The sequence below is a fragment of the Cuculus canorus genome, chromosome 3, assembly GCF_017976375.1.
Source record: "Cuculus canorus isolate bCucCan1 chromosome 3, bCucCan1.pri, whole genome shotgun sequence".
NCBI classification, from domain to species: domain Eukaryota; kingdom Metazoa; phylum Chordata; class Aves; order Cuculiformes; family Cuculidae; genus Cuculus; species Cuculus canorus.
The window spans coordinates 111,114,391-111,258,569 of record NC_071403.1 but is presented as its reverse complement, the minus strand read 5'-3'; the positions used below and the strand labels follow the sequence as shown (position 1 = coordinate 111,258,569).

The window sequence follows — 144,179 nt, the reverse complement described above, 5'->3', positions numbered from 1 at the left end:
GCCCAGTCTAGCTCAGTCCTCATATAACAAGGCTACTTCTCACTTGTTCATCTTCTGACTTTATGAGACTTGCAGTCCATGCTACACGCAGTCCATATTTAATATGTAAATATAAATAAATATATACTTCTTTTCTCCCATCTGAATCCTAGGGATATGGTATAGCCTGGTGGCCAGGACAATCTCCTCTGTGTGCAAGAAGAGACTTCACACCTATCGGGGCTGGTGATGTCCAAAGCCAGGTCGTACACTTGCAGGAGGTCTGCTCGAGCCACAGGGATACCATCCACAAGGGAGTAAAGCAGACCAAGATGTGCTTGGGACTGGTTTTAATGCTCTTGCTATGGGTTAGCTTCCCTTTATCACACTTACCTAATCAAATCCATTGAAAGTTTCTATTGCCTAAACTTGAGTCCATATCCAACCCTTTCTGCATCTCTCTCCAGAAATCTTAGGAACTTCCAAGTTATGAGATACATTCTAGTGAAGGGTCTCCAAGACTAAGTGCTGCTGCAAAGCAGCTTTAGGTGCTCAGCATTTTAACCTGAACAGCTTGTTATGACAGTTAAGGGGACACTTCAGGGAGGCTGATGGTGCTTTCCCTGTTTGGAAGCAGCTGGAATTCATTTTGTTTTCATGCATGTAGTCACCTAGGGATATGTCTTCCAATTAACTTTCATATTGAGTGGATGCTAAATGAGAAAGCCAGCGTTGTTTCTTCCTGCATCACGTTTCACTATTTGCTTTTCCATGACTGTGATGCCTAACAGACGAGATCCCACCTTGGAAAAAAGGCTTGTGAACTAGATATCCTGCACAGCTGTATGTGAGAGTATTTCCTATTTATTGTCTGACCAAAATCTCTGGAGTAAATTGTGGAAGAAAAACACTTGAATAAATGTGGGTCAGGTTACTCCCTTGTAAAAGACACAACACTTCAAAGAGTGTGAAGCAGAGTGCTCACGTTTCTGCTTTTCTTCCTTTGACCAAATCCTTTTATTGGATTACATATATCCTCATGCATCTCACAGAAGATTTTATCTCTGCTCGCACAGGTACAATTCTGGAGTAGCTCCACTAGCTCCAACAAATTTGCTCCAGATCTAGGTTCTGTGACTGCATTTGGGTATTGCAGACCTAAATCTGAATTACAACCCTGTAGTGTCCAACACTGCTCCCTCCTGTGATGGAAGGAGCATCCTGGCCACATAAGTTAGATTTACAACTTCATTTATTCTGTGGTTTTAATTGCCTGTCTCATGTTATTCTTTGTTATGTTTCTTTCTTGATTTCCCTCCTGTTATTTTCCATCTCTTATTCTTTCTGTTTATTTATGCAGATATAAGCAATACTATCCATGGGCAAGGTGGGCTCTATACAAAGGCTGTGGCTTAGCCTTATGAGGAAAACCAAGGCTTAACACGGGGAAGCAACCATTTCACTTGCTTCACTGAAAGCCTTCCAGAAGAGAGACAAACTGTGATTGTGTCCTGGAGAGAGACCTTACTTTTGTTCTTTCTTGTTGTGTTCCTTCATATAAACATATCCAAGACTTAAAGTATTTGGCTGTTCTTCCTGTCTGGAAACATAACAGGAGGAATCATGATGATTAGGTAAGTTAGCTGTGGGGGTGATGCACCTCACTCTGTCTTAACAACCTGGTAATTAGGTGTCTTGGCTCCGTAAGTTTTCTTGGCTCCAAGAGCCAGTAGAGGAAAAAAAGGCACCTTTACAGGGCAGTTCAGCCCCTGCCTTAAGCACTTGTCCTAGGACGGGATTACTTACTCTCTGGAGGTGTTTGCCTTACCTGTAGAAGGAACATAGACAACTAGTTCAGATTGAATGCATGACTTTTAGAAGTATGAAGTTAGGTGTCCCTGTGTATCTGGTCTCCTGGTCTGTGCTCCTGCTGCCCTGTTGCTGTGAATGATGCTGTTTTGTGACTGAATTAGGCAGCCACGGTCATCATTTCTGTCTTCAAGAGACTGCTGAAATGAAATGTCCCTTCGAACAGGGACACACTCTGCAGACAAATTTTCCACTCCCCTTAGCTTGCACAGACTAGTACATCTCTCTCTTCGTTTTTAGCATGAATACTTTATGTAAGGAGTCTAAAAACCTATCAGACAAGGGAGACGATTCACTCTGAGCCGCTTTCTAGCAGTTCTGTGTCAAAACACCTTGGTATGTAGTTTTATCAGCTGTTTCAGGGCTGTTGTTTTATATCTAATATTGTTATGCTTTGGGACAAAGATACAGTGGCGCCTCCTGGACAGCTATTTTTAAGTTATTAAAAACAGAACTCCTTTTTCCTTCCCTATAATACAGCTCCGGTAGAAGTCTCTTTAAAAAATAGATAATTTGCTGTCTACTTCTGGCTGATGTTTGATTTACGCTGTTGTTACTGAGCCTTGTAAAATAGGACTGCTCTTATCACAACATTTCTAGATACATAAACAGTCAAGACCAGTCATTTGAAAGTTCCCTGCTCTGTAAACCAGTATTATTTTGTTTTTGCTTTGATCTTCTGCCAGGAAAAAATCTTTTCCTTGAAACCCTGAAAGTTTTCACAATTCTAATAATGCATCAAAGCCAACACAGTATGTACTTCAACAAGTCTCCAGCGTTAGCTCACTTAGTGAACCCAAATAAGCATCCTTGCCCCCTTATTTCAGCTTTAATGTCATACTTTCTTTGCAGTGGTTCAGGGGAGTAATGTGTTGCTGGTGCTTGGGGAAGTGAGAGGGTAGAAGTGCTGGCTAACACCAGGCACAGCGCAATCAGATGCTTCCTCCCAGAGGACTGCCAATGCCCTGAGCACCTCTAGACGTCTCGTGAGCACAGACTGCTGCTCCTGCCAAATTGCATGGTGGTTTTGGGGATGGAGACGAATATCCATTGAATATTTACTTGATGCTATCAAACTCATTTGTCTCGTAACCAAAGTCAGAGTCCCTAGAGGTGAAATTCAGTGTATCAATCCACTGCTCCATCTACCCATCTTTAAAAGGAACATCATTAACATGCCTTACACATGAACAAATGTGGCTTTGTTCCACGTTACTTCATTAATGCGATATTTAGGCTCCTAGATTTGAAGGCCAGAAGGCACCTTTATGCTCACCTAGTCTGATCTCATGAGTACCACGAATAGTAATCTAGGCAGTAACCTGTGGCTGATCTGTATCATATATTTTAGAAAAATAGCCAGTTTCCCATGGCAGTTTGGATGGATCTCTCTAGATGTGCTGATTTCCAGCGAGTCCTTTGCCAAAGGGAGAAAAGAGAACACAACAGCAAAGCTGGTATTTGCTGTGCAGATCTGGAAGAGGAGTTTCACCCTAGGAAGCCAGACAAGCCCAAATACAAACAAAGAAGGAAACAGCACCATTCTGTAGATCTGAATTTAGATCTAATCTTTGGCTGAGGGCCTATTTCCCCTTATAAGTCAAAGTGGAAAGCGGTCTAATAAAGGAAGAGAATTTGCTGCTTGGGTATCATGGGTGAGTGCTGAAAAAATACAACCTTTTGGACTTGGTATGGGGAGAAAGATTTGTGTTCTGAGGAAAAGGAATACCCTGAGGAATATTTGTAATTGCATGTTCTCCTTTTCAATTGAGAAGTCTGTTCTTGGTGGTGAGTACATGGTCGGAAACGACTGACCTATGGAAATGTATTTGTTTCAGTGATGAAACATGCTGAAGCCCATGAACCTGCCTAAGCTTCTTTGCCACGTCGCTTTGTGGGCTGCAGGGAGTACAGGATTTTTTGAAGAAGACTAGGAAAGACTGAAGAAGTCAGTGTCCATCCCCAGAAACAGCCTCCAGGAGATGGCACACTCCTGCAGGGCCCTGCAAGCTCTCCCCACATAATGTAATAAAAGAGCTGATAACTGACATGTCACCCTTGGACCTGGGCAAAGCAGAACACTGTCTACCTGGTCCCAGCCCTGACCTCGCAAACCTGCCTGGAGGAAGAAAGAGATGACCTTACTGAAAGGAAATTGTGCTTTGTTAAGTTAAATGCTGGGCTGGCGACTGAGCAGGAGCACCCTGTGAATGGGTGCTCTGTTTAATCTATACTTGAGAGCAACCTAGTAATAATTCATTCCATGGAAATTTCAACCAAGTTGTTGCTGAAGTCCTGCAGACGAGTAAGCGTTGGGACAAAGGCAGAGGCTGTTTCAGGGGGAGGGGTTTGTGATGATTAAGTTCTGGGAAGATTATTGATTTATTGAACGAAGGTCAAAACTACTCAGCAAAAAGGCAGGAAATCTTAGCACAAAGAGGCTCAATGTGGAAATGAGGAACTTTAACACAGAGCAGGAAAAAACAGTGCACATAAGTGTAAATGAAGCATTTAGTCAGGCTAAATAAGGAAGGTCAAGGCTTTCCATGACACACATTAGTTGGTACATCACAGCAATAAGAAAACATATCCCAACAGGTGTGACTGGCAGCGTTGGCCCTTGTGTCATGGATGACAAGCAGAAATGGAACGATGTGTGATGAATTAGCTGAAGTGTCAAAAGAGGCTAAAGCTCCTGGGCTAAATCTATCCAAAGAATAATTTCTTTGGGCTGAGGTCTGGCCTCTACACTGGAGCTGGCTGACACGGCCACACCACAGCCTCCTTGCTAAGCTCTCTTAACTTCCAAAGCACAGCGGCCACATACTAATCACCTGTTAGGAATGTTCTCTGCCTCATGCAATCTCCCAGCCCGTGTCCAAGTAGCACTTCGGAAAGCACTAACTGACCTAGGTCAAAATCATGCCGGGGATAATGTTAATGGTTCTGACCAGTTAGTATGGACACAGGGGATGAAATAATCCAGTATAAACCCTCTGTCTGCAGCATGCTCATTTGACCTATCACCAAAGCTACTTCTCTTCAGTGCAATCCATGAAGTTTCCCTCATTGCCTGGTGTGACTGTGTGGTTTGTAAATCAGGACGAACCCATGCATACACTCAAAAGCCATCGGGGAGAACACCAGTGGATTCCTTTAGTGCTTAAAAATAGCAGAAGTTGCAGGTGCCTAAACCCCTCTTGCAGCCTCCTTTCTGCCATCCGCTGTCTCTCAGTTTCCCAGACTGTGGCTTTCCCAAAGTAAAGGTGTGGGACAGCTGTAGGAAGGCAGCTTGAGAGGTTGACGTGGAAGTGCAACACCAGAGGGCGGAGGCTACAGGGGAGCTCACAGACTGTTGCAGTGTTTTGACACACGGCTCTTCACTCACATCTTCTGTTCTCCAAGAGAAAGACAGACTCTGGTAAAACCTCTGTGGCTGCTCCCCTGAACAGTTCTTTAGACGGGAGCTCAAGGCTTCTGCCATCTCCCTGTGGAATGTGGGCTTCTGTTCCACCCAATCCTGCCTTCCTCTCGGCTGTCTGGTTATGATTGTGGCTTACGTGTCCACAAAAGTGTCTGTCTATATGCAACCATTCATTTATTTTGGTGCATTCATTAAAAGGTAACACAGAAACCAGCGTTGGCACATGCAGCTCATGCTGGCTTTAGGGAAAACCTGTGCACATTCAGTTGTTTGTGTTTTTCTTTATGCAAACAAAACTGTAGCAGTGAGGCTGAGCTGAATATAGACCAGTTTGCCTAAAGATCCCTGGTGCAAAACAAGAAGGAGCACAGCTCCAGAGGAAATTTTCTTTGCTTTCGACAAAGCAGCATTTTAACAAATGCTTTACTAGCTTTATTAAAAAGCAACACAAAGTGCCTCATAGGCATATAAGAACTGCCTTTGCCTGTCAGAGCTGAGAGCCACCTAGCCACAAGTGAATGCTGAGGTGAAGAGTTTAGGGTCCAGAATACATACGTGGGACATCTCAGTTACAAGCAGTCAATGCTTTAGGGACTTATCGTTTTGGAGCTTGAGACAACTGACCCAATAGGTGGATCTGTCCCTCATGAATTTATCTCTCAGCCACTTAGGAGCAGCAAATTTTAATGCCTGTGTTGAATCCCAGCTTGGCTCTGCAGAAGCCTGTGGTGATGAATTCCACAATGCAATTAGTCAATGGGTAATAACATGCTTTTGTTTGGTCTGAACCTGCTGCAGAACGATTTCTCCAGGTGGCCCTTAGTTCTCACCTTATGAGAACACCTGCTTTTAATCCATCTACTCCGTAGGGTCATCCTTTTAGAACTTTCACTCTATTTTCCAGTACCATTTACCCTTTTTTCATTGAAAAGCTGTTCCATATTTGCGTTCATGTTTGTCATCTTCCTGAAGAAGCTTCCTGGTCCTACACAATCTTCACCGCAATGGCTATAGCTGCTTGCACATCAAAAACCAAGTTAAAGTTTTCAGAAATCTATCAGCAATGACTCCAAGTTATGTTCTCGTTGTAGAAATGCAGACCCTCTTGCTGCATGTGTGCAGTTGAAGTTGAAATTTCTATGTGTATCACTTTCTATCAGTTGGCACTGAATTTTGCTGGCCAAGCTATTGTCCAGTCTTTTGACATTGGAGTTCTTTGGTTTTTTCTTCATCAGCAGATTTAGGTTGACCAGCCTTGGTTCTTCCCTCTGAAAGCTTTATCACCACACTATCCGAAACTCCTCATTTAAATTATCTTGGGTTTGGAGATTTTTCATTAAATATCAGGCCAGTGCCTAAGAGGAAATGGCCCGGGAGCTCCTGGGGTTGGTCCAGGGCTGAGGCACCTGTGAACAAGTCCCTTCTGCCGATGGGAGCCTGTTCAGCACCCAGAGCTGCTGCAGCTTCCCCAGAGCTGTCCTTGTTTGTGTCAGTCCTGACAAAGTGAGCTCCACAGCGTGGAGGTGTTCCTTCTCATGAAGTTGTCTGGAGAATGACGTAGGGCGCTTGGTTGTGTCTGTGGCACTGAGCCTCAACCTCTTGTCTTCCCACAGTGACAGCATACCTGATGTGGTTGCCTAGCAGGTCATGGACCAAGCTGATGACGTGCATCTCATGGGTGAAGACACAGGGTGAAAGAAGCCATGGCAATGCTCGACCGAAGAGTGAAATATGACCCTGGGTAAGGAGGGGAAAGGATCAGGAGTCAAGAGAGTGATTTTCATCAGCGTGAGGAGCATGGCTGATCTGTTTGCTCTCTAGCTCTGTGTGGTTGTTCGTAGCTGGACTTTCTGTTTCATCTGTAAGGTTTTCCTAACGTTCCTGTGTTGATAGCAGTACTGGAAAAGTACAGAAAGGACCACAGGGCTGATCAAAGGTAGAGGATGGCTCCTGTCCAGGGGGCAGAATAGACAGGGAAGAGAGATAACTGAAGGAGGATATGGTACTAGTCCGCAAAATTGTGAGAAGCAAGAGGAAAGCACCTAGGGGATAACTGTTTCTTCCAATAATAGAACAAGGAGATGCCAAACCAAGATCCTGGACTGCGAGGTCAGTGCAAAGGAAAGGAGGCAGTTGTGCTCCCAGGGTGGAGGTAAAGGTGTGGGACCAAATGCTGCCAGGGGTGGTAGGTGTTCAGTGTTTACACAAACTCAAATTAATGGAAGAAATATCCATTGATAGTTATTAAATACAAAACCGCAACCTCTGCTCCAGGATATCCATGAAGGCTGGAAGAACATCCTGGAGTAGCAGTATTATAAGCCTGTCCTTTCATACTCTTCCCTGGCATCTCTTTTTTGCCGGGAAGGGAAAAGATCCCGAGATAGACGGATCCTTGATCTGGCACACATGGGCATTCTTAGGAATGCAGGTGTGTTCTTTCCATGAAGGCAAAAGATGTCTTTTCTGACATTCTGGACAATTTGATTCCACTAATCTTACAGATTTATTGAAACAAGTTTATGGTTAAGACAACTCCTTAGGACATGCCATAGGTACAAATGGCATGTCCCCCTAGCTGACCTTGGCACAAAATGGTTGCTGACTTGCCTACATATAACTCAGATCCAGCCAAGAAGACTGACGTTTCTTTCTGAAGGAAAGGCTATGCAACCAGAAAAGCTGGTAAGAGTTTTTCTAAGACAGCCGGCTGTGTTGGATGGTCTTGGATGTTAGTGTCCCCTGTTCAGTGCTCAGGCTGACTCAGCTGTATGAGATCACTCAACTTAGCAAATCACTGCGTGTCGTTTGGTGTCAGTAGTCAAATCATAGCCTTATACTCCAAAATTTATTTCCAAATATGTGTATATGAGAGCAATAGAGCTGTGCACTCAGCGATGTTGGGTGTAACAGCACTTTTTTCCATAATAGGGTTTTCTTTGAAAAGAAATACTGTATGAGATGACATAGTCTTTAGGACTGCTGAGATACTTCATATGTTTGAAACTAAGCGGGTGCAACATGTGCAAAACTCAAGGTCACCCAGAGATGTAGGCCACCCAGCCAGAAAGCTTGGCTCAGCCGCGCAAGAGTCATTTCCTCAGCCTGCCAAAGCATGAAGCAGGGGTTAGCATATGCTTGTGTATGTCATGGTGTTCATCTGATAACACTGCCTGATGGTTAATCTCTGTAATTAATTGCACATTAATATAGTTCACTGTAGCACACTGAAGCAGCAATGGAGATTCCCTCCTCAGCAAAACAAAGGAGTATTATGGCTCATACAAGAACAGGTAGAAAAAAAGAACCTTTTTTTAAACTTGTGTGATGCAGCATGGTGAATCCATGTGTCCATTGTGTTGTGATATCCATGCATCCATCCATCCATCCATCCATCCATCCATCCATGCACCCTTCTCTCCTCTCCCTTCTGCTGACTCACATGAAGGAGTTGCTTGTTACCACCCTGACAACCTTGGAAGTGGACAGATTGTGATTATCTCAGGCAGGCTTCTGCTGAAAGTTGAAGACTGAGTAGCTGACCAAGCTGCCTCTACAACCCTGGGCAGGAACACTACATTTCTGTTAGGAGAGCTGTATCATGGAGCTGCCATGGGGTGGGACACTGTCCTGGCTGGGTACAGATAAGGCTGAACTTTCCAAAGGAGCTGCGAAGCTTCTCTGAGAATGTGTGTATCCTCCCTCTCATAGCTCTCTATGAGGTTCTCCAGGAGACTAAAGAAATTATTTGGTCATTTCATCCTCTTGAGCTCTTAAGTTGGAAAGCATTTCTTCACTCTGGGATGTGATAGGACTCCCTCTGGTCTGGGGAAGGTCAAACACTTCCTGGGGTGCATCTATGTCATCTATAAATGAAACAGTGAATGTTAGGTTGGGAAAATGCAGAGTTGCTTTCTGCAGGTGACCAGCTTCTGCCATGGCTGCATAGTCACAGCACTCTTGAACTAATACATTCTTGATAAAAAAGGATGATCCCAGCATGGACCAGGTGTGAAAAAAAGCAGCCATGGTACAATGGCTGGATGATAACCATTCCAATATAACCATGAAAAAAATTCTGGCAAAGCAAAGTTAAAGTCCGTGAGGAGAGCCCAGTGGAACCAAGAGCAGGTTCTGCTCTGTTTCTTAGCCTGGCTTTGGCCCTGAATATTGTAAATTCTGCACACTCCTTGGCTCTGAGTTATTTCTGGAAGGAAGGAAGGAAACCAGATGGAAAAATAGGAAATCTAAAGCACATCGCTAAAAGCAGAGAAAAGTTAACCCACCCTTGTCTGCCCGTAGTCAAGTGATGGGTGTCAAAGGAAAGCAGGCAAAACCCAAACACATTTCTGGCACTAACTGCTTCTCTAGCACTGCATTGTGGTTTCTGTTATATCAGGTGGAGGACACTATCAGCGATTCTCTCCTGACAGAGGACTAATGTGAGAAATGCTTAATTGCACATGAAAATAGAACTCCTGAGCAATAGGGTATTAAATAGAGCAAGAGGACACCTGAGGACTTGCAGTTGACCTGAGGTTGTGGCTTCTTATTTGGCTGGCTGAGTAACCACTACACTGTCCTTGTCCCCAGTGATGTGTCCAATGTCCAAAGCCAGGGCTGCCCTAACACCTTGCTCCTGGCTGGTGGTCGGATGGGCCTTGGCTCCCAAGTCTTGCCATGATGGAATCCCATGCGGAGTGTCTGTGGTCCCAGCCCTTGGGAGCCAACAGCCCATGTGGTGCCCTGACACTGGAATGGGCCAGAGGAACTGAATCCTCCTAAAATTAATGTGACAGGAGTGGGATGGACAAAGTCTCCTTCTGGGATCCCCCACGTTAGCCTCTAATGAAGCAAATTTTACCAAGCAGAAGACACCACCAGAGCCACAGCCACAGGAGAGTGTGGACAGTCTTCTGACCTGTGGGACCCCAGGTACTGTGAGGAAATACAATTCATGCAGGTAAATCTGCAGCCCTATTATGAATTTCAGGAGAGGGTCTCAAGGCTAGGTGACACTTTATTGAAAGGCACTAAAATGGAGATTTCTTAAGTTGTTCTGAAAGACTTATGAAAAACACTCATGAACAACACGCGAGGACAGGAAAGGCCTCAGATGTTTTATCTTAACTCTAAAAGAACAGCAAATGGAATTGTTGAGGAAATTTGCCATTGTCAAAACCACAATTGAGTCATATGGCGTAAGTTAGAGATGCAAGAAGATGGAATCCCTGAAATAAGATAGTGTTAGAAACTTTTGCCCTTTGATTAAAGAAGTTATGCACTTAACCAGGTGATCCTGCATATCAAATCTATTTTCGGTAAGTTGTATCTGCTGTTTAAGCACGTTGCTGTGAAATACAGGCTTTGACATGAAACCACCCAGTACAAGTATCCCCAGTCTGACAAGCTGATGGAAAACCTATCAAACTCACAGGAAACAGCTGTAGCAAGACAAGGAGGAGTGATCAGAAAGCAGACAAATGGAAAATAAATGTGGAAATGCTCGAGAGCTAGGAAATGGAAGTTGTCATTTTGGAAGGAAACACATGCATGCCATATATTAGCTAAACTGTCTGAAAGGTTTGAGTCCTATGTAGGTCTGGGAATTCAAGTCAGGAATAGCTTTATCTCAGAGGGACAAGAGTAGGAAGCCACTCTCAAAACACTTATGTCTCACTTGTGAGCAGTTGATGTGAGTAGCAATAAGCGTTTTACCTTCATGGTAAAACAACTCTGTTTCTCCCAGTGAAGGAACTTCTTTTAGTTCTCATCTACTGATGTTTTGTGCAACTGTAACCGGGAATAATGGTGCCTGGCTTGCCAGAAGCCAAAAGCAGGGTCACTGCACAGAAAACCGAGACAAAAGAAGCTCCAGGAGAGCTGAGGTCCATGAAACTGCTGCTTCTCTGTGGGGAAGATGCTGCCTTTTTGGGTGGTACAAAACAATTGCCACAAGAAGCTGTGGGGTCCTTGGTTGGGTGAGGTTATCCCAGAGGAGACATGGGAAATAGGCAGCATCTCCTGCAAAGCCAGAACAGAGAGCCCTGAGCTGGCTGTTTTGCCCAAGAAAGCCTCAGATCAGCACCAACCACAGTGGGCTGGGACAGCTGAGCCCCAGGGCATGGCACAGCCAGAAGGAGGGGCATTCTGGTGCTTTGTAACAGTGGTGCTGATGTCTGGCAGGAGACACCCTACATAAGAGCTTGGTATACGTACAAGCTACACATACACACACTCTCTGCTCCCTCCCATCTGGAGGAGGTTTGTGTGTGGTACATCAGCCTATAACAGAGGTCACCCCTTATACAAACCGCTGAGAAGAGAGCTCCAGCAAAAGGCTTCACAAGATCACATTTTTCAAAGAAGAGCCTGGAGTGGGCCAGGGTTTCTTTCAGAATTCAGTTGCCAGAAGAAAGGAAAGGGCTCTGAGCATTTCTGTTTTAGATGTTGAGTCTCTCTAGGTTATGGCATAATTCATTTAATTATCCTGCCCTTGCTTCCCCACTGTGGAAAACAGACAGTGAACTCTCAATGTCAGGTGACTTTGTTGAGAGTGTTGTAGATTATTTATCCTAATCATAAATGCAATATCAGTGCTAATCATGAGTATGGAATGACCTTTCTCCCAGTCTGAGCACTATTCAAGTAACTAATATTTCTGAGACTTCTCTAAGCCCCCAAATTCATATGGGACCGGGAAAACAGGAACACTAATTGTAGAACCATCGGCAGCTTCACTGGACCAAGCACTGAGCTCCTCTTCTTCAGTTTCTCAGTCTGGTCTGTAGAACTGGGATGTCTGTCTGTTTTACAGTCACTTAGTGAGGATTGATTTATTGTTTAATGTGTGTAAAGAATTAAATAAGTGCTAAGTATTATTATTATCAAGCCAGAAGGGTGAGTCAATGACCCATTTCCTATCTGAGCTTGCCTTCAAGGTGTTGATGTTTCTGGCAGATTACAGGAATTGAATATCTGCCATAGGTTGTATTCATATAGCAATGCAAATAAAGTACTTTTTGTGGGTATTGTGTTGCTTCAGGCCTTGTGATTACAGAAGAAAGATGCATAGATTAAAACTGCTTTTAGATGCACAGCATCTCCACAGGCTATGCTGTATAGCCTCTCTGGGAATCACACCAGTAGTGTAGACAAGTAGAGTGGAGAGGTTGTTTAGTCTAACTCCTACTCTACTGCAGATTTCCTGTAAGTCTTTTACAGGTCAGCTGGGAAAAATCTCATAGATACACTTTAGGAAAGTTCAGATGTCATCTATCTGCTACAGCTGTTAAAGTAAGATCAGGCCACTGGAGCTTACCCATGTGTCATTCAGGCAATTCAGAACTGCTGACTTCTCATTCCTTGACCCTGACATCAAACGGGGACCTCACCTACCTTTACGATTTAGTAACAGAGTACAGTAGTAGCCCTAAGGTAATTTATGGAAAATATTGACTATTCACTGAGAAGCATCATTGTTCTGATGTCTATTATTAAATTTTCTGAAGCTGATGGGATGTTGTTTCGAAGTATACTAACCCACATGTCCTCCTAAATTCACCCCAAAGAGCTCACCGGTCCAAGTTTGCAATAGTTACTCAGATATTCACTGTCCTTCCCTCTGTTTTCCCCTGTCCTCTGCAGCCATGTCCGTTCTGGTGGAAGTGCTACTGCTGGTCCAATCTTGTCCTCTCTAAAAACAATGGGAACTTTGCCACTGACTTAGAAGCGAACCTCTTATTGCAGAGGGATTTTTTTCTGGATTAAGGTAGATTGGGACATTCAAAGCAAAATAATCTCTTTCCAGAAGAAACGTAACCTGTATGAGTTATTTTATCCAGCTGCAGCTGGGCAAGAATATTTAATTTTGTTTTACTGATTGGGTGTAGGACCTCATAGAAGCTTCCTAGCAGACACTGTTGGGATGTTATTCCAAAGCTAGCACACAATCCCAGCTGATCCTGTTTCCTTACACTCACTTGTTGTCCATGTTTCTTTTAATGACTCCCTTGGCTTTGTGTCTCACTGCCGACCTGGCATCATCATTCACACTCACCTCTTTGCCTAGAAGAGCCTCCCTTTCATGCCTGCCAACTGTCTCCCATCTCCCATCAAAAATATCTTTATCCCAACTGAAGCTCCTTCTTTGCAATCTTTCCTAAACGTCTTGAGGTGTGATCATTGCTTTAGTGAGATGGTATCTGTTTTAATAAACTGATGTATCATCTGTGCGTTGAAGTCAGTAGGAGGTCAGCAGGACTGATGCTTACCAACTTTTGTTGTAAGTGGATCTGTAACAGTCTTGCACTCCCATAGGCCTGGTGCTAAAGGCAAATATTTGCCATAATGGTCTGGATTCCCATTCATGTCTTTGCTCTATTATTGCTGTTGAATAAGAAAAACTGCTGAATTCTGGTGTTGTGCCTTTCCTGCTAGGAACCATTCTATACCAGAATGCTTCTAGCATTACTCAGAAGGCACATTTATGCCCCACAAATGTTTTTTGTATAGTATAAAGGAGATTTATACCCTTTCCTTATTGAATATGTCAACATAATAACCCCAGAAAGACTGAAAACAATGAAGTTGGCTAGATACAGAACGTGCTGTCTACATATTATGGTTAAACAGGCAAAATATGTTCAGATACTAACGCTGTTTGAAAAAAGGTCAGTGGAAGAGAAGACCTAAGGATCTTTTGGATCTATGAAGATTTGGAGACAAGGATGGAACTCGGACAAGAATCTGAAGAAGTAATTTTTGTCTTCATTGTCTTGTTTTCTTGGTCCATTTCCAAATCTACTTCAGTAGTTGTCATTCATTCTAACCAGATCTTACACACAAGGTAGATTTTTCCATGTGTTGGTGTTGCACCTATCCTTTTTGTCCAGGCCCATCTGTTTGGAATGTACCTGTGAAAAATAAAGGCAAGGAAGAGAAAGACAGTAAAACAAAGCAGAGACAGTAAAACACCAAGCAGTAAAAGAAGAAAAGAGTTGAAGAAAAGTATTTAACACCAGCAAAACAGTGTTAAAATCACAAAAAAAGAAATTGTGGAGACAGCAAGTGGCATGCAGATAGAAGGAAGAACAAAAAGATACCAAAAACCTGGAACTCATTTTTGACAGCCAGTTTTAACAGGTGGCCAGAGTAAATCACACACCTGTCACACAATGCCAGACTTGACAAGATACGTGGTGTTAGGAGTTAGCAATAAGCCTAAAATCATGGAAGAAAGCACGGATCAGCAAGCAAAATGATGTCTGGACAACTGCCAAAATCCAAGTGATTTTACGCCCTGTAAAATTGATTGAAATAAATGTAAGACTTCTTTGCTCTGTAAATAAAAAGAACAGGGAAGAGGAAGTGGTTCTGCTTTGCAGTGAAAAGCAGTAGAGATGAAAGATAGTATAGATTTGGCTCCAAGACTAGATGAGTCTGTTACTTGAGTTTCTAACTAAGATACCAGCATAAAACCTATGCGCAGAGACAACTTGTCTAATGACGGTCTCTATGTAAATGGAGATTGTAGCAGTCATAGTGGAAGCAAAATCCAAAGGGTTTGATGTATACAAACCAAAGAGAGCTAATAGTATTTTTCAGGTCATTTTAAAGAACTCCTAGGTGAAACCGTGCTTCAGTGAGGAGTTAGGCTACTCAATCCAGCTTGGTGCATTCTGGCTGGGGAGTTATAATTGTAGTGCTTCTTTTGAAGGGTGGGCAAAAAGCCATCTGGGAAACTTAGTCTGACCACAGAAATAAATAGGCTTTTGAAAAAAAGTGTGAATGAGAAACTAACTGAAGTCATGTGGGTAAATGGAAATGAAAAATGCTATAGAGATTTATCTAAAGATAAAGAGTGTGGAAATAACGCACTGTCTTTCTAGACAAAAGATACCTTAGGGAACTCCGTAAGATCTAGTCTATCCGGACTCCAATAGGGTCTTTGTTATTGTACCAAACTGGATAACATTAAATATAATAGAGTGAAAAACATATGGTGCAAAAGAGGATGGCAGCCAGGGACGTCAAATGGAGAGCTAATGGGCTGGATTAAGGAGTCCCTTCATGGAGGATGAGAATTTAGATAGGAAATACTTAATATCCTTATAAATGACTGTCGCAAGAATGGCAAAAATCCAGAGTGAAACACGAGGATGGCCATCATCAGTGCAGAAAAGGACACTCCTAGCACCAAGCTGATTTTGCAGATTTGCAAGTACTGTAAAAAAAAGTGGGTTTTCTTTCAGCTGTTTCTACACACCGCTGAGAACAACCTCCCATTTGTACAGGCTCTCTCTTTGTCTCCAGCAATGAAGAAAAAAGGTTCTGCAGGAGGTATATATCAGAGGGTAATTCAGCTTACTCCGACTTTGCCATGTTGGCTTTGCCATGTTACCTAGAGGAAATGCAAGGTAAACATTTATTTTGGCCTGTGTATGGCACTTGTAGAGCAGATCTGATGAACAGGATGATGTCAAATTTCATTTTCTTATCTCAGCCTGGGTGTACAGGTAAGAGTTAGATAAACAGCTCTTGGGTAGGTCTGTCACTCTCTGCAGTGAGATAATGAAAACCAAGAAGGAAGAAGTGGAAGAGTGAATTGCGATCTGAGCACCGAGGAGATTTGCTTGACCATGGGAACGGTCACTATGGGGGAGATGGAAGTGGAATTTAAGACCAGGCTGCCCCAGGGCTGGCAAGGGAGCAGTAGACTTCAGGGAAGCCATGGTCCTCCTTGGCTTGTATCAAGGTCCTCAGAAACTGAGCCAGCAGGGAAGGATATGTGGGCCCCGTGGCCTGGACCATCACTGTGCTTTCCCTTGCCATGGCCAGAGCAGTCAAACCTTAAGAATTTATTCGTGGAAACATAGAGTTCAGTTTTTGCCTTGACTGATGGAAAGCCTCAGACCGCTCCAGTCCAGTGAAATCTGTACTGAATGTGCCGTTATGGCAATTATGTTACAATAAGGGCTGTTTTCAGCCTCAGACCTGCTTAACACTGCTGCCAATATTAAGTAGACCTATTTAAGAATGGTTCAAAGGAGCCAGGGACAGCACAGCACAGAACAGACTGAAACAATAAAAGGCACTGCCTGAAGCGCCAGCCTGCAAGGTAGCGCCTGGGCAGAGCCCAGCCAGAAACTAGAGAAGGTGGCATGACTCACAGCTGGAAGGAGCCACCAGCTGCAGGCACTCCAAGATGCCCAGAGGCCAGAGATGAACAGCTAGGGTTTGCGGAGCAGGAGGCACAGGGCTTAGGGGAGGCAGCACTCATCATCTTTCTCCCTTCTGTGTTAAAGAATTGCACCAAGCACTTCTCAAGTCCATGGGTCCCTCTCTCTAGAGCCTTGGAGCCATTGTGTTCCCTACTTAAGTTATGACCACAGCGATTTGTTCTGTTTCTTGAAGTCATCCTGCAGCAGTCAGTCATTTCTTAACCTCTGCTGGCACCGTGAAACAGATAAACTGAACCAAGGAGGTTGGCAGGCAATGCACAAAGCAGGTCTATAAAGGCATGTCAAAGAATGAGTCATTGTCGAGCCTGCAAGAGACAAAAAGATTGATTATGGAAGAGCTGAGAAATAGGTTGTGATGGTGACTCACCATATCCCACCCTTTCTGCATTCACAGACCTGTCAACTGATTCATAACTCACATTCTGCCTTGCTTTTTTCCCCCTGCCAAAGTGATCAATCAAATAATGGTCCATCGGTTAAAATTTCCACTGGAAAGAGGAGGGTTGTGTGTGGGAGCACCCATCCCTTTCTGCATTCATACCTGGTAAACCCGCTTTTCTGCCCTTTAGCCTGCTGTAGAGTTCATCATTTTGGGGAAAGGAGGTGGTGTAGAGCCAGCACATAGGACATCATGAAATCTGAGGGATAATGCTTCCACGTTGAATGTCTTTTTTTTTAATAAGTGAGATTTACAACATTTCCTATCTTCACCATTCTCTGAGTTCTGGAGATTTTTGGAGGGGTTTGTCTGTGGCCAAACAGTTGTCACCGAATCACAGAATCATAGAATCACTAGGCTGGAAAAGACCTCTTAGATCATTGAGTCCAACCATTCCTATCTGCCACTAAACCATGTCCCTGAGCACCTCGTCTACCTGTCTTTTTTAAATACCTCCAGAGATGGTGACTCCACCCCCTCCCTGGGCAGCCTCTGACAGTGCCTGATGACCCTTTCTGTGAAATTTTTTTTCTGATGTCCAGTCTGAACCTCCCCTGGCGGAGCTTGAGGCCGTTCCCCCTTGTCCTGTCCCCTGTCACTTGGGAGAAGAGACCAGCACCCACCTCTACAACCTCCTTTCAGGTAGTTGTAGAGAGCAATAAGGTCTCCTCTCAGCCTCCTCTTCTCAAGGCTAAGCAGTTGTCATTGGCCCACCTGGGCACTCCCTTCCAGTCTCCTCAAAGGACTTTCCTCTGCCAGGGACATCCTACTCTCCCCATTGGGACCATCCCCAAAAGTGCTTCTGTGAGCTATTCTTTTGCTGCTAACAGGGTGTCACTGAGAAGCCAGGAGGTGATGGGGTGGGAAAGGTCATTAACTGAAGGACAGGGGAAGCCGCGAGGGTAACCTTTGCCCCTGGCTGCTGTCTGGCCCAGAGCGCTGAGCACGCTGATGCCTGTAGGCAAGGGTTTGTTTGCAGAGAGCTGCTTGTTGACCAGGTGAGTGTCAGCAAAGCAGGTCCAGACTAGAACTTGGTGCAGCGCTGCCAGTAACATGTGGGCAGAAGTCTGGCGATGATTCTGAGATGCCCAGCGAGCATGCCAAGCCCATAGGTAAGGGCCTCCTTCTTGGCAGGCAGTTTTTATCAGTTGGCCATGGGAAATCACCGGCCTCTCAAGAGCAATGCCTGGGTAACCCAGACATAGGGTCATTTCACCAATGTCTGCTGAAGAAATGCTGCAGAAGGGAAAGACATACAAGAATCTCATTGAGAATGACCTAGGTCACTGTTTGCTTCCAAAATGAGAGGACACATAAGGAATGATGAGCAGAAAGCAGGAAAACACAAAATAGTTGTCATTGGTTGCAACTCAACAGGCAATATGGAGCACTTCTGAAAACCCCACCTTACTTTTTTAATATGTTCCAGAGCACCTAGAAACCAGGACAGACATTAAATTTATTTTATTTTGCAAGGCGTAGCCTTTTTGATCTTTTGCCTACTTGCCTGAAGACTGTCAGAAAAAAAAAGGTGAAATAGGATTGTCTTAGGGAAGGGTAAATACATGTCTATAATGAGAACCAGTCAAACACACAGAGCTCTTATCTAGGATACAGCTCTAAAAATAGCGCTGTAGGGTTTCAGGAGTGTTCACTCTCAAGAGGTCTCAGTGACTTCACCAGTCTGTTTGCTTGGGTTTCCATTTACAAGTGGTGTCATCTGCTCACACCTTTCCAACACACTTGGCTTAACTTCCCAAGACTCAGCTGGGTTCTCCCTGCCAAATACATCATCATCAGTAACACAAAATCCACGGGGAAGATTCTGCCACTTGGTACTGGTATGTTGGAGGGCTCCTGCAGGCACCAATGAGAAAAGGAGCCATTCCTGTAGCTGGGATGAAGTTGGCAGTTAAATTTTCAGTGGCTGAGATATAGTGATGGAGTTCTGAATGTCTGAGTTTTCTTTGCACAGTTTAGTAGAGCAAGACAAGAAAGGGAAAGCCAAGGGAGAAATCGAGTTAAGCCATAAACAGGAACAGGTGGTCCAATTTGCTTTTCTGCAATGACAAACTTGCTAGGAGATTGGAAAATGCATCAAAGACATTAGACAAATGCAGCTGATAAAGTCACTTGTGTGAAACAGTGGTGCTTGCACAGGACAGGGGTGTCTGTCTAGGAGACGGCTACTTTTTTTCCATCAATACAACTGTATCACCACCTTTCCTGCATCATTATCCCCTGAAGACACTTCAGCTGTGTGACTACCACACAGCCTCTTCATTTCTTCAGAGCTGTAAGTTACATCCATTTATAAATGTAAAGACCTCCAAGTGGTATTAGCCGGTATATTTACACAAACCATGTGTCCATTAACATATATTTACATGAGAACACCCTTCTAACAGCCACAGGTTTCTGTATTCATAAATTGTACACTGGGCTGTTTCTGTGGGTCTCCTTTCTTTCTCTTATCTCGAGATGCAGCTTCTGCAAATTGTTTGTGTGGTAAAAGCAGCAGCCCTTGGGCTCTCGCCTCCTTCCTTGGCCAAAAAAAGAGGTGGTCTTTCACCAGCTTGGTCTCATCCCCATGAAGCAATTGTATAGGTGCAGTAGAAGGGCCAGGGCCAGAGGAAACCCCAAAACCTGCTCTCCCTGTGCTGGGTTTAACTTCTTTTCTTGGTCAGTGCACAAGGGCTTTGTTACTTACGGGCAAGAGCTGTGAGATGCAACAGGGCTCAGGAGAGGTGACAGCAGTGTGAGACAGCTCGGGTGATGCTGTTGCAGAGCAAAGGTTAGGGAACTCATTTGTTTAGGACTGTCTCAGTTACAGGTGAACAGGCACCACAGATAGGACCCTGGCAGAAAGTCCAGATCCATTTGTCTGGCCATTTGCCCTCACCACAGATCACCACATGTTGCTGCAAATATCATTATTTGCAGAGCTGGTGCTGCACCACAGCTCAGTGACAAGAGGGTGGTCACTGCTGTCCAGAGGGACTCCTGTGGGGTGAAGTCCTCACTCCCAAGGATCAGGGCAACACCTCTTCCCAGCCTCTTTATCCAACCCGATGTGAGGCGATGGGACACTCGCTAGCCCTGCACACAGGAAACTTCATCCTGTATTTCGATCCTTATTACTTAATACTTCAATTGTACTTAACGATGTGTTTTATTTTATATGTCGTTTTACTTTATGACTGTTCTCTTGGGTGGATTAATCTGTCATTAGTGCATCATGTTTTATAGGCTTTTCTTTTCCCCTGTTAAGTAGTGTAATAGACTCAGCGAGACACTCCTGGGTGTGTGCTCTGCGGTCTGCCTGTGCACAGCTGGGGTGTAGCTGGGTGCCCCCCACACACCCAGAAGACGTCTCAAGGGCCAAAGGGGGCTTATGATCTGCGTTTCTGCGGCCATGGATCAGCCCTGGTAGCAAATAGACCCAACACACACAGTGTAGAGGACCCAGCAATAAGGTTGCAGGCGTGTGCTTGCTCCTGCTGCTTCGTGCCACTGCCAGAGTGTCCTTTCCCTATGAATCCTGCCTGTCCACAAACAGGAAATATCAATTCAGTGTAAGACAGTGTGTCCTGTGTGTGCAGGATGAGCATTGGTTCCCCCACAGCCCTGGGCAGAGCAGGGCACAACGGGGGCACAGGGATCCTGCGTATGCTCAGGTAGCATGAAGGAGGCTGCAGCCAAAGTGAGAGGTAAATTCAGTCTCCAGAACTGGTCTCAGCCTATGTATACTAATAAATACATAAATAACTAAACATTAAAAATATGTTTATAGTCTGTGGCAAGAAAAACAAGTGAATTATCCTTGCTTAAGTCATATTCACCAACAGAGTTAAGAATAAGGGCTAGGATTTCAACTTGCTGACTGTGTTTGCCTTTACCTACAGCCACCCATGTATGAGAATAGATCAGATTCGTGCTTCCTTTGTGAGGAAGATGAAAAAATAGTATCAATAGATGTCTGATTTATACAATAAGAGGTTTACATAATAGAAGCACTGTGATTATTTAATGTGCTATGAGATCAGCTTTGCCCCTGGTCTTTTTAGAGAATCATAATGCTAGAGGAACCGCAGAAGATCATCTAGTCCCCTTCATTGCTTCTGCCCAGAAGAACAGCTTATTGTTACTGACAATGTGCATACATAGAAACCTCTTTTCTTATCCACCTACATGAATAAGAACATGAATGAAAAGCTTACAACAATGAATATGCCTTTACATTTACCTTAAACACATGCATGAATAGAGGAGGCTGAAAGCAACCATCTGCCAAGGGATAATTCATACATCTGCAAACATGATAGTCTACAAAACTGCTGACTCGCGCAGAACAGCAGCGCGGAGCATGAGCTCATTCCAAGACAAGCATTTCCCTTTGGTGAGTGCATAGCTCCCAACGGTAGGTGCGCTTGGAGTTGGGCATAAGCCTCCAAGCGATACCACACAGAACCAGATCCTAATCTCCACTTTACTTGAAGGGCCTTGATCCTGCAGAAGTTTGAGTAGGAAACAGGATTCCACAATGACAAGGTCCCTACACCGCAGGGATTGCTATATACAGCTCAAATTTTGCACCTGACTGCATACATGCGCACAGTCATGCTCCAGGGAGATCCCCTGGACATGTGAAGGGGCTTGCACAGACAAAGGACCTCTCCCGCACTTCTGGCTGCAAGACCAAGGGGAATTTTAGATCTCCTGTAAAGCGAAGGTCTCAGACAGCACCTGAGAAGAGGTGGAAAGAAGGGAGTGCTCATGTTCATCCAGAGATCTACCTCAGGTAGCCCCACTAATGTGTGCTTACTCTGGCTCCTCTGAATGACCAGCTCTGATTGTTCTGACTCTTACTTTGAGGGGACCAGGCAGGCAGGAAGATTTCAAAGCTTGATGCAGTCATCATGAAAGTGACTGTCTCCAGGTCCTCTCAGTCTCAGATCCAGATGCGCCAGTTCAAACCAGCATTCTGAAGTGTGCTAAAGCAATGCAGCTCATTGGGCTTTACATAATGTTTGAACTGCATGCTGGGCTGAAGAATATCTCCTGTTTGAATGAAATCTCAACCTGGATCTTCATCACAAAGGTCCTAAGGATTGTGGTAAAAGGGACAATATGTGTAGCAATAAATACATAGATCAGCATCAGGGAATGGGATTATCCCATCACCCTCACACAAGAAGGTCTGCAATCACTTTAATATAAGCATTGCTGAGTTTCTGACCATGTGTATCGCCTCTGTCAGCAATTTTCTACCCTTTCATGTTTCAAAGAAGCCTTCTTCAGAGCAAACAATGAAAATGATTTTGAAGTGCTGTGTGGTTTATTTTCATCCCTTTCTTGAAGGAAGCAAGCTTTGCTTCTCCTTATTATCCTGCACATCTCTGAGTTCGCATGAGTTAGACCAGTAAGTGGTATAACTGTCAACGGTAACTGTAAACGGTGCTCCACAGTCTCATCAGCACTGAGCAGGGGCTGCTTAAACTCTTGGAGGGAAACTTTCAGTTGTTGTGAAGACCTGACATCTGGGACTCAGGGGACATTAAAGATTCCCTCTGCCTGCTGACATGTAACCACACATTGCAGACAAGCTCCAGTTCAGTCACTTGCTGTCACCTGTCTCCCTTGCCCACCAGGCTGGATGTGTAACTCTTCATTTCTCCCCTACCACTGACATTCCTGTTAGCACTGGGCAGTTACCACACTGAGTCCAGGGTCCTGGAGGTATAGTTGTGAATCATGACCTCATTTGATGATACTGAACAGAAATAGTGGAGAAAGTCCCTTTCTTTCTTCAAAACACACTTGGCCAGGCAAGAGATGAGAGAGGAATAGGAGGAGATAATGAAGAAGAACTGGTCAGAATGACGGATGTGAGTGACTTTAACACAACAAGAACATAATTTTTTTTTTTTTGTGGACACACTGGCAAAGGATGATTTAATTTAAAGGAAAATCACAGAATGAGTGCAGTTCAGCATTATTCTGCAAGGTCTTATGTCTTTATTTTACTGCTTACTCAGGGAATACTTAGCCTGAATCATCCCTGGGTTATGCCTTCCTCTTTCACAGCCATCCAGCTCACAGTTCTGCCTCTGGCACATTGGCAGCTATCAGCGCGGGGCAGGGCAGAGGCACTGTCCTATGGCACAAATCAGGATGATTGTCCCTAAGGAACAAGGCTGACATGAACATCCATCTTTCGTAGATGCAAGAGGAAGAAGAATGAAAAAGCACAAGGAGTCGCAGGAACAATCCTTGAGGACTGTTGCTAATAACCTCTTCCAGCTTCATACTTCTCCTTACCATTTTCCATGCAGTGAGCTTCCTACCCACTTTGCAGTTTATGTACTAATCTACAGCAAATCTTTGGTTTCTCTCAGAGGAGCAGCTCCAAATGTTAATGAAAATCACGGGAGGTTCAGGAGACTACTCTGATTTCAGTAGTGCTCACATAAACTGCCCTAAGAGGAGTTAGCGGCCACTGATATCATACCAAAATGAATGATGAAATGATTTCTTAGGTCATTTCTAGGAATGGAGGATTAATTTGTTTATAGCAGGTTTTGCACAATGATCTTCAAACAGGCAGAAAAAAATGAAAGGTCGCTTCAAACAGCTACCCCTTCCCCTCCAAAGAAAGGTTAGTTTCATTCCTTTAATCCCCATAGACATTTATGGCAGTTCAGCTGAAAAGGCAGAAAGCAGCAGTGCAATGGAGCCACCACATCCTTGAGCAGAAGGACAACGCTTCCCAGAGCAGATTTGCAGCCAGAAACACTGCAACATGGAGCAGCACCCACAGACCCAAACCTCCCTCCAGCAGTCACTGCCTTATGGTGATTCGCACTCGTGCCTGGGATCCCACAGCTTTGGAGATGAGGGACTGCAAGCACATTTTTATTAGCTGAGTTGCCAGCCCAACAGGAAGAAGACTATAAGAAGAAACAAAAGTGCCATCCTTTTGTTTCCCCTTTTCCCACAAGTAGCCAGACACTGAGAGGTGAGCTATCGTCAAATGTTTTTCCTGAGTCACAGCTGTGAACTGCAGTTGCCCTCTTGTTCTGCCCCATTTTACTGTACCCATGTAATGAAAGCCATCCCTTGTGGCAGAAGAGAAATGTTTCCAAAAGGTGGAAAAGATGCCACATTTATCCCAGGAAAGTGAACAGGAGCAGGGGCAAGACCTTGGCTTTGGCACATGACTGACCTTGCAGCTGGCATAGTCCCTGGAGCAGTTTTGGTAGTGACTCAAGTAGTCTTCCAGACAGTGGCCGTGGGAGGCAGCTCAGGGGATGGTATGGGTCAGGGACAGCTAACAGTAAATTTTTAATGCAGATTCCCTGTTGCAAAGATTAGAGTTTTTTGTCCTCAGTTGGCCACAGGACCAAAGAACAACCCACAGCCCAATTTATTGTCGGTGCAGATGTTGCTGACGCTTCTGTAGAGGAAATATTCATCCTTCTGTGCTCTTCCCACTCTCATTTTTACTTCTCTCCAGTTACATGAGTGGAGAGGGTGAAAGCAGCCATTTTAGTGAGGTTTTCAGAAAGTCTGGTGGTGAAGTACTTGTTTAGCAAATGTTCTGAAAATTTTGTTCTATGGAGCGGTGAGCTGCCTCTTTCAAAGTCTTGCTATAGCTGGAGATGGGCCATGTACATAGATCCAAACCTAGATTAGGTTTAGGCTAGGACTCAGTGATTAGGCCAGGGGATAAATCAAAGTTTTGGTCTTAGATTTGAAGGCACCAATTTTCATGAGAGCATTTCTTTCCAAATGTAACCTCAAGATTCTTTCTGATACCTTCTGGCAGTGATATGCTGAAGACCACTGAGTATTATTGAGCCTGCTACATGCATATTAAACCTCAGATATAGTTCCCTCTGTCTTCTATTTCCTAAGAAGTTTCTGCCAAATAGTCTTGGAGAAGGGAAGAGATTTTTATTCGCTTTCGTAACATCCACAGTTCATAGTGCCTTCTTCTCTCCAACCACAAAACCGGTGGCCATGTACAACATTCAGCCTCATTAGTGGAGTCAGTTTCAATGTAAGTGTCTCAAGATTTGATTATAACACGGTTCACTTTAGAACGCAATTCAACCGAGCTAAACTGGCTCTGCAAAACGAGGGAATGAAGACTGATTTTAAAAGACACTTCTAAAAAGGAACAAAAAATGGAACCATGTTATTAGTAGCCATGGGCCCATAATAAGCATGGACTTACTTCTCATGCTCCATAGGGAAGTGGAGAGCCAGATAGTGCCCACCAGGTCAAAAAGGGTTTTGATGAACTCACAGTGACAAATCCACAGATAGATACTGATATGACCAGTCAGAGTTATAGACCTGAATGTGGCAGTGGACCACAGCAGGTGACCATGCTCATATGTCCTCCCTAAATAGCATCTCCTGTTGCTGTCCTCAGGCACTGACTACTGCCTGAATGGATCACTGGTCTGATACTTCAGGTCTTTTCTGATGTCTTTATACCCCTTATGCCAGTATGTCCTTGGCGTTAAGATCTGTGTGTGCATGGGAAGGAAAAACAGCCTAGTCATTTCTGGGAGATCTTTGCAATTCCCTGTCTGCTAAAAGGCAGATGGCAAAATATCACAGCTGGAGCTGAGTTTGAACATCACGTACTGCCGAGCAGAGTTCTCATGCACAGCTGCTGCAGTAGGGTCAGCTTTCTTACCAGTGTGATAACAGTGCCATTCCTAGGGATCAACACTCTCATATTTAAACATCTGTTTCTAAAATAGTTTAACCTGTGTATTTTCTCTACAACCTGCAAAAGTTCAGTATATGTTGAATTCAGTAGAGTTCTGATTTCAGTGGGATTGGCAACGGGTGTCTGCAAATCTTCTTTCTTGTTTTTTTTCTGTAAGAAAATACAGAGAAAAAGAAATGAGCCAAATAATCACTGCCAAATACCACAAATAAGCATACTTTGTCCATCATACATGTCATTATCTTTATTACAGCAGCATTTCATGTGGATTATAAAATGTCATAGAAATGTCATTGTTCCCTCTGTCCAAAGATACATAACAATAATAATAGTCTTTTACAATTTATTTTTTTCATCTGTGGATGTCAGAAGCTCTTTAAAAAGGTCAATATCATTATCCTCCCTTTATGGCAGGGGAAAAAAGACAAAGGCCAAATTGTTCTTTCTAGCTTTAGGCATCTAGGATCCTTCCATTAGTGAAGGCAGAGAGCAAGGAAGGTATGTGCAAGGAGATCTGAGTTGCTTTTGGGAAGGGACACATCCTCTCTGTGAACCCCACAGAGGGTTTCTACTGAGGAGATCCCTGGTGCCTTGCTGGCTCTTCATTCAGATACCAAAAGTTAGGAGGAACAGGCTGCCCAAGAAGGTGGTTGAGTCCCTATTCCTGGAGGTGTTTAAGAGAGGAGTAGACGAGGTGCTCAGGGACATGGTTTAGTGGCACTCAATGATCCAAGAGGTCTTTTCCAACCTGGTGATTCTATGATTCTATGAGTTAGAGCCTGGGCATTTGTGTCAGATTTTTACCTGTTCAACAACAGAGCATGAAAGAGCCCACCTCCTGATTCCTATCCTCATGCATCGTCCCCTCTTTTTCTTTCTGAAATAATGGTGACAAAGTGCTTCCATCATCACCCATGCCGTCAAGCTAGCATGGCTCTGTGTGAAGACAGGATTTAGTGTGGTTTGTGGCAGAGCAATTTTTGCCTGCCCATGCATGATGGTGTAGTAGATAAATCACCAAAACAAATGTTCACTGAAAGTACTTCGCAGCCCTGCTTTCCTAAACAACCAGACCCTACACGGTATTTCAGCTGAGGAACTTGATCTTCCCCCTGCTGTGTTGTGTCTGGCCACAGCTGTGCTCTGGGATATGCCAGGGAGACGTAAGGTAGAAGCGGAGCAGTGCTAACGTGCTTCTGTCACAGGTCTGCAGCAGCCAGAGCCACAATAAGAAATTCAGTCAATCAGCCAAATCACTCTGCATCCACCAAGGACACTTGCAAACCAGCTGCTGATCATCAATCACCATGAAGCCGTGATTGTCTTTGACCATGAAGAAGTCCTTGACTTCATCTCCTCCCTTGTGAAAATAATCCTAACATCAACAGTGTTTCCCTAATTGCCTTTTTTCTTTCACAGTGGAGGGTGTCAGCATTATTGTCAGTGATTTTTCTCACAGCACAGGCTGACCCAGTGCGGTTGCCTTCCCTGAGTGCTGATGGTATTATTTTCCCTCCTGCACCTTTATTACACTTTAGTTCTGGGAAACGCTATCACAAGTGTCTTTTAAATATCATGACTTCTGTGCGGGAAATGCTTAAGAAACATGATACTTATAATATAGAAAAAAAATGAATTATTAATTTAATTCTGCATTTAACTAACAGTAATGTTAATATAAATATTAATGTAGATATGTGTAAAACACATAGAAGAGTCTCACTAGCCACCTGCAGAGATGTGTTTGAATCTGCTGTGCATTTACATCCACTAAACAGCATGCAACCTATAATGAGATGCCCCCAAAGTTGGGACTTGGGTTATGAAACCCACTTGTCTTGTAGCTATCCACCCTGTCCGCTTGCCTTCTGGACTGGATTCACTCTACATACCACTAAATTGACTGATCACCTCTGTGCTTGGTCTGACGAGCCCTCTGGATGCCTGTGTCCAGTCTGGATGTCTGTCTTCTCAATTATTGTAAAAGTCCTGATCAGTGCAAAGCACCCGAACTCAAGCTGGGTTAGTTTTGGAGACTCCTCAGAAGTCAGGTGGGTAGTGATGATGTAGTATCCTCCTCCTGAACACCATCCGAGTGGAGGAGGATGTATGAAAGAGGGCTTTCATGCTCTGCTCAGACCACAAGAGATTGATGTTATGGATATCTGACTAACACCAAGCTGCTGACTAAGCCTAAGTCATTGTGCAATCAGGTGTAAAAGCAGGGAAAACAGGAAGGAGAAAGCCTCATTATAGCCTTGTGGTTAGGGCATTCATCTAATTGTTTGGGGACAGGGAAACCCAAGCATCTAGCAAGTTGCTCTGATTGCACAGCTCACCCTATTTTGAGAAGGAGGTTAGATTAGATGACCTCCTGAAATCCCTTCCAACCTGAATTATCCTATGAGATTAGGATGCCTGCTCCTGAAATTGCTTTTACTCAAATGATACACGCATTTAGAAGGGGCAGATTATGCAGGTTACTTTGTTCTCCTTCCAACTGGCTGCTCCAGCCATGGGCAGCAGGCGAGTTCCTGGGCTCCTTCGCTGGTCTCACAACCCTTGGCTTCAGCAGGAAAGGCCAAATGAGGACAGGCATCAACTGGTGATGAGAACAGTCTCAGGAGATGTGGGCTCCTTTCCCTCAGACTGAGAAGTGCCTGTGATCTCGTGCCTCATTTTGCAGGTGCGCCCTCCAGCCACCGTGCGCAAGAGCGGACATCGCTAGCATGCTAACAGTGCACTGCGGAGGGGAGAAGATCTTAAGGTTTTGGTTCCTTGAACTCCTGAGAAAGCCACTCAGCTTATGCAGAAGAGCTCTAGAGGCATTTGTGTGGTCAGCAGAAAGAGGAGAGCACCTCAGCAGGCAGACTGCGGCTCTCTCTGTTGTCTCTCCAGTGAGCATATAGGGAATGAAGCAGGAACATCTGCCCTGGGACCAGGCACTTAAAGTGTCTCACTGTTTATGGTGTCTCACTGTTTATGCTGTCTCACTGAAGCCCTGAAAACAGGCAAAGTGGATCCAACCCACAGCAGGGACTAGGAGGCTCAGGAAAGGCAGGTGGGTTAGAAGCAGAGACTGAGTGTGGGAGCTGTTTTGGGGTGAAACTCATAGCAGAAGAGAGAGCTTAAGGGAACAGGGCAAACCTATCAACCAAAAATCAATCAGCATTGTCTAAGAAGTTTTCATCTAACAGATCAGAAAAAAAGAATAAACTAGAACAGAATGCTCTGAAGTTGAAGAAGTAATTGAAGATAAATCCAAGGCTTTCTCACACCACAGTAATCAGTTTGAAGGGTTTCACTGGCACCCACAGGAGGCCTCAAGGGAGCAACTAGATAACTTTTGGTATGGTTCAACAGTACAAACTGCTACTTACTTATACTGATTAATCCTCCCATGCTTCTTGCTTCAATAGGTTACTGCTTGTAAATCAAAACTCAAAGTATCTCTCCTGCTATGGCACTCTACGCTTGAGGCTGTATTCAAAGCATTTGTTTAAAACGGCATGCAGTGAAAGCCACCGCCCAGGGTGGCAGGTGCAGGTCCCTTGCAGATGCGTGCAGCTCTGCAGAGCATTGCAATACTGACTAGAAGAGAATAATCCCATATTTAGAGTTTTTGTCTACTCCACGTCCTTTTGTATGTATATGCATGTGAAAAGTTAGGTAGCTGTTGAAGGACACGTTATAAATTCATTAAGGCCCAACAGCAGCACTCTCACTCAGATTCTGTCTTTTCATCCCATTGAAAGCAAGGAGATTGTTTGAAAAGGAAGGCACAATTTGACATGAGTAAGAGCAGAGGAATCAAAATCTTCATTCTTCAGAAGCCTGAAAAATACTTTGGTCTTGCAGACAGCTTCTGCTCTCCCTTGATAACAGCACTGTAACAATGCTGATAACAACAGGCCACCTGCTATACCTGTTGCACAGCTATGAATGCAATGAAATCAAAGGCCAAATGTTACCTACCCATGTAAGGACAAGGTCACCCAGTCATAATTAGTAGAAGAAAACACAGCAGGGGCTTGGCTAACCACACAGCACGATTACAACTAAGTCTTGGCATCGGAATGTGTATTGCAGGAAAACCAACACCACCGATCTATTTAACTTAGTCATAAATAGTTCCTTTCTGGGCACCTCTGAAGCTCTCTTCAATATCAGCTGGTTGATCTGTACAGCCTTGCTGTGGTGAAAGGGAGGCAGTCTTGATTCAGGGTGTCCCAGGCTGACCCTGGCTTGAAGCCCGGGCTCTGCTCTGTGTCATTGGCCCAGCAGTGTCTGCTGCCAGCTTTGCTGCCGGCTGCCTGTGTGGCCACAGGCAATATTTCAGGTCTGCCTGTGCCACCACGAGCTACTTGCCTGCAAAAGGCAGAAGATACCTTCTTCCCACCTCGCCGGTCATTTCTTGGGCAATTAGGCTTGGGTGGCTTTCACAAAGGGCTTTGTTCCTTGTGTCTATATCTGAAGGACTCTGTGCTGGGAGTCTCCCTGGCCTTCCATCTTGGATAAAATTCCTTTTTTTTTTAATAGCAAATTCACTCTGTATCTCCCTGATGACTCTACACCCAATGTTTTCAACACTGCAGATGCTATCTGCTGTGTATACTAACCACATATCCTTGAAAAACACTCGAACAAACAGCTCATAACAAATTCTACAAAACCTTTCTGAGTCATTTTTGGACTTTGCTTCATTTGTTTTAAGCACGGCTTAAGAAGAGTCACTAAAGCACAGCACTCACTGAGCCAGGCAGCAGCACTGTGGGACTGGTGGGACCACACGTCATATCCTGGCCAAGGGGTGCAGCATCACATGGGTACAAGGTGGGTGATATGGAGCATCATGGGCTCCATACCTTGCAACGGGGTCCGCGTCATTGCTGCATGCTTAGAGGTGAAGCAAAAGCATGCAGCCAATAAGTGATGCAAGGCATAACACTGTATCAGTTGCCTCTGTGGAGGCTAGGTGCTAAGTGGAGCCCCAGGGTGAGCATGCAGCACGGACTCCTCCGGCTGAGGAAGCACCCCTGGAGGCTGTACCACCCTAAAACACCTGAGTCATAATCTCCTGTCCTCCTCCTTCCTCCTGGGAGTGGCAGCAATTTGCTATCAGTGTAAGCCTGTCGAAGCAAACTGCTAACCGTGCTGTGCAGCCAAGGGACAAGCCTCCACCCTGCTGTCCACCTACACCTTGCCCTCTTGTTTGGAGAGGAAGGGAACAGGAAAGACTCACGCTTTATCCTCCACAACCAGGCCCCGGGTCTGAGCAGCTCTGAGTAGTCAGAGGTGGTTTTTTCCCTCCCTGGTTTTCTTTTTTTTTTTTTTTTTTGGCATGCAGAGGAAGAATTTGTTCTTGCTCTCCATCCCTTGTGTGGGCACACTGCTGAGCAGTGGCTCTCTGGATGTCTTTGGCAATTTCTCCTTAAAGGTGATATTCCACCCAACTTTTTTTCCCAGAGATTTTAAAAAGTAACTCTCCAAAGAAGGTAATATGTGAGTTTCTTCTTCATCATCAGGGCCAAATGCAGCTTCTGGAGAAGGACCCTTCCATTTAGAAAAGCAGACCACCTCCTGCACTAATCTAGCTCATTGATTTAATAAATAGTAGAGTGGATAATGAATAACCATTTACCATCTTGGAATCTCCATTCTGGCAAGCTAAGGAGAAGCAAATGTCTGTCCCAAATTCTGCATTTCCCTCCCTCTGGACTAATGGAGTATGTGCATTAGTTCATTCAGGGATATATTCCTGGTCTCCCCATTTAACCTACTTATCTTAAACTATCTTATCCTATTTGCCCCACAATTTCTAAAAAGATCCTACCCAAGGACAAGATCATGCTTGTGAAATTTTTGTGTGTATTGGTTTAGTTTTGGCAAAGCGAGGAGGTAGTTAAAATGAGACTTATAATGGAAAGCTAGCTGCTAGCGTCTCTCCACAATACATGTCTACCTTGCAGGAGAGTTGTGAGGATTAATTAATTTGTGTTTGTTAAGCACTTTGAGATCCTAAGATCAAAGGTTCTATAGAAATGCAAATTGTTATTATAATGATAAATTCTTTATATGAGCTCATATGTTTTGCCTTAGAGGCACAGTCTCACCCTGAGTTGCGTAGTTATACACGTAAATCTTCAAACGTTATGATGAAAATATACTCTGCTGGCCTGATCCTTCCTTTTGCTCTAACACTTCATGCACAGAGTTCCCATTGACTTCAGGCAGGTCCCATGCATGGGACAATTGTGGGATTCAATGTGTTTGGGAAATGAAAAGTCCATTGTGTGGCTGCGGGTTTCACGTTGAGACTCATAATTCCATCTCACTCCATAAAACTGCTGCTAGTAGTTATGTCCATCTTGCTAACGAAATGACTGAGTAGATGACAAAATTTGGGTCTGAATTTTGACCCTCGAAAAGCTCAGGTTTTCAGAGTTTTACTAGAGAAAAAGCGAGGTAAAACCCTACCTCAGTTGCAACCTGCCGCTCTCTCTAACGGATATAGCATCCCATCAGCATGGCCAAATGTCATTCCTGATTCACAAGATGTGCCCTTTTGGCCCTTACCCCCTGTACTTTTGCAGGCAAATAAGGAAGACAGGTTTTCAGGCACTCGCCTGACAGTTGCCAAAGGACATCAGAGAGCAAGGCCACAGCTGCACACATCTGGCAGTCCTGCATTCCCCTCCCAAGGAGCATTCTCCACTTTTCCTTCCCACTATCACAGGCTTAGCACTCCAAGCTGTCTGTCTCCTGCCTACAAGAGTGTCCAACTATCCTACTCAAGGTCCTCATCTGAAGCACAGGTCCAACACTGGGACTGCAGGGCTGCGCAAGAGCCAGGGAACAGGCTCTCAGGAGGAATGGTCACCCAGGGTAGGTCACCTACCTGCCATCATGACATCCCTCCATGTCTTCCTTGCCATTTCCCTGGCACGCAGACACCTCTACTCACACCTTTAATGGACTGGGTCAGAAAAAAGTCATGAAGTTTGTTTGCATCACCCAGTGGCTTATTTGAAAGCAGAACACAGATCCATAAATGCTAGATAGAAAGCAGGTCTCCTGTACAACCTCACACTCAAAGCAGGATTATCATCAGGCATCAGATCAGGTCAGTCACGGGTTTTTCTAGATTAAGATTGAAAATCTCCAAGGATGGCCACCCCATCTCTCTAGGTATCTGTCTCAGAGCTGCCCTACTTTCCTGGAGAAAAAGTTTCTCCTGATGTCCAGACTGAACCTCCAACGCCACAATTTGTGACCATTGCTCCTCGCTATAGTGCGTGGCAATATTGGGAAGAATTTTGCACCACTTTTAAGCTACACTTCAGTTAGTCGCCTCTCAAACTGCTTCACTAGATTAAACTAATCCTGAATAAAACAGGATTAATTATATTTATTATGTATATTTAGATTAATCATAATCTAAAATGTGAGGTTTTCAGCTGTAAGGTATTGCTTCATGGCCATTTGTTCTGGCTATTATGTAGGTGAGGCTACAACTCTCAAATTTCACAGAAGATGAATCAAAAGTAAGGAACCAACATACTACTTCTCTTTTTTTACAAAAAAAATATGTGTCTTTTTGTGTAGTCTCAAAAGATTTCTGTTATATGAAGTCCTTCCAGGAGTGGAAGGTATGATCCTCATACTGCATTATTCCCTTCCCCTGAAATGGAAACCTTCATAAATTCTCAATTAATCTGGGAAACTGCTCACTGCGTGATACATACCTAGTATTATCACAGAAGGCAATGAATATTTGTCATGTTTAACATTTCCAGAATTGTTTGGTTTGAGATAAAGTAGAATCAGTTTCTAACTTCAGCTGTTTCATCTAAGTAACTTCATTTTCTGAAAGTTAACTGTATGTTTTTTTCTAGTGCTTCTCTCTAGAAGTAATAACACGGGGCACTGTTACATAGAAAGGCCATTGCTCATGCTTATTCCTAAAGTAACCAGGGCCACCCTTGAGCTAGTGGAGTGCCGTAAATCAAAGAGGAAAATAAGGTTGCACCTGCAGGGAAGAGAGGACAGGACAGGTGACCCCAAACTGACCAACAGAGTATTCCATCCCATACACATCATAATCAGTATACAATTGAGAGATCACAAGGGTTTCACTCTCTTCTTCAACAGCCGATATCCAGTGAGGACTTTGTCTTTTTGTCCCTGATTTCGGACATATGCATTCCTGAATCCAGGTCCTGAGTCCACCTTCCTCCTAACCTTGGACCCTTTCCCTCGTGGCTGCTCTCCAGCATTTGGGGTGATGTATAGTCATCAAGAGGTAGTGTGGGGGAGCGATTTCACATATTTGTATATATTTTGCTATATTATTGTTGTTTCGTTAAAGCTGTAGTTTTAGTTTCCAACCCACAAGTCTTTTCATTTCCCTTTCCCTGGGAGTGGGGGATGAGGGGAAGGGAATTGGGAGTCCAACTCTTCAGTTTTAGCTGAGGAAATTGGCCAGGCCAGAGCTAAACTGTGACAAGAATTTAGAATCTTCTACATTTTATACTTGTCTCTCTTTTCCTCTGAATGCTCTGGGTCCTGATTTTATGCACTACGCAATATATTCCCTTCTACTCTTCACATTATTGATTGCTCCTACCAGAGATGATAACTGAAGACTAATGCTGCCATAAACCCTAAGAAACTTCTGATAAATTTCTTAGATTTTGTGTTACCAGAAGAGGAAGATGTCCTACGTGTTCCTGTCATTTGTCTACCTGAAGATAGTAAAAATCAGAGGAAGAGAGGGCTGCAGTTAAAACCAAGACACTGAGCTTCCCAGTGATCCTTACTTTTATCAGAAAGCTTTAGTGTACACTCAGAGCTCTGCACTGGGACATACATTACTCAGGACATAAACTTTTTTGAGTGATATCAATATGTGCACCATGAACAGGCAAAGTCTCAGGGACTGGGCTGTGCTCACCAACATGTCACTATCTGCTTCAAGCCCTGCCTCCTCATGGTGAACACTGAACTTCCCACCAGCAATTGTGAGTTTGCTGGAACAGCCGTAGCCTCACTGTGCTTGCACAACACCTGGAGATTTGATCCAGGAGAGAGATCTTAGCCACTAAAGAAAGGACCAATATTTCAAAGCATTCATTTCTACAAATCATGGCCTATTTCAGGTCCTGCTGCTGCTCTCCACGTTGAAGAGTGATCTCTCCTCTGAGTGGCCACTGTAGCATGTGCCACACAAGACACATACAGGGGTCATATCCAGCACCAACATCATCAGTGGTCATCGTTTGTTGTGACACTTAATAGCTTCACCAGCACAGAATGCTTCCTCACTCAAAACCTGAAACCCACTCAAACTCTGAGGCTGCTTCTGGAGTAAATCAAGGTCTTGCCCATGGAGGGCTCAGAAACTGGCTCTAAATTATGTGTGACAGCAATGCTGTGCACAGAAGATGCCCCCTTGTCTCAGCAATGCCTTCGTCATGACAGAAGACAGTCCTCTACGAGAGAGACGTGATCTACGGTCTGAACACCGCAGTGCTGTGCCAGAAGGACTGACCATTGCCTCCCCACGTTCTGGTGTAAATAGTGCTCTGCTGGCTGCACACACAAAATCAGTCTGTCACTTCCACGGTCTCTTCTCCACAGTACAGACTGACTGGTTTTCAAGGTAATTCTCAAAAGTTTGCAAGAGCTGTTCTCACTCTTCCTAACTCTCAGGGAATTTGGGCATTGTCTTTGGCACGACCAAGATAGGATGAAGAATTGATTCAAATATTTAAAAAGTCCATTATACGTTGCTTATAGAGTCTATGTATTAAATATAACAAATGCTAGAGCCAAATCTTATGATCTGGCTCACCTCTGCTGGGTGCGGAGCTCATGCAGAGGATGATGCTACTCAAACATCTTGCAGTATCAAATATCTTTAACGACATGCATATGAGAGCACTGGCTTTCTTCAGTTTCTTTTTTTATCTCAAATCTGTAAATGTGAAGGACTGGAAAAGCCTCAGACACAAACCGGTGCTGTAATGTCAGAGTTATGTGCTTCACCACATAGCATGTGTGTGAGTGTGAATGACTCGTTTTGAACATACTGGGCTGACTTTCTCCTAAAAAAGGCAAGTTAGAAAACAGAATCGTAAGCATTTCTGATGTTCAGCTGCAAAGTAAAGCTTTCCATTCACTTCACAAGGTTTTCAGTCACTTCACATGACTTTCAATCACTTCATCTCCTTTAGTTTTGCCACTGCAAGAAACTATTTTAGTTTGTTGCTCTGACAAAAAAAAAAAAACATATAACATCATATTTGCAGCACTGAGTGGCAAGAAACGGCATTCAAATGCCTAGAAAATCTGTAATAAAGGATAGCAAAAATGTAGCCTGGAAATACACTGTTTGCTCTAATGGCCTTTTTGAATCACAGGGGCAATTTATAGCTTTTCCGTTCATGCCATAGACAACAAAAAGGCAGTGAGGAGCTGCTGCCCCAAGGGAACCAGAGGTAGTCGCATGGGAGTCCCCCATGGACATGTCCTGCAACCCACAGGCTGTAGAGGGTTTCCACCTTGCATAGGTCCATGGCTTGGCACCTCTCAATAGGAATTTTACTGTCTGTGGTCCTGCGTAAATCACAGAATCACACTCTGTGCCACGTTTTCATCCATAAAGCAGAGGTACTAATTACAAGCTGTCACAAGGCTTAATTTCTTACAAAGTGCAAAGACCCTCGGAGGGAAAGAAAACAGTTGAGAAATGTCAGGTGTTACCTCGAAGTTTCCTCCAATTGCTGTGATGGTGCTGGCCAGGAAGCCCATTCCTCTCCCAGCGGGCAGTTCTCACCACCTGGCCAGTGGCTGTGGGAAGCTGGGGTTTGGCTCCAGCTACTCCCAAATTCGGAGGTCTGCAATAGCAGGGAGACTCATCACTCAGCAGGACTGGGGACCACCAAGTCACTGCTGCTGCAAAATGCAGAAGACACCCACAGCTAAAGGGCAGTCCTCCCCATCCCCTGTCCCTCCATGGCAACAAAGGCCCTGCTTGGAGAGAAAGTAAGGAGGGGAAACATCAGGAAGATGTGGTCACACTCTCCTGCCAACATATGCTTTTCCAGTGCCCTCTTCTGGAAAACATTTTTGGCCCACGCAGCTGCTTTATGTAAGGTAGTTGGAGACTGGCAGCAACTTGCAAGGAGCTGCAGGAGCATCTCCCAGCTCTTCAGACCCAGGATCTGCTCTACTTCTGTCACCCGTGGACCAGTGCAGCTCCTCACACCCTTCAGAGCAGCTTGGCCAGACTCTCATGGCATTAGCCAGAAAACAGGCAGCAAAGGATGTGCTTCCTTGCTCTCACCTGATGTGCCTGAAGGCTGTCCTTGGCTGTCTCCTAGCACGGAGATCCAGGGCCAGACCCCTTCCCTCCCTGCAAACGTTGTGCCCCTCACAGTCAGCCCTTGCCACCAGCAGCTCTCAAGGAGCCCCCAGAGACAAAATCTGGGAGCGGGATAAAACATTTTGGTAATCCTATTCTTTTGAGAAGCTGGTATAACTTCACTATTAATCACTTGCAGCTAATGCATGCATCAGTTCCTTGGACAATCACACCCTAGAGTGGTTCTTGATGCCTCTTTTTGCTCAGAGACCAGCTGATCTCTGCCTTTGCTTCCCAGGCTCAGATATGGCTCCATGTCATCTCACATTCCTACTTGACCAGTGCTGATGCACTCCCACCAGTGCCTGCGCTCCTGCACCAGCTAAGGCCAGTTGACCCAGTGAGGATGGAGCCATGGGCTCTCCTCCAGACCCAGCTGGAGGGTAAAAGGGGAGAGGGAAGATGACAGCCAGTATAGGGGATGCAGTAGAGGGCTGAAGCCAGGTGCTGGCCACTATCCCTATCCCATGAAGCCAAATCCAGAGGCTCACAAGCCCTGTGATATGTCTTGTTAACTGCCAGGGGAAGTGGTGTGAAACTCCTCTGGGCTTTTGATGAGTTATGTCAGCACAGGCAACACTCATGCAGCGACAGGAATAGCTGTTCAGGGAAGGTAGTGCCCTGGAGACCAGATGATACGGATGCCACACGCTGTGATGGCTTTCCCCACTGCCTGCTTGCTGTGATCCAGAAAATCTTCCCGAATTTGTGCCTATGTGTGGCCACATGCACGCACACTAAATATATTTCTTGAAAATCTTGTGGCAGCTTTTGTTTCTTCTTTCATTTCATAATTTTAACCAAAGCCAGCTCTGTCCCCAGACATTTATTTTGGCTGTGGCCCAGCTTGCCTTTTGTTTCTTATCTGCTTGATCTTGGTGTTTTCCCTTATTTTACTCCTTCAAGGGATTCTGGTGCAGCCTTAGCCTTGCTCCCCGCCCCCCATCCCAGCTCCGGCAGCTGGGGTGGCTGAGGGGTACAAGGATATCCCATTGATCCACTTTTGTCTGAAACATTATGGGTTTTCCAGCTGGACTTAGTGGAAGGGATGGGAGGATAAAACTTCTGAGGGCACTGCAGCCTTGTTGGTACATCCACAAGAGAATCCCACCCCCTGCAGCGGCCAGTGTTCCCCATCACCTTTCCCCGTGGAAGGCTAAGGGTCTTCCCTGTGGCATGATGCCCACCTGCCAGCTCTGCAGAAGGGCAGAGGCTGACCAAACCACTCTGCCTTCAACAAGCCATGGCCCTCCATTAGCTCTTAATTAAAACGGCCACTAGTGATTTGAAGACTGGGAGCAGGAGTGGCTTGAGCTCCATCCTGCAGTGTGGGCTGCAGAAAGGTTTTCTGCTTTTCTTACAAATGCCCCAGAGCTGGCAGGGTGTAAAAATTCTCTTTTTGGCATGGCAAAGGCAGACCCATCCTTTAGAGCTCCCATGAACAGGGACAGGACAGGGACTCGGTCCCTGTGGGGTTGCATCTACCACCGGCTAAGACTTGAGGCTTTTAAAGAGATGGGCAGAAAGCACCCATCGCGACAAGGGTGGGAAGGACAGTCACTCCAGGGCTAAAACGGGAATGGGTTAACAGCAGTGTGTAATTTTTACCTGCTTACAACTTCCCCCAAAGCTCATTTTTTAAACAAGCCACTGCACAGGGAGACAAAATAACCTTCCAGCGGTGTCAGAGCAAAGGTAGAGGAAAAAAAGATGATCAGATTTATGACAAATGGTTTGGATAACACGCTCAGCAGGCAGGGATGGAGGCAGCAGGCAGCACCGACACATGAACCACAGGGGCTGCGATTGCCACCAAACGGGATGGCTTTGGGGGGGACAAACACTCCCCCACCGATGCCACATGGGTGATGCTCTGGGTTCCGTGGCTCAGTGTCTACTTTCTCCGGCAACTGCCCGAAGCATCCCTTTGCAGCTGGAGCCCTGCCCATCCTGCAGCCACGCAGAGGGCCGGGGAAGAGATTTTCGTGCACCTGCTGGCACGAAGAGGGTGGTCCCCGCTGCAGAGACCAGACATGCTCATCACACAGCAAGGACTAGGGTGGGCGGGGCTTTCGGGGATGGGCGGGGCTTCGACGCGCCCGGCAATTGGCTGGTCGTCAGGGTGATGTCATGGAATGGGCGTGGCGTCACAAGTGGGCGGGGCTTTCACTAGCTTCCGGTGATTGGCTGCGTGTCAGGAGTGGGCGTGGCGTCAGTGGCGCCCGGGGATTGGCTGGGCGTAAGGAGTGGGCGTGGCTTACCGGGAAAGGGGGCGTGACTTTCCGCCGCGCATGTTCGCCGCCGACGTCACAATAGCGGCTGCCCCAACGTCCCTGCCCGGCCGCAGCCGATCGGGGCTGGTTTGAGCTGGTGCGTTGCCACAGCGACGCCGGCTGCCCTATAAATAGGAGCGCGGCGGCGGCCGAGCTTTGTGCGCCGCGGCTGTCCCGCTCTCTGCGCTTAACCCGCTGCGCTCACCCCGCTGCTCCGGCCAGCGCCGAGCCCGCTCCCAGCACCGGCACCAGGAGGAGGCGGCGGCAGCGGCGGCTCCGACAGCGGCTCCAGCAGCGGCTCCAGCAGCGGCTCCAGCAGCGCTGCCCGGGCGGGGGCGAGGTGAGAGGAACGGGGCGGAAGGGGCCGGCGCGGAGCCACGTGTGCGCCGGACCGGGGCCGCGGCTGCCCCGGGAACCCGCGGGTCAGGCTGGGAGCGGGGCCGCCGAGGTGGGGAGAGGCAGGAACGTGTCAGGAGCAGCGAGCAGCCTGACCCGCTGGGAGGTGTCCCTGCCCGCGGCACGGCGTTGGAATTGGATGGGTTTTGAGGTCCCTTCCGACCCAAACCGTTCTGTGGCAGGCTGAGAGAGTTGGGGTTGTCCAGCCTGGAGAAGGCTCCAGGGAGACTTTAGAGCAGCCTCCCAGGACTGAGAAGCTGCAAAAGAGGAGAATGAGATGACATCTTAGGTAGAAACGTTTTCCTGTGAGGGTGGGGAGGCCCCCTGGCCCAGGTTTCCCGGAGCAGTGGTGGCTGCCCCATCCCTGGGGCTGGTGAAGGCCAGGTTGGATGGGGCTTTGAGCACCTTGATCCAGGGGGAGGTGTCCCTGCCCATGGCAAGGGGTTGGAACTAGATGGGCTTTGTGTACCCTTCTAGTCCAAGCCATTTTGTGACAGGTTGGGAGAACAGGGGTTGTCCAACCTGGAATAGGCTCTGGGTATGTCTTAGAGCATTGGGAAGAGAGACTTAACAATGAGGGTGGTGAGGAACAGGTTTCCCAGAGAAATGGTGGCTGCCCCATCCCTGGAGGTGTTGAAGGCCAGGTTAGATGGGGATTTGAGCAACCTGATTCTGTGCAAGGTGTTCCTGCTCATTGCAGGGGGTTGGAATTGATTGGGCTTTATGGGCTCTTCCAAACCAAACCATCCTATGATTCTGTGATAGGAACGTGGCTCAGGACGCCATGGATCACCCTTAGGAGCCCTTCCTGTCTGCCCTGAGGGCCTTGGTGTTAGGGCCAGGCTGTGGGAAAGCCAAGCTTTAGTAAAGGTATCCCCCGGGGTACACTGAGATGTGTGCTTGGGAAGCCTTGGTATCACAATGATTTGGGCGGGAAGGAATCTCAAAGCCCACCCAGTTCCAACTCCCCTGCTATGGGCAGGGACACCTCCCACTGGATCAGGTTGCTCAAAGCCCCATTCAACCTGTTCTTGGAACACTTCCAGGAAGGGGGCAGCCACAAGTTCTCTGGGAAACCTGTTCCAGTCCCTCAGCATTCTCGTAGTGAAGAACTTATTCCTCATGTCTAATCTAAATCTTCTCCCCTGTAATTTAAAGCCATTTCCCCTCATCCTATTACCACATGCCCTTGTAAAAAGTCCCTCTGTATCCTTCTGATGTTGGTGATTACAGAACTGGACGCAGGACTCCAGGTGGTGTCTCATGAGAGCAGAGTGAAGGGGGAGAATGACCTCCCTCACTCTGCTGGCATCGCTTCTTTTGGTGCAGCCCAGGACACGGGTGGCCCTCTGGGCTGCAAGCGCACATTGTGGGCTCATGTTGAGCTTCTCGTCAGTAAGCCCCAAGTATCAGAAACTGCAGAGGTCCTTGCCCAGCAGCACAACCCAAGCTGAGTAGCCGGCTCAGCTGAGGGACTGCATGGATTTACAGGGAGAAAGGCTGTCAGCGAGATCAGGGCAGAAAGGTTTCCTTCCCTGCCACTACTAACTCCAGGGCCAGGAGAGCCCCGGGTACCCTTTCTGGAGGCAGCTTTGGTATTTGAGTGCAGAGCCTGCAGGCATGACTCAGCTGTGTCTAAATACAGCTGCTGAATAAGGGAATGTTCTGGAGAGCAGCTTCTAAATCGGCACAAGTTGCCTTTCTTCTGGGAAGCTGAAGACACTTTCCATGCAGTCCACATAGAAAAATATCTGTATACAGGATCAGATTCTGTCTACATTCTGTGTAATTACACTGTAGTTAAAATTGTGCAATAAGGTGGAGATGGAAAGCCTGCAAGAACTTCTTAACAAAGTCTTCTGTGGCCAGCAAAAGTAATTCTGCTTTGAGGTTAATAGAAAAAGGGTTTTTGTGTAGCTCTTTGCAGAAGGGAGGATAAACTAAATTCTTGGTGATGATGTTAACTTCTGTTAACCACAGCTAGAAGTCGCTGAACTGCTTCCTGCAAAGCTGCAACATCTTGTTGAAATTGTCCTGCAATAAGATACAGCTTCTCTTTAGAAACAGCTTCCTGAGAAGTGTTTAATTTGCTGTTTCTTAAGGTCCTTTCAAAGAGGCTTTTAAGACGAGACTTTAATCCAGCTTCTGGGAGAATTAACGCTGCATGTGAATGAGAGCAGGGGGAGAATGAGTCTGGGGGGATTGTTGGGTTTTATTTCATTAGAGTTAAAGCTTAATCTAGTTTGAATCTCAAATCTAGTTCATCTCTAAGTGAGAAATGATAAAAGAAATGGGTAGTACCTCTTGACACTGACAGTTCAGGTGCCGTATGTTTCTGTAGGTGGAAATGGGGTTGCATAAAAACTGACTTTTTAAAGCCATTCAGTAGGTGAAGTGTAGTGGAGTTTGGTGTCCTCAATGTATGGAATTAGTTCTGTTGGTCATAGAATCTTGTTCATCTGTAACAGCTATAAAGCATAAGTTATGTTTCATATCATTTGTAGCCAGCCTTCTAGAAAATAGAGGGAACATTGATGTCACTAAAGATTAGTGAAAAAATTTGAAGTTGCATCATCTTTGATCCAAATCTGTATGACTAGATTGAGTGTAAAAGAAAAAATGCTGAGAGAAGGCTGAAGGCTGGACCCAGTTGTGTGAAACTGTATCTTCCCTTGGAGTCACTTGCAATGCTGAGGCCTTTAAAAGGTAGCACACATTTCTGCTCAAGTTCACAGCTTAATGGGGTAGACTGTCAGTCTCTATTTGGACTACGCAGTGAAAGAATTATCCATATACTTTGCCATGGGCTTCATAGGTCTTGGACAGTAGAGGAATATGAACTCTTTAGTTCTGATTCTCTGAGACTTGTACTTGGCTGTGAGACTTCTGTTAACAATGAAGACTTGTTTTGGACTGTTGTAAAATCTTATTATGAAGTGTTAATTGGAATGACGAAGATTTTGTCTGCAGATCACAGTTACAAACTACTCTTTTAGTATGTATCTACCACTCCTGAAAGCTGAGGTTTTCTTTTTGGGTAGCCTGAAGATCATGGGTAGGACAAGGAAGCTTTAACCACCAACAGAGCAACTTCAGGGAGAGTTCTTATCTCATGACTGGTTTGTGTGTAGTCTGAACTGTAGTGACAATCCAGATATTCAACTGGCTCTGAGCTAGAGACAGTTGTTACTGTTCAGAAGTCAGTAACATCCTCAAATTCTGTCTGTAGTAACACAAGCCCTCTTCCCAGAAACTGGTGAGCTACATTAGTGCTTAAGAAATGTTAAAAAGAAGTGGTAAGTATTTTGATGCTGCCGCTAGCCATAATGTCCACAGTTCCGATGTGGATCTGAAGGAAGAGACAGCGGAAACTTAATAGCTTTAGTACATTGCACAGCAAGTGTACAGAGGACTTGCCTTCAGGCTAACAGGATTTTGTGGAGTGCCTCCTTGGTTCTGATTAAAGTTTATCTGTTATCTATGTAAATTCCTAATCTCTGCCACTAATACAGTGATCACTGTAGGAATAGTATAATTGTAAACTATATGCCCGCAATGTACTGATCATATAATGTCTATATGAATTTAAATGAAGTAGCGAATGTAAACTGTATGAATTTAAATGAATTAACAAGTGTTGTTTGGTTTTTGATTTTTGTTTGTTTTTTTTAATCAACAGTTTGTAATTGAATCCTTTCACATAAACCTGAAATCTCGGAAATCATGAATAGCTTCAGCAATGAAGAATTTGAATTCACCTTCCTTGACGAAGGCTTTACTGCCAAGGATATCCTTGACCAAAAAATAAATGAAGTGTCATCTTCTGTAAGTATGATAGGAAAATCGCTGCATTACGTAATGACACAAATTTATGAACTACTGGAACAAGTTGTCTTTGCATATCTTCTGCAGGGCAGTCTCCTCTCAAATGCTGACCTCTAGGCTTATCCTGTTATCCATTGTTTGTAGCTTTAACGTGTGTATTTGCTCTAGGATGATAAAGATGCCTTCTATGTTGCTGACCTCGGGGACATTGTAAAGAAGCACGTGCGATGGCATAAAGCCCTTCCACGGGTAACTCCCTTCTATGCCGTAAAATGTAACGACAGCAAAGCTGTAGTGAAGACACTTGCTGTTCTCGGTGCTGGATTTGATTGTGCCAGTAAGGTAAGATCTTGACTGTGTTCTGATCTGTGATGTTAGTATATATTCACTTTCACAAGCTGCGTTCATATAAGATTAAGCATAACCAAGCGGTGTTACTTTTGTTGTACTGATTAGTTTGAGTTGTCTGTCTAGAAATACGTTTCACAAGTGTAATCTATTATTTCTTCAGATGGAGATACAGCTGGTACAGAGCATTGGTGTACCTCCTGAGCGAATAATATATGCAAATCCCTGCAAACAAGTATCTCAAATCAAACATGCTGCCAGCAGTGGTGTACAGATGATGACATTTGATAGTGAAGTAGAACTAATGAAAGTTGCAAGAGCCCATCCAAAAGCCAAGTAAGTTATGCTAATTGTTTGATAATTCTTGTCCGAGTTCCAAGTTACGGAAACATCTGCTGCTGTCTGAAACTTGTTCTTCATTAGTTAGGATAGGCTGCAAAATTATGAGAAAGTAAACCTACTTCTAGCCAGTGAAGTCTCATCCTCTGTAGCCTACTGGCACATATGGAAGAGACAGATAGGAAAGCTTGTATATGTATATTCTCATTCTAAGGTCATACCTGCCTGATAATGATTTCTTTCATACTGGAACTTAAACCCTCATTTTTTTTCTATTTCTAGGTTAGTCTTGCGCATTACAACTGATGACTCCAAAGCAGTTTGTCGTCTGAGTGTTAAATTTGGAGCTACGCTTAAGACTAGCAGACTTCTTCTGGAGCGTGCAAAAGAACTTGACCTTGCCATCATTGGAGTTAGGTGAGTTGATAATATCAAATATTAAGTAAGATCTCTTTAAATTATCTGCCTGACCATAGAAATGCCTATGCACATGGTGACTTCAATTTCATATAAAATTCTTGATTAATTTGCCGAATAACTAATATTTTATATCTTTTTAGTTTCCACGTTGGAAGTGGATGTACAGACCCAGAGACCTTTGTTCAAGCCATTTCTGATGCCCGCTGTGTGTTTGATATGGGAGTAAGTACAGTTATACTTTCTCTGCAACTAATGCTCATCTCCTTTGTCAAAACTGAATCGGGTTTAAAACTGTGAGTGGGTTAAAATCCTCTAATTGCATGTTGTTGGAACTTTTGATGTCACTGTGCTTACCTTGACCAGTTCCGCAAAATTGACCTACAGATACACTAAAATCCGGCAGTTCAAACTAAAGTGACTGTTCCTTGAACACAATGAGTTAGCTGTGTTCCAGGTGTTGATAAAATGACTTTATCATTTTAGCTTAAAGTAATGTAAACTAAGAACAGTTGACAGTGTTGCCATTAATCTCATTTTAGGCTGAGCTTGGCTTCAGTATGTATCTGCTTGATATTGGCGGTGGCTTCCCTGGCTCTGAAGATGTCAAGCTTAAATTTGAAGAGGTACAACTTTGTTAAGAACTTCTTGGCTTGCAGAGTTTTTTTGACTTATTCTGGATTAAGCAAAATCTTGTTTCTATTTTTTATGCAGATACATTTGTAAGAAAACTTGCCTGCTTGTTTAGAAACTTAATTTAGAGGAAAAGGGAGTTTAATCTGAAAACTAAAAAGTGAATGAGCCCATTAGATACATAGCCAAATGACTGCATAAACATGCAGAGATATCAAACTTGTAAAGCAGGTTTTAATTGCAAGCTTGATTCTTACTGGCATGGACTTTTTCAACTTGTGCTTCACACTATCTGGATTGGCAGTGCTCTCAAATAGGGTAAAAAAGGTAGGCCTGAACCTGTAATGTCAGAGTTTGCTGCCATCAAGAAGATCAGTGTCTGATCTGGCTTATAAGTAGCTTTTGGATCATTTTTTTAATTGATCAGTATTGTCAGTCCACTTTCACACAGAAATGGTTCTGCTTTCAGAACGGACAAGATGGCTGGGTGTTAATAGGACTTCCATTTAGAGCAGTGTTATCAGAGCACTTTTCAGTCTACCCAAACATGGTGTTAACTGACGTTACTTACACAACGGGTTGGCAAATAAGTTACACAAAGTGTGTTTCCACTGCTGATGTGGACTAATGTTGCCTTGCTTGTGATGCCCCTTAATGAGGGCTGGCTTCTAACGTGATATTGGCTCACATGAAGCACCAAGAGCAAATGTCATCGGGCTTCATGGCTTAATGCAGTCATGTCCTGGCTGGAGGCAGCTGAGTAATCACTGATAACTTCAGAACTTGGAAATAACTGTTGATGTAAACAACTGAATTTCAAAGGTGATGACAAAGCCTGTATTTTTGAGGTCTTGTGAGATGACTTTTTAGGATGTAGTAAGCTGGGGGATATTGTAGCACAACTAAAAGTGGACTAGAAAATAAATTGAAGTATGGAGATGAATGCTGGTTTAATGAGTCTAGGACGGATTATTCCTTTTAGATTTAAACAGGACCTGTTTAGTCGTTTATGTTTTTAAGCTGCAGGTGATGTCTGCTTTGGTTGCTTTGTCCAAACTTAATCCCAAACAAAACTTTGAATAGGAAAATAAAGCAAGAGAGTTACTAGGGATTAGAGTGTGTTAATATGCACTCGACCAGTATATTGTTGTGAGCATGAAAGTCTGACCATCTCAGACTTCCAAAATAGCACCTGAGGAACTGCTGAAGTACTAACATTGGCAACTGATTCTTCCCTAGATCACAAGTGTAATCAACCCAGCACTGGATAAATACTTTCCTTCGGATTCTGGAGTAAATATTATTGCAGAGCCAGGAAGATACTATGTTGCATCAGCATTCACTCTGGCAGTCAACATCATTGCCAAAAAAATTGTGTTAAAGGAGCAAACAGGTTCTGATGGTATGTAGATCTAGACCTAATCTCGCTTCTAGCTAACTGTACGTTTCTTTCCAAGCATTCTCTTACTGTATCTCAATTTCTTCCAGATGAAGATGATGCAAATGACAAAACTCTCATGTACTATGTGAATGATGGAGTCTATGGATCGTTCAACTGCATCTTGTATGATCATGCACATGTCAAACCAGTTCTGCAAAAGGTATGCTTGTTCAGAAGTGTCACGTTACTAGTCATGTATTGTGGATGTAGGAGAATCTTCATCACAGCAGTTACCTCTCAGCTCACTACTTTCTCCATGTCACTAGAATTTTGCGTTTGAATTAAAAAGCATGCAGTGGAATTAATTCAAAGCCAATGGGAAGACCTGCTTTGCAGATCCTTCTCTACTTCTTTACCCTGCAAGGTGGAATTCTATACTAATGATGATACTTTTTTCAGAGCTCTATTTTAATAGTCTAATTATACTCAACTCTCTTCTTTAGCGGCCTAAACCAGATGACAGCTGCTATTCCTGCAGCATATGGGGACCAACGTGTGATGGCCTAGATCGTATTGTTGAGCGTTTTAACATGCCAGAGTTACAAGTTGGTGACTGGATCCTGTTTGAGAATATGGGTGCCTACACTGTTGCAGCTGCTTCTACTTTCAATGGATTCCAGAGGCCAACAATACACTATGTGATGTCAAGACCTGCATGGTTAGTAATTAAGCATTTTGATCCATCAGTGCCTTTGATACAGATGACTATAGTGAATAGTTCATGCCCCTTAAAAGGGGCCAGAGTTTTGGTGCTGTAGCTCTTGGAAAACCTTCTTGTGGTGTGAAAGGAGGCACTGCCTCTAAAGATTTTTTGCTGTGTGCATAGAATTTCTCTGATATATCTAATTCCAGGAGAGGTGCTTTTAAAGAGGTAGAGTCAGGAGTCTTCAGATTCATTACAGATTTTTTACAGTTAGCTTCAGTGACCGCTAATTAGAGATCAGGCAATCAATTCTAATAGTATACTGTCTTCAAAATTGTTAGCTTGCGAAGTCCTGACTGCAGAAGACAGAAACACTGAACAGTGCTGCTTTGTAGTATGATTTGTCTGTTTGAGAGCTGTTCCTTGTTTAGGTTGAGCTCTGGCTCATTGCTTAATGCAGAATGCTAAATCTGCATGGGAAGTTATTAAACAGGTAAGTAAAGAAAGCAGGACTGCTTCTTGGTTATGAGAATACTGTGAAACTGCACCCTTAACTTTAAACTAGTTTAAAGTGACGTGGGTGGTCTTCTGTGCAAGAAAGTGTAACATATTTGGTCTTCTTTAAAAGTGGAGTTTCTGTAAGATGACGCCCTTACTCTCTGTATTGAGGTCTGCTTACTAAAATGGCAGAGAGCATTTAGGTGGCAGTATTGCCCTAAAGCATGATTAACTTTGCCACCAAGTTGCTTTCAAATTTACTGGAAATGCTTAAGTTCAGGGGAATTCCTACCACAGAATAGCTTCCATAAGAAGCTGTAGCTTCCTCTATTGTTTTACTAGCCTTGTCTCTATAAGCAAAGCTTTTATTGTTCAGTTCATTCTTCCCATAGGGCTCCAAACTGGTGTCTAATTGAACTAAAAACAGCTCTGCAGGGGAATAATCAGCTTTTTCACTCTACTACTGGGTTTCTGTTAAAATAGAATAGTTATTTTGAGGCACACTGAGCTTAATGATGCAAACATTACCATCATCTAAGGCTGCAGCCCTCTTTCGGCCTTACATGGCCTCCTGCATTTCCTATTTTGGCAAGAAATTTCTGTGGTGCAAGCTGGCCCTTAACTGAGGGGGATGTATCAATGAAGTTGTGGTGCAGATCTTTCTAGCACAGGTAAAAGCTTTTAGAGTGTAATCTACATATATAAAGGTATAAATTTGTGCCTTGATAACTGTGAAAGCTAAGGGACAAGCATGCTACATATGGCTGAGTAAAAGCTGGTAGCATATAGAGAGCCGTGTAGTAGCACAGCTTCTTGCCTTGCTACAGTTTAAGTCCAAAACCTCAGTCACCTGAAATTCTTCTGAGCTTGTCTTTCAGTACAATGTCTGACTGACTACAGAAGAAGTTACGTGGTTCTTGCTGATAGCTCATTTACATTCCTAGTTTGTCATCCATACTTTTACTTGACTGGAGTTACCCAGGAATGTGAGGGTGTGGGATAAGGGGTAATTAATGATATGTCTGAAATCCTGAACTAATGAGTCATTAGATATGTTTAGCATATTGTATACAGATGTAGCTACAGTATATAGGTGCATGTTTGCAGATCTAAATCTTGCCCAGAAGAAGTGAAAGCACCTTAGTATTGGTTGGGCTTTAGGGCAAGTACCAGCCACAAATGACCTGTAGAGACCCTGCTTTGATTTGGGGTTTTTTGTTTTAATGTAGTGATAATCTCTGCATTGCAGATGGAGAGTAAAAAAAAGTTCATTTCATGCTTCCTGGCAGTAAAGAAGTACTTTGCTTAGCTTCTTTTCAGCACATTGTAGTGAAACACTTTTTTACTATTGCTTTTCTTTCTTTTTTTTTTTCTAGGCAACTAATGCAGCAGATCAAGGAGCGAGGGTTCCTAGCTGAAGTAGAGGAGCAGGATGTTGCTAGTCTGCCTCTCTCTTGTGCCTGGGAAAGTGGAATTGAATATCCAGCAACTTGTGCTTCAGCTAGTATTAATGTATAGATAATATTTAGTGATTAACTGCAAGGTTAGTAATTGAATTTAGGGCATTTGTGGGACCATTAACTTAATTCTTGCTAGAATTTTTAAGTGGGTTTTTTTTCTAAAGTTTAGGTTTGGCATAAATGCAACAAAATGACTAGGAGATGGGTCACAATTATCTGTGTTCCTATGGAAACTATTTGAATATTGTTTTATATGGATTTTTATTCACTTTTCACATATGCTACTAAAGACTGACCCTCAACTGTCAAACAAGTATTTGTAGCTTGTGGATGGCAGAATGGGCTAAGCTTAGTGTTTTGTGACCTACCTGTTTTAAAATAAAGTATATTGAAATAACTGGTCATGTGTTTGCTTAATCTGTAGCAAATTAATTGGTAGTGGATAGATCTTATAGCGTATATGAAGACAGAGCAGGTGCTGCAAGCCCAGAGCTTATTAATAATTGAATAATACAATTACTGTCTCCTCCCTTACCCTTGCCCTCCCAGCTTGCTGAAGTGAAGGAAACCCTTTGTGGGTAGGGAAACTAACCTGTGTATTTAATAGATGATTAGAAAAATCTTGACTATCAACAAGTCAAATACTGTGTGAATTCTTGTGGAATCACACTTTCTTCCACTGTTTGAACGTATGTTATGCAACTGTAAGGCAAAGTTAGATGCAGTGCTGTTTATTGATGTTACTCTGTAGCTGCTGTGGCCAGGGCTGATGGCAATTGATGGAGAGACTATGGCACAGGCTGTGTGAGTGCCACTGACAAGCTGCTTGTTATGTGTGCAAAGATTTAAATGTCATGGGAAAACTTTGGAAGCTGAAACTGTGTGGCTGTCTAGTAGGTGATGACTACTATGAAGCTTGTGGCCCTAGGGTCTTAGCACAAAATAGGTAAGAGAGTGGGGCTCAACATCCTTTGTGCATGCAATGCAATCGGAAGCTCTTATTTTATGTCGTGAAAATACACGCTACCCTGTTAAACTTCTGACTTTGGATTAAATATGGTAGATCACAATACATAGTAGATAGTAGGAGCTAATACAGGGTGTGTTGGTGGTAAAATTAGTCTGCTTACTGCAGTAGAGCAGTCTGACTTATGCTTAACCTGATGCTAGTTTGCTGCCACTTGTTGCACTAAAATTGCAAAATGTTCCTGGTCACAGATCTGGATCTGTTTCATTTGCCAGAAAGTCCTGGACTGCAGGCATCCCTTAGTAAATGCCTGATGCATAAAGAGGAGAACCTTAACATGTTGAGTAAGTAGAGCTTAAGGTACCTTAGTATGTGTGTTAAAATTTAAAGGGTCATTCAAAGGGCAGCATTGCTCATAGAAAATGTGGCTCTAGCAAAAAGAGAAATAAAGCTGTTTTCTTACACACAGCTGTAAAAGATGATGTTTAACGTCTATTTTGTGCTTTTGGCTGAGACTACGCTCTTTGTTAGCTGAACTAGTAAGGTAAACAGAAGCATTAGTACCTTGTTCCTGATTCTCTTGAAGCATCCTGTGTGATTACTTTTATTTCTTTATCTGCTTTATTCCTAGCTTTAAGCTTGTGATTGAAATAACACCTTTATTCTCCTGCAATGCAGCAGCCAGCTGTTTGGACCAGTGTAGTTCAATAGCCAAACTTCAGTACATACACATATAGGAGCAATAGTCTTAATCTCAAAGACCTACATCCAAACCAGGAGTGATTCTTAGCTTTTACAAATTCATGTGGAAACTTGGTGATTCTTGTCATGAAAGCAAAAGTAATGAATGGTAACAAAATGTTAATAGTATAACAATTTCATGTGTGAATCTTGCCCTGTGAGAGCTAAGTGCATTTGAACTGTGGGGAAAAAAAAAAAAAAACCAACTAGTATGCAGAAAAAGTAGTCTTGGAAAACCTGCAATTGTCTAAAGGAGATGTAGCTACTTTTTTAAACCTGTGTGTTTGAAGTCTGAGGATGGTTAAGCCAGCAAGGAGTCCCACAATAGTTAGACCTTACGTGATATCTGCAGTAGCAACTGGTGCTGGAGCCTACTTTCTTGCCCTGGTAGGCCAGTGGCAGTCTGGCTTCCTCTACTTGCAGTTAGTGGAGACCATCTCCCAACAGCTAGTTTGAAGGCAATCACTTGTGGAAGCTAATTAGTAAGCTTCCCTGAGAGAAACGTGGCAAGCTGTCAGTTAGTTTCTTGAAAAACCTAAAACCAAACCTGTTAACAAAAACCAACCCATTTGTTTCTCTCTGCTGGAGGCCAGGACAGTGGTTACATGCAATAAGCATTTTGATTTACTTAGGATGCTCCCCAAAAGAGATGTAGTTAACTTCAGTTCTTTACCACCTTCTTCCATGGCAGATATGCTGTAGACTCATCAGCTCATGTGCTGTGAGCCACATCTAATGAGAGTAACAAGTGCTTAAGAACTGCTGATCTTCTTGAGCATCTTCTGTAAACAGCAGGGTTTGTTAGCAGACTTGTAGTCCCTTGCAGGAGAAATAAATCTTTAGAGTAATAGTGGTGTGTTTTAAGCAAACACAAATTTCTCATTTTAAATTAGATTATGCTGAGTAGGTATTCTGGGCTTTGGGACACTGAGTATATATTCTTCGTGTCACAGCTATCCTGCTCCTGACTTCCATACCTAGTGGTTCACTTCTGCCCTTTAAATTGATTTTAAAATGCCCCAAGTGACGGGAATCGGTAATATGGTTATGGTGAGGATTACCTGTTGTCCAAACTAAGGAATACGTTTCCTGAACCACCAGGCAGGACAGCAAAGATGTAACAAAGCAAGCAGTGAATTGTGCTTTAGTTTGACCTCCCTTCCTTAAGTCTTGCTTTGTTTTGCCAAGCTCATTGATCAAATCCAGTTGTTCTGACTGCATATCTTAATTATTCCTCTCTGGAGCAAGCCTGCCTGATAGGGGAGGAGCTGCATGACAGAGAAATAGAGATGAGCATAATCTGTCTTCTATAATTAGCTCAATTATTAAAGTTAGAGCCAAGAATAGCCTGTGCCTTTGAGCTTGCTTCTTGCTACCAATGCTCTGTACAGTGCTGCATGCCTCACTGTTTGCAGTAAGTGTGGCATTCCTTCCAATGTCCGCAATAGTCACTCCTCTTGCTGGCACTGGTGATGGTGGTAGTTGTTCTCTTGGGATCACTCTTGGAAAAAGAGTAATACCTGGGGCAAATACTAAGACCCCAAGCTGAGGACATGGATTTTAGTCACCCCGTTCCTCTTTCTTGAGTGGTGAAGCCGCTGGAGGTCCTGAAACAAGTCTCATTGTGCATATGTATGTCCTGTGCTGGGGTTCGTCTGACATCCTTTAGTACAAACGTAATTTTGTATACAAAAAAAAAAATTGAGAAAGACCGGTCCTCTGAAATTGCATCAGGTGGAAAATAAAAGGTGGGAACGTGTTAATGGGAGTGGAGATTCCCTACGAGGACAGACTGAGAGAGTTGGGCTTGTTCAGCCTGGAGAAGAGAAGGCTGTGAGGAGATTTTATAGTGACCTTCCAGTACTTGAAGGGGGACTACGGGAAAGCTGGAGAGGGGCTATTCATCAAGGCTTATGGGGACAGGACCAGGGGGAATGGGTACAAACTGGAGAGGGACAGATTTAGACTAGGCAATAGGAAGAATTTCTTCACTATGAGGGTGGTGAGGCACTGGCACGGGTTGCCCAGGGAGGTTGTGGCTGCCCCATCCCTGGAGGTGTTCAAGGCCAGGTTGGATGGGCCTTGAGCAGCCTGATCCAGTGGGAGGTGTCCCTGCCCATGGCAGGGGGGGTGGAACTGGATGATCTTTAAGGTCCCTTTCAACCCATTCTATGATTCTATGAAGTAGAGGGGGCAGACTGAGAGGAGCAAGGGACACGGAGGGGACCGAGATACCAGTGGCAAAGTGTGCTCTGGGACAAACTGACCTTGCATTGCTGATGAGCACTTAACTCACAATTTAATTTTTGAGCAGCTGACTTGCAGGCTACAACACAGGCCTCGCAAATAAACTTTGTCAGTGCACAAATGCCGTTGGAAGAGGCAAGCCTGCCACCTAATTTGTGCCTGCAGACCTACCCGGAGCTGGGAGCAACGCTGAGCAGGGATCCCGCAGCTCCACCTACAGGAGCCAAGGGTCCTGCGAACAAACTCGGAGCTAAAGGCAGAGCTCTTCTTTCCCTGACCTCACCCCCAGCAAGGACTGTCATTTCAACTTATCTTTTACAGCTAAACACAGCACCAATTTGCAGTAAATCTGAAATGGAGAGCTTTCTTCCCAGATCAAAACCAGCTCTCCCACAAAACAAAAAAAATCAACATCCACAAGGATTGCAAGAAGAGCTTAGACAAATATACTGTTTGTCAAAAAGTGAAAGGTCATCAGCCATTGCAATAATAATTACGAATTTTAATTTTCTTTTGATATAAGCACTGGTCAGTACCAAAAGAAATGAAAGTAATTTGATTTAGAGACATGTCACTGGCTTTGATGTACATCCTCTGGTTTTCTTTGCAGTTTGAAGGCAGGTGGTATCTCAGTGACTATGGACTGATTTCAGTACCCATGTCACAAATGCCTGCAATCCAAATTCAACTTCAGCTAGTTAAAATACTTTCGACTATCCTGAAAATACATGGAGAACAGAGAGCATGTATAGACTCATATTTTGCAGGCTTTTGTGTTTCTGCTAGCTTTGTAGTCCCCTGCATACAGGAGGTGTTTAGAGCGGCTAAACCACAGCAGTGCCACTTTGGAAGGTTGATGGTGAGTGGTTGAAGGGATACAGCCACCAAAACATTGTTGCCCTTCAACAGTGTGAGCCTGAACACTGATGCAAACGTGAGCGCTTTGGACATGAACACTGGAGGGCCCTTGAATCCTCTCCTTTTTGGTGAGGAGAGGCCACCCACATTAATGGCAAATGCTTGAGCACTGCCTAAAGAAAGGAGCTCCCTCGAGGGCGCACACTTGCAGCCTCATGTATGCCCACGTTGTCTTGCAAGTATCCCTACACTCCAACTAATATTAGATACTTATTTGCATGGGTTTCTTGATGCTCATACTACAGGAACAGTTTTCCTCAGTCTGTTAGTCTTTGCCTAAAGACAAAAACATTGGCACACTGAAACCAACCCTCCATCTCCCACTCCCTCATTTTAGGGAGCTGATCCCAGTCTCCCTCACAGTATTTCCACACAAAAAAAAAATAAGTGCCTTTCAATTATGCACTGTTTAATTCACGTTCTTAGGGTGCTTTGCAAAGGACTAATTGGCTCACCCTGTGTTTGTGATACTGTGCCAAGAGACACAGTCAAGAGACAGCGAGGCTGCACAGCAATTCAGCAAAGGAGGCAAAGGAAGAGACACTGGAAGACCAGTGATGTAAAGAGACCATCTGCTGGGTTGCTACCACCATCTTGTCACTGGTGGGGAAGTGCAGGGTCACTCTACCTACCTTGGGAATGCAGGAAGCACGCATATGAGCTGAGAAAGGGCAACTGTAGCTGCTCAGCAGGATGGATTCCCGAAGTACTTGGCAATTACAGGTGCTCTTTCATCGATCCTTGCAATCTCCCCTAGCTGGGGAGAAGCACAGGATCTGGACATTCAGTGGGCTTAAGCGTCACCCTTTTTTATTGAGTTTCTAAGCTCACTAGCTGGGGAAAAAAAAGGTATTTATCTCTAGGTCTGCACTTCTGCAAGAAATGGGATTGCAGTGCTCGAATGGGAAAATGTGGATGCAGTTTTAAGTAAGATAACGGAAATGCTGCTCACACTACTGTGAGGACAAGAAGAAAATAGTCTTTTGTGTTGCTAGATAAAAAAATTCCTTCTTGAAAACTCCTGTTACTTGACTTTAACTGTAGTTCATCAGTAGCAACAGCATTTCACTGCAACAGCTCAACAAATATTTCTCAGCAATGATTGTGCCACTTCCCTGCTGTCAAAATTCGCATTAAACCATTAAAGCGTCTGACCAAAGTGAAAAGCAAAAGAAAATCCAACTTGCTGTGGAGATGGCTGATTTGGGGGAGGGAAATTCCTGCTGCACCCTGCCAGGTTGGCTCACCAGACCCCCCAGGAGGTACGTGCTGTAGGACTCAATCCGCTTGTGCCATGGGGGTTTCAGCCCCCAATGGGGTGTTTATACCTGAGTGCAACCTAAGAGAGGATGTTCCTCTGACTGGGGCCAAGGGAGATCCTCTTATCAAGGGAGATAAGGATGTGGTCACTAATTAGCCAAGCAAAAGCCCTCAAGATGGGGCTCAGCTCAAAAAAAAAGAATCAAGCTCCCCTCTGTCTGTCAGAGCCAGGGAAGGCAGGAGAAAGGAGAGAAATGGAAAGCTTTCAAATGAACCCCGTACTCCCAGTGTTGGACCACAGCATGAGCAAGATTTCTCTGGAGAGGACAAGTGCAAATAAGAAAGTACAAGGGAAAAGTATGTAAAAGTAATAAACTACTGCACAGCTCAGAAAATAGCCCAGCCAAACAAAGCTCCTTCCCCATCTCTTAACAGAAATAGGAAACAGAAGATTTGAGAGTTTTAATTTACAGAAACCTTCAAAATGAGTGGCTTTTAAAAATTTATTCATTAAGGCTGTTACCTCAAATATCCTGTCAGCTCACATCTTCCTGTTTGGAGCCCAGTCCAAGGCTTGGCTCTTCCAGTAGCTATTTCGGTGACTTTTTTATTCTCTTCTATCATTCCTGGGTTAATTTATGGGTTTAATTAATTAAGGGGTTCATTTATGTTTGCTGTTGTCAGAGGGGTTTTTTTTTGGAGTGTAAGTAAATCCACGGAATTTATGCCATCTTTCATAGAGTAGCTTTGCAGGATTGCTGATGTTAAGTGACGACGGACGCAAGCTAGAACCGGGGAGGTCAGGCTGGATGCAAGGAGAAACTTGCGCCGTGAGGACAGCCAGGAAGGGACCAGGCTGTTGGTGGGGCTGGCCAGGCTCCATCTCTGGAGGCTTTCGAGAACAAAGAAGCCAAAGTCCTGAGTAACCATGGGCTGATCTTGTAGTTGATCCTGCTTGGAGAGGTGCTTGGGCTAGAAAACTCCTGAAGTCCCTTCCGATCCTAGAGGACTTGTCCCCGCTCTGCTCCTCACAGGTCAGGCAGAGCGGTGGAGCTGAGCCCCACGGCGCGGTCCCCTCAGTCCGGCAGTGGGGTTTGCCAACACCACCAGCTCCTTGGCTGTCCGCCCACTGGTGGGGTAATGCTTAGGGAGTGCTTGTGCTCCAGTGCTAAAATGGATCTAAACCGGGCAGCTGGAGCTGCTGAGGAGAGAGGACCCACTCCTACCTCAAAACACAGGGGAGGAGGAAGCAGAAAGTGTAGTGGATGCTAAACCAAAGCCACACTGTGGCTGTTGGAACGAAGGAAAGAGCATCCTGCTCCATGAGGTGAGAAAGGTTCCTCACAAAGGAGCCCTGTTGCTCATAAAGTGGCATTTCACCTTCATGAAGCTGTTCCCCACTGTCCCCAGCAGAATGGGCTGCCTGTCAGCCTGGGGACCACCGTTCACCTCCTAGGTTAGCCAATAGCTACAGACACTGCAGGAAGCAAACGGCTTCAAAAGCTGTTTCCATAGTCAGGTTTTGGTCCCTGGGCAGGGTGGTGGGAGACCATAGAATCACCAGGTTGGAAAAGACCTCTTAGATCGTCGAGTCCAACCATTCCTCTCTGCCACTAACCCATGTCCCTCAGCACCTCATAGAATCACTAGGTTGGAAAAGACCTCTTAAATCATCTGATGGCTCCGATGTCCACATCTGCTGGGCAGAAGGATGCCACCCGGCTGGTGTGGGCCCACAGCAGTGGCTGGGTGCAAGCCCGTGGCCTTGGGGAGCCGGGAGAGCAGCCAGCACATCCAGCTCTGATTTGACCACCACGCTGCTGCGTGTTCTGGCTCCAAGGTCTGCAGCAGCTATGGCACCAGTCTCAGAAAAGGGCAGGGTAAACGAAGAGACCTTAGAAGCTGCCTTCTCCTTGGTGGCTCAGAAGAGGAAAGATGCAGAAAACCAGCAATTTGCACAGAAAATAGGCTGCAAAAGGCTTGTGGGCAAGGGCTGTGCTGCACTGGGGTGGTGGCAGGGCTAGATGGCAGCAGCAGCCCGTGTTGGACCTTGCTTCTCCTGCTCCCTCCTTAATCCCAAAACTGGGTGTCTGCTGCCACCTGCTCCTCAGCAGAAGTCCTCCAGCTCTGGGACCTTCCCTAGGCTGTGGTTACTGCCTGCACACTTCATTTTTTGGCGGAAGAGGGGGAATTTATTTATTACTGGCAAATAAATTGACCTGCACTGAGACAAGCCTAGGGTGAAACAGTGCTTGCAGGGAAGTAACTCCTTAAATCTTCTGCCTCTGAGTTGCAGGGAGGATGGTGAGAAGAGTCCAGAGCAGACAGCACCAGCATGCCCTGCCCAGGACACATCCCTCCAGGTGGAGTGCCAGCAGCTCCAGGTATTCTTCTACTTGAGGACACCAAGTCCATGGATTTGCAGGAGATTCCCTGAACTATCTGCTGCTGCTGAGAGGTGAGGGTGAACTGGTGAAGTGAGGGCTCCCTAAATATCTGCTTATGAGATGAGCCTGAGTGACCCAGCTCCCTGCACTCCTGCTTGTGTCCCCTTCCTGGGGCCAGACCGTCACCTCATGACCAGAGCGGGGCTGGAACCAGATGTCTTCCAGTGCTTATTGCACATGGAAAGCGGAGGTCATTGCTATGCCCAGGCTGAATGGCTTAGCCTGGGTGTAAGCTGAGGTCTGGATGCACCCTGAGACGTGTCCTGGGAGAAGCGATGAGTTTCTCTCACTGTTGGCCCCTCACGGAGAAGAAAACCACCCTGCTTGGGCAGATGATGCCAGTGGGGCTGCAGTGAAGCAGAGCACATCTCCGCTAGCCTACATGCTGTCCCAGAAATGCCCAGGGACACCATGCAGCCGTCCGCTTCCATCCTGCCAACCCCCCCTGTGCTTCCAGAGAGCTGGAGAGTGTGTGTGCAAGCAGATAGGGGAGAAGGAAAGACAAAGTGGAAGGGAACACAACTCAGCCCCGATCAAGCTATTTATTACTCAGAGTTTTAAGTGCTGAGTTGCTGGTGCCTAGTGAGATTTTTTTTTCTGCCCTGAGCAATACCATGCAATAAAGCACAATTTGTCTTTGGGAGAGATGGACGCAGCTGAGCCAGTACCAGACTTAAGATAAAAGAGTATTGACGTCACTCACAGGAGTCCATTGGCAGATGCTTAGCATAGTCTCCAGCCTTGGGCCAAAGGTACAAGCCTGTTACACAAATTACCAAGGCAGATTCGCTGAACTGTTATCTGCAGGGTCAAGATGGGCTGAACAAAATGTTCCTTGCTGGCATTAAGCAGCTGTGGAGCTATTTACCACTGGTATGCATGAGTACCACCGACACTGTACGTGATTTAGTCAGGTACCTGCTGCCACGTAACTAGTCTTAAAGTTTAAATATCACAGGAGGAGTTGAGGGCACAGAAACATGGACATACAAGCTGTTCAGGGAGGACCAGTCTTGTCTGAGCAGAGGAAGGAGGTTTTGGAGGCCAGCTTAACCCCACATGATGTTTGTGGTGACCAGGGAACTCTTTTCATAGAATCATAGAATGGTTTGAGTTGGAAGGGACCTAAAAGATCATCTAATTCCAACCTCCTGCCATGGGCAGGGACATGTCCCACTGGATCAGGCTGCCCAAGGCCCATCCAACCTGGCCTTGAACACCTCCAGGGATGGGGCAGCCACAGCTTCCCTGGGCAACATGTTCCAGCATCTCACCATCCTCATGGTGAAGAAATTCCTCCTTATGTCTAGTCTAAATCTGCCCCTTTCCAGTTTATACCCATTGCCCCTCATCCTATCACTACAAGCCATTTTTAACAGTCCCCCTCCAGCTTTCTTGTAGCCCCTTCAGGTAGTGGAAGGTCACTATAAGATCTCCTCAGAGCCTTCTCTTCTTCAGGCTGAAGAAACCCCGTCCAGTAATACCTGAAACCCACAGGCTCCCCAAACACTTATTCATGGTGTAAGTTGAGCATTGAGCCGAGATTTTCAGATCTCTACAAAGTGATGCCAATATTGTGCTAATTTGGACCTCAAAGTGCATGAGTAAATAGAGGTATTTTTTCCTAAATCCTTTTTTGTTTTTGTAGTTAATAATAGGTAGTTTCACTAACATTTTCACTGCCCATTCACCAATGTGGAGAAACACTTCTGCAATATTTTGCACCATCTCTGATTATGTTAGGCAATCCTGTATCAGTAGCAAGCATCCTTGTCCTTTTGTATCCATCCATCCATCTCTTGTCAAACTATTTAGGAACGTTACCCTTTTGTTCCTGCAGAAACCACAGACAGATTCATGAGTCAAGACTTCCATTTATAAAAGCACATTTTCTCTCTTCCCTAATATATCACATGGATGTGATAGAGGATGTGCAACACCTGTACTTGCAATAGTTTCTACCAGTATTTTTTCCTGGTTCAGACATCAGGCTTACCGGTCTGGAGGTTCTCAGATTGTGCCCCAGAGTCATTGAAAAAAGTACTGATAATAATCTGGGAACATGTTTGCCAGAGGCTGATAGAAATGTGAGATTACACTCTCATCTTTCTGCTCTTTAGGTGCAGTCAGGTGAGTGCTGCCTTATCCAAGCAATTTCTTGCTGTTCAGTTTAGGAGGCTGTCAAAAAAAGCCTTTCCTGCAGGTTTCAGTGGGAGCTCCTCATTCTGGGGGGCTGTCACCCACGGCCAGGGCAGACTGTGGTTTCAGCTATTGATTGAGGAAATGAACTGTTGAGGTTTGGCTTTTCACTGCCATGCTGGTGGCATAAATGGTAAAACATCATTCTTTTGAGAGGAAAAAAATGCTTGCTAGTTTAAAGTATAGACATAAAGGTAAAACCATGCCTGGGTCAAATCCATTCACTTCAATTCACCTTTTATATGTGAGGTCTAAAGTCAGAGCCAGTGTCTTTTAGCATTGATTTCATCCAACCTCTCCTTGCTCAGGTTGTAACTATGCAACCCCGCCTTCTCTCCCAGGACACAACAGGGAATACCTGTGGGATTATTTTGTCAATCCCTGCTTAGTTATCCAAGACATCCATCCAGTCTGTTAAGGCTGCAGTCAGTTCTCTAAAGTACCAAAAATCCTCTTGATCCCCTGGGCAGAGCTATGGAATGCGTCCTTGAGCTTGGCTCCTAGAGGCAATCCCACCATGCTGCTCTCTGCAGCTGGGTCATAACACTTTCAACATCACTATTTTTTACATTAAAATTTGATTTCCCCTATTTCCCCTGTTTTTAAGGAAAAGGTATCACCTGAAAACAAGCCGGTGGGCAAATCTGACTGCTGTTCAATGAGGTTCGTGGCTACTGGGGCACAGGCTCCTGTCCCCTTCAGGGCTCATTAACAACTAACTTTTAATTAAGCACTGAAACCTCCAGGTTTTAGAGGGCCCTGGGCAATCCCACAAAAACATACCTACTGTGGCTGTCACCTTCTTGTGTTGGCACAAGAATGCAGGGCCACGCAGCACCTCAGTATCGTCCCCATTGCCTCCTACAGCAGCCAGAAAATGATTTTCTGTGTTGGTGCAAAGCACAACACAGAGATGTGCCACCTTTTCCTGTTTGTGGCCTTTTCCTTCATACACCCACAGCAAAGGAACCAACTGATCCAAAATGAACAGTCCCTTCTAACAAAAAAACTGTTAGAAATTAAACCCATTTCCTAGAAGCACCTTTCTCTCATTTAAGGGGCTATTTTTTCCTTATTGCCATAAGGTGTAGAAATGATGGGTAATTGAAGGGTTATTTAAATCACATTACTGAGAAGGGAATCAAATAGCAGTCTTGCTTTGGAAAAAGCCCATAAAACAGAGCTGTGCTGCTGACAGAGGTGAAGACTGAGGTGACTCGTGCTCCAGGACAGAGAGGGGAATTGTTGAGTGCAAGGGAGAACAAAGTAAACCCAGAGGCAGGACATTTATCTTTATCCTTAGGAAAGTGCTTGTAAGTACTTTAAAGCACCACAGCAAGGTACTGTGCTGCCAGTGCCATCAGCTCCATCCTCTGCTGGTGGTGTTAACTGAAAGGTGGATGGTTTCCAGAAAGCCCCTTTGCTTGATGGGTTTAATTCCTACATGGGTGATCTGCTGCCATCACGTCCACTGCATCTCACACTTAGCCTCTCACTGCCAGTCCCATCCTCTTCCTCATGCCCACTCGTCCCACTCTTGCTGCTGAATTTCATACTTGTGCAAAAGGTCCTGATCGAAGAAAGCTTGTGGGAAGGCTCTGGAGAAAGAGAAAGTACTTGGCATTACCAGTTGCTGCATGGTACCCTGTACTTCCATGCCTTGGTAGCTTTGTCCAGGATGGGATATTTTTCTGCCTCATCCACACACACCTCCACATCACCGATGCTTGTGCTGCAGGCATACTGCCGCCTCCTCCTCTGTGCCAGAGCCTGTCCGTGTGCCCTGCATGGGACCTGCATGGTAGCAACTTGAATATCAATGCTCTGTATAAATACAAACACACGCGCACACAGACAAATGTAGACTAGGAGATATGACTCAGTAGGACACTCAGGTGTGGGAGCTACAGCCTCCTGGCTCCACACCAACAAATGCCCAGCTACCAAGCCGTGGACACATGACAGCTCATGTCACTCAAAATGCTGATTGTTGATGATTGGATATGTCCAAAATTGCTACATGATCAAGAGAGAACGTGCGAAAAAGGGATCTTCATCCTGGCAAGATGCATGGCTGTCACCATTGCCTCCTGTCTGCAGGCAGGTTCAGCTGTAAGGAGCCTTGCAGGGATTTGTTGCTCATCCAGATCATGGAGGTGTGGGCCGGGGTGGGAATTAGCAGCAATTGGTGCTGACTTAAGTGTGGAAAGGAAGTTTAAAAACATAAACAAGAGCCCTGAAAGGCGGCTGGCGTAGGAGAAACCAAAACTAGAAAACTGATGGTGGAAATGCAAAGACTAGCACAAGCCTTGCTGGCATCAGCTACCAAAATATGGAAATTCATTATAAATGTCCTTCACAGTCCCCTTTGGCTCTTTCCCTGTACTCTAGATGGTGTCAAAACCCCCTGAAATGCAGGGGAATGCAAAGCACAATTGCCCCACAAATAAGTTTGCCAGACAGTTGCTACAAGGGAGCAGAGAAAGAGGGGGCTTTGGCCCCCTCTGTTGCCTCCTCCACCCTATGCATGGTTGCACACGCACTTCTCAGCAGGGACTTTTTGGCCCGTTCAAGCATCCTGGCCAGGACGGGTGCTGTGAACTGCAGAGAGATGGTGAACTTGGAGGGCAAAGTCCTCAAAACAGAAGGTGAGGTTTCTCTTCAACAAGTTGCTTTGCTTTGAGAGGAAAAAAATTAAACTCCTGTCTCCTTTTTGGGTGTTGCCATAGCAACTGAGTCAGCCCCAGGCCCTGCTGCATGGAGAGCATCACCAGGTTACCATGTGGTAGACAAAGGAGAGGCCACTTGGAAGCATATCCAGAGTGGCCAGCATCTCCCTCCACAAGCATCATGGGAAAGCATCACACTCTAGGGAAAAAAGAAGAAAAAACTCCTTTTTTTTCTGATTTTTTACCCATTTTCCAGCAGCACTGGCAGTTATTAAAGGGCTGAGCAGACGTGCGGTTGGCAAGTTGCATTGATTGAGCATTCTTGCAGGTTTTATGGCTGCATCCCACAATGCCTCAATCCCAAAAGACTCTGGGATCCTCACATGAGAGCTGGAGCCCCATGAGGGCGTGCTCGGGAAGCCTGGCTGTGCAGATGGCACCAGGTCCCAAGTGGACCAGTGGGCCAGTGCCGGTGTGCCCAACGCATAGCCAACAGCACTGATAGCTCAGTGAGGAGTGGCTGTGAAATCTCCTGCCAAGTAACTCAGAAGGGTTCAACAGCTGGCTTTAAGGTGGCCGAAGCCACCCCTGCTTAAAAAATGAAGCATTTTCCATGTTATCTTTAGCCCATAGGACTCCCCCAGTAGGCATGAGGGGAGCTACCAAAGCCAGTACCCCAAAGAGGTCTCCCCAGCATGGCTGGGATGCCTGGCAGCAGCAGCTTGTTGGGGCATCACTGCATGCAATGCCAGTCAGGTGGAGGATGACACGCTGTGGGGAGAACGCCAGCTTTGCAACCCATTTCTAGAGCATTTACACCACCCCCAGCATGTCTGCAGCCCTGCTCCTCGGTGCCACTGTATTCCCGTGTCCTTCAGCAGGCATCAAACCTGCTTGTCGTAAGCCTCACGTGTATTAATAATTCAGAAGGAAAGCAGCAACCGTAGCTGTGCAACGCTAACATCTAAATTAGCCGAGTTTATTTTGTTTTCTCCAAGGAAAGCACGTGCAGTGTTTGTGTTTTGTTCCTGGTAATTAATGGCATATTAAGACACAGTCATTGTGCTCACCTTTCCCCGAGGAACCAGCAGCCAGCGTTGCGCCTGCTGCCCACAGCATCCGCTCGGCAGTGGAATCAATGATTTTCCCTGAAAAAGGTCCAGGAAAGTAATGAAAAAGAATAAAGAGGAAAATCAGTAGCAACCTGGCTCTTGGCTGCGAGGTTCAGCCATCACCGCAGCCCCAGACGCAGGGCATTGTCTTGCACCAGCTGGGTCTGGCAGAAGGAGAGAAAGGTCTCCTCTCCCACCACTGCTTTGTCACTGCACCTTTGCAATAAACTGGGGAGAGCAGTGAATCCGCACGGGATCCCTAGTGGAATGGGAGACACAGCCTGCTACTCCTGCCGGCTGCAGCAGGTGGGAACTCCTGGTGTTCCTGAGAGAACGGTGCTCCTCCGCTCCACGCTGTGGTGCTCAGCACATAGTCTTTCCCCTGCCTGCTGCTAAAACACTCACAAGGCCATCTTTCCCTGGAGAAACAGCCCAAATGGAAGACAAATCCCAGTTTCAGGCACAAGATTATCTGTACCACTTCCGTGTTTCTCCATAAGAGGCGATGGGCCAGTATCCTAATTATGAGAGTTAGCTGGCACTCTCCTCCGAGTGTGGGTACCTCAGCGTTTCTCTAAACAACCCCCTGATACCTCTTACTGGCTTCTTGCCTGGCTTTATTCGTGTTTGTTTTGAGATCTAGGTGAGGAGCACACCAGCCCTGCTCCACAGACACCCCTCACTGGCTCCCATTCCCACAGCACAGCAAGCGTGGGCTGTCCCTGCAGCCGCCACCTTCACCACCGTGAAGATGCAGCAGAAAACTTCTCAGAAGCAACATAGTTCTGAAGAAATAAAAAAGAGCAAACCCTAGGGAGGCTGCCTGCCTAACTCCTCAATCCCTACATGGAAAGAAGAGGGCATTTCTTCTTGCATGTACCCACACTAGAAGCACCAGACAGACAGGGCAGTTCACAATTTCTTCGTATGCAATCAAGCTAAGGAATGAATTAGAGAGGTTTTAGGACACAGAAGAACTACGTGGCTGGTTTTTGCCAGTGAAGATGTTCTGAAGCAGAAGTGCACGCAACCGGGCCTGTAGACTCATAGAATCACACAATTATTTAGGTCGGAAAAGACCTTTAAGATCATCAAGTCCAATCATTAACACTGCCAAGTCCACCAGTAAACCATGTCCCCAAGAGCCACATTTACATGTCTTTTAAATACCTCCAGGGATGGTGACTCAATAACCTCCCTGGGCAGCCTCTGCCAGTGCTTGACAACCCTTTCGGTGAAGAAATTTTTCCTAATGTCTAATCTAAACCTTCCCTGGTGCGGCTTTAGGGCATTTCCTCTTGTTCTATCACTTGCTACTTGGGAAAGGAGACAAGACCCCCACCTCACTGCAACCTCCTTTCAAGTAGTTGTAGAGAGCGATAAGGTCCCCCCTCAGCCTTCGTTTCTCCAGACTTCGCTGGAAAAAGCCTGGATGCAACTCTGGCTGCATCTATACCCACACTGGGCTTTACGGGTATTTTTTCACGTTGAATCTGAAGAGCAAAATGCAAATAGCCACTGGAAAGACACCACTGTTCCAATCTGGGAAAAATTATGAGTTTTTACTGTGACTTCGACCATGCAGGACTCCAAGGCAGGACCTGTCCGTGTTCCTCCTCTATTCAACAGCGTGATTCCATCCTCACTGCTGGGGAAGAGCACGCACAGCCACCATCACCAGGGAGAAACAGGTTCACTTGCTTACACCTCATTACCTGCAGAATGGCCTGGGTGACACAGCAGGAATGTAGAGGCAAACTTCATCTGGGATGCAATTTGTCATATTCACTATAATATATCTGTGACAAACTTGGACTTTAGAATGTGACTCGCCTTCTGCACAGAGTTCTATCATGTTGAATGTCAGACACAGTTAAGGCAAAGAGAGCTGCCAAGGTCCCAGGCAAAGCAGTGCTGGAAAGGTAAAACAGTGCTGGTGTGGGGACTCAGAAGCACAGCTGTGATCTAGCAGTGGCCAGAGGCAGCTCCTGGTACCCACTATCAGATGGACAAGACTCCAAAGATGTGCTCAAAGCTGTAGCCTTATAGGCAGGGAGGGTTTGGGGGAGCTGAGCATGACCCAGGATGTCAGCCCTGACCCACTCGAGCCCCAGGAACACCTAACGCCAAGGTGTGGGCATGTGTGCAGAGGAATAAGAAGGGGACTTTGCTTCTCACCCTCAGGTGAGAGAAGATTCTCTCTAGTGACAGCCCAACCACTATTTTCTTTGGGATAATATGCTTCACCATCAGGAAGAGCCAGCCTGCTGTTAGCCTGTCAAAATAACCTGCCCAGCTGGCAGTTGTGGGCTTACCTGTGTGTCTCTGAAGGCACCAGGCATCCACTGTGACAGCTCCTCACCTTCTTCTTCTGATCAGTGGTTTCTGACTTGGGTGACATGGCCATCAGCCTGGGATTAACCCAATCCTCTGGTGATGCACCGGCCGCCCTTCAATCAGTGACCACGAGAGTGTTCAGAAGTATGTCTGGGTCTAAACCATCATACTTCATACAGGTGAGCAACAGCTGAAGGGCTGCTTCCAGGTGCACTGCTCCCAGCACCGCAGGCACATCTTAGGCACAGACATGCTCTGTTCTCCTTCTCCTCCCCTCTTCCTTCTTTGCAATGAGCCATTTCTCCTCTCACAAGAGTTATGAGCAATTATAGTGTTAATCACCAATATATCTGCTATCACACAGCCTGGGGATCTCAAAATGCCAGTCTGCCCACTGGACTATTAAAGTCAGTGGCTGTTCCTAACCTTTAAAGATGAATATATGTTGCCCTGCACAATGGATCGGGGACTATCCATGGAGACCATCTGCCTGGTGGCTACAGAAATGCTTGTGTTGTTCTTCGCAGGAGTTTATTACTCAGAGGCTAATGCTAAAAATACGTTGCAAAGGACCTTATTTAAAAACAAAGAGCCAACGCAACCTGGCCACACAGAAACACAAGAGCAAATTCAAGTGCCTCTACCACCCAGGCTGGAGTTAAGCTCCAACCACACAGGCAGTAACTTAATTTGAAAGGTAATGACATAATTCTGAATTAGCTTAATAGGACCTGCGATTCAAACAGAAAAGCCTGAATTTTTGTAGTAATTAACCAGAGCTTTCAGAGTGCTGGGTATCTTTGTGGCGAGAAAATAATTACAGAGCTTATTAAAGCGAGACAAGAATGGAATGTCTGATGGGTTGGGGTTTTTTTTTTACTAAAGTCCATTTTTGCTAAGTTGGACTCCATTTTTGACTAAACCTACAATTCACCAGAACACCAAACACCAAAGACACTTAACAAGTTGAAGTTTTCTACTAATCACTCGGACATCACTTGACAAGTGATTAACCCCCCTACATGTCAGCCCCTGCACAAGACACCCCTGGAGACGGATGAGCAGTAAAGTTCTGCAAGCTTTTCATTGATTTATCCATCAGGTTTGAACTCCACCTGGATTAACTCTCAAACAACACATCCTGGAAGATGAGCCTGGAAATTGCTCTCCCCTCCTAGTCCTCATTACCAGCCAAGGAAGCAGACATGTCCTCAGAGGAGCTCTTCAAAGCACAGCCAATATGTTCAAAGTTACCCAGTGATTGTGGATGCACAACTTCAGCCTCTGAAGCAGGTCTGATTTTCTTAAAAGAGCTTCTTGGCAGCAGCAGATAAAACCCTTTCCAGTACTCAGCTGGCCCGTAATCAAATAGTTCCCTGCACCAGAAGCCACCTTTGAAAAGCTCAGCCTTGTCAGGCTTCAGAGCAACTCCGCAGTACCCTGGGGATGCCGCACATGATCACCTTTCCTGGGCATCTTCTTTGCTCACTTTCCAAAAGGCAACCTGGGAGCTTCTCGCTTGCATACCCTGTGCCAGCCCCAGTCCAAACCAGAGCCAACCCACCCTGCCTGGAAAAGAAGAAACTCTTGAAAAGCTGGGAAAGCAGTGAGGGACAGCCTAAAAAAGTCAAATCTGCCACTGGAAAATTTTAAGAGGCAAAGAGAAAGGTTGAAGACTTGGGCTGAGGGAAGCAAGATACAATCCCAGTGTCTGCACGGGGCTGCTCAGGGGCTTGTCAGCCTGCAGCAGCAGCAAACTCCATCACGGATACATCAGCACATTTCAGAGCAAAATTTATAAAATCAAAGAAATGGGAATTTTTTGACCACTAAAATTCAGTCTCTCATTCTGTTTCTGCAAAAACAAGGTCCAAAAGAGCTTTTGTACATAGGTTTTGGGGTTTTTTTAATCTTCAACTATGAAGAGTTTGGACTTTGTTAAACAGCTATTTAAACTCAGAAAGAAGAACTCTCCACAGCCATCTCTCTGCAGGGAGGGTTAGGGTGAAGGGTACGGTTAGGGGCTCTCCACATAGAGTTGTTCCTCCAGAGAGTTGTGTCATGGGCAGTTGGCCATAGAGAGTTGGCCGAGACCCAATTAAACTTGCTATTCACTCCAGACAGAAGTGGAAACCAGAAGAGGAGAGATATCAGGAAAAAGTGGAAAAGGTGACAAAAGTCCCACTTACAGGAACAGATGAACGATGACAGAAGAACTGCTGCATTTATGAATGCTACAGCAAAACACTTTTTACATCTTTGGTACCTAAGAATAGGATATTGTGCAATGCTTGACTGGAAATATGCCTGGCTCTTAAGATCACACAAACAAGATTCAAATGCTGCGGTCCCTCTCAGAGGCACCATCCTGCAATAAGGTCAGAGAGATTTTTCCACATTCTCATAAGTGTAGAGAAATGCTGAAGCCCACAGTGGCCCATTTGCATCTAAACCTTATGCATCTAAACAACCACTACCCAACCCGTGCAAAAAGAGCCATTAGCGTAAGAACATCTGCAGCATCTTTAACACCACACCTTCTGGCAGACAGACAGCAAGAACACAAATAGCCTGGAGACACACTATGAGCAACCATGGAATTATTATTTTTTTCAATATTTCACTTTTTTTTGCTGGCCTTGCCCAGGGAAAGCAGGCAAGCTTCTGACTGACCTCCCTTTCAGGGTCGCGCTCATCAGCAGGGTGTTGCGGTTGAAAGGCCTGTTGGTTTAACATCCCAAGTTTGAATTTCCAGGAAAAAAAAAAAAGAACATGCTGTTCTGCTTGGCAGCACTGACATGAACCTGCATTACAGACCAAGTCTGACCTAACAATGCATTTCTATTTATGTATTGCAACAGTCTCTCTCTTTTTAATATTGAAGTATGAACATCTAACCACTACTAGAACACTCTACACAGCAAAAATCCCTTAATTTTTTAATATTAAAGTATTAACACCTAACCACTACCAGGACAGTCTACACAGCAAAATTCTTAATATTTTAATATTAAAGTATTAACAACCACTACTAGGACATTCTGCACAGCAAAAATCCCTTAATTACATGCTTAATATTAACCTCAGGCCAAATAATTTGTTGATATTTTATTTTGGAGAGGACAGGCTTAAGCAGCTACCTGCAGACCCAAAGAACGTGAGGAAAACTGCTTTCTACGCTACCAATGTCAAACATCATTCCAACAGCACGTACTTGATACCTGACAAAGGCAAGATACTTTCATTTTGGAAATTTGTGGTCAAAACAGCTCAGCCAGCGGGATGGCTGACTCTCCCTTCATCACCTTCAGCTGCTCTGCGTTTAGCAGAAACTGAGCTGTCACCTTCCGGTTGTCTTTGCCAAGGAAATGCTTTCGCCTAGGACCCAGCTGAGGCGGAGCGGAACTCACAGGCACCCATAGGCACTCACCCAGCTGCAACAGGAGGCTCCCAGAAACCCTACGTACCGGGGCTGCACCAAAAGCAGCGTGGCCAGCAGGGTGAGGGAGGGCATTCTGCCCCTCTATTCCTCTGCTGTGAGACCTCATCTGGCGTGTTATGTCCAGTTCTGGAATCTTCAACATAAAAAGGATATGGAGCTGTTGTAATGGGTCCAGAGGAGGACTACAAAGATGATCCGAGGGCTGAAGCATCTCCCATACGAGGACAGGCTGAGAGAACTGGGGTTGTTCAGCCCAGAGAAGACTTCGAGGAGACCTTATAGTGACCTTCCAGTACCTGAAGGGGCTACAGGAAAGCTGGAGAGGACTGTTTACAAAGGCTTATAGTGATGGGACGAGGGGCAATGGGTATAAACTGGGGAGGGGCAGATTTAGACTAGACATAAGGAGGAATTTCTTCACTGAGAATGGTGAGGCACTGGCACAGGTTGCCCAGGGAAGTTGTGGCTGCCCCATCCCTGGAGGTGTTCAAGGCCAGACTGGATGGGCTTTGAGCAGCCTGATCCAGTGGGATGTGTCCCTGCCCATGGCAGAGGGTTGGAACAAGATGGTCTTTAAGGTCCCTTCCAACCCAAACTATTCTATGATCCTACGTCTTGGACAAGGTGGGGACATAGCAGGCAAGGACCCAGCCCTGTCCTTCCCCCAAATATGCAATATTAGGAACTTGTTCCACGGGTTAGACCAACACAGGCAGTGACAAGAAAAGTAGTCTTTTATTTCAATTAATATTTCTTGGCATTAGGCAGATATTAAATAACACTGGAATGCACAAGACTATTAACATATCGACAGCAAAAGGGAGGAGGTGTAGCCAAGTCAAGAACAGCAGTGCGAGTCACGTCACCTTGGGGCACTCAAAAGCCATTTAACGCAGCAACCACCAGAAAGTAGGACTCCACTGAGAAATACAAAATGAGGATGAACTCCTTTTGGGTCTTTTGTTAATACAGTAACGCTGGAATGATCGACAGTAAAAATGAACAAATATTTGCATTCAGGAATTAAACGGAGTGAAATATCCACAAACTGCTAGTCATGCATTTCTTTTGGAACAGCAATTTGCTAATGCATAAATATCACAAAAAAACAATCTCCAAGATATGAATAAATCACAGACAACTAGAAGAAACAAAAGCTCGAATTCTACTTTATGCCTTAAATAGATGACCTAAATATTTAAAATTTTACTTCACCATATATATATAATTTATATATATATTAAAAGAAAGTAAAGACCATTAGATAAGTGCAAGCAATTTTCCTCAAAAAGAAAATTGGAACCATGCCCAGGAAAGCTGCTTTTTTTTTTTTTTTCCTTTTTCTTTTTGAACTTTCTACTCCATTCAGTCCACAAATTAATTTATGTTTTTTTTACATAGTCATTTCTGAAGCAAAATAAATTATCCACCGTCTGCTGTGCTGGGTAAAAGTCATACCTAGCATCTCCTTGGGAACTACTAGAACATCACCTTTCTTACAGACTAAGTGACGTGGTATCTCACCAGCCATTTGAACTCCTTTGTAGCTGCATGTAAACATACCTTTCAATTAATGTTTAAAATGTGTAGAGTGAATTGTAACATTATGGGGAAGCAGAAACGGAGCTGCCGAAGGAGAGCTGCACTGGTGTTAGTGAGGGGAGCGAGGGCTGGTTCGCTCGGACACACACACGCACACACACACACAATCTGGCAATGGGATCTTATCCACAAAGTGTGGAGGGATGGTTGAGAAGGCATCCGTTTGCGAGCAAAGCTTGAAGGACACAAGCCAAGATTCTCTGTGCACACTGTCCGCTTTAATCAGAATTGGCTCGCACTACTAGGGTCGCACTGTAACAACCGCACGATGGAGGGATCGCTCTTGGCACCTTTGATGAACTCTTCCAGCGACAGTTTACCTGAAAGGGAGGAAAAACAAAATGGAAATAATAAAAAAAGAGTCAGTTGCTGCTTTCACCGTTGCTGTAGCTTAAAAAAAAAAGTCCTCACTGAAGCAACATATGTATATTTAATCTATCACAAAGGCATTGAGGGGAATTTAGTGCAATGCACAGCAGCCAAATCCTACTCAAGCCTTTAAGCCCAGATGCATTTTTCTTCTGAAAAACAATCTAGCATAATAATTATTATTTTTTATTTAAAAAGACAGTACCAAATATAAAACCAACCGTTCTTATACCCATTTGGCAGCTTTTTGCCCAGAATCAGACTATACAAGCCACATAACACATGAACACAAGGTATGCCACACAGATGTACTCTTTGAAAATGACATCCATATTACTACAACATTTTAATCCTAAATATCCCAAATGCCATCACTTTGCACTCTCATGGTTTGTTACGACATGTAGGGCTAAGCAGTGATGGCTTCTCCCACCCCTACAAGACACTTGCCATGTGCTACAGAGTGTACAGGAATGGGATAAGTTTCATGCGGCAGCAAGAAAAGCCAGTCTCGGGGAGAGACCTATTGCCACGTATCGACTCTGAGCGTTGCTGGTTTATATATTTTCAGTTTAGGTCAGATGCACTGACTTATATCAACCCCTTACAGTTTGTGGGTCTGAAAAGGTGAGCTCTGGAGGAACAACCATGAAGAGCAAACACTCCAGCATCCCCTGGCTCCAACAGTCCCATGGCATGTCAAGGAGGAAAGGTCCCATCTGATCTCCCAAACCTCATCCAAAGGTGACCCAGCCTCCTGGCAGGTTTTTCCTGATCTCAGGATCAGTCCCCTCCACAACTGTCATTTGGAGCCTGTAAGTGAACCATGCCTTGCCTTCAATCCCCATACCCTTCTCCTCCAGCAACTCTGAACCATGGCAGAGATAAGCCATAGCAATATTAATGAGAAATAAAACTGTTTTCCCTACAAACCAGAGGAGACAAGCATTTGCTGCACCCCTGACACCTCATCCAATGATCTTCCATCTACTTCATGCTCCCAGCAGATCCTACTCTCAGCCTCACGCAACACCTCAGGGCAACCCTCACCCAACACAAACTGCTCTGCTCGAGACAGGCAGGACCCACGCATGAACATCTTGCACTTGGCAGCTGCCTGTTGCCACTTTTGGCCATGCACCTCCAAAGTGAGGGAGGTACAAGCTCATGCCAGGTTTCATCAGCCTCAAGATGCTCCCAGCCTGCTGCAGGAACGGGGATAGGACTGTGCTCAGTGGCCAGCACTTGAATCAGGTTGAGTGGGAAAGAATGAGCAAACCTTCCTCTTGAAGAAATTACAGAAAAAACCCACATGGCAACTTCTGCCCTAGTTTCTGGCTTTTAAGATAATGTTCCCAAACCAAATATCTTCTTAGAAGTTTTTATCAGCCTGAAAAAGAGCACTTATAACTAACAGGATACTTAATAGTTTTCCTCTTTCCTTGCAACGCTTAAAAGCAAAGCACAAATCAAAATCTATTTGCAATGTCCAACAGCCAGATGGGGAAGGAAAAGCACTTCCAGCCATCAAGAGCACACACGCTTCCCTGTGTCCAGTTTATTGCTGGGCACTGCAGGGCTTGCAGGCCTGGCATTTTACTGGGAACAGGATGACTTTATTTCAGCTACAAAGCGCAGCAGATGGGTGATGTACGTAGTAGGCTCTGTGACCACTACTCTGTCGCACATCTGCATGATTACAGAATAAATAAATCTGCATTATTACAGAATATACAAATCTGCGTTATTACAGAATAAACACTTCAATTATGTTATTTTAGGGCCCTCTACAAGTGAAGTCCAGGCATCAAATGCTGGTCTTGCTGAAGTCCAAGGCAAACTACTTGATGAATTCGGCACGGCCAGGAATGTGCCCCAGGGGTTGCAGCAGCAGATGCCAAAACATAGCCATAAATTCTCTTAAATAAAAACCCTTCTATACATAAGATCATGTATTTCCAGGTCTCCATATCTCAGCACTAGAACCAAATCTTTGCTCCTGCTGAGCACATCAGTCAGATACAGCTCCCGATTTCAACGTGGGCAGCTGCCACGTTGGCCAGTGCCAGGGTGATTCTGACGGAAAGCTCCACCTCAACTGGGACAAGAGGAAAGACATCAGCAGGCTGATGGCAAGAGGAAATTGCTCAATTTTGCCTGTATTTATTGAGCCTAAGAAAATGAGCTGGCTCAGGTGGAGATGTCGTGACAGGAACGCTGTAAGATAATGCATCAGGCTGGCTTGGGAGCTGTTACATCCCCCCGACATGCACACTGCAACAGAGGACACACTGCAGGATTGCATGCAACCACATGTATACACACACCCACCCCATAAACACGCACAGAAAATAAGCATTATAGACCCAGGGGGACTTTTGCTTTCAGGTATCCAACCACATTCCTGAGCTGCATTACCAAGGTAAGACCAGGAGTGCAACCCTGTCAAGAACAACAGGAGCAAAAACTCATGCCTTGTTTGTGCTATGCCAAGGGAAAATAATCCAAAAACACTGGACTGAGGGGAGTTTCAGAGAAGCCTTTGCAGATAGGGATTCACTCATGAAGGGCTGCTCTCCTCCCAGCCTGCAACAGCAAAAGTCTCTCACTTGCTGCCCACTTATTCACCCTATTTGTTATGGACTAGAGACACTCACTAAGACCAGGCAAAGCTCACAGGTACCCGTGGGGATGTTCCTGGCCTCTGTCCCCCTGCCCCAAATACCATCCTCTACTTTGAGCAACGCTGGGCTAGAAAACCTGTATTTCTACAAAGGGATGCTGGGTGCAGATCCTACCATCATTGTTTGTGTCCATCTGTCTGAAGATCTTGTCTGTTCGCTTCTCGGGAGTGGATTCGTCTTCCGGCATTTTCATTACTGACGACACCATTTTGTAGATTGCCTGAGTATTGAAAAAAAAAAAAAGGAGAAAACAAAAGGTGCAGCAAAAACATGAACAAAATGATAAAGCATCAGTACTCAGAAAAAGAATTTAAGCCTGTAGCAATAAAAAAAGGCAGCTGACCCTGGTAGGCAGCTGTGGGATTTTTAAAACCAAAACAAAGAGGAATTTCTAACTGCAGCTTTTCTAATTTTTCTTTCTTGTATTCATTCGTACTTCAAAGGAAGCTCCCACACTGCTGGGTCAGTTTAACTGAAAGTCAGGGACTAGATTAATGGACGAACAGGACTGAGCTTAAATATAGGAGGCGATGGCGTGTAATTCTGTTTTCTGCAACTAGGCTAAGACATCACCTCTTCACATACTTACTGGCTCTTAATGTACACTCAGTTAAGGATATGCGTGTGGGGTGTTGTATTACGACTACATGTGTATATGAATATACAGGAGTGGGGATGTTTTTCTTTGTAGAGGGGTAAGGAAAACTTAAAAGAGTGTGGATAAAGATTAGATCTCTTTAGCACATCTGCAGCCTTAGCTTGCCTCCCAAATTACCCCCACTCAGCCACCAGGACCAACCCCCAGGGCACTGGATGGATGCATTATGTGCCTCCCAGTGCCCCTTGCAGTGCACTGGCAACACATCTCAGCTGCAGAGTGGATGGCAAGCACGTCCCCCCAGTACAGCCCCCCAGCTATGTGCCACCAGCCTTTGGGGGACAAAGATGTGCTACAGCCTTTCATTCAGAGTTGATGTTGACTCAGATTTGAAGTCTCAAAGTACTAATTTTGAGACTAATCAGGTCAGTGAAATTTGCATTTAGGGTTTTTTTCATCCCATCAACACCCCACAACAAATCCTCAGGGAGAGCTGCAAGATTTTGGCTGCAGGCCAGCTGCAAAACACTCCATTCATCTCTCCGGCTCTTTCCTTATTTGCACCTCAGAGGTCCTACCACGGCTGGCAATGTCCCATTGGGGACCATGGGCTCAGAAGCCTCCCTGGGCATTCACTGCTGCCACAGGAGGAGCCAGCTTGGTACATCAGTCATCTCCAGCTCCAGATATCTCAGAGCAAAGAGGTTACAACAACACGACTAAAATCCAAAAGTGACGATGCCTCACCTGCACTATTTCTAGCATTTCCCCACGGCTGATGTACCCGTTGCCGTCCAGGTCGTACATACTAAATGCCCACTTCAGCTTCTGTTCAAGCTTGCCCCGAGAGGTGACGCTCAGGGCAATGATGAATTCCCTAAAGTCAATTGTCCCATCGCCGTTGGTGTCGAAGGTGCGGAAGACGTGCTCCGCAAACTTTGACGCGTCGCCGTAGGGGAAAAAATTCGCATATATTTTTTTGAACTCTTCCACAGTCAAATGGCCCGTTGGGCAATCTTTTAGGAAGCCCTTGTACCACTCCTGCAGCTCGTGGTCTGTGAACTCGGTGTTCTCACGCAGGTCCTGGAGCACCTCAGGGCGCAGCTTGCTGTTCTGCTTCCCCATCCTCTTCTGGATCTGGGTTCAGCGGCTGCAAAGCGAGAGAGAGCATCCGCCTGAGCTCTGGCCCCGCTCAGCAGAGAGGAGCCGGGGAGCGGGCAGAGCCCTGCGGGAAATGCAGACCCTGCATGGGGCAAGGAGCAAGAGGACAAAAAGGATGCTATAAATCACTAGGAAAATATCTCTATTTCATCTGGCCTCTTTTCCTCTCCTCTAGGCTGCCTCAGTTACTAGTATGCTGCTGAAGGACAAAGGAAGGCCATTTGGAAGGGACTGTTTGGGAAATACGAATCCTTATTATTAATCCTTATTATTTGGGAAATAATAATCATCATTATTTTATTTCTGTGCTACAGTCCCACTCCTCTATTATACGGTTTGTGACACCTTGGTCTGGATCCTGACTCCTGGCCCATCCTGACAGGCTGATGACCAAGCAGGAGCAGGCAGGGACAGCAGAAGCAGTGAAAAATAAAATCCACATATTCAAAAGTGAAAGTAAGCGGGCGTGAAGTGAGGGGCAGAAAGGGCAGGCAGCCCTGTGCCAGACATTCACACTAGGTGGATGCTCTTTGAAACCTCTTGGCTTATGGAGCATCTCCTCACTCCCTGCTTCCCTCGCCCCACAGGACAGCAGGACCGGGTCTGTATTGCTTACACCGCCCTGGGCATCAGAGGAGGGTGCAGCAAGGCTGAATTCAGCCCAGCTCATGCTCAACAGCATCACCCCGAAAGACCTCTGCGTCCTTTTCTCAACCATGGAGGCAGCACAAGCAGATGGGTACTGTGACAGCAGCACTGGCACAAGGGGCTTCGAGTTTCTCAGCAGATTGCAATCCTCTGCCTTCACAGACAAGCAGAGAAAAGGGCTCTTTAAAAATGCAAAAGGGCATTTTAACCTCAGGATTTCATCAGGATTTTATCAGGACGTCAGGAGGCAGCTGGGTTTGTCCCCTCTCTTCACAGTGCCCATGATGCATGGGTGACTGGGCAGGTAAGGCTGCCCAGCAACAGGAAAGCTCCAAAATCTGCATTTAGGAAACAACAGCAAAACCACCCCAAACCATTATATATTTTTGACTTTTATCCCTTTCAGTCTTTCATAGCTTCCCAGCAATACAAAAACAGAGCTGTCAAGCAAGAGTTTGAGCTGCATCTCCTTCCTCAGACTTAAGAAGTTTATTCATAAGCTTTGCACAAAGTCACATCCAAACCCCTCCGACCGGTCCACAATAAGTGACATTTCTCTGCACAGCCTGTTATGCGCCTGTCAGGCTCACTCACAGCCTGTGCAGAAGGAAGGTTAGTAACAGCCCAACACCGCATGGCTACTCGGAAACTGCAAGAGCTAGGCAACAAAGCACACAGAGACCGGGAAAAAATGTAACAGGAGCTAGGCACTTTCCAGAGATTAAAAATCCCAGGCATGCATAAGAATCTAAAAAAAAAAATATTACGGGTCAGCAAAAACTAAGTTGCTCTACAGTGGAGAGATTTTCAACAGCTGAATTTAAGCTTGTTTTATTTGTATTCCACTTAGCCTCTGCATCGCCTCAGCAATGTAAAAACCCCACATCCTGCTCTGTGGCTTAATGCACGGAGACAAAAACCAGCCAGCTGCTCATTAGTTCAATGCACTAAGCTTAACGGAAAACTGTGTTATCACTAGCACTTCTGTTTTCTAGAAAAGCTGCCAATATTTTAGCTCCAAAGGTTTATTTTTTGTCGGGAGGGTTCTCTGGCCCCCTGACATACCTCTGCTTGCTCCCAACATACAGGGATGCTACAGCTCCCAGTTCCTGCCAGCATCACCCCTACGAGAGCACTGGGCTGCCCTCCAGTTAAACGACAAACTCCCAGCTGCTCCTGCTGCCTTTCCACCTTTGAATCTCCCATGCTCCAGATATTCATCCTTGCAGTGCCAAGGGCAGAAAACACAATATTCTACTCTGCCGCAGTCAATTTGCAGATGACAGTGGCTCGGAGCAAATAATGGATTGACCGTCATCCTTTTTTTAAGAGCAGAAATTGTAACGCTGTGTTTCTGTCCTTGGGCAAGGAGGTGCCTTCAGGTCCTGTCCTTCAGTGAAATCCCTCGCTTCACGATGCCTGGATGCTTCCTAAGGGCTACTGTCCTGGTTCAAAAGCAGCAGTCCCTGCCTTGCTGTCTGCTGTCTTGGAGTTGCCTGAGCTTTGGTGCAACCCTGGGAAGAGGGCAAAAGGGGTAACAGAGACTGGTTAATGCAGGAGCTGGACTTTAAGCAGGAATAAACTCAGCTTTTATCACACACGGGGTTGGGAGACACATAGTAAAACTTCCAGCTGGCACTTAAAAGAGGATTGAAAAGGTTTAATACCATTTTCCCTGTTCCTATAATACCTTCATTATTCCTGTTGCCTTAAAAATAAAGGCCCCTAGACAACAGAAAGGTAAGATATGATTCTGTGATAACTTCGTTTATTAGATTTCACTACTTCTAGTAGCACTAAGATGCACCCTGTTATTCGGATGGATGCTCATTTAATATCACCTTCAAAAGCTTCATATTCAAGTAGACTTTGCATTCAACAAATTAAATGTTATTTCAACCCTTCCTCCTCTTTTACACTGTTTTAGATCAGAAAAGTAATGTAAAATGCTCTGAACACAACCCTTTTTTACACACGAGCTTTCTGAAAGGCTTCATAATACGTTCACCCCAAAAGTAACCCTCCAGTTGTTGTAACAAATTTGTTACGAATAATTAAATAACCAACATTAACATTAATTTATTAAAGCCCATCTAAAAAAAACCAGCTTTGATGTGAATTGTGTTGCAGGTAGCTTCTCCAAAATGAAATGCCTAAATATCTCATTAATCACGACAGCAATCCCTGCTGCTGGCATCCAACTGACATTTCATTCGATTGCTATAAAATGCTTTCATCAAATCACTTTGCAGAGGCTCAGCAGCTGATTTAGCCACAAGACTACTCAGAGGATGGCTGCTAATGGAAATCACAGAGAATGGGTCTGGGATGCTCAGGTCAGTCCTGTGATTAGGGCTGTGGGGCATTTTTCTTAACAAGCCCGTACCAGCCAAATCACTCGCTGCAGTGGGTGTAGAAGGCAAGGGAGGAGAGACGTCCTTGCATCCCACGTTGCCTGGGACATTCAGTAGAGAACTAACTCCAACACACCTGTCCGTCATTTCCCATCACATTACGGTGAAATCCAGGGAACTGATGCGACATACATTGCAGCGAGGTCCATTCCCTGCTTAGGTTGATGAGCAAAAGCCCTCAGAGCATGAGGCACTAGCACAGCACTAAAAAATAAACACCCTTCAGGTGATCAGATCAAGGAAAAGCTTGGAAGTTTAACTGCAGACCAGCAGACTTTACAAATACATTGTTGCTCACTAAAGTGATGTTTGGTCATGTAAGGCTCAAAGAGGGGAAATGCAGATGCCTTTTTGTTCCGGTTTTTGATCAAAATTTTTGTTACAGTTATGCGGTGCCTGCTTGCATAAGGTACATCCAGCCAGGCTAGAAAGCCACATGACAGAAAACTCCTACCTGAACCTCCTTCTATGCTCATCAAAACTAAGCAATAATCTCATGGCAGAAGCCTTGCAATGAGGAAAAAAGATCTTTTACTGAGGCCAAGATGCAGGGCAGTTATGCAGCGCTACAGTAAGTAACCACAGCTAACTCTGAACCACTAAAGTAGCAATTCTGTGTGTTTACCAATAGATGGACTGGTTGTCAGCATCCACACACCGAAGCATTCAAAATACTTGTAGCAAAGCTCAGTGCATCCTTCATTCACATGAACTCTCCAGTCAACCACTGTGGGTAGAAGCGTTCTCCGTGCACATAACCCAGAAAACCAGAGACCAACCTAGCTTTTTCACTGCAAACCTTCTGAATGCAAAATCCCCTTGAACTGAACAACTTATGGAATCCTCCTAGCACATCAGTTACAGCTGCAAAAGCAGGAATGACTCCTTAAAATTGCACTTCCTTGTGCAAACCCCCTTGGATACTGATGTGTTAATAAAAAGAGGAAAAGAGAGGAAATGCCTGTCTGTAGTACAGAGGTTCTCTCCTGCAGAGGAAGACAGTGCACAGGGAAACAGAATAAATACTCTTTATATTATCTGAGCTATCTGCTTTGCAGGGGGAAATCTAGCACCGTTTCTCTCAGAGTGCTCACTTATAAAACAGAACAAGCATGTCCGAGATCCATTATGGTCCTGAAGCTGGAGCACAGTGCCTCTGGGACTGCAGAAGCCCAAAGCAAATGAACAGCGTAATCCAGGCAGCAAATGCTGCTCTAAGTTGGTCTGAAATGAAAGAATCTTTCCCATACAGGTGGAAGATCATTTTATTAAAACATTTAAAGCATCAGATCCTCCACTGATGCCTTCTGCCTTGGGGTACAGGAGAACAGATAAAAAGATTTATTTAGCCCACACGGAGCCTTGTGAGCATCATGTTAAGCAAAGCTTTGCTGGAAAAAAAATATTTGCCTAGAGGAAGCCTCTATCCTTAGAGATACTGAAAACACAACTGGACATTCTTCTGGGCAACCTGTTCTAGCTGACCCTGTTTCAGCAGAGGGGTTGGACTAGGCTATCTATCTCAAGAGGCCCCAGCCAACCTCAGCCATCCTGTGAAATAGCCTCAATATCCTTTTTCCTACGGCCAAGTGAAGACGAGAGCCATGAGGAGGTCCTACTCCCCTGGGGCACTACAGCAACAGTGGTGCCTTGTTCTGAAACTGCATTTTTTAAAGTTTGATCCTTGTATTAAAAATCCCTACAAAACCCCATAGGCATTTGAAATAAAAGCCTCAGTCACTAAAGATCTGTGCTGCCATGCTTCATGAATACATCCTCAGGGAAAAATATTTTGGGCCCTGATAACACCAGCGCTCACCAAATCAGTCAACACACAGATGAATTTTAGAAGACTCTCGCTCCCATGGGCCAAGCTGCATGAGGGAGATGGGTTGTCCTCAGTTAGCTATGAAAAGATCATGTAGCAAATAGGCTGCAAAATGGGATTATAATGACATCCTTTGGGCCACACTTTGCCCAGAGCCAGTCAGTGGGTCTGATCTGAACTGGGAGGGGAAACGTGCAATTACAGGGGTCTGGGACAGAAAATAAACTCTGAGGCAAAGAGCAGACTTCATTACATGTGTTAATGCCAGTAACCTAAGCAACCAGCATTGCAATAGAGAAGGCACAGGATACACAAATATGTTGCTATAGATATCTGGTCCTGCCTGGTAAACTCATGTGAACTTCTTTCCTGCCCTGCAGCAAAAGCAGCACCAAGGCTCAAGTACCACTTACTGTAGCACCTGCTTTGCCTTTCAAAGCTGTAGGCTTGGGGCCAAAACTAACACCTTTTGATAAAGTTTGAAGTGCAACAAGAAATACCTCCACCTCTCAAACAGTTAATAGTAGAAGCAGCAAGACAAAAGAGAAACCTCAATCAATAACATCGCGAAAAATTCAAACCCTGCAGGAACGCTGTGGGGTTGGAGATGCGAAAGGCTGGCATCAAGAGGAGATGAAGTTCCTTCCTCCACTGCCTTCGGGGAAACAGAAAGAGAAATGAAACCCGACAAGCAAAGAACAAACCATACTGAATGAATAAATCGGCTTTTTTTGATTTTCACTTTCAATGACTAATCATGCTTTTATTTAAATAAGTAACATTGCTTACTTGCAACTTATTTTCAAGTTAAATCCTTTTAAAGAGTTTATTAAATAAAGTGGGCAAAGGGGAAGGACCATCTCCTGTATCACGCACGTTTTCAGTTCCAGAAAACTCAGCAGCAGTTCAGGTACGTATGCTGAATGTCCTTCCAAAAGGCACAGTGAATTGGTGACAGACCTCGAGCCACTGCACTTTGTATGTTTGTCCATAAACACATACCCAGGAACACTCTGTTCTTGAAAACCTGACCCATATCTGGCATGAAAATCCATTATAGATAATCACCTACCCCCAGCTTACCAAAGAACGATACAATTACAAATGCTCTAATCCTGCAAATAGCTACATGAGAGGAATATTTCCAGGCTGGCACATTAATTTCAGAAAGTCAGCAGCAATGGATGAAATCTAATAAATTCACTTACAGGTCTCTGGATTGTTCATGTCTACTGAAGTTACTTTACTCGGGATTATTTTCCTGATTTAGGGAGAAAAAACAATTAGTGCCTGGCATTGAGCACTGATGCATTAACCTTAGAATCATTTATTTTTGCACCATCAGGATGTGGTACAGAGGCATTTACAGTTGACAGTCACTGCAACAAGCCCTGGCACGCTGGTAGCTGCTGCGCCCACCAAAACTTGGCCCCCATCACTGGTAGGTGAGTGTTTGCCATCCAGGGCACGGTTACAAATTCACTGCAAAGACATAAAGGAATCGTAAAACAGCCCCATACATTCACAAACTGTGGCTGATGAGGAAATAACGAGACCTGAATTGAGACCAGAAAAGTGGCAGCTCCTCAGGGAGCTCCTCTCTATAACGTTCTCCAGCTCAGGGAGGAGATCTTATTACTGTAGAAGGCAAATATTCCCAATGCAAAAGCATAGAAATATTTCGAGTAAATTAGGAAATTGGGTTAATTTGGGTGGGAGCAGATTGGGCAGCAATGCAGTTTGCGACTGCAGACAGGAAAAGAACATCATGAGTGGATTTTCCTTGTCTCCTCCCTTTGCCCTTTCCTTTTTTTAAAACAGAATCAAGGGAGAAGCAGCCAGGCTTATTTTGTCTTCAGATGCTGTGCAAGGCTGGCAAGGCTTAAAAATAAAAAATTACAGTTTGTTTACACAATATTACAGAGTACGGAAAACATGTCAGCACAATGCCTCAGCACACAAGGTCTTTTTCTGAGAATGTTGGGTTGTATGAGGAAAAACCCACGTCATGTTCCCTGAAGATACTATTGTGATAAACCTCTGTGAGGGCAGGCTGCAGGATAGGGAAAGGTGCCTGATGCGAAATCAGAGAAAACACTGCAACCTTTTAGAAAAGGGGAAGAAAAGTGACAAAAATCAGCACAGTTCGTTATTTTTTTTAATATAATTAAAGGCACAGAATTAGAACAGTTGGGCTGTTTTGTCATTGGATTTTAAATGTTTCATACAATGCCTTTATTTAATTGATGAAAGTAAATCACAGAATTATTCTCTACACAATAATCACAGCCCTGGGAGAAAGGACACTAGATTTAATATCAGAAGAATTAGCCAAATTATGACAGTACCAAGAGCCAGCCAACAGAACCCTCTAACATCGGAGCTGTTCACATGGAGAACATGGAGAGTTTGGGGACAATGACACTTCCTAAAGAGATAGTGACAGACATAATCAGCCCTCAGAAGCTGGTCTGCAAAACCATCTTCACTGCTAATGATGCTTAAATCAAAATAATGAGAGAGTTGACATCCTCCCACTCTCCAGCTGTAGGGACTGTGCTGAGGTAGGGGGGTTGAAGGAATCGAGAGGATTTCAGGATAGCTAATCTGAAACAGGGAAGGGAAGAGAACCAGGTTTATTTTCAAAGAGTGGAAAGAAACTTTTTTTTTTTTTTTAAATAAGCATTTAGCAGAGGTATGCTTAATAAAAAGATGCTCAAAAAAAAGTGGTTTTGGAGACACAGCAACTAGCTATCTTTCACAAAAGTTTGACCAACATTTCTTAATTAAAAATACTGAAACACTGGGAGGTAAAATATCAACAAAAATAGACTGACTGTTGCTAACATTTTCATCCACCATATACACAGCTATTGTTAACAATTTCTACTACTATCCAATTTTTTGCTCCAAAAATCTCAAATCTAATATAAATGCATCCATTTATCTTATTAATCTAACTTTCTAAATGAGCTTTTTTTCTCTCCCCACAGACTACCACTTTAAAATAGCACAAAAGCCACTGGTTAACTTCCTTGTAAAAATACACTCCACTAAACCAAAGTTCTTCTTAAAACACTGTTCTCTTTCCCATTCAGTAGCAATCACTAATAATAGTAACCTAATTGTTTCACACTTCTATCTTCCTGTTTGTTGAATGAAAGAAATGCTGGAGTTAAAAATCTAAAAGCAAACCTAGACTTTAATTTTTTTTTTTCCTGGCAGATGTGTAAAAACCCTGTGAAATAAAAACGCTGTAAAATAACTAGACAAAAACAGCATCCCACTTGCAAGGAAGGAACCTGCTTCTGCTGGATGCAGCAATTCCAGCAATAAAAGACCAAATCTGCTGGTGGGAATCAGCCCAAGCTCTATGCCAGCTGAGGACAGCACTCAAGTCTTGGTGCAGGTGATTGTACCAGCCTTAAGGGATTTATTTGATTTATTTTTAAAATCAAGGAGCCAAAAGTGCAGACTACTATCATGTGCAGGAAAGCCGTGTGCCCAACATGTCTTGGACACAAGAATTGGGCAGCCTGATCTACTGGAATGTCCCTGCCCATGGCAGGGGGGTTGGAACTAGATGATCTTTAAGGTCCCTTCCAACCCAAACTATTCTATGATTCTGTGATCTTTGCTTGACCACCAATGATATGACAGACCATCTCTCTGGCTGCGGATGACGCTCAGTAATATGAGTCAATATCCATCTCATCTCACATTCCCATCATTAAAAACAGGAGATCTCCAGAAAACGGGAGACATTGGATTATTGTGTGACTAATTTCTACAAAAGCAGTACAGAAATGGGCAACAACACCTCTTCACTGAGCTGTCAGCAAGTGCTGCACTCTCCCAGCAGCTGAGTCCATGGCAAGCATCGCCTGATGCAGCAGCGCAGCAGGACGCCTCCAGTCCCAGCCCATGCACTAAGTGGTTGCAACTTGCATTAATCCTGAACATGTAACAGCACGATTTGTTTTGGAATGTGTTCACTATAAATTGTGCAGACAGCAATATGATTGTCTGTCTAAGAGAAAGGGAGTGCTCCGTACCAGAGGAGACAGCCGAAGACTCCCAACCCAGACGCATGATGACATTTTTAGGGGCACTAAGAAGAGCCCTACGAAAATCCCTTCTCTTCTCTTGCTTTTCTGCACAGCATTCAACACTTGAACGCAAATCGCCTCAGAAGGAAACCATGCAGTCTGCACTCCAGACATCCCTTTTATCATTAACCTCTACCACGTGGCTCCATCCCCACTAATATCCACACCAAATGTGCTTTTCTGAGCACTGTGGGCGAGGGCTGCCTGAAGCCGAGCCTCAGTCAGCAGCCTGGGTAAGACAGCACACGGCAAATCGAATCATGCTGAATTTTATATGTATATCTAAGTGATGCCAGCAGTGGCCAAGCGGGTGTATGTTCTTCTGTACTGGGTACAGTAACAGGAAGATGCAATGGGTTTGAAGCAGTAAGCATCCAAGAGTGGAATGAGAAGAGCTGACCTCCATCTGAGACCACACACAGGCACATCCTGTCCCACCGCCTCAGCACTGCATCGCTGAAGGTCTCGACTGGAAAAACAGGAAATGAGTGTCTTCTCTCAACAGCAACGTTGAAGGCAGACATTCATAGGGGGAAGAAGGAGATGAGGGAGCGAACCCACTCCTGACACCACCGTTAAGGTCTCTCTTCTAGATGGAACTATCTTCATGAACTTTACTTTAGCAAAGGCAAATAATAAAAAAAAAAATAAAAAGCACATAATCAGTAAGTTTAAAACCTTAAGGTAAAAACTTTTCTGTTCATGGTTCTTCTGGGTCTGGCCACACCACGATACTGACCTCAGCCACTTTTTGATCTTTTCACTTCTGCTCTGGTCTCTGAAGAATAAACCCTAAGGTATTCCTGATATCAACTACTAGTCAGTTCCACTTCTAACAGGGCTACAGAGAGTTGTACTAAATCCAACACTTTCACCAACTTAGAAAAACTTTCACAAACCAAGATCCATGGAAGCCACCAGGCTACTATTTTTTTTAAATGCCTCTTTGCCAGGATGATATATATATTTTCCCGGATTTTTTTTTTCATGACTCTTCTGCCTCCAGAAGGTATCCTGTGTGAGAAACTACCTCAACAAGACCTTTCCGTAAGTGCAACATGCGTGTAACATCAACACAATAATTTATCGTTTATTTTTTCCTCTTCAGAGGAACAGGAAAAAAGTGTTTAAAGGACAGGGTGGTTCAAAGAAGAGCTATGCTGGTGGAAGGTGGTGCACCAATTGAAAGTTTCCGAAGTGATGCCTTCTCCTGGGGTATGCAACCATCACCTTTCAGCACCCAACAGCGAGGATGCTTCCTTTCGCCTTGAAGTCTGCTAACAACTTTTTGTTGACAGTATGTATGTTAAGAAGGGAAGGCCGGTGAAGGTACCACCTTCAGGGTGAGGACAGTCAGCTTCAAAACTGATGTGGATGCTTGGCATCGGAGAAGTTCCTTCTAGATGAAGGTGAAGATTTATCTGCTGTGCTGAAGGTAGTCTGGACCATGGAGGCACCAAGTAGGTCCTCCATCTAATGCTTTGCCCTGGCTGAGCTTCCCATTCAGTCTCTTCTCTTTCCCCTCTGTTAACACAGGCATAATCCTGCTGCTGGACTTTCCTGAGATCTACACAGCACAATAGAAATAGTGCCAAATTTCCAGCCTGAGGCTCTGAAGAGAGTAGGCAGTACTTTAAAAGCCTTTCAGGCCCTCACATTCTTGTGGTTAACAATTGGATTTTTTTTAAGTTTCTTGACCCTCTGTTGCAGAGATCCTGACTTGTCAGACTTATCTTGAGACCTCCTTTAAGTTTCACAACTAAAACACAGCACCAAACATCAATCAGGCTCCTCGAGGAAGGTCAGTCCCTGTATTTCCTTTCTGCAGCATCAACATTTCCAACTGCAGGAGGAGTGGTGGGGTAGGGCAGACAAGACAAGTGTTTGTATATCCCATAGCCCAGTCCAGGACAGTGCTCTTTGGCATTTTAGTGCTGAACCCCTCTGTTTTGGAAAAGGAGAGAAGCTGCAGCTCAGGATGATCCTACTGAACAATGGTGCACCGCCCCGACATACTGGGTTTTGGAGCAACTCCAAGCAGGGTGGGACTGTAAGGAAGTAGACAAAAGCTCTGGATAGAGATCTACAGGGAGGAAGTGCTTCCTACTTCCTATATTCAACAGAAAGGACAAGGGCTTTAAATAACCTGGCTTCTGAGCCCTGCTGAAGACCAGAAGGGTTGCTGCTGGAAGAAAGTCCTATCTGTCTGGGACCCAGCTGAAGACTGCTGGGGGTCTCCCATGGGATGACCGCCCCACTGCAGTTGTTGATGGGATGAGGAAGAGTGGACTGACCACAGTTCCACTGTGACCAACACCATCCAGATAAAAAAGCTTGTGGAAAGCCCAGGACAGGGTGCTCAGCTCCCCCAGCAAATGTGCAAAGCAGACTTGCCCCTCAAGAGCATCCTTTGCAGAAAAAGGAAAATCCAGAAGTTATACACTTTGCAATGCCACCTCGACACCACGTTAGTTCTCTGTCCCATTTACCTTTTAGGCCTTTCACTCATGGCCTGCGGCAGGCCCTTTATTCTGACAGATGGAGATCCTCAACTTGCTCCATCCACCTCTCCCAGCTCCTTCCCTCCTGCCCTATCTCTGCAGCTGCACCCGACCTTACTTTCCCACCTCCTCCCTCTTTAGACCACAACCATCAGAGTTAGGGCTACCTGTAGGTTGAGCAACAGTACTGATAAGCATCTAGCTGGCAGGGACCCAAAAAATCCCCACTACTAATGAATATTGATGGATGATTTACTTTGCTTGGATGTAACAGAATCAGATCCTAAATACAGTAATACATATTTGTAGACCACCCAGATCTTTTCCCTGTACAGTTATATTACAGTTATATATTGCATCAGTTATGTTACCCATCTGTTTTAATGTATATATTCAGTTGTTGCACCTCTTGTCTGTCCCGTTCTTTGCCCTCAGCCCAGAGGAGGAAGCCTGTCTCTCATTCTTCATCCCACCCTTAGCGTGCTGGAGCATCCATCGACTATTAAGCCAAGCGAAGAAGACGTGCTGTGCCAAAGTTACTTAAATCTACATCTCCAATATTTTCAGTGGGCTGGAAGATTTAATAACAGAAAATAAAGGAGAGTAGGAAGGGTTTGGAAAATATCAGACTAGACAGATTAAGAAGCAATGCAGAAAAAATACACTCCAAATCATATTCTCAAATCAAAAACAGACACAGGCAGGTCGGAAAGAACTGAATTGTGCTCACATTTCTCCTATGGTCTCTGGAAAGAAATGGCATTGCTTTGAAAGGAGATTGAATAAATAAACTTCACCTTCCTGGAGGAAAAAATTAGTTCATGAATAGCTTTGCACAAAGCAATTACCCGCTGGCTTGGAACAGACGTCTGTGGTTTTGACCTGTCGAGATAGCCATCAAAACTGCGCTTGGTCCAAAACTGGGAGAGATAAAGTTATCAGCTCCTCCTTAGTTTTACAAGAGAGTAAAAGAGTCAAAACTATTTCTCATAGCAATTATCTGCCAGGTTCTGGGTTCACTGGGCAACAAAATGTGTTCAGTAAATGTACTGTTGTTACAGAACTCCCCGGTTATCTCTACTAATTCATCTCCTGGCAATACGGTGAGCACTCGTCTGAGAAGGTGGCTTTGTTGGGCTGAAATTACACAAAATGCAGTAAGAAACAGCCTGTGGTGACACCGAATTCACAGCCAGAAGAGGAGTGGACCTGCCCAAATGCCAGCCTTGGAAAGGTGACATATCCAACAGGGGCCTGCGCCGAAGCGAAGACGCTGAGTGCCACTGTTCCAGCAAATTCAGGAAAAACTTGGCTATTATAAGTTATTTCTATTGTTCTTGTCACTTCCAAGCCACCTCAGAGTCCTACAAGCTTTCATTACTCAGCTTTGTCCTAATGGCTTCTGTACAGAGCTTTGCTGCAGTGGATGTATCTCAAAATACTTGCATTTTAATGCAGTTAATACTCATTATTTCCAACATTCCCAAGGATAAGCTGCTCCTCTTGGAAATATGGTCATATTGAGAAGCTTAAAATGTTACACCGATTCATGTTTGGATGTTTAGGTAAGTATTAGGGGAGCTCACATCAAACAAGAGCTCATCAGTCACATCAGGGTATGAATGGCATTAGAACGCCCTGGTTCTTTTTTCTCCTCTTGTGCTGAGACACAACAGCTACTTATGTATAATCCTGGGAAAGCTCTATCTCTCCTGATAGAATTGGTGAGACCAAACTAATGGTGCTTGCAACACGCTCTTGCTCTACTGAGCTAACAGTGGGGATTCAGCAGGGGAAGGGATGATCCAGCTCACCAAGCTCAGGCCCTGGTATGGCAGTTGTAGCATCATTCAATGACCTTCTTCTTGAGCTTCATCCCTAAAGCCAGCCAGGCTTTATTTTCATCACCCCAGTCACAGGCTTGATTCCTCCAACAGCTCAAAAACATCTTTTAACTTCCAGCTTGAACATATTCAGTGCTGGTTACAGTATTTGCTCTGATCCCACCATCATCTTCTCTAGAAATTCCCCTCTGCTATGCACACATACAGAGAGAACCCACTCCCATGTCAGCCTCGGCTTTCCTGGCTTTACTGACCAGGCTCTTACCCCCTTTCAGACACATATTTTCCTTCCCCCATGTTACAGAAATCCTCGTCTCTAATGCAATGACAGCATCCCGACTCCTGGCCCCCAAAACCACACCGCACCATGTCAGAATGGGTCTCGCCCACACTTGCATGGTGACACCAGGTTTCCTTATCTACCCTGGGAACTCATCCAAGAAAGGGATTTGTCTTTTCACCCTAGTGTCTTGGGTCAATCTGCGTTCAGCTCTGCCCGGGCTCTTTTCCACAGTTCCAGACGAGCAGCTTCTCCCTGCTTCACAGTTGGACTCCCCCTGCAATTCATGCCTTTTCCACGACTCCTGTCCCCAGGGTTACACAGCTCTCTCACAACCACATCCTGATCTTATATGTTAATGACAAACAGCAGTGTTGTGGTATCAGATATCTGATCGGAGCACTCCCAAATGTGGAGCTTCAAACCCCATTTGCTGCAAAGGTCTAATGGAAGAGATCAGTGGAAAAACAACATTAAGAAGTAAGTGATCCAACACATTTCTGGAGCATCACCACATGTAAAACCTAGAGGTGCATGTCACATAAGGATTTTTCAGCTTCTTCTCCAGCTGCAATGTCAGGTGACTGGGGACATCTACTTCTACCGCCCATCCAGTGGGAGAGCAGGGAGTGGCGGTGTATTTATTTTAAAAACAAAACATCAGGCTTGTACAAAACCAACCAACCAAACAAATCTAACCACAGCCTTAACTGGGGAGACCACAATCACTCTTTATTTGTTATTCAATCGGATCTGCGTACTAGAAAACATGTTCAGAGAGTGCAGCTTCTCACACACATGTATTTGTGTTTTATCCATAGTAAGTTGTTTGTTTTTTTTTTTCATTCTAAGGATTTGAGTAGCAGAGGAACAGCTGTAACAAACAAAAAGGCCATTAGGCAGTTTGCTCTGAAAATAAAAAATAAAACCCCTCTTTAGTAGAACAGGGAAAAAAGGGACTGAAAATATCACTGAATACTACAAGCAGGTTGCATCCCCCTTGGAGCATAAAAGCCTCAGAATCTGCTGTACGGGCAGGGGAAACTTCAGCAAACACACGTTCATGCATGCTTACAGACACACAGTGCCTGCAGTCAATGAGAGATTTGCCACAGAGAAAAGTACTGTTGGGGTTTTTTTTCCACATTAAGAGAAGTATGCCTTTTGCTGTTTTATCCCCAGACAGGACCACGGTGATGTGGCACAACCCCTCCCCTAGCTCCAGCTGGCACCTGCACCGGAGCAACACATCAGAACCGCCTGCAAACCAGAAAGGCACCTTGAGCTGCCATGCAGGCAAACAGATGGGGAGAAACCACGCAAAAATACCGCATGGTTGATCGTTTGCCAAAACGTTGGTCTATGCTGTAACAGCGTTTGGAGGTACATCGGGGCTATCAGGTAGCTTTGGTCAGGCACAAGCCCGTACAGCCCGGTGCTCGCTCCGATGGCCCATCGCTTCTGACACATGAGTAATGAAAAAGCTTTAAACCTCTACATGTCTCAGCACGCCAGTTAATAAAACTGGAGCATGCATCAATCTCCCAGATCTACTTTTCCTACAAAAAGCTACTGTTTCTCAATTGAAACTGCTCTTTCCAGCAGGGAGGGGAGCTGCGGCAGCACATTTCTCCAGGCTGCACTACAAAGCCACAGGAGCCGCCAGGAGCACCACAGGCAGAGCTTAGGGAGTTCCTCAACAACAGAACACCACTCTTTACCCACAAATAACCCCACTAAAACATGTACAATTTCTTGACACTGCTTTTGCAGCCAGTGTTTCCAAGCCTGCAGCGTTCCTAGAGAAAACCATGGCACACACACACCAGCCAGCGTTACGTTTAACACAAGTAGCCTGGTTTCACCCATCTGTACTATTGTTTCTCTGCTAAGAGCACCTCTGAGGCTGGTACATGTTAAAAGTTAACCAGTGGAAGTCCTCTGCTCCGGCTCTGTGATGGCAATCATCCCCAAGAGAGGTGACAGCTGAGATCTGTCCTCCACCACGCCAGGCACCATGCAAGGGGCTAAGAAAAGCCTGTCACTGTGCTGAAAAGCGGATAATTTAAATACAAAAGGCAGCTGTACAAGACTTCCCTGCTTTGCCAAGCAGCTGGCTGGGGAAACACATCTTGCTGCAGCAAATATCACCCTGCACTGACGAAGTGGAGAATCCCTTCAAACCAATCCTTGCCAGGTCCAACGGCAGGGGCTGAGGATAAAGAGGAGCTGCCTGATAAATGGCAGCACTTGGCAAGCCTAAATAAAATTATCTGCTTCCTCTCTTTCCAAAGGTTACAGACTTCATTCCTACAGTTGCCTCACAGCCCATAAAATATCATTAAATTTACCCTGACTGAAAATAGTAGATGCCTCATGTCTTAAATTTGAAGAACAGTTTTTCAATCCAACACAAGAATTTTGCTTACCTTCGTCAATCAGCAGTGCCAACAGTTGTTCAAGTACAGTATAAATATCAGCTAAAAAACATCACAGCCTCTGCCAGTAAACAAATGTAAATTTTGGCACCAAAACTCACAGGAATAATTACAGAATCACAGAATGGTTTGGGTTGGAAGAGACCTTTAAAGATCATCTAGTCCAACTCCCCTGCCATCAGCACAGACACCTCCCACTAGACCAGGTGGCTCAGAGCCCCATTCAACCTGACATTAACCACTTCCAGGGATGGGGCATCCACAAGTTCTCTGGGCAGCCTGTTCCACTGCTTCACCACCCTCATAGTAAATGTCTTCATGCTCAATTTAAACACATCCTCTTTCAGTTTAAAACCACTGCTCCTGGTCTGTCACTACAGACTCTGCTAAAACGTCTCTCTCCATCTTTCTTATAAGACCCTTTTACGCTGAAAGGCCACAATAAGGTCTCCCGGATCCTTCTCTTCTCCAGGCTGAACAACCCAAACTCTCTCTGCCTGTCCCCACAGCAGAGGTGCTCCAGCCCTCTGAGCATCTCTGTGGCCTGCTCTGGACCTGTTCCAACAATTCCATAGCCTTCTCATGTTGGAGATTCCAGAGCTGGACACAGGGCTTCAGGTAGGGTCTCATGAGAGCAGAACAGAGGGGCAGAATCCCCTCCCTCAATCTGCTGGCCACACTTCTTTTGAAGGAGCCCAGAACACAGTTGGCTTTCTGGGCTGCGAGCATACATTGCCGGCTCATGTTGAGCTTCTCATCAACCAGCACCCCCAAGTCCTTCTCCACAGGGCTGCTCACAATCCCTTCATCCCCCAGCCTGTGTTGAAACTGCGGATTCCCCCAGCTCAGGTGTAGGACCTTGCACTTGGCCTTGTTGAACCTCATGAAGTCCCACTTCTCCAGCTTGTCCAGGTCCCTCTGGATGACATCCCATCCTTCCGGCATGACAGCTGCACCACTCAGCTTGGTGTCATCTGAAACCTTGTTGAGGGAGCACTCAGTTCCGCTGTCTGTAGTGTTAATAAGCCAAAATACATGACAATACCTCACAAGGAAAAGCCCAGACAGGGAGTACCAGGACAGACTGAGAAATCCTGCATGTGGGACTGAAGAATGGATGCACTGCTAAACTGGATTGCAATTTCTAGAAACTCCATTTCCACGCTTTATTTAATTTAACAAACTAAAACACTAAGTACCAAAGTGAAGGCTCGATGACAACTTATACTAAATAGGCTGGCTTCTCATATCATTAAAACACTTGAGAGTTACTTTACTTCCTTCTGCTTATGCTCTACTAACCTCTACATTTATCTCAGTCTAATAAAGTAATTAAAAATAAAAATAAAAATCCATTCTGCTCTCAGTTTCTGACCAGAGGAAGCATCAAGAGTTCACAAGAAATTGGTATTTTTTTAAATGAGAACTATCATTCTCCATGTACTTTCAGTAAATAACCCCATTGAGTTTAGGTATGACACAGATCTGCAATATTGAATAGGCAAGAATGCAAGCTTAGTGCCTCTGCTCTGAAACACTGCCAGCCTTACCTGAAGAGTGACTTAGCTGGAAAGTTATTTATCAAAACACAGAGGCCAAGTGATGCACAAGTGCCGAAGACACTGCGTAAGGAGAGCAGGGAAGGTAATGCGTAAGTCAGTTATGCAAGTGGGGAAGCACAGGGCAAAAGGACAGGAGGACTCTGTGGGATGCATGGCAGCCAGCCTCGGAAAGCTCATAAAGAGCTTTGGCAGGACCGAGCTGCCCCACCAGTGACGGTGAAGCCGGGCTCCAGCACTGCTGGCTGCAGAACCCCCTGCCCGGCACATTGAGTAGCAAGGGAAAGCTTCCGAGTTTGACGCCGAGCTTTCTGCTTGCTGGGCACACACGTGGAGCCAGTGGGGTGTTGGGCAAAACAACAAAAGGGCTTTGATGATTTCCTGCCATCTATTCCAGTTTTTAATGCTGATTTTTTTTTTTCTGGGTTTGCTGCTGAAGTGCCCATGGACAATGAGACTATTGAGCATTTACTCCAGCATGAGATTAGTTTGGGTTTCAGTTTCTGCTAAGCCAGCTCATTTGTTTCCACATTCTTACATGAACAGATGCTAAAACACAAATGGGCAGTCATAATCATAAAAGTAGAAGGAAGATTTTTTATATAACAGCAGTTAAATTTATTCTTTTTCACAGCTTTAGCCAGAACCACTCAATAACTCCCTCCTCTGTCTAATTACATTACATTAACAAGGCAAGAGCTATTATTTCATGTTTTCTTTAATAACAAAAAAACCCAAAATATCAAAACCCCAGTCAACCACCAACAAAACTGGCTGAACCAGACAGATCAAAAGAAGTCTTAAATGAAGCTAAACAGAAAAATTACCGTAGTCCCCTCCCAAACACCCTGCATGTCTTCAGACACCAAATTCGACTGCTGCAGCACTAAAATCATGAAAGTCAAGGTGAGTTGAAACCACCGGATACACTAAGGAGATTCTTGCACTATTACCAGTTCTTCCTCCACAAAGGAAAACCAAGCGGATGAATAACCTGCAGTTCATAAAAAGTAGCCAGCTCTCCCTGCGCTGCGACACCAGCAAGGAGGAGACAATGGTAGCCCTTGTTTAACACTCATCCCTCGTGCCACCTCTTGAGTCAGTGCAGGAGCATCTCCCCCGCAGATCCTTTAGTACCCAGTGGCTGCATCCCAGAGCATCTGCAGGGCTGGCTGCAGCAGCTCTGTGAAGCACAGGGCCACACAGCAGAGACAGAGCCACCAGGGCTTGGACTTTGTTAGGGGGAAAAACCCCAGATTCTGACTTTCATCAGAGCCCTGCTCTGCCACACAAGCCACATTTCCCTTTCCACCCACAATTACTCCCTTCCTGATTACTTGTGCAAACCTACAGTCTTCTGGAAATTAAACTGCATCTGTCAACTTTATCCCTAATCAGAAAAGCCCCAAGTACAGCAAGATGCAGCCCCACGCAGATCTGCTACTCAGATGTTTCGATAGATGGCCAGTCTGCAGCCCCTCCATGAACTCTCTAAAGTACCTTTTACATACAGACACAAGATCTATCATCGACTAAATATGCAATGTAAACACACAGACGATATACATCATCTGATATATTGTGGGTAGGACTAATGACAAGAAAACACTGATAAAACTTAAAAGGCCTCTCAGAGAAATGTTTCCAATTTATCAGCTTCTGGATTTGAGACAAGCAAAGCAGGTTCATGGAGGTAAAAAACATGTAGATTCACGGAGTAAAATGGATTTAGCTCACATGGAGAAGAAAGTAAAGGTCCCTGCTGACAGTTCAGACCAGATCCAGGCTCTGCAATATCTTCCTGACCACAAGTTAGCAAAGTTTCAATCCTGCTTGTAAAGAGCAGAGAAAATGATGGGACTTCCTATTTCATTTGTCAGCTTATTCGTAAACATTTTAGTGTAATAAACATTTTAATTGCCCGTGCATCCTCTGTGCAACACCATATGGTTTTCTTAAAAGAAGAAAAAAAAAAAAAAAAGGCAACATATTAGGAAATGTCATAGCATCCTTATTGAAAAAATAAGTTCATGAGGTATCTCTCAATGAATATCACTGCTTTGTGGCTTCAGTTGGACGCCGCTTTTCTCGCCTCCCATCTGCGTGTCTCCCAACACCAACTCAGCAAACCACTCCAGCACCACGACACTCCTCCCCGCCCAGAGAGCAAAGCCCCCCACATGCCTGCACAGTCGCTGTTGCACAGCGTCCCAATGGATCTCCATTCAAGTTTTGGTGCGGGTTACACCACTGCAATGCCACAATGCTGCATTGGCATGAGAGGCTGCCATTATAGTACCCATTTTCAATGGCTTTACCATTGCTCTGCTTGCTCACCCATTTCACCCAGAGCTGCTGTTCTACTCCAGACCTCCGAGCCACTCTCTACAATTTAGAGTTCAAAGCCAACCCCCCTCTTCCCCCTCAAAACTCATACGCTCAAGACCAACAGAGTACCCACACACTTCCACCACCATGCCACAAAGTATATTCGCAGGGGGACTTCACACAGCCACCACACACAGGATGGACACCCGCAGGGTGATTACGTACTGACTGATGTCGGCACGATCACAACCAGCAAACAGCAATCTTGTGCTATCAGCCCCGCTCTGCAGCCAGCTGCCCAAAGGGGTGCTGGCCACCCCCTGCTCACCCCTTCACCTCGCATGTCCAGCTGCCCCAGGCTTAGGCAGCGTGTTCCCCAGGCCGGGTCATCCGTCCCATCCCTCCAGCTTCTTTGCCGCAGCCCCACATGAACCAGGAAGCAGAGGCGAGCCCGCAGTTTATTTTCAGTTCTTTCTTTTTTTTTTCTTAAATACGAACAAAAAAACACGTGCACAAACCACATGTTCACCCGCACTCCGCCCAGCGATGAGTTTTAAGTTTTACATTCTTCCAATACTCAGAAATTCCTGAGCAATGGCGGAGGAGAGACATCACCCTATGACCGAACATTTCCACTATTCACCTCAGCAGTCCCATTCTTACACAAGCAAAATTAGAGTCTCTCAAACACCAGATTCAGTCTCCCACGTAAAGAAGCAGGCAAAGCTCAAAGAGAGAGCTCAGAAAGGAAACTCATGCTTAGCACTGCTACAGCAAAGACGCAGGCAAGTGGCTCTGCTCTCAGCTTGTCTCCCTATCCCTTTCATACCTCCTCAAACCCTATCCAGGCTTAGGACATCCAGAAACACCAGCAGAAGATCCAGCTCATAACTCCAAAGCTTTGCTGCAGACATTTCAGAGAAAGATGAGTTAGCATGGAATTATTTGGCACTTCCCATTAGTTCAAACACAGTTTTGAAACCCTACTAGCCAGGAGTTGGCTGTTGCTTCTCTTCTGCAGCTCAGACATTCTTCAGACATCATTACTTATAGTACCCTTGGGTGTTTCGGTTAAACAAGAAAGAAATGCCTCAAACTTTAGTTTCAGAGGTGCAGGCAGGCAGAAAGGGTGAAAGGTTTCCAAGAGGTTGACGCTTTTGCAATCTACAGATCTCCAGGCTGAATTTTTGGAGCTAGGAGACCACCCATCTGGTCACTCATCATCCACTGTGGGAATTTCTGATACTGTGCCTAGTTTCCTTCACAGGTAAAATAAAGATAAAAAGTTGAAAGATGTGTCTACTGGAAATTCACAGAGCTTTCTTTAAAACAAGGGGTGCAGTAGGTCAGCATCCACACGTCTACACCTACAACAGCAAGACTTCTGCATCAAAGAGAAGAAAACCTTCAAGAAGCAAATACATTTACAGAAGACCTAATTTGTGCCCACAGCCTGATGTGGCTACATATTCAGGCTCTAATGGCAAAATTACCTGTTTCAACTTCTGTTCAAAGAGAAACCCCACACCAGTGGAAGGCCACTTAGACATGAACATTATTAATATAGAAATGACTGTTTCAGAGCTCTGAAAACCCTAATTAATCACAGCACTACTTTTATGAGTGATCACTTGCAATTGCCACACCAGCTCTGCACCACCCTGAAGCCACCAGCAATGCCTCATCCCAGACAGAAAAATGTCCTCACTACTTGCTGGATACCATGCTACTTAGACAATAAGTGTAAGCCATCACTTTGATGAAAGCAAACTTGAAAGATTAAAATTAAGCCACTTGAAATCATTACGAAGGCATCTGTCCCAGTTGTACTATCTCACTACTGTTTTTTAGCTCCAAGACAAGCAAAGTTTGGCGTGTATGCCACTGCACAGCAGCTCAGCAATGGACTGGACAGCTTCATGTACTACAAGACTTAAAGACACAAGACTAGATCCACAAACTCAACAATAATAATTACATGCTCTTGAATATAAAAAGGTGCATGCTATTCAGGCATGCTGCAGCCCAGATCCACCTTGATCAAGCAGCTGAACTCATCCTGTCAGAACAGTGTTAAAAATATACCTTTACTCGGTCCTGGATGGAGTCTCGGCCTCTTTGGGGATGCCAGGATAGAGATGTGAGCAGCGCTGTTCTGCTGCCTAAAACCGCCTCACCCTGGGTGACGCTGGTAGCAGCATCCTGAACGCATCACCACAGCCAGCAAAGCTTTTCACAGTCTCTCCTTGCCTTATTGCCAAAAGTTTTTTTGCAGTTAAGAAAAAAAGAGGAGTACAGTGGGGACAAAAGCCCTAGGCTTTTGCTACACTGGAGACATTTCACAAAAATATCGCTGCAAGGTTGCAGGTGTCATTAGTCACCTTGTCTGTGCTTTACCTGACTGCATACCTTGCTCATTCAACACCCTCTGGCACCACACTGAAGTGCCTGATGCCAAGTTTAAGTATCCTCTTGCTTTAAACCTGAAAGTTCTTTTATGCGGAGCAGTGGGGAGGTGCATTTGCTGGGCAAAGCGGAAGCCTTACGCTGTGCCCCTCCTACTCTGAAGAATACCTGAATTTAAACCTACTTAACTAATGAACCACACTCTGCAAGGTGCAGCATATTTACTTGTAGGAAGCATCGCAGAAGCACCACAGTTAGCTAAAATTCACTTTTCCCTTCATCTACATTCCCTTCCCCTTCCTGCTGCCCAAGGCTTTGCTGATGGGCCATATTTGTGGCTGCAGTGACACCAATATCCTGCTCCCTTCCTGCATGAGACCACCTATAGTAAGGCTGCTCCTTCTCAGCTTACCAGCAGCGTGGGCACAGAGACGCATTGACATCCAGATCCGAGATTTCCAGATGCGGAGAACAACATCAGTGGGCTGAAACAGGCTGCCAGCCCCCCCAAGGGATGCTGGCACAGAGCCCTTACACCAAACATGGGCGAGTTCCCAAGGGAAAAGCATTTAAGTGTCAAGATCTCTCCTTTCCAATTTGTAAAGAAGCCTACAGACTTCTCCAGCAGCCTAATGGTCTGTGTTTATTGCTGCATCCTTCATTTTATAGGTCAACATATACCAGAAAGCTTGCAAATCTCAGCTAATCAGATTTCCATGCAGACTGACGGAATAAGAATATTAAAAAAAAAACCATAAAATCAACAGGCCCTGTAATCAACTTGCTCAATGTAATGCAGTAAGCATGTAGAAAGCTCGTACGCTTTATTAACACGTTTGCTTTATTAACATATTTGATTGCAATATGCAGCAGCATCCCACGGGGTTTGCAGCTGTGGGGAGACCCCAGCCCAGGCCCGCTGTGTGACGGAACATGTTCTTGGTGGTGTTTGCTGTTTGTGCTCCACTAACATTGTGTTACTTAAAAAAATTAGCGGTAGCTCCTTGACATCCTGTTAGTGTGCTCGCCAAATGCCAAAGCCTAAAACCAGACTGTGAACACACACTTAACGAAGGAGGTCCTCACTCCACTGCTAGACTACTACAGCTTGGAAAATTCCTTACAGGTAAGTCCTTTTGGCCAGACACCAAAATGATGAACTGACATTGCCAATGGGCCACGTAAATCATCCCTCCCACGGAGACCACATCTCTTTGATATTCTGCCTCTGCAGCTCTGCCACATTCAGTCCCTCCAAACTCCAGATTCTACATACTTTGCCCCCAAAATGTTTTAGAAAGCTCACCCACCATGGAGAGAGCTTGAGAAATTTAATGATATCGCTGACATATATGTGGCATCCTCCCTCCTTCCTACCTCTGTGCTCGTGGTAACAGTGGGGCATCACACACACCGAACCACTGAATCCACTAAGCCAGAAGATGAGTTGCTGTACAGAGAGGTAGGCAGAAAATCATGACCTCCTCCTCCACGATGGCCTTCTGATGGCCGTAGAAGATGACAAGGATTTCCAGCTGGTCTCTTGGAGGTCTGACATCCAAGCTGCTGAGCTGGTAAAGGGGAAGGCAAATCTGCCATGGTCCCTAATTAGGTGTGAAAGAAAAGCCCTGTGCACACAATACTCTTACTGCAGCTATAAATAGTTCTCTCTGAACCAAAGTTGTACACATTTTATTGACACTCCTGACTTAATAGGATTTGCGAGGTAGCCCGAACCAGCTCCGGCTGCTGCAGGGCAGCCTTGCAGAACAATTTTCACATAATCTCCACACAGTACACAGTGCCACGAGTTGAGGGACCACAGGGATAATCCTATGTTTTCAGTGTCTTCGTCACACTGAGGCTGCAGGAGACCGTGAGAAACTCCTAAAGGGTCTTAGCAAACTTGCACGTGCAGCACAATGGGGAGAAAACTTCCAGGGTGACTGTGTTGATGTAAAAAGTTTATCTCACGGATACATTACAGAAGCTTCTGTTGCTAATGCAAGTGCCATTTCTTTCTCCTTTATATCCATCCTTTTTTTACAGGAATACAGTAAGACAGAAAACAACAGTCTAATAAAATATATGTGATAATACTATTATTTAATTTCAAATAAATTCCCACCATGCCTGAGTTACTGTCTGTTAACCTGAGATGCTGAGCTGAGTAGTGCTAGCCGAATAATCTTTTACTGTATCATTTCCACCACACCACCTTTGTGATGTTTCACAGCCCACCAGTGGTGCTGAAAATCGGGTCCAGGTTGTGCCTTGACCCTTTGAGTACATGCAAGATATACCCCCTGCCCTCAGTCCCAGTGCTGAGCTGCACTGCCAAGTTCGTGCCTACCTTCCCAGGCACAACCACAGCACCACCTCACCTCCACCATCCACCTTCAAGAACTGAGCCCCCTTTGCCTGATAAAATACTACAAAACCTGTCTGCTCATCTGCTCTGGGAGATATAAACCCAATACTGATACTTCCACCCCCCCAAACAAAAAAGTACTGAGGACTACCTTTATCAGAAGTGAGCAGCCAGAGTTTTCTGATTACATAGCCAAATAACCCACTTTGCTCCACCACAGCAAGGATTGAGCATCACCTGACTGAAAACATCACCCTGCAACCCCAGGTCCTGAGCCACAGATCAGGAAGCCGCACAACTTCATGTTGCACAGATGCAGACCAAAAAGATGTCTTCTGGTACCTTATTACATCTTCCCCAGCACCACCACCTCACAAGCAACAATCCAGAGCACGGAATGGAACAAGACAATTTCATATTGCATATTGCCTATCAACTCCAGCTTCCTTGACCTTCTGCATGACCATCATCAACAAAGGAACCAGGCAGGACAATTGCAAATGCTCATCCATGTGCTAAGTATTGCAGGTCATGACCTGGCTTGCTCAGGATGAGCTCTCAAGTGTGCCTGTTGCTCCGGGCACTTAACGCCTCTGGGGCTTAAGGATGCTGTCTCTCTGCATAGCACTTCTGCGTTTTTCTGGGATGATGTTTGGCTAATGGGAGCACTGGGAATTCGTAATTCAAGAAGAAATACTAAAGTTGACCTCAAGCTATTCAACTTACTCATTCTGAAACTAAAGTAGCAAAACTGTGATGCATCATTTTTTCCTACCACAGTCTTCACTGTTATGGAAAATGCAGCGATGAAGAAAAGAGTCGGCTCCTGAGCTAACCTTACCTGTTTGCACCCATCTGCTTCCTCAGCATGTACCGCATGCCATGGCTACGATATACATAGTGTTTGCATAGTTATCTAAGAACCCCAGGCAGAAATGATTGTAAAGAGAAATGTAGCTTAAAATGTCATTAAAGAAATGACTATCATACAATCACAAATCACTCAATGCACTGGAGTCTAAACATTGCTAAGGAAAACCATGATCTTTCCCCTGCAAATATCTTTATCTACCTGCAACAGTGAAAGAGCCAGTAGTTTAACAACATCTTTATTCAGCACATGTACTAGACCACAATAAGGTGATCATTAAATACTTTAAAACAAAGAAACTACCAAAATTTAATAAGCCTCAACAAACCAAGTAAACCAGGGCTAAGAGGCTCTACTAGCTATGTCTTGGGCTCAGTCCCCTCTTAGGAAATCTATAGGAGATGGAAAGACAATCTGCTTCCATGCAGGATAGATGATGGGCAGGTGGCTCCTTCTGCAAAATACATTTTCTTTATTCTGTACAAGTGGATAATTGAACTCAAGGGGAAGGAAGGAAAAAAAAGGAGAAGAGGAAGTAAGGAAAGCTTGAGTGTTAGAATAGGCAAACTACCGAGCTAGAAAATCTAGATTAAATTAAGCATTCCTGCAAATTTGTAATAGAGAACCGAATGGCTCCCATCTGGAAGCTCAGCAAATTAACTTGGATCCTGGTTAAGAAGGCAGCACGAGAGCCTCCTTCCACAAATGTAAATATCCAGTGTGGATTTGCAATCCAATCACAGGCTAAAAATATAAGACAACTCACAGTGGAAATCTGATTTTGTGTCTACCCTCTTAATGGGAAATAAAACAATCGTCCTCTGTAGACAAAGCAATCTGCACTCATTCTTCCTCCCTGGACAGATGCTGTAAGAAAGCTGAAAGCTGTATCTGATTGCAAGGCCGCAGCTCATGTTGGGGACCTCACTTTTGTCCATCGCGTTCCACTTCCTCCATCTCCTTTTCCATCCCGTGCCCCCAGGTGCTCCCCTGTACTCTCCTCAGCTCTCTCTTTACTTTATTTGGTCCTTACTATTAAGAGTATTCTAGTTCCTCGTTCCCCGATAGGTTTATCTTTGGCTTTCTAGTAAGAGATGAAGCGCTCTTGCTTTCAGTGTGCAGATGAAGAACTCAATCAAAGGCATCAACAAGGCTCAGGACTAAATTTAGTCCAGAAGAGGATAGTCTGTCTGACAGTGGGAGAAGCAGTGTAGGAAGGCATTTGGAGCAGGAGACTGTTTTATACGCTCCCTGGTGATACTTCCCTCCCTCTAGGATACAGAGAAAGCCTGGAGAGACCAAGCTTAGCCTCCGAGTGTCATCCCCGCAGACTTTCTTTCAATGGTACAAAAGCAAGGTTAAGCAATTCCAAGTTAATGCTACCCACATGGTTCAAGAACTGACACTGCAAGGGAGGTTTTAGGGTGTTAAATCACCAGAAGGCATTAATGGAAAAAAGGACGTTTCTCCCTGGATGAGAGATGGCCTTCTGTGATCACAGCAGGCACAGCTGAGTTTTAAACTAAAAAAAAAAAAAAAAAAACACCAAACAAACCTCTAGAGAGTGAATAATCAGGAAAATCAGTTAATTCCCACATCTGGTTTTAATAAACAGACAAGCGAGCTGGAAAACGTGGACAAAAAAAGCACATAATATCATCCAAACTTAGAAAAGCAAAGAGCATACTGGTATCAAAAGCAGCTGTCAGATAGGATGGTAGATAATTACCCAGAAATTCACAGATGATGACTAAGAAACAAGATCAAGGATTAACATACTGATACTGGGGGGCAGGACGATGCAATGGAAAAGTCAAGAAGCAGAAGGAGAAGAAAGAAGCTCATGATGATGGCAGTCATAGATGGCCTATGATGCTATGGGGTCCACACTTCTTGTGGGAAGGAGGGACAACAGCACAGGTAGTGCTACACCCTATGGAGTTTGCATGGGAGGGCAGCGTAGATTGTAAGGTCCGTAGTAAGATAAAAGCACTAACAGGGCTCATCTTACTGTGTCCCAAAATATTCAACTGAAGAACCTACTATTAACGTTAAGGGCTGACCACAGATATTTCTGGAAGCAACAGACAGCAGTTCTAATCCTCCAGCTGCTGAACTAGAAAAGAGCAGTACTAATTTAGGCACTGCAAGTCGCTGTAAGTGCCCACAGAAAGTAACTCTAGAGGCAATCAAAATCATAGAGAGGTGGTTTAAGTAGAAGAATATGCTGAAGCAAAGCACAGAAATTCGTATTTTCATATTATATTCGTAAGCTTTGAGGAAGCAAAAGAACTCATGCGGACTGAAGGGCTCAAGGATATATTTGTAAGAAATTTAGACTATCTCTATGGCAAAGATAGGAGAAAGGAAAAGAAAAAAAAGAGTTGGTGCTTATAAACCCAAGCAAAGTGGGAGAGATGTCTATGGAATGATTCCCATTCCCAACCCAAGTGGAGAAACAATCACCATAAAAGGGACTTTAAGCAGAGTGCCTGCAAGGAACAGAAAGGAAGGGCTGCTCAGCAAAGACAGCTGTGTTGCAGAGGTCAGAAAGCAAAGGGGTAAAGAAAAATTGCCAAAGTCAAGCTGAATTAGATCATGCAAATAAAAATAAAGAGCAAAGATCAAAATGTTCTTCACTGATAGAAATTTAAAAAAAAAAAAGGGTTAAGAAAGTCACAACTAGCAGCACTTGGCTGATGTATCTTAAAACAAAAGTACGAGAAGGGAAAGGAGCTTTTGCTGTAATCGCATCGGTGTGGTGAACGGCAGATGGAAAAAATAAACCCATAGCGCTGACAAAAAAACCCCAAACTACTAAACAGCTCGTAAGTCAAAAATGAAAGTGGGGCAGTTTCTAGTCAGGGAGGGAGGGGAACAACCTCTCTGCAGGACAAGCATACAAAAGGGGACCTGTTTGTTTGTTGGGGTTGCAAGTCTACCGACCACATGCTGCAAAAGCTTGAGACCAGGCTTTGCAATCAACATAATGTGATAAAATCTGCTGTTTTGAAACATGCTGACCACCTCTTGCTCACAGAAAAACCTAAACAACAGGATGGAGAGTCTCATGATGCATGGAGAAAACTATCTTAAAAATAAGATTAAATGGGATTAATTGCCACCTGTAACTCCATCCCTCAGCACTCACAGACAAGACCACCGTTGGTGTGCTCCTTCAGAATCTCTATATCCATTTTCTGACCTCAGAACACCATCATACCTCTCTGATCTCCTTTTGCAGGAATTGCAGCAGAGCCTCTAAAATCTGGAGGAGGAAGGGATGCTTGCTTTTAAAAACTGGTCATCAGATCCATTTTGGAACAGGCACCAAAGCTATACCACTGAAACGATCCTATCTGTTGCTGAGTGGCAGCAGTTTGTCTTGTGTTTACCTCCAAAAAACTGATAGCAAATATGTTAGGACTAAAATCAAGCTTTGCTCTGAATAACCTTAACACAAACACAGATGTCTGTTGATGTTCGCTCCTGACCTTTGTTGTCCTGACCAAAAGCAAACTGCATAATTCATAAGCACTACCATGACTCTTTCTTCCTTCCTCCATGTATAATTACGAAAAGGTGATTAATTTACCTGAGAAAGCTAGGATTAAAAAAGTGTGCGATATGAGCCAGTTTTTAAACCTTCTTGTCCTCCAATGAAAGTGTCACCATCAGAGCATGGGGTTGCCTTCAGGGAATGAAAAAATATTCACAACAAGGAAATGCAGTTCTAGACTAACAAAAAATGCTTTTTAATAAGCCCTACCACTCCATGAGCCCTTCCCTCCACTACAGCGCCAGGGATGTGATTTGATTTGTGTCTCCATCAAACCAGTATTCAACCATATAAATGGACATTGGCTTTGTGCCTGCGCTTTATTGAGAATGAAACTCAAAACCTGTGTGACAACAGACAAGCCAGAGCAGAAAACCTATTATTGTCTAGAATTATTATGATATTATCGTACTACTGACCAGAATTTAAGGAAAGGGCAATAAGCTAAGGTAAGAAGAAAAGGTAAGAAGTAAATCCATGACTTATTCCCAGTTTCAGCACTGCTGACCAGCTTCAAGGTGGCTCAACTGGGTGTACAACCAGATGTATAATTGCTATTCATAGCAACGAGAAACAGCTTAACCTCTAACCTGAGGACATTTCCTCAAACCAAACAATTAAAACTAGCACTAGTGCATAGGCAAGTCCATAGTATGAACAGACACTAGAGGCTTTTTCTAAGTCAGTTGTAATGACGCAACGCAGTACATAGCATTATGACTTGTAGCTGTAAAAATGTTAAAAATGTACCAGTCGACAGAATGTACAAGAAAACAAACCGGAGTCTTTTCTGCGGTCTTGCCTTTTCTGTCACAAATCATTGCATTTTAAAGTGTTTAGTCATCTCCCTAAATTCAGCTGCAAATTCAGGTCCTCATCTAAGCACTGGGAAGTTCTCTCTCCACACCATAGAGCCAAAAGGAAAGACTTACTGAGAAGAAAAAAACAGGCTGTAAGCAGGTATTGCCAGCACAAGAACTACTCCAAACAGTAAAATGATGGATAAATATTTTCACATGCATGGCACATGATGACACCAACTCACAAAGAGAAGCACTAGTGACCTCCCATCAACAAAAGCTCTCAACCACCATTATTCACTCATCTAAGTGCACGAATAAATCCAGCCAACCCCATGATAATTTGAGCATATGCCTCAAATAAAATGTAAGAATGAGTGTTCCTCTGGCTCAGGGCAGACTTTAAGCCCCTTTCATTACATGGTTTTCAGTGGGAGACAGAAGCGCAACACTGAAGCGAAGACATGGACTGAAAGAGTACAGGGTTACAAATCACAATTTATTCTATTGTCAGTGTCTTATCTTTAAACAAGTCTTGCAGGGAAAGAGGCTCAAAAATTATTTCAAAGACAGCACTTCACTGGCTACCTGCTAGTAGATTAATCAGTTAGTGTCCACTTGGCAATAAGCATAATTATTTCGGAAGACATTCATATTGCAAAATTTTAAGACCATATAGTAAGAGTGAGTCAAATCGAATCCAACCCTTCTTCATTTTACATTCACTTTAGGCATGTTATCACCAGTACAGAAAGAACCCAACTGCAAGGGAAAAAAACATCATATAGATTAAAGTTCATTGATTACCCAAACAATTCCAGCCCAGCAATCTGAGATCTCTCCAAGGGGAAAGAAAGAGATGGTATTTACAGAAACTGCTTCTAATGAGAAAACCTTAAGGCAAACTCGAGAGCAATGAGTATCAATTTTTATAGATTATAAACAACTGTTTGCTCTTTCGCTTTTATAATTGTATTTCCCTTTATAACTACAGTCCCTATGCTGTACCTTCTTCCATAAACACCCATCTAGCATGGTTAAAGCTGAGTTATATCACAGTAACTATGAGCAAAGCATATTAAGCCTCGCTTAAGCTCACTTTGCCAGGGACAGCCTTAAGGTTATCAGTTCAAGAAAAATCCTCCAACAACCGATGCCACTATGAGACTCTCCCTTTCTCCCCAGTGATTTGAACAGCACAGTTTGACACAGAGCTCCATGATGAAGGAGTATTTTATTTCTTAAACAAACCCCAGTGTCCCAAGCAGGTTAGTTCACTTCAGAGAGGGCACCAAGCCCAAGGAAATAACTTTTCTCAAAAAAAAAAAATACCAAAAAAGGCAAGCTACTGCTCCCAAGTCTCCTCCTGACAAGCTACTTTTGTTGAAGATAATTACAGAGGAGTCTCCCCAGATGGCTGAGGACGTGAGCCAGCAGGACTTGGGGAACCACCGTGGGCCACTGCTCCACTGTGGAGCTTCACATGTTTTTCTGCAGACAGAATATACTCCCTCTTGCAAAGCTAATCCTCATTACGCTCTCTGTGTTGTAGCATGATGCCAAGGGTGTTGAAGCTCCAACACTTGGGGTAAGCAAGGAAATAGAAAGGCACAGCTGCTGCAGCGTCTAACACAGCTCTGCAGGTACTGGATTTGTCTTCATCAGATGTAAAGTACCTGCAGTTCCTCCACTGTGAGAGAAAAGGAGCTAAAAAAAAAACCAGAGGAGAAGACAACTATGGTTTAACGAATCCTCTGAACTGAGCTACAGCTGAGCTTGCACGCAAACAGATTTGGGTTTCATGGACAAGCAGCAATGACAGGAGAGCAATTAAGTAAACAGCCATTTGCCAAATATAACTTTCTAAAACAGATTGTCAGAAAAAGGCAACTTTGGTGGAGTGAAGCAATAGGAATGGACATTCTCACAGCATCACATTTTTATTTAGAGAAGACAAGTAAGAAAAAAATAAATACATCTTGCAGATGGCCTCTCTCCGAATGGCTCTGATAAAAGCCTCTGTGCTCTGACTTTGGGCCAGCCACATTCCATCTCCAACTGCACAGCCTGCAGAAGCATTAGCAGTAATTAAGAAAAGCCAACTGTGGTGATAAACTAGACCTCTGTAAAAGAAATATGCACTGTGCTGATACAGATTCTTTTTTTCCTCTCACTTTTCGGTAGACTAACACGGTGCATCTCTCATAAAGACAATTTCCAAGCGCTTCATAGTTTCATAGTTGTTCCTCCACCCTTGACTCACCAAATCCCTCACAAGACCCTCAGCATCACTTATTCCAGCAGCTCTCCAGGATGGTGCCAAGGACTTTATGTGTGGCCATCACGCAGATACTGTTCTTCCAGATCAGCACACAAGTGTCCGAAGCACAGGGAATTGGCTGCAATCTCACAAAATGTATTTAGAACTACTGATCTAATCCGACATCCTTTGATTCGAAGAATTTCTCCAAGAATTTCTGCATCCAGCCACCCCCGATTTGGTCTACACCACAGGTTTTCAGAAGATACGCAATCCTGTTCTAAAACCTGCCAGAGGATGAAGAACTCATCATAGCACAGAACAATTTGCTCCAAACAGTGATGTTCTTCCACCATTAAGCAGGTACACGGTTCATAGCTTTTTAGGGAGAGGTGGGATAAGGGAATTCAATTGATTCGTGTCATCTCTCTCTTTGTACCATATATAGCTCAGCGCTCACTTGTGCGGCTCACTGAAAGATTAGTTGGCTCGTTCAGGCAGGCAAAGGTAGACCTTTAAGCCGGTTAAGTGATTTGGGGCAGGATGATAATCTGTCTCTGCCCTGCCCACAATTAACTGTTGTATAGCTGTCCATTTGTGCCAGGGCTGAGCTCTCTCTGGACACCAAGCAAAGCAGAGGAGCTGAGCCCCTTCCAGCATGAGTGGAAGCATCTCTCCTCCCTTCAGGGATTTAAACAAAGTTGTCACAAAGGGAGGCTATCCCCTTTAATGCCCTGGATCTTGCTCACATTTCATTTAAAGTTCAGTGCTTCAAACAGCAGGGAAATTAAGCAACAAAGCCTTGCAATAAGCTAATAAATTGTGTGGTGTATATATGCTCAGACGGTTGTAAAGAGCACGACAAACTTAAAACATTCTGCAAATTTCTAAAATTAAATGGTACTTGGCGTTACGAAGTTCAGACATCTGTTCAAATGTTCACGTTACAGTTAATTCCAACTTTTCTTCTTCCCCTCTCTTCTCCTGACTCAAGCATACTCCCCAGGAACAAAACCTGGCTGAAATCACTGCAGTTAGACTACTCTCCTGTCCACAAAAACCGTCCACAGCAAACATGTTTATGGTTAAGATAAGACTACGGAAACAAAAGGAAAAAAGACAAGTGATGGAAAGAGGCCATATGTTATCCAAGTCTCACAGAACAGCTAAATGCTGCAGAGAGCAAGGGCTTCAGGTGATGTTCAGAAGAGAACTCACTAGGTTCTGAAAGCTGCACTCAATATCCCCAAAACAGCAGGCGACCTCCAGCCCATCCATCCCATCCTCTGCTCAGCCTTGCAGAGCTCCTAAAAAATTAGACAGTATCCAACTTCAACCTGCTGTCTCATGATATGGAAGGCTTCAAAGTGAAATATGACTGTCCACAATAGACTATACATACATTTCTAATGAAAGCATTTGCATTAAAAAAACAAATAATAATTTTTATAAAAATTAAAAATCGATCTGGAGTTACTCAGCAAGCAAGGCTGAAACTGGGCTTATAAGGAGAGAAGTGGGCTCTGAGTTGTGTATGGTACGAAGAGAGAGGATACAAAACAATCAAAGGACACCACCTGAGATCCTTTCACAGTCTGGGTTATTATGTCCTCTCCTCTATTCCTTGTAACAAAAAGCCAAGGCAGCATCAGGGGAGAGAAGAGAAGAGAAGAGAAGAGAAGAGAAGAGAAGAGAAGAGAAGAGAAGAGAAGAGAAGAGAAGAGAAGAGAAGAGAAGAGAAGAGAAGAGAAGAGAAGAGAAGAGAAGAGAAGAGAAGAGAAGAGAAGAGAAGAGAAGAGAAGAGAAGAGAAGAGAAGAGAAGAAAAAAAGGTGATGAGTTCTGTTCAAGCTGAAGAACAGGGCAGGCAGGGAGACAGAGCTATAACTTGTTATTTTCAGGAAGAAACCAAGCCTAGACAGGGAAAAGTAGAAGTTATGCAAGACGTGGAAGTAGGCAGCTGAGAAGGGGTCGGCTTCCTGCAACCTCCAAACACTTTTGAAATGCCTCTTCAAGGAACTGGTCAACACACCTCAGATCATGGGATCTATTAGGATGTCTCCAGTATAAAGGAAAAGGCAATACATGCATCTTTACACCTGCAGCTTTAGGCTGGGAATGGTGGCTTCAAAGGAAACGAGGCAAAACACTGCTTTAGTGTGTATCATTTTAAACCAGCAGGAGTTGGAACAGCTTTTGATGGAGATATTTGGATAAAATTCTGTATAACAGAGGCATTGTGCAGAACTACCTACTGGGTTAAACACAGCTGAGTTTGGATGGAGAAAAGTGCCAGCATCCTTGCTTGGAAACTCATCTAGGAACAGGTGTGAATCCTTGGTATTGCAGGTGGCTTAATTCAGGGGACTAACAATGAATGAATTACCTGGAAATGTTGCCATTCATTATTTTCGAACACCTCTGGCTTAAAACCTAGCAAACTCTTAGCAGCCTGACCTTTGCGATGAATGTAAAAGCAGTACTACAGCACCAAAACAAAATATTTTCCTGATTTTTCTGTATTATTTGAAGAATGGTAGCCTAAGGGAATCTGCTTCACTGCCAAAACTGTTTAAGCAGCTGCCATTAGCTTAAAAGCCCATTTTTGTTTAATGACTGCAGTTTCATATTGTCCCAATGCCATGCATCATAACTGTCATCCCTAAACCTTAGATTTATGGAAGCATCCAACAGCAGCATTGTACTCTGAGGTCTGCTGACATTCCCATTATTAAGCCACTTCTTGCAGGATTTGACTTGCATTTAGGCATAACAAACCCTGAATTCTGTGTGGGTGCTGTCACAGAGGTGGATGCTGCTCTGCTCCCCCCGGGGTGCCTGGGACTTCATCGTCACCCCTGACAGAGCCATCTCGCAGAGCGTAAGGAGCCCGACGGCAGAAGGAAGCTTAAGATGCAATGAGAAATAAAACCAAACTTGTATATTTGTTCAGTTAGAAATAGAACAACTCCCTTGCCGTGACAGGAAGGATTTGGGAGCGATGGCAAACGGAGTAAAGCCCACTCTCCTACTAAGTCACGTTTTATCCAGAGCACAGAGAAAGTCTTTGGGTGGAGGGGAATGCAACCACAGAGCTGGTAGACAACTGCAAAGAACCAAAGAGCTAGATGATAGCCTGCAAAACTAAATCCTTTTCTTTAGAGACCCAGCCTATGATCTTAAAAAGCACAGTGATTCAAGAAGACAGCCTGAACTCATTTCCCTGCTTTGAAATGTCTTTTGTCCCTGCTGTCATTTCTCAATCCTTCATTGAGAAGCTATTTTGCAGGTAAATTAATCTCCCACTATCTTTATAATGGTGAGCGGGGATCATTCAATCCTCTTACCTGACTCTTCAGGCGAGGAGCAGTTTGTCAAATACAGTTGGTCAAACTTTAAACAAAAAAAAAATCCAACTAAAACCAAAACTCAAGCAAAGCAAAAGAAAAAAGCTCTTTTTTCCTTAGATTGAAAATACTTAGAAAGCATGTGCACACTCAGAGAAGGCACTCCTAGTATATTCTAAAACTAATCTGCAGAAGGCTTTCAATCCTTAAGTTTCTATTTTCATACTCTTATATTAACATATCTATTGTGCTGCTTGTTATACAGTTATACAGTTATTATTTCATCATAATTCAAACAGAAGGTATTTAAGCCTAGGAAAAGACTTAAAAGAACTGCCTTAGTGATTCTAATATAAATTATCAGAACTAGATCATTAACTATTCTGACATTTAGGTAGCAATGGTATATAACAAGCAATGAAACATGATATACACCTTTAAGGATACATGCCTTAATACTTACATGCCACAAAACAGTTTTTTGACAATAAATCCCTAAAATTAAATTTCCTCATCAAATGACAAAATTTAAGATTTTTCCTAAATTATTTTTTTTCTAGCAAAATTTGAGGAAAATGCCAAATTGTATTTCCCCTGAAACTCAACGAAGATCAAATTTTTTTTTTTTTTGGTGGAATGAAAAATTCTGTAGACAATTCTTACTGTAGAAGATACACCACATTTTTTGACCATGCTCCATTTGCTGATGAAATCAGAGTCCAGACAATTAATTCTTAGGCTTTAGGATGTAAGACAGCCAGCTAGCAAGCACCTAGATAGCAAATCCCTCTGACTCTTCCAGCACCAAAGGAGGAATGGAGATACCAGCTGGCATCTACAACTCAGTTCCTCTTCCACTTCCCTGATTGAGAAGGGAAGACATGGGAAGAGAAGGGAAGACACTGGAAGAGAAGGGAGGGGTTTAGTTGGAAGGGACCTACAACAACAATCTAACGCAACTGCAGATCCTGACGTTTCATCCCAGACCCTCATCTGCTTCCCTTGGCAATGCAGCACAGCAATGGGCAAAGGAGCAATCAAGATTTTGATAGCCAAGAGATAAGATTTTCTGGAAACTCAAGGGCAGTATTTATAAACACAAAACGGTTTGGCTTAGCTCAGACCCTCTTTGCTCACACAAAAACCAGCTTGCACCCCACCAGCCCTGCTGATGCTCCACTGGAACTTCACCAGAACACCATCCAAGAGGAGGAAGATACCTGGAACTGACAACAGATGTAGATACAACACTTCGTGGTGTCAGAGGGAAGAAAAACCAAACAAACTGACCCCAAAAGCCCCAAATCAGGCTCCCTCAAAATGAACTATTAACAAAGCAATGGAGTACAAGCCCCTGGTCACAGCAGGAATGTGGCAATGATGCTGCAGCAAAATCCTCAGATTTGCAAGTCTGCGGGCGGTTAGCTACTTAAATGGTTAACTTTGCTACTGAAACACTTAAATACAGCTAAAATACACATTAAGCATAAAAATGTGTACACTGAATGGGGGAGGTGTTCTTTTTAAAATGACAAACACATTAGATACGTCAAAACTCTCAAAATAGGATGGAGTTTTCAGTCTTCACTTCAAGAAACCTTTTAATTAACATTCAGAAAATTTCCCCTACCTTCAAGCTCGGCTATTCTGAAACACAGCATGCATCCCACGTCAAAATTATTCACATATTTTACTATGGCAAAATTGGCAATTTACATTCAGCTACCCTAAAGAGTGTAACAGAGATCAGACTTCACCAGGTAATTTCCATACCTAACTCAACAGCCCATGGTCAGCAGGTAATGGGACTGAAAGCCTTTGCAAGAAGTCAGCTGCAGTGCTGCATACTGGTGAACCTACAGCATCTTCTCACTCCTTCCAGTGGACATGCTGTGCTGCCCACGCTGAACTGTGGAGCATCCGGGCACTACCACTGGCTTTTCTTTCTATATAAGGTAGAAGTGAAGTAGTTACTGAAAGTTATTGTACGCTGTTGTTAATTAAAGAGAAAACTCTGAGGATTCCCGTCGTTAAATGTCTGCTTCACTCCAAATAAAAGCTAGAAGCAGATGGAAACGCTCACTCACATTTTTTTGCAGGCTGATGCCCCATGTGTCTTCATACTCACACAAGTGGGGATCATACCCAAGACAGCCATGGCTGCTCACAGTATCGTTGCTGCCAGGATCTCCGTGCCTTTGGGTGTCACAAGCCAACCAGAGCAATTAAGTAACTCACCAGCCAGGCCACCACGGGATGCAGAGACCAGAAGGATGCCCAAAGGCATGTGCATACTGCTGGAGCATGTGCATATCACTGGAGCATGTGGAGCAGCACCGATCCTCCTCCTGTCAACCATCACCTCTTTTTCCAAAAGTCAACAAAGGCCAGAAAGACACCCAGAACCTCCCCAAAAGAGACAATGCTGCATTCCCTGCTCTGGAGCAGCCCTCCATTCCAACCTGGAGGTGGGAAGTTTGGGGGTGTGCTGCTCATCCATGATGTCCTTCTACTACCTCTCCAGAAAGGGGGCTGCATCAAAACCACCTACTGGAAATCATAGATTCATAGAATCACAGAATAGTTTGGGTTGGAAGGGACCTTAAAGATCATCTAGCTCCAACCTCCCTGCCATGGGCAGGGACACCTCCCACTGGATCAGGCTGCCCAAGGCCCATCCAACCTGGCCTTGAACACCTCCAGGGATGAGGCAGCCACAGCTTCCCTGGGAAACCTGTGACAGTGCCTCACCACTCTCATGGTGAAGAAATTCCTCCTTATGTCCAGTCTAAATCTGCCCCTCTCCAGCTTATACCCATTGTCCCTAGTCCTGTCACTACAAGCCTTCGTAAACAGTCCCTCCCCAGCTTTCCTGTAGCCCCTTCAGGTATTGGAAAGTCACTATAATATCTCCCTGGAGCCTCCTCTTCTCCAGGCTGAACAAACCCAACTCTCTCAGCCTGTCCGCGTATGGGAGGTGCTCCGCTGACCCACCATCACTCTACTAGACCATCCCTAGAGCACCAAAGCAGTATTGTGAAGCCACTTTTGTACCCATAGCTAAAATCAACCAGGCTGACTTTCAGTGGTAGCTCCTCGTTGACTCCTCAAACCCCAATACCTGTCACAGGGAAATTAATTTTGATCAACTTCAGAAAGTGAATATTTGTCCCAGCTGAGGAAAATCACACCTCACTTCTCACTACATGCCTTTTCCAAGAAAAGCCATGCTTTTTTTTTTCCTTCCTCTCTATAAACACAATGGCTGGCAGTCTGTCCAACCTGCAGGGATCCAGCTGGACAGACATGCTGTCTGCAGATATCTCTGATTGCAGCTCTCAGCTGACCTCAACCCTGGGACGTACATTTATTTTTGCTTTATCAGGGCACCAAGCTGCTGCAGGACAGTAAGCAAGAGAGCAGCAAGGAAAGGATCCATACCAAATTAGTGTGGGTTTGTTTTTTTTTTAATTAAAAGGGGCAGAGCCTGATCTAAAAGCCAGTGAGGTAGAAGTAGACAAGTGCTGGTATGACATTGGGGATCATATTTGCTTGAATTAGATAACCCCACAAGGGCTCAGGTGGATGAAACCCACTGCAACCCCTCAGTGGCTCAGGTAACTCCAACGAACATCCCCAAACCCACTCACCCTCTTACACCAAAGCCCCCTACTTATAGCAAAACTTCTCCCAGCAAGTACCAAGTCCCTGATCATAAGTCAAGGCATCCTCTTATTTTTTCACTAAGCCTGTGGCCAATATGATGGAGGTCACATGAAAATTAAAAATTTAACAACTCATTGTAGAGGAAAGGGAGGAAAAAAGTGTTGAGCTCATGACTAACCTTTGCAGCTCTTGCTATGGACAGGATTTGTACAGCCATGCTGATTTTTTTTACAAAAATAGTAAATCGTATTACCCCCATGCTGCAAGACCAAAGATTCACAATGATACCGTAATACAGCTTAAACAAAAATAGCACTACCTGAGTCAATCTGAGGATGATAATGCTTTGTAATCCCACACTATTAGAGGATGAACAGTTGTATAGCAGTGAATCAACACGAGATACTTGCATTAAGAGACTCATCTTACATGCTATATAGCAATATCTATATAAAATGTAGAAGGCAAGTGGTGTTTGTAGGAGGCATGGTGTAAAACAGGGAAAACAGCACTATTAGAAATAATCCAAACCAGGCAGCCCATTATCTTCCAGCTTGGAAATCTTGGCCATTAACTTACACTTCTAAAGGAAAAGCCTGCTTTTAAATTTTCCCCATCATAGCAAAGAATTAATGAAAAAGTTTGAACTTTACGAGTTCTTAAAAAGTAGGCAATCCCGCAGCCTGTGCGTGCCCAGGCAGAAGATTCATTCATTCATTCAAAACAAACACGGATGAACAGCAGTGTTGCGCATTCATTCTGGTGTTTTTCTTAATATCCTTCAATGAGCAAACAATGTAAATGGAAAGCAAATGCACAATACCACACAGAAACACCTCATCAGTGAAAATAATGAAACCTCTTTATATTAAAAATATAGATGACAGACTCACATATGAAATTTTAAAGGTGGTAGGGAGGAAAAATGCAAGGATCAGTGACACATGAAACCATACTAAATTATTCTTAATAAATTCTTTCTACTTCATTACATAAGCCTCTCACACAAGGTACTTCGTTTGCTATTGTGCTCCCCATTTGTTCTTTTTTTAGGACACGTTTTCCAGTTGACTGCGCTTCCTCCCCCCGCAGTATAGTATGCATGGGAGACATCTGGCCCTCAGAGCTTCCTCCAGAGGGTTCTAGCAGATTGTGGGGAAAGGTAACAAGACTGAAAGGTCTCCCTTTCTCCAACAGGATTTGAATCCTCAAACCAGGGAGTTTTCTAAGGCTGTAGCACAGAGGATGTCCAAGGAAAGGGGGAAAACAGCCTCTAATTCTGCCTTGTCCTGCCTGCTCCTTCCTCTGCACTGGTGGTCAAGCCTGGCTCTGCTGCTGGTTTTTTTTTCCTCCCCACAAAGCCCAGATGCTCACATGGAGGGAGACCCTGCAGGGCGACACAGGTAGACTGTGGAGAAGACAGGGAGATGCTGGCAGGGACAGCAGGCCCAGGAAGCAGTGGAACTCCAGGATGAGGAGATCTCCTAGCGATGGAAGAAGGTCCCACAGCCAGTCCATGGTGAACTGTCCCTGGCCCCACTCTATGCATGCATTTATTTCCCAAAACTTCCCAGTACCAACAGCAAAAGAATTTCCCAAATTCCATGCCAAGCCACAGATGGCCCCCAGGCACTTCCAGGAACCCAGCACTACAGTATTCCATGCAACCCCCCAATTCAAGGGGAGACACCTTCCCTCGAAAACAAAGCCTTGAACAGGTTACAGTTCAGCTTGCAGTTTAAAAATTAAATGCTTCTCAAAGCCAGTCTGGTAGGACACATCCGTCAGTCTTTGGCTGCAAAAAGGTTCATTCCAGAACTCAAGTCCTGGATGTTGCAGCGACACGTGCCAACGCTGCAACCGAGAAGCAAGGAGCTCCATTTCATCTGCAGAACTCTACATCTGTGCAAGCAATAGTCAGTCTCCGCCGTTGTTCACACCGTTTCATACCCCGTCCTCTACGACCCCGGCACAGGTGCCAATTGAGCCATCCTGCCCAAGGCAGCCATGATGTGAGTGCGTCTCCCATCGTGCGCCTGGCTGTCCAACCTCTGCTTCTCAGAGCTGCTTGTGTGCTTACAGGCAAAAAGACAGGTAAGCAGCTTGCTCCGTCAGAGCCCACAGTACTCCATCAGGAGAGCAGCCAAGTGCCTGTTCACCCCTTTCCTGGCTGGCACTCGCACCTCCAGGTGTGCTAAACTGGAATAAAATTTGAACCACTTTCAGGCACTTTCATATTATTTTCTTTCATTACGCTATGCTTTGCTCTGAAACCACTCATGTGCCACTGACTGCACATTACATTTTGGAAAACACCACGCTGGCTCAGCAAGCTTTCAAGCCTGTCTCTTACTCTATGCTAAAAACAAACTGACACAGCCAGGCCACTGTAAGCCTCCATCCAGAAACTGTTACACCTGGGAGAAATACCTTCATAATGGTATGAATCATGTAAATTCCCAAATCAGCATAAAGGACATACCTGAATTTGCAAAGGCGAGGTGGAATACAGACTATTAAAGCAGAAAAATAATGTGATATATTAACACTCAACACCTCTGAATTGTGCTTGCAAAAGTGCCTCAGGAAACTCAGTTTTATCAAAAGACCGCAGGACCTTCATGCTTTTGAAAGCACTATCCAAACGGACTACCCAGGAGGAAGAAAACATTAACTCTGGCAAGCACAGCCTGGAGTACTAACAAGCTGGTTTTTTTACTTGTAACCAATTCAGGTGCTACCTGAAACAACAAGCAAAGAAAATCCAATTGTAAGCACAATTTAAAGTGGCAGTTTGAAACTGCCTGGTCTGTACACGTACAGTATTAAAGTCACCAACTCTGTACTCCCCTCTGCCCTCAGGAAGAGAGCTTGATTCATCTTTCAACATCTCAAAGAGATCAACTGATGATTCAGGTCCCAATATAGCAATTATCAGTACAAATAACATGCAGGTTTATAATACTGATTATAGGAGCTGCAGGGCTGCGGGAAAGGAAGGGTTCATAAGCTATTACTCACAAGAGCATTTTGGCAAAAGGCAAACGGGATTAATTATTTGGCCTTATAAGACTCACGGTTTACAGACATAAACCTTAGTCAGAAGGACTGTCTGGGGATAAATTATCTTCCCTTATACAAAAAAATGTGGATAATGCACTTTATTAAACTAGGCGATGTTTTGGTTAATGAAAGATGTCACTGGTGACAAATACATTTAAGGTGCATTAAATAATAGTAAGCATTCTCTGGCCAAAATGAACACATATTTAACATGGACATGAGCAAAGTACAACACACCAAACCCCAGCACCCTCCCCTGCTTGGACAAGGAAAAAAGCACATATGGCTACATTTCAGCTGCATGGACACTTCAAAACACCTTATCTATGGAAAATACATTGATTTGTAAGATGGAAAAGTCTATAATAGGTTTGGGACATTCAACTGTAGTTCATCAGTCAGTCTGAATACACAAGAGGTCTAATAGCTTGTATCCTGTGCACTAGGGAAACGCAACTGAAGAATAAACTTCCTGAGCAATTAATGGGTAATGATATAATTTGGTTAATCTCATTGGAAAGAAATCTAGAATTGAAATAGGAAACAGAGTATGTATTTCTCTAGAAACTATAAAAACAAACAGCAAAGAGTGCTACAGAGTAGAGTCCTGGCTGGCACTCCCTGGAAGCGATGGACTCCATCACTGAAAGAGAAATTGTACTGATTTACAGCAGCTAAGAGGTGGCTCTCCAGCTGCAGTGCCACAATATCGGTATTTCTTAGCAATATCTCATTTTCCTGCAGCTCTGTACCTATTCTGTGTTTCACTTACTTACAAATAAGGACCTAATGAAGTGCATACAAATGAAATACATGAAAGTCTTGGATGCAGACAAGACAAAATCAGTGACACATGGCAGAGATTGGCGCAAGTTATACAGCTCATTTAACACTCTGGAAGTTGCCTCCCTTTAGATTAACATAATCCAGATAGAACAGGAGGGAAAAAAACCACCCAAGGTTGCTCTCTGACACAGAAAACACTTTGTCCCACTGGACAGTGTAGGCTTTCAGTTAAAAATATAGCATAATTGGTACAGATTTTCCCTACAGTCAAATATTTTTTAAAATATAACATTTATTTAACTAATCAAGTCTTAAGAAGTAATCAAGTCTCAAAGGTAAAGCTTAAAATGTTGACATCAAACCTCTACTCAAAGATTAGCTCTGCCAGTTTTAAAATTAAAGCATGCCATGAGCTCAGCAAACACAAACTTCTGCACCCAATGCAGAACAAAACCTAACACTTGTATTTTCTACTACTAATTTAATTTCTATGTTACTAATTTAATGAGCGCCTTGAAACGAGCAGGCTCTGGAAAGTACTCACCACCTATCTTGGAACCTCTTCAGGAAAGTCCACAGGGCTCGACTGCCTGGAGGAGAAGACACAAACCAAACATTCTTTATATCACAGCTTTCTTTCAAGTGACAACCATCCCGCTTTTTGGCCTCCCCTGTAAAAAACAATTTTCCCAGCTGAAGAAGAAATCAGAATTAGTCTAAACACGAAATTCCTGCTCCAGTTATTGCCCTACACTGAGAAACAATTTTGTTGCCCGCATTTGCATTTTATTATTTGTCCTGAAATAGAAAACAGCTCCCATGTTGAAAAATGCATAGATTTCTTTCGGATTCAGAGAGCAAATTCTTCTGGCATTCAAAAATCTGCCAAAACCACCCTTCACACTTCAACTCTATTTTGTAAAATTCATCTTTCAGGATAAGCAAGCATCAAGTTCAGATTCAGAAGGTTTGCTTGGCGTATACCTCAAAATATTACTCTGCCAAGATCTAAAACCAGGAGAAAATTAAATAAAATATGGAAAAGCCAGTTTCAAGTTTTCTGGAGCCATTAAGCATTGCTCTGAAAGGTCAGAAATCACTTCTATTTCTGTTGAGCAGGCTCCTCAAGAGAACATAGTAATTTGCATCCCTTTAGGATCTGCCAGCTGTGAATCCTGAGGGTTCATCAGTGCTCAAGGAGTCACAGATGAGAGCATCAGGAGCAAGCTCTCCTGCTCCTGCAACTCTTAATCTCTCAAAATTTGTGAATTAGAAAATTGAAAACAAGTAACTTGTTCTGATTCCCACTCTGTCACAGAGTTGACCATGATTTCCCCTATCGCTGAGGCCAGTCATGGCTGGGAAGTATTAATGTCCTCCGGCCCAATGTCTTCAGCCCCACCACACCAACTCCTTTCCTGCCAGACCCTTGTCTGATCCAGTAACCCATAACTCCTGCAAACAAAATCCCACCATGTTTGGGATGCTGCTCCCAGGTGTCTCCACCCCACCCCAACACACACATTTGGTCTGCCCAGCACAAAACTCCAGCCACAGAGATCCTAGACATTACGACAGCCTTCCAACAGTCTCCTTCAACACATCATCATCCCTACAAGTAGAGGTTTCTTCCTTCCATTATACCATTCAGACTCATTATTGCTTGCCCTAACCCCCACAGACACAGGACAGTGGTTTCGTATTTTTCCTCGCACAGCAGTCTTCAAGACACCGCAAACCCATCGCGCCAATCCCTTGCCTTTTCTCTGGACCAAACACCCTACTCCTTCCCATCTTTCCTCTTGGGTCCTGTTCTCCAGATCCCCACTGGTGACTCCCATTTTCTCCGTTTCCTCCCCAGATGCAGTGTCCCATGCTGGTTCCAGTATTCCAGCAATGCCAAAGCACCATTAGATGCAAAACAGGACACAGCAAGTTCATTCTTGTGCTTATGGAAGACCGTATGTGCTGTTGTTGGGACAGGATGATGTTTGCAAAGTGGTGTGTGAGCCATCATGATCTCAAGATGTTTTTCAGCAAAGCCCCTTCAACCACACCTGGGTGGCCTCTTCAGCCCGCTCATTTACCAAGGATAACTGCAAGCCCACGTTAGCACCTTCAGATGTGTATGAATGAATGTCCCTTGAAGTTTATCTTCTGGTTTTGTCCAAAGCTATTTGAAAATCTAACCTCTTCTCCCAAGCGCTTGTAACCACCCCAAGTTTAACGCTACCTGCTAAGTCTAAATCAGTATTTTATCAAATGCATCAATTAAAACAACCCAAGCCACAGGGTCCACCTCTGGAAATCCTCACCCAATGCTTCTTCTGAGCTTGATGACATACTGGAGCTAAGCCTGGAAAATGGTTAGCACACCTACACTGCACCATCCACAAGGCAAAAGTTTCACCAAGAATTCTTTTCCCTTGCTTCCTTCTGAGACTATTAAAACAGTACCAAAAACTGAACTGGGACTGAAGTACATCATATCATCTGCTCTTCTTCTGTCCACAAGAACTGTAAAGGGATTGAGGATGTATGACGTGATTTATTCCGCATTAATCCATGCTGACTTTTACTCATAAGCACCCAGAAGATGGCTAGGTGGGAAATAATTTATTAATTTCCAGGAAAATACTGGAATAAAAGTCAGATTGACTGTACTGCAATCTGATCTCTTCCTCTTTAAAAAAATCACACTTTTTGCTTTCTCATTGTTATGGAAACCTCACAAATTCCCCACAGGTTTTCAGAAATAATCACCTACAAATAACTGAAAAGAACTAAAGTCAAGCAGCCAGCTGAAATCCAGCTCCTTCTACAAAACATGAGTGCAAGACAAGAGTGATGGAGGTGAGGTCAGGGCATTCCACCCTGCTGTGGGATCACCAGCCACCCCCTGCAGGTGCCCTCACCCCTGACCACTGGTGGTGCCGGTTGACCAGCTTTTATTGAAGACCAACACCGCCACATGCATTTTCCTAACATCTGGGGGATTGTTTTCAACAAACCCTTTCCTAAGACCCAGAGAACATCAAAGAAAAAATAAAGAAAAAGAGAAAAACACTTAAGTGAGTGCCCTCTAATTGTTTTTTTTCCTATTTTTGACTGTTATCGTCCCTCATCAGTGCTGATGTTAACTTTACCAGTCTTCTGCTCACACGAAAAGACTCCATGAACAACAAACCTCACAGAACAATGCAAGATTATTCAGCCATATTTATGAGTTCAAAATAAATGGCATTTCCCAGTCCTTGGCTGGATTCTGGCACTCCAAAAGAATTTCGGGAAAAAAAAAAAAAAAAAAAAGCAGGCTACTTAATTCTTAGAATCACACTGAAACTTTGCTCAAACTCAGTGGAACAGAGGGTAACCAGACGGGACATGTTAATCTTCCCGTTAACAGCACATGAAGTATTTAAATCCACTGCCAATTAACAGTAAGGTATAATTGAATTAACAGAAGCAACTTATGGCAGAAATTCAATTACAAAGCAGAATTAGAGGAAGAGATGTCAGTAACTTTTGGAGGCTGGGCTGGAAGAGGCAAGTGCATCAATCTAGTGTTTTCAGAGCTGCTAGCAAAAAGCTTAAGGAGGAGACTGCTCCAAAGAATTCTTTGTAAAGATTCTCCTTATAAAAAGAGCATCACTAACAGACCGAAGAAACCAAGGTGACAATTGTCTTTATCTTCAGATCATGCTTCAAGCTATTTGGCAGATGTAAAACTCTCTCCCAAGGGTCACGCAACAGCCATGCATGCCTCCCACGCGGGCACTGCAGCGCTGCCATGTCCTGCAGCATCCTTAGATCTGCCTTAGCTTACACCAAAACCATTGCAGACACCTTTATTTTTCTTTTGTCTTGTTTTCCAAAGTGATTTTTGCTTCAAGTCATAGACATTACATATTAAGTAGATTACTTTATACATGATGGAGAAGCCTCAAGTGTTCCGGGCACTTTTCTTTCCTTAATGGCCACTATTTTACTCTGCTCTTTTCTAGCCTCCATTTGTTCCCCTTTGGCTGACACTATCCTTGATCAATCTCAGTGCTGATTACCAATAAGGCCCTCCCACACCTCCAAGGTTCAGCTTTCATAAATGCATTAAGGCAAATCAATATTGTGATTAACGTTGCTACGTTTGTGGATGGTGTGACCTGCCTGCAAACAGCGTGTGCAGCAGTGGAGATAACCCCCAGCACTAGATGAAGTCTCTGCTCTCTCTTATTTGCAATTTCTTTTTCAGCTAGACTATGCTATTTTATAAAAATAAGTCGGGGTTTTTTCATTTTTTTTCTTGCAAAGGCAAACTGATGAAGGCTCGTAGGACATACAACTTCGCAGTCCCATTTACAAGTGGGCAGCAACAGTCCATGCACAGCCCAGAAACTAATCATCCCGTCACTCACCATGCAAGTGGACTAGATGATCGTTGTAGATCCTCTCTAACTGAACTATTCTATTCTAATTGTCCTCCAGTCCCTCCCAGCCAGCCATCTACCCACTACTATACCTCACCTTTGGCAGTTGCTTTTCCACACGTTTGTAGATGCATCCAGACCGCATGTATAGCTATGCCAACACTTGTGACAGCTGACAAACTGCTCTGGAGTGTGTCTATGCACCCCTTTCTCCATAGCACATTCTCTCCCCAGTCACCTCTCGCTTTATTTCTCCTCCTCACCTTTCATACCAGGTCCGCAAACTACCACACTCGGAGCGCACCCAGCAGCTCTGAGAGGTCCTACCTTGACATATAATTCAACTCACAGCGCAATGAAACTCTCAGAGGACTCTGTCCTCCAGGTTTGTTTTTTTTTAAGGCCCCCACATCCCAGAAGAGGGTTCAGTCAGTTCATCCCATCCATCAAAGGGCTGTCACTACTCAAGCACACTATGGACCTGCCTAAGTCCCAAGGATCACACACACCACTCAGTGTGGCTCAGAGCCCAGATGCCACCACAGCCCAGCACAAGCTCATTTCCTTCAGCTCCCAGGCAGGTTTTCCAGCACATACTGAGTTCCATGGTGTAACTAGAGATTTAGACATTGGCTAATGTGAAAGCTAATTCAAGTGTTCTCCTCAATACCCTGTTACAGCTGCAGTGCAGATACACCTCAAGCTGTGCGTCCCCTGAGGAGCTACTCCTGCTGAGGGAGATTTCTGTTGTGCCAACAGAATAAACTGCTGCCCTCTCTTCTCTCTGCCTTGGATACTGCTAGTGGCATCTCTCCTGCTACCATTTCACCCAAGCAATGTGCTTGCAACACCCTCAGAAATGTATTATAATCCAACCACTGCGACGGAAAACTGACGTACATACAGAGATCCCACAGCCTCCCCAGAAACATCGCAGTAGGTGTATGGTTCAGTCAGAGGTTGAATGTTGCTCCCTTGAGCTCCAGGGCATCAGCTGAGACACAGGTGCATCAGCTCTGGTAGCAGACAGGAGATACATCCTCTACCTACTTCCAGCTGTCACCATGACCGTAACAAGTGTGAATCTCCCCTTGAACGCATCGCGCTGGACGTATGCACCAAGATGGTCACACAGGCCAAAAACTCTCAAGCAAAGCTCCTAGCAGTCACCACAGTGAAGTGCCACTTCCCAGAGGGAAGACTGTAACCAGACGGCTGCCGGAGCACGAAGGAAACACCAGGCACTGACAGTATCAGGAAACAACAACAGGGAGGAGTTCATAACATTCCTTGGAGGATGTGTTTGCTTATTTGGAGCACCTCCTGCACTTACTGACTGAATAGACTTGGGCTCTGAGGCTACTATCACCTCTCATGCTGTAAAGCAGCTTGCATTTTCAGAAGGTGTCCAAATCCTGCCAACTCTCTGCCTTCAGGCTTTCTCCCTCTACAGTTCACTTGGACAACTTTCCAACACAGATTTTTGCCTGTTGCAGCATTTCAGGTACCTAAACCTGCTCACAAAGCCACCCTGACACTGCTTGGTGAATTTAACCTGTAACGGTGAGGTGAAATGCAAAGCCAGGTCCCCCTCTCAGCAAAGACAGATCAAAGAATGGTCGATATTGTACCGTCAAATAAAAAGCAAAACAGGGAGAAAGGGGATGCCAAGTGGTACAGGGATCGTGTGCAACCTCTGCTCTGGCAGAAGGTTGTTTTCCTTTGGTTTCCCTTGGCGTTTAGGTCTATCAGGTAAGTCAACAAGTCCTGAGAGCAGGATAAGATGTTTACCTGAGTGCTGAAATGTGAACTCTCCAATTGAGTTAAGAGACCCATGGCTCCATCTGGAAGACTGTTTGTGACTTGTGCACCTACCCAAGCAGGAATGTCATGTCTTAGCTGTGAGACGTCAGAGTGGGGCCCACAGATGTCACAGAAATCCTACCAAATGGACACATCTATCCCCTCGAGTTTTATTGTGGGATTTTCAGAAACACTCCATGCTGCCCCACACACCTCCACTGCATGTCTGCCGTGCCGAGGCTTTCTTCACAGCACAGAAACACTTGGATTATGACCCAAAAAAGCTTAGACCTAAATTAATAGAAGATTAGATCTACAGTGAGTAACTGTTGTTCCACATCTCCAAAAGCCCCACTCTGAGCATTCCCAAAGGTTTATTTATTAAACACAGCTGCAACGTAGCGGTTAAACCACTGACTGAAGAACAGCCTGAAGTGTGTGGTACAAGAATCTTATCTCTGGCTGATGCTATCATAACACTAATAGTTCTCCCCGCCAGATTCCAGGGAACAACAAGGAAATCAACAGAAACAAAAAGAAGCTTCTGCCAAGGAGAAACCTGCACACCAACAAGGTCTATCATGGAACATATAATGGGCTGCACCACCATAGATTCATCTCCACAGAGGCAGGTGTGATTCCCCTGGCTTTGTAGGAGTCCTGCTCATTTCAGCTCAAACCCACAGACAGCATTTCTGCGTTCCACATCGGTTTTGGCTTCAGTCCCTCCTGCTAACAAACCCCCTCACAACTTGGCTGATAACCTTTGTTTGGCCACTGAGGATGACCACATCAAGACGTCCTGCTTCAGAGGGGTGAGGAACCTGTACAATCCTCTCCTCTGCCCAGTTCACTGAGTAATTAATATCCGCAGTCCTTAGCAAAGTATTTACACAAGCAAAGTTATTTTGCTTATTAAACACACTCCAAACTTGGGTTCCACAAAACCAACTAAAAGGAAACCACAGCAGGGTAAGGAAGCTTTACAAACTCAAGGGTAAGCAAAGGCTTTTTCATGACAGCACCAGGGCTAAGAAGCCAAGCCGAGTAAGTTAATGGTATCACAGAATTGATTGCCAAAGTAAGCTGTACAAGCTCACATATTACACTTAATTCCTCTAGAAGTCGTGCGCACATGAAAGAAGCAAAGGAAGGTATGGAAACTCAAAGACTCTGCCGCCTAAATACATTACACTTTATTTAATCTAATTTAAAGTGTCAGAACAAGATTAATTATTTGCACTTCAAGATTTTTCCCTTACTGAATTGCAGGGTTGTTTTGGTAGGTTTTCCTCCAAAAAGACTATTGACAAATGCCACATACGCCTGGTCAGACATGCACACAAGCGATCAGCCTACAGTTAAAAATTATACAGGCAGCTGGGGAGAGAAAAGTACCAGTTATTTATCTATTTCCTCTTTTAAACTTATTTCCAATACAATTAACTAAATTATGTCATTGTACATTCACTGTCCAGGAAGTTTCTCTCTTCCCCTTTTTAGCCTCCTTTTCAGTTGCATTTCCCTGCTTCACAGGATGCTCTAAACTAAACATTACATTCAAGTTACACAATAAAGATTTCGGAGGAATGGAGTGAAGACGGAAGGTCATGGGAAGGGAGGTATCTGCTAAAATAAGATTTCCTAAGCAGCTATGCAGGGCATAGCAACAACTGCCTTTTATTAAAGGAGATCACAAATTTTTATAAGCTAAAATATCAGGTGGAGGGACACAACAGAGCAGTAGTAAAAAATTTTCCAAGGACTAAATGAAGCTTGAATTTGTTAAAAAAACAAATTACAGTGATAAATGCTGTTACGGCACAGCCAAGGTGCCTCATATAACCTTAACCCTATCTGCATATTGAGGCTTTTTTAACTAAATAAACCTACATTCCAGCTATGGAGTATGCAGCTACATTTAAATTGAGTTTATCACAAACTAGTGCTCCTGGGCAGATCATTTATTCATTCAAAAAAAATTTACACATTCTCATCTTTATAATTGCCAGGGGAAAACCACCTTGAAAGCAAAGCAAAAACCAGATGCACCAGTTTCTTGTTAACCTCCAGATTGCTGGAAAAGCAACATTAAAAGCAAAATTTCCTGCAGAGGTCAATCACAGCTTTAGATGCTATAAAATGTCAACCTCGGGAGACGAAGTTTTTTACCACGAGGCTGATAGTTCTCCCTCTTCTGCCAGGACAGGCTGCTGCTTGCCCGCAAGCAGCCCTCCCGCATCCCACAGCTTCCCTTGGCATAGGCTGTCCCAGCACAAGCCAGGGAACGTGGAGATGCGGTTCAGCCAGAAGCAGGGCCGTCTGAAACACAGCCGGGTGAACCCCTCCTCAGGAGGGGACACTCAGGTGACAGCTCTGGAAGTCCCTTCCTCTTTATAGTTGGCGGGAGCCACAATCTGCATGAAACCAGGCACCTGGAGAAGACTGACGGGGATGGCCAAGAAGTCTAGACTTTGGGATCTGTCACCATTGCTACTCTGGTTAGGGAATTTTTTCCCTCTCCTTACAGTGCTGACATTAAGAAATGGGTTTAAATGGAGGCTGAAAATGGGAAGCAGGAGCCTGGCATCTCCATGGCTTGATGTGGACAGCAGGGTGAGCTGGAGGAGGAGACGAGACAAGTGGTGGCGATTTGGCACCCTGCAAACCGCACATCACACCAGAAACAAGCTCCAGCCAGAGCCACAGAAGCTGGCATAGGGATGTCATAAACACTGGCACAGACAGAGGTGGCAGCAGTGGCCAGCTGCAAGGAGCTCAGTGTGCGGGCACTGCTCTGCCCTATCACTCACATGTCTTCCTCTGGTCAGAGTCCACCCAAACACTGTGCACGAGACAGCGAGAGTGCTCACATGGAAAACAGAAGGCACAATACTATACCTCCACGATATTTAAAAGCCACTGACAGTTCATCTTTGTGCTTACTGACTGTTGCACCAGGAGGCACGCTTGTTTACAAGCCCTGAGGAGGCATAAACATTCAATAGTCAGCCCAGCCTTTTGCATGCATACAGCCCAAGAAAGTTAAAACTTCAACCAAAATGGTTTTGCAATGTTTTCATGAAACTGAGCAAGCAACGCAGAGCATTTTTGTTAGAAATATGCCTCCTCACTAAGCATAAAAAGTCATCGAGCCCATTAACGAGCCATACAAGACCCCAGCAGCAGTCATGGGCACTAAGCATCTGAAAACAAAGCTTGGCAGCAAGATGCAGCTAACTCGAAAAGTCTCAGCACAAATGGGACTAGTGAACACCCAGCTGTGAATCTCCTGGTCTCCAGAAGCCAATGGCTAAGTCAGCTGCTGAGTAAGAAGATCCTTAAACATGTCCTGCAACAAGCCAGAGCTCTGGCAACGGCCAGCAAGGGCACCTTCACTTCCAAAGCATGCTTTTTGAATTACCCTCATAAAAATGAGCATTCAGTCAATTCACTTGTTTCTAGTGCTATCGGTTTGTAACAGCTTGCCTCACATAACGGACAAGACTTCTGGAAAGCCGCAGCACACACCTTGCAAACAGCTTGCCAACAGTCCCTGTCAGGGGTGATGAAAGACACGAGCAAACATCAGGAGATCTGAGAAGAGAAATCACAGTTGGTGCAGCTGAGAAGCTCATATCTGGCAAAACTTGCATGTTGCAAACCATTTTGTCAGAAGAGAGATCCCCTCTGGCGATGTGCAGGGTGATTGCTTCGGTTCTCCACTCTGGAGGACCCAGCAGTACCTTGGCAGGCATCAGCAATGGGATTTTCTTCTGCAAAGACTCCTCTCCTCCTCGCAGCTGGGTAGGGAGATGTTACTGGAGCCATATATTCCTCCTCCTGCAATTGCAGGCTGCTCTGCAGGGTCCAGCTATGGCTGCTGTGATCTTAGGAGGACAAAGGCAGACTCTGCTCCTTAGCAAAGTGCTACCAGGTTTCCCACAGGGGACAAACCTGGCTGGGCAAGTCAGTCTGCAGGTTCAGGACATCCTTAAGAAGACAGGAGAGGTGGACTAGAAGATGAATTAAAAATGAAGGACTGCCATTCCTCCCTTCATGTATCTCTTGAGAAAAACATAGCTCTTAGTAACAGCTTTAGGGCTAGATTTAGGAACAAATGCCATTCTAAGAAGCATGACACAAGCAGAACAGAAAGTTGTGGCTGGAGTCTAAAGAGCTTGTTCTCATTTGCTTTCAGACCATTATCACAGCTCCAATTACCTTCAGCTGGAATGAAATCAAATTTCCATTTAAAAAAAAAAAAAAAAGTCTTCTGATACATTTTCTGACAACCCCAGAAAAGCCTCTGTTTGGCCAAGGCAGAGCTGCTGCTCCTGGGACAAGCCTGGCACAGAGGAACGCAGCACCCCAAGCCTCATACTGTGCTCCCCAAGGAGACAGGCATCTGTGAAGCAACCAAACTCCTGTTCCGAGAACCTGAGAGGGGACCACAGCCATCACTGAGGGTACAACACCCAGCAAACCCCCTCAGTCGATGAGTTACGAACAGCAAAAGAATAACTGAGATTAAAAGGTCTTCCACCATCGATTTCAGTGGGCTTGCTCCACGTCAAACCTAAGCCAAGGAGAATCATTTGCCATAGGATTTGGGGCAGTTGGGCACCTTACACCAGTCCCTGTCCTAGCCTTGGCTTGCCATCTTCCCCTGGACCTGGCTTCACAGCACAAAGCCGGGCGAGAGACTGGACACAGGCACATGCTCGTTCCCATTTCAGTGGTTCTGGTTTTATGGACTGGTCACAAAATGTGACTGTCAAGTACCTGGATTTCCATCTCCCATTTTATATAGCATAAGTGCGTCCTTTAATAAGTAGCACCTATGTTCTGGGACACACCCCCCCCTCCTTGAATCCCTCTGAAGCAGAGCTGACATACATGAGCTCAAGAGCAATAAAATTCAGCCCACCGAAAATCAAAGTAGTGTCAATCACAAAGGTCCTTTTATATTGTCTCTGCTTTCTCCCTTTTCCTCTACAGAGCAACTCCATCTCTCCCTGTAAAAGAGGTTTAGAAGGACAGACAGCAGCAAGAAAAGTGACACAAGACAGAGGGGTATTGGCCCACTGAAGAAGAAACTCAACTTGGAAAGAATGGCAGAAGCCCCAATTCGTTCCGCGATGCCGTTTTGTGCAGAGAACTATGAAAGGCAGCTGCCTGCGATACCCACTGGCCAGGCAGCTCCTGCCAGCCCTGTGCTCCCAAGCCCCAGTTTCAACCTGCTGCCTCCCCTTCAGCTCTGGTGAAGACGATATAGGGTTTTCAAGCATCTTCAAACATATTTAACAAATGTTGCTTCTAAGGCCTTTCCTAAGCACCGCAAAATATGCCTGCTTTCTTTTGAACACACATTTCATAATTAAAGTCAGTGCTAACGGTTATGCATTCACGATGTCCTCCCCTGTAACTCCCACTCCCCTCTCATGCGCACGCAGCTCTCATCAGCCAGCCCCAAATTGTCCTCCAAAGGAAAAGACTGATTCTCTCCAGATATGTTTTAAGAAAGACAAAGTGATGTCTTTGGAAAAACACCATTTACCTGCTAAAAGAGAAAAAAAAAAAAAAAACAAAAGCTTCCCTAAAGAGAAAAAGGAAAGGATGCCCTGCAAATGCTGACTGGCTCTGACGGCGGCTATCTGCAGCGCGACCAAAAGCAGTGAGCTTTCTCCCCTCGCACCACAGGCAAGCTGCCAAGAACAGAGCATCCTGCGCACAATACCCTTTAGAAAGAAGGAAAAACACGCAGAAAAAAAAAAAATCCTGCTACCTCCGAGCAAGAAAAAGCATCCCTTCTGCACAGACACGCTAGCCTGTGCGGAGCAGAGGTGAATGAGAAGCATGGTGAGGAAGGCTTGCAGCACGCCCACGCCCTGGCTCCCAGCCCCCCAAAGGCATTTCTTTTCCTCCTTCCTCCCACCACCGCCACCCCACTCCTCCCCCTTTTCTGAAATGACTTTGTATGAGCCACGTGCCAACTTTCAAGCATTAGCAAGATGTATTTCCTTATCCCATGCTCAAGCTATACCATCCATCACATGCTTGTGCTTCGAAGAAATCACAAGAATTTGTGTTGGCATACCAGAACGCACACACACACACACATACTCTCCCTCCACTCCCCAGGCACTCATATGAAATGCTTCTTGCACTTCCAGTGGTGGGAAGTATGTTCCTGATGCTGGCACGTTGCATGGTTGGGGAATCAAAAACAACCTTCTTTGCCATTCTGACTAGTCTACTGGTTAATTCATTACAACAAACCCATTGTCCAAAACAAAAACATAATCTAATTGCTAAACCAGCCGCCCCAGTTTAGCCGTATCTCTTGGCAAGCGTCTCAGGATCCCAGTACAACACCTTTACAGCGAGCATCTCTGTATGTGCAAGCCATGCCTTCCACCCTAAAAGTCTCCAGGTGTGGACTGGTCACCCAAATCCAGTATTTTCCAACCCAGGTGGATATTTAAAGAGATACCATCAGCTCAGACCACCTCTCTGGACACATTAAGATTAGAGCAACTGAAATACCAGCAAGCATACTTTTTCCCCAGTTGTTAAACATCCAGCTGCACTTTTTTCCATTTAGGCAACCTGATCTCCCTTGAAAACAGAGGGCAGAAAAAGAAAATAAGGCTAAAAGAAAGTTGTAGAAGCCAACAAAAAAATACTGGCAGAAGGTCTCAAAGGCTGGTGCATGAACTGTATGTAACTACAGCTACATTTAAGTTTTTTTCCAAGGCAGATTTCAAATAGATCACGTTGCTTGAAACAGGCAGTTCAATCATCGGGAAACATTCAGTGTGCAAGAGAAGAGAAAAGCTGACCAGGTTGCAGCTGGCATCTTTTGCACAGAATGCTGCTGGTATGGGTTTCCACAGTATCTCAATTAACATGGATCACCAGGGAGAACTCCTTGAACTACTTGCTGCTTTCTTTCGTTTTAAAAAGATGCACACCTACAGGACAAGAAACACTGAAACAGCCGAAGCACTACCCTCATCTCTTCTACCCTGGTTATTCACAGGTATGTACAAACCCACCATGCAAATAATAAGCAGCATTTCTTAATAATAAAAAGGGCATATTTCATGCAATGCAATCCAGAAGAACTGAAATATTTCTTAGTTTACAAGATGGCTTTGCATCCCCTCACACCTGCCTTCTAATTCCAGTGCAATCAGCGCAGGAGAATGCATAATTCATCCCACAGTCAATCCTGTGGGCCTCCTAGTCATTAAGCAACACAACACTGAACTTCCAGAAAGGTCACGTTTCTAGGAGGTTCAGCTGAGCAATGCTCTGCCCTGTTCGTTTCAAGGCTCAGGGAGGTAAGGCAAGGAGATCCTTCATGGGGTATTCACCATTGTTTAAGGATTCACAATCACTTTGCTATCTGAGCGTTACAATAGGCAGAAGATATTTATCTGGGGAAGTCAAGAAATGCAGAAATCAATGGGTTAATTAGCAAGTTAGTAAAACACAACCTACCATGAAAGCTTTTATACAGCAAAAGGTTGATGAAGGAAAGACAAATGTTTGCATTTGTTATACTCTCAGGATGGCAGAGGACTGTTGGAACAAGGGAAAATTCAGGCACTGATTTAAAACATTTTTTTGCTTATTAAAGCTGAAATCCAACAATGTGCAAGAGCAAACCCTTCCACCATCCATGGGTAGGATCCCACACAATACGGTAATACAGTCAACGTGAGCTAAAATAAATCACCTCTTGTCAAAAGAAATTTAACTTCAGTCTGAGTTAAGCTCCATGAGGACACTGAAGTTGGAGACCAAGTGTTTTCTAATACAGACAACAAAGAAACTGTTCCTGCACACAGACATTATTGGAAGCATCCTAGGAACATGAGGAAAAACACATTAACAGAAGAAAAAAATGTTTTTCCTCCATTCACTGGAAAACATATTGCATTTGTTACTGAATCTGACCTAAAAGTCATGCTTGAAGGAAAGACCAGCAGTTCTTTGGAAAAGTGTAAGATCCTCTTCCCACGAGTCTCCATGCATCTTGTGTACGCAGACAGCACGACCTCATTCCTTACAGTGTCACATCACTAAAAGCAATAAAAAAAACCCAACAGTATAAAATTTTAATTCAGATTGCCCTCTTGGTCTAAGAGCATTATTGCCTCGCTCACGTCAAAAAGACCGTGGTCTTGCTTGGAGCAAAAAATCATGTTGCGTATTTTTAATTGCAACCATTTCTAATCGCAGATCACATGCTTTCTTTTATTTTTTTTTTCCTCTTTTTATTTTCAGAGTCAGAATCCAAGCCTAATGTTGCTTAGGCTACAAAGTAATCTCTATCATCAGCTCCCAACAACTGGCCCATGTTATTCCCATGCCTATGAGCTGGGATGGCCCCACAGTGCCAGCTGCGACACACAGAGGGCAAAACATTGACGCAGCCTCATTTGGGAACCCCAAAAGGTTTGTCTGCGCTCACACAAGTTCTTGCTGGTGCAAGTATCCAGCTGCAAGAGCAAACCCCACTCCTGCAGCTGGCAGAACTCCTTTCCCCCTTGCAATTCCCCAAACAGACAAAGCTACGCAACATAAAGCACTCTTTTTTTTGCCAGCATAGCCAATTCCTCAGCAGAAGCGCTGCCAGTGTTGCGACAGCCACCCTATAGCAGCACGCGCTTTTTCTCCCCTCCCAGTTTCCTGCACTTCCACCTCTACACAGAGAAACCTCAAAATTTAAGGCAAGAAACAAAAAAAGCTGGCTGGCCACCAAATCCCCACCCGATCTCGGTGAAGATGTGGGCTGATTATCTGCCTTTCCTCCCCTCCGAACCTCACCGCATAGATGAAATCAAACATAGGCAGTTGTAAGATCCTTACGCCTGAATCGAAGAACAACTGATCCAAGCACTTGGGAAGAACCAAGGCACTGGGAGCGAGGTGGATATTTGGCCCCAGAGCAGACAGGGTCCTGTGCAGGCTCCTCTCTGGCTCTGTTTCCCCGCCAGCTGCTGCGAGAAGCAACCGATGATGCTGGTGCGACCGCGCACAGGACACTGTTATCATGGCATTTGAGCTGCTGAAATAGCCCCCTGGTCTTTGCTCGAGTTTCATCTCAGGCAAGAAGAGCTTTCAACGCAAACCCACAACAAATAGCTCCTATTGGGAAAACCATGGAATATTTTCGGGAAGGAGTAATTGATTCTCCCTTTCTTACCCCCCATCCCCAAGAAAATTTGATCTCTCTACCAGTTTTTCACTTGTGAATGAGATTACAGGACAACGCTCAGTTCCAGCACTTGCCTGCAAGTATTCCTGTGAAAAAAAGCCAGAGTTCTGTCATAAGGGTATAAATTTCCCAGCTGTGTGCAGGAGACACAGACCTGCTGAACACCCAGCTGGTTTTCTCACCAAACCTTTCATTCCAGATGATGCATTACGCGACCTTTTCCCAAACTGAGCAGAAACTTATTTGCATGGAAACCTAATTGTAAACACACTTGCCTTGTTTTATTCCCTACTGCTTGTGATTCTCAGTACTTCGGCAGCTACTGCGTGCCGGAGCCCTGCACTCCAAATCCCTCGGCAGACCGATGGAAACCAAGACTGGCAGATGGCTTTGCTGCCACAACCTCCCGGGAGCAGGGTGTCACCCCTTGCCCCGGGTTCAGGGGACCGGGGTGACCCCAGCTGCATCCATCCAGCCTCCCGCACGGCTGCGGACATCTCCCAGGGGAGAAGGCTGCCAAAAAAATCCTACTCTCCAGAGGCAAACACCAGGATTTTTTAAAAGCCGTTTGGGAAGGTGGCAAATAGGAAGTCCGGATCTGAAGGAGTTGACTCAAAGCAACATTCACGCGGTGGGAACTTTGCCGGGTAAACCATTAACCAACATAAAGCAGAGCTGCGTAACCCCCTCTATCATCAAGGCAGGATTCACACACCCCACATACACACACGGGGGCATGTGTATATTTATATGCACAAATATATATATGTATATATTGAGACACATATATATGTGTGTGCATATACACATTTATATCCATATATATGTGTATATACATGTGCGTGTATGTGTATATACACATATATGTGTGTGTATATATGTGTGTACGTATATATACAAACATATGTCTGCATATATAGGGGTATACATACATATATGTGTGTATATATGCATATGTATGTATATATAAGAGTATATATGTGCATGTACATACAGATACACACACATATGCACACAGATATAAACATATATATAGATCGATATGGATATATGTGTATATATACGTATATACATACAAATATACTTATATATGGGTAGATATGGATATATGTGTGCATATATACATACACACATATATAGGTAGATATGGATATATGTGTATATATACGTATATAGAAATATATATATACAGATAGATATGGATATATGTGTGTATATATGTATATACATACATATGGGTGTATATATGTTTATGTATGTGTATATATACACAGATACACACACAGACACAAACATACATCAAAAGGAAGACACAGACACGCGTATCTGTCTCTTTTTCCAAGGGCATATACATATATATGTGTGTATATATATATGAGTAGATGTGTATGTACACACACATACACACTCATATACACACTTATATAGACATACACCTATATATATGGACATATGTGTGTATATATACATATATACATACATATGGGTATGTCTATATATGTATATACACACAGATACACACACATATACACATATATATACAAATAGACATATATATATACACGCATATGGCTACACGTGTGTATATATACATGTACACATACCTATGGGTGCATATATATGTCTCTGCACGTACATAGGTGCCCGTGCACAGCGATACCCGAGCACACCCCGCAAAGCAGGCGCACAGCCGCGCACGCAGCCCCTTTCCGAGGCAGGGGAAGGCGCCGGCGCTGCTCGGGGCGAGGCGGGCGCTGCCCCGGGGCCGGGGGGGACCCGCCGCGACTCCCCCGGGGGCGCCCGTCCACGCTCCCCCCGACCGGCCCCTCTGCGACCCGAACCGCGCTCCCCGCCGCCCTCCGACCCCGCTGCCCCGCAGCCCCTTACCCGGCTCGGCGGCTCTTTCGGAGCTACAACTCCGCAGCGGCTCCCGGGCGAGCCGCGCGCCTGCGGAGCGGCGGGGAGGGAAAGAGGAAATGAGCGGGAGGCGCATGGGAGGGAGGGAGGGGGAGGAAGGAGCGGCCGCCGAGGGAGCGGGGCACGGCGGCGCGCGGAGCTGCGCTCGCCCGGCGGGGCGCTGCGGGGGGGGGAGGGCGGAGCGCCCCGCGCCGATGCCCCGACGGGCACCGGGGACCCACCGGGCACCCGGCAGGGAGCGCGGGGGACAAAGTTGGCGTTTGTCGGGTGTTTTTTTTTTTTTTCTTTCTTTCCTACTTTTTTTTTCTTTCTCCCCACCCTTTTTTCTTTTTCCCCCTTCTCCCCTTTTTTCCTTCTGTTTTTCTCTTTTTTCCCCTTCTCCCCTTTTTTCCTTCTGTTTTTCTCTTTTTTCCCCCTTTTCTTTCCCCTTCTTCTCTTCTTTTTTTTACCTTTTTCACCCCTTTTTTCTTTTTTCCTTTTCTTTTTTCTTTCCCTTTTTTCTTTTCTTTTTTCCCTTTTCTTTCCCTGTTTTCTTCCCCCCTTTTTTCTGCCTCTTGTCTTTTTTCTCCTTTTTCCCCCTTACTATTCTTCCCCCTTCTTTTCATTTCTGCTTTTTTCTTTTTCTTTTTTTATTTCCTTTTCATTCTTTTCCTTTTTTCTTTTCCCCTTTTTTCTTTTTTCCCCCTTTTTTCTTTCCTTTTTCTCTTTCCTTTTTTCTTTACCCCTTTTTTCTTTTTTTCCCTTTCCTTTTTCTCTTCTTTCTTCCCCCTTTCTTCTTTTTTCCCTTTCTTTTTCACCCTTTCTTTTTTCCCATTTTTCTTTTTTCCCTTTTCCCCCATTTTTTCCTTTTCTTTCCTCTTTTTCCCTTTTCCTTCCCTTTTTTCTTTTTCCCTTTCCTATTTTTCCCCTTTCTTTTATTTTTCCCCTTACTTTTCTCCCCTTCTTTTCTTTTTTCCTCCATTTTCTCTTTTCCCTTTCTTCTTTTTCCTTTTTTTCTTTATTTTTCCCTCCCCCACACACATTTTTTCCCCTTTTTAAATACTCTTTTTCCCCTTAAAGCAAATAAGGGAACGATGGAGCCATACTCTGCGTCTCCAGCTCATGCCCAGCCCTGCACACGTCTCCAGCACAACTGGAGATGCAAGTTTTCAGTGTTCAGGGAGGACAGTAGCACCTCTGATGCAGTCGCCGCAAGCGAGTCCAGCAGCCTCACAACATACCCTGCGTTTCCCCACCGGCCAGGGCGATGCAAACAAGCCCACTCTGCCACCCAAAATGCCCCCATCCCAGCAGTGCCCTCCAAGGAGGCTGATTATGATTCAGGTGAATCTGGTGCAGGTAAATTTGAGGCGCAGCTGAGCCTATGGCTGGATGGAGTCCTGCCTGGCTGATGACAGGTGAACTTGCACAGCCTCCCTGCGTACCCCATCACGAAATGGAGGGGATTGCTAATCTTCCTAAGGAAGGTAATTTGAAGCCTTGCTCAGAAATACATCTTGCAGGACAAAGAAGTGGATCCTCCCATTAGGATTCTCCCCCCAAGCTCCTGCCCAGCATATTTTCGATATATGGAGAATTTAATGCAGTCGCCACTGTGCCTTATCGCCAGCTTTCACTCTGCCTCCCGTTATGGGAGACTAAGTGAGCACATTCAGTGCAGTCGAAAGATAAGAACTGAATAGAGCTGAAATCAAGGCCACACCAGGAAAAAGATACTTGAAGATTTTAGTGACAAACCTTGGGAGGCAAGGCAGAGGCAGAAACAAACAGAAAAATCCTACCACCTCCAAGGGAATGTTTTTTCAAAGCTTATGTCTGTAATAAGTCCAACAGATCTTTATAAGGACAGCAAAAAAAAAAATATATATTTTTATATATATATAAAAATCCAAACCTTTCACATGTACTCCAGAGCTTGAATACATTGAAACCAAAACGTCAATACAAAGAGATGAAAATGTTTACTCAACAATAGCCATTTTCTCCAAGGCCTTTCAGAAATAGCTCAACTATTTTGCCACCTTAAAAAAAAAAACATAAATAGAAACTAGTGTCAGCCCAAGGCAAAGAACAAGCTTGGAAACTAAAGAACCCGGACAGTTAAAAACTACAAGCAACTCGACTAGGAATGTATAATGGAAAACCGTACGCAACCACCATTGCTTCCAACTTCACATGCTGGAAGCTGAGTTCTGGTAGGAGACGATTACACGTGAGTAATTCCCTTGATTTCCCCACAACCCCATCCCTGCGTGAGCATTGCTCACGTAAGCGCGGCGGCTACGGCTGTGGCTCCTGCCATGCCTCTGGCTGCTCTGCCAGCGAGGGCGGTGGCACAGATGACGACACCGCTCTTCACCCAGGAATAGGTGGCAACAGAGCAAGTACCTACTTGAAGCCTCCTCCCACATTTACAGCTCTCGGGGATGACATTTGGCAAGAAGAGGCAGCTTATGGTGTTCAGTCCGGCTTTCATTTCTAACGTGTTTGTCACCTCCTTGCCCCAAGAGCAGCAGCTGCATCCTGCAATGGACAGGCTGTGAGATGAGACCTGCAGCCACTGATGGACCCTGCAGTGGTTCCTCACGGGGATGCCCAGATTTGATGGGGCTCCGTGGCTGCGAGTGCCCTGCCTTTGGATTAGTGTGATCCTCAGGTGGATGCCACCATGCTGCACTGGACCCTGCTCAGTACTCAAATGTTTCTGTTGGGAGATGTCTATACTAGGAAATTCGGGGACATTTTATGATCAGTGGGTACCTAATTGAGAAGTGGCCATGACTTCTTCTGTCTTCAAGACCCCAAGTATTCTGTATATTATCCTATGATAAATTGCGTAAATAATGAAAATTATTCTAGATTCAGCAAATATTGGGGAACACAAAAAGAAGGAGCAAATTAGACATTAATATGGTTTGTATCATAGAATTATAGAATAGTTTGAGTTGGAAGGGACCTTAAAGATCATCTAACTCCTACACCCCTGCCATGGGCTGGGGCACCTGCCACTGGATCAGGCTGCTCAAGGCCCCATCCAACCAGGCCTTGGACACCTCCAGGGATGGGGCACCAACAACTTTCCCAGGCAACCTGTGCCAGTGCCTCAGCACCCTCATGGTGAAGAATTTCCTCCTTATATCTAGTCTAAATCTACACCTCTCCAATTTATAGCCAACTTCTTTATTTAAGAACTGCACCCATCTGGCTGTGACTGGATGCAAGATGATGCCATCCAGATAGATAGCCAACCAAAGAAACATCACGAAGATTTTGGATGATTTTGAGTCCTGCTGCTTGATGATAAGCAATGCCTGAGTTACAGAAATCCCTTGGGAAACAAGGCCAGATGAACTTAGAAATTCATTGGCTGCTCACAAACAATTTGAGATAAAGAGAAGCTACAGGTTCCTGCCTGCCATGAGTTTGTGGGAGCTGCTGCTCCCACCGTGCAGCCTCCCAGCTCTGCTTCAGAGAATGGGCCACATGACAGCGGTCAAGTCCTGCACTAGCAAGTGAAGGCAGGTAGCTTCTCATAATATGCACTGAAGTACGTACTTGAGCGTACTACTACAAGAACTTAATGTGCTGTGAAAGTAGGCACATTTGCAAGATTGGACCCACTGGGTGTATCTGGCTTGTCTGAAGTTCTTCTTTTGATGGCGTTATGTTTGTTAAGCCCATCTGTAATACTCTCGTGATGACCTAGCATGGGCCTCTGCAAACTTAAATCCATAGCTGCTCTGGCATCTCACCTTTTGTTTGATTTTTCTTTCTGCTTTTCATTCTGTTTCCACAGTCAGGAGGGAGAAACAAAGAGGGATTCAATTAAATTCATCTGGATCATTCCAACTATGCTGAATTTGAAAATACTGTGTGAAATTCCTTCTGCTCTCTGGGGTTTAATCACCAAGAGATTAGATGGAAATGAAAGTATTTTAGATGTGTGGCACACTGCTATTCTTTAAATATCTGCCATACTAATGTGAGCTTCATAAAGCTATTGCTAATCTTCAATTATTACCTGCCTTCCTGTGGTTTGTCATGATGAAGTTGAGGAAGAGATTAAAGCAATGCTTACATTTCTGAGCAGTTTGTAAACTTGACCCGGATAGCACAGCATCAAAAAAACAAAGGAAGAAACTACTGGCAAGGATTAAGGATTCAGCTTGCTCTTTCCCTGTTGGTCTCCTGATACTTGTCATGGTTGTTGGGATGGAAAGCACTGGCAGTGTCCTTGAAGGCAGCAGATTGCTCCAGCCTCTTTCAGACCAGGTGAGTGGTGGAAAGCTTGCATGAGTCCAACAGGCTTTGATCTGCCACTCCCAGAAGAGTCAGGATTTGCCTCCACTGCAGACAGTGACAGCAAAAGCAGATCTTCTGTGGACACAGTCATCCTGGACACCTCCCTGCTGCCCTTCTACAGGGTGATGGCACTTACCTAAGGGGAGCTGCTGGCCAGCAGTTTTGCCTGGGATGAGGGTCCTGCCTGGCCGGGGCATTTGTGGGACAACCTCGTGGGATCAGTTAGAGGAGCAACCCCTTCATCACTGAGCTTCCTCACAACTTAGGTTTGACGGAAGAAAACAACGTTTTGAAATTATGCCTTTCTTCATCCTGTTTTAATCTTGCTTTTGGAGAAGTGCAGCCAGTGTTGTTTCACTGTGATAAAGCCAAGCTGGATGGCAGGTGCTTAGGGAAATAGGAGGGGGAAATTGTTTATCAGAACTATTTTCTTTGATAAGTTTTGTCTTCCAGTAATAAAAACCTGGATGCTCACTTATAAATCCTCTAATTTTTTTTTGCTACAGATGTTGGGTCTTCAACCTTTGCCTGCACCTGTTCAACTCATCTTTGTGTTTCCTTGCATTTCCGAATTGGTCTTAATGGGCAAAGGTAACTTGGGAAATGCCAACTGCATTGCTCTCACCTGCTCTATGGGCAAGCTGTACTACCAAAACAAATATGCCAAGGGGTTTTGTCAGTCATCTGGATCGCAGAAACTGGTTATGGAAAAGAGCATGTAGGTTTTTACAGTACATTTTCCTGCCAAAGCAGGATTGTTCCCTGCAGTATCTTATAGTGTACTTCCCTGGCCTGTTTTAAATGACCTTGGAGGATAGAAAGAGGCAGAAAGAGGAATCTGCTAGTACACTCCACGGTCTCTTTGTCTGGTTTGAATAATATGCGGAGCAAGTGCAAATGGATGTTCAGAGAATTTAGTTACAACCTAATATTTAATATAATTTTTGTGTGCTTTTTATCTCCAACCTACTTGCTATGCCTGCCGCTGTGCCAGTAACATCAGATCGATGTAAAAAAAAAGAAAAAAGTAACAAAAATAGTGGCAATACTCCATCATTGCATGATTTTCAGCTCTTTCTCTTAGCGGGAGATTGTCTTAGGTGTTTTCTTCCCCTGCAAGGAAAAATGAATAGCAAAAGCTGGGATGATTGGCAGCAAGCCTGAGAAGTGCAGATGTGAACCTGCACAGCTGGACAAAGGAATAAATGCACTTTTGTACCTACGTTTGTATTAAGGTAGCCCCAGGGATATCCCAGTGCCTACGGGCGACTTAGCATTTGAACAGCCGAAGCCATCAGGCACATTTACATATATAAGAACACTCGGTGTCTTTTTCAAAGTCAAAGAGAGCAACGATTAAAGCAACATAAAGGAAATTTGACTGCGTGGTTTTTTCTCTCCAATAATAGAAGGATTGAGGGTGGAAATATTAAAATAAAAAAAAAAATAGGGCTGGCAGAGGTGACCAGTTTATGAATTAAACTAGCATATTTTCATTTCATTTAGTGTCGTCTACCAGTTTATTACATGAGAATCTAAAAGGGACTCGATTTTGCTTTTCAGGCTGCGGTTTCTGTGCCAGTCTCTATAGTTAGATGTTTTAGATAAGATTTTAATATTAAAGCTTCTTACCAAAAAGGGGAAAAACTTGCTAAACAGGGAAAATGAAAAATTTTTTTACTGTAATTTTGGACTCCAGGTCTTGCTGAGATCTATCATCCAAAAGAAAAGAAAGAAAAGTGGAGTGAGAGGCATTTTAGCTGAAACTATTAAAAAGACTGAACTTTCCTATGCTCTGTAGTCTTCACATCCTTATTTTGAGTTTCATCTACCAAGAACCCAGTTCTTCCGCAGACTCTACGCCCAAAGATACCCATTGCCAGGGCAAAGCAGCATGGCCTTGACTGTCCGCCTAGGATCCCCGTGGTATTCTCACCTGGTTTTGGCATTTCCACCCAAGCTATTTCCTCACACTGGCAATTTCAAAACACAAAACAATGCATCTGACTTGTCTGAGCAGAAAATAACAGGGATCCTTCGAAATGGATGAGGTCCCACAAAGCGAAGCAGCCACTGAAGGACTGTCGAGTCTGCAAGATACAACAGAGTGAACCCTGGTTTTGTGGTCCAACGTGGCAGATTTATGCTGAGAGGAGGGACAGAGCAAGAAGGCTCAAGTATTTCTATGCAGCAGAAAATCTCAGTTCTGTGACTTGTTTCTATTCTGAATCACAACAGGAAAACACAAAAGCCAGAAATCACGAAAAGTACTGGTGTGTCTAAATGAAAATCGGTGTTTTAGCCTGGCATTACAAGAGCTTTAAAAAGCAAAACAAGACAAAATATTTTTGTTCAATTAGGACAATAAAAATAGTGTAGTAAACCTGGTATTTTCCCACAGCAACTTTCCGTTTTGCTAGGACCTCTTTTTTTTTTCTTTTTTTTGTATGGCTGAACAAGAGGAAAAGAAAGAAACCCAACAGTGCTTTCTGGGATCTTGGAGCCAACAAGATGCTAATACAGTGTTTTGCCAGCTTGTGTGCTCCAGGATGGCTTCCAGAGCCCTGTGAGAGCCAGAAGACCCCACACATTGGCCTCAGGATGCTGCTGCCCCAGTGCTCTGGGCTTAAAGGGATTTGCATCCTGTTTGCATCTTTCGTAGAGGCTCAAACCTTCCTGCTGGGACACCCATGTCCCATCTGCACAACATCCACCCTGAAATGCTTAACACCGGTATTTATTTCAGTACTTAAGGGGAGGCCTATTAGAAAGATGGAGATAGACATTTTAGGAGGGCCTGTTGCAATGAGACAAGAGGGAATGGTTTTAAACTGAAAGAAGGTAGATTCAGACTAGATACAAGAAATTTTTTTCACTGATGGTGGTGAAACACTGGCACGGGTTGCCCAGAGAGTTAGTAGAAGCCCCGTCCCCAGAAACATTCAAGGTCAGACTGGATGGGGCTTTGAGCAACCTGATCTGATTGAAGACATCCCTGTTCATTGCAGGGAGTGTGGACAGGATGACTTTTAGAGGTCTCTTCCAACCAAAACTATTCCGCGATTCTATGAAGACAGGGAACCTCATAAGCAGCATTTCCCATGGGGACAACGTCTCTCGATCAGTACCTGAAGGCAAAGGCAAGTGGATCGTTCAGTACAATTTGGAGTAAGTCAGATTAATTTTGGCACAGGTGATGGAGCACTCTTGCATTGCTCCTGTTGGTAATTAAGAAAAGGCAGATCACAGGGGAGGACAATAAAAATATTAATTA

At 44.6% G+C, this 144,179-nt stretch overlaps 2 protein-coding genes across 4 annotated transcripts; one reads left to right on the top strand and one right to left on the bottom strand.

The window, feature by feature from the left end:
* The first annotated feature begins 39,424 nt into the window (after nt 1-39,424).
* Nucleotides 39,425-50,507, top strand: ODC1 (ornithine decarboxylase 1). Its single transcript, XM_054063388.1, has 11 exons — nt 39,425-39,738; nt 43,474-43,619; nt 43,788-43,961; nt 44,131-44,303; nt 44,589-44,723; nt 44,867-44,948; nt 45,266-45,349; nt 46,596-46,758; nt 46,845-46,957; nt 47,241-47,455; nt 49,315-50,507. The coding sequence occupies exons 2-11, from the start codon at nt 43,518-43,520 to the stop codon at nt 49,454-49,456; spliced, it is 1,383 nt and encodes a 460-aa protein (XP_053919363.1). The 5' UTR covers nt 39,425-39,738; nt 43,474-43,517; the 3' UTR covers nt 49,457-50,507.
* Nucleotides 50,508-70,453: 19,946 nt separating this feature from the next.
* Nucleotides 70,454-136,703, bottom strand: HPCAL1 (hippocalcin like 1). 3 transcript variants are annotated; one of them, XM_054063144.1, is made up of 5 exons: nt 136,574-136,703; nt 119,772-119,817; nt 75,738-76,233; nt 74,507-74,612; nt 70,454-71,659 (listed from the first exon to the last, which is right to left on the bottom strand). In XM_054063144.1, exons 3-5 carry the CDS (start codon nt 76,113-76,115, stop codon nt 71,562-71,564), a joined length of 582 nt encoding a protein of 193 aa, XP_053919119.1. In that variant the 5' UTR covers nt 76,116-76,233; nt 119,772-119,817; nt 136,574-136,703; the 3' UTR covers nt 70,454-71,561. The 3 variants fall into 3 exon arrangements, with proteins under 3 accessions (XP_053919119.1, XP_053919118.1, XP_009557937.1); XM_054063143.1 differs by having other exon boundaries at nt 75,738-76,140; nt 136,574-136,701; XM_009559642.2 differs by lacking the exons at nt 119,772-119,817; nt 136,574-136,703 and adding an exon at nt 96,429-96,550 and having other exon boundaries at nt 75,738-76,140.
* Between the last annotated feature and the right edge of the window lie 7,476 nt (nt 136,704-144,179).

Bases quoted from the DNA above. Each gene is read 5' to 3' on its own strand.
- HPCAL1 (XM_054063144.1), bottom strand. From the start codon at position 76,115: ATGGGGAAGCAGAACAGCAAGCTGCGCCCTGAGGTGCTCCAGGACCTG. The intron at 74,613-75,737 runs GTGAGGCATCGT...TTCAATACTCAG, and splicing joins AAATGCTAGAAATAGTGCAG to GCAATCTACAAAATGGTGTC. The intron at 71,660-74,506 runs GTAGGATCTGCA...CCTCCCTTTCAG, and splicing joins GATGGACACAAACAATGATG to GTAAACTGTCGCTGGAAGAG.
- ODC1 (XM_054063388.1), top strand. From the start codon at position 43,518: ATGAATAGCTTCAGCAATGAAGAATTTGAATTCACCTTCCTTGACGAA. The intron at 44,724-44,866 runs GTGAGTTGATAA...ATATCTTTTTAG, and splicing joins CTTGCCATCATTGGAGTTAG to TTTCCACGTTGGAAGTGGAT. The intron at 46,759-46,844 runs GTATGTAGATCT...AATTTCTTCCAG, and splicing joins GGAGCAAACAGGTTCTGATG to ATGAAGATGATGCAAATGAC.